Source organism: Lepidochelys kempii, chromosome 8 (assembly GCF_965140285.1).
Source record: "Lepidochelys kempii isolate rLepKem1 chromosome 8, rLepKem1.hap1, whole genome shotgun sequence".
Lineage (NCBI taxonomy): Eukaryota > Metazoa > Chordata > Testudines > Cheloniidae > Lepidochelys > Lepidochelys kempii.
This window is the reverse complement of record NC_136387.1, coordinates 19,447,965-19,592,143: the sequence shown is the minus strand read 5'-3', so window position 1 is coordinate 19,592,143 and position 144,179 is coordinate 19,447,965. Positions and strand designations below refer to the sequence as shown.

Genomic DNA, 144,179 nt, shown 5'->3' with positions numbered 1-144,179 from the left:
CTTTCAGAGAAGATGAGAATATTGAAACCATAGCAACTTACAAAATTCCAAATCTAGGTATATTTAAATGTCCAAGAAGCACTGTGGTACTCACTAAACAGAGGCCTCATGAGTTTTTTAAATTTCAAGAACCTCCACATCTGATAAAAGTGGTTACCTACCTAGGCTCACAGGTATTTACTAGCTATGGTTTGCATCAGTTGAAATGTTGTTGGTTTTTATATAATTTTGAAATATTTTGTTCTGATTTTGACCTTTTTTTCCCCTCTTTTTAAACCCTTTTTTAGTGTAAATTTACATTATATTTCTAAACAAAAAGTCAATTTGAAATGAAAAAAATGAAACCTGGTGCCACAAGTTGATAGGGTTACTTAAACTGCTCACTGAAGTTACTAATCAGAAAAAAGCTCATTGAACTGAAGGGGTCATCCATTTTACTAGACCTAAGAAAGATATAGAAAGAAAGCTTGCTCCCACAACTCCTTTTACACAGCAAAAAACTCCGTGAGGCCAAGGTTTGAAAGGCCTTGTTTGTCATCTCTGTTGTTGCTGAAGTGGGTCCCCATAGTCCCTTGTGTGATGATGCTTAGCCCTACCTGATTGATCAAATGGTGAGTCTAAAGCAGGGATCGGCAACCTTTGGCACGTGGCACGCCAGGGTAAGCCCCCTTGCAGGCCGGGCTGGTTTGTTTACCTGCCGCGTCTGCAGGTTCGGCCGATAGCAGCTCCCACTTGCCACAGTTCGCTGCTCCAGGCCAGTGGGGGCTGCAGGAAGCAGTGGCCAGCACATCCCTCAGCCTGCGCCGCTTCCCACAGCCCCCATTGGCCTGGAGCAGCAAACCGCAGCCAGTGGGAGCTGCGATCGGCTGAACCTGTGGACGTGGCAGATAAACAAACCGGCCCAGCCTGCCAGGGGGCTTACCCTGGCGGGCCATGGGCCAAAGGTTGCTGATCCCTGGTCTAAAGGTACGTGTACACTGCAATTAGACACCTGCAGCTGACCTGTGCCAGTTGACTCAGGCTCGCGGGACTTAGCATAAGGGGCTGTTTGAATGCAGTGTAGACATTTGGGCTTGGGCTTGAGCCCAGGCTTTAGGACACTGCAAGGTGTCCCAGAACTCAGGCTGCAGCACAAGCCTGAATATCTACACTGCATTCAAACAGCCCCTTATGCTAAGTCCCGTGAGCCTGAGTCAACTGGCACAGGTCAGCTGCAGGTGTCTAATTGCAGTGTAGACATACCCTGAGGGTGAGTGGACTGGTTCAGATGATATAAAAACTAGACCACACTTTTGCCTGTCTCCCAAACTGACTCTGAATCATTTCAGATCTAGACACGTTCTCTTCACCTTCACTGCTTCTCTTCCCCACTTCAAACATAGCCATAGCGCCTTTACTTTCTATTAAGCTCCAACAGGTTCTATGTTGGTTCAGGTTTTGGTTAGCTTTGAATTCTGTTCAGAGAACTAATTTTGAGAGAGAAAATATAACTGAGCTGCAAATAGGTTCAGAGCAAATGTGGAATGAAGCCAAGTGATTGAGGTTGGTATTATGTTGCTTATGAGAACATCCATTCAACAAGAGAGAAGTCTGTATCAGAAACCTCAGATTGTAAATATATTTTAAAGTGTTGTATGATTCTAAGATGTTGCATGGACTTCCATTCAGTCTGTCAGAGCAAAGCTGGAGCTTCTTTTCCTCCCCTCAGTGTTAAATGACCCAAAGACATTCTCTGAGCACAGTAAATCACAGCTCACATTGGTGTCAATTCATTGTCAGAGTTAGGCTGGAGGAATAATTGCTACCGAATTAACTGCATTAAACTTTTCACCTCCAGAGATGTATATTGATGGTCTTCTTCACAGCATCAGCAAGAGTTTGGCATTGGCAAGCATACACACAAAATCAGTATGGGATTTATGAAACTTCACCACTGTTTCTCCTGCTTTTATTGGTTTATTTAATCAGCACATTCAAAATTACAAATGTATCTTTGTACGGAATTTATCTGCAAAACTGCTGTTCAGATTCACATAGGAAACAAACCTTGTCTTGAAGTTTATGCACTATGCAGCTGGTAATTTAAAAGGAATGGCTCCTGCAAGATTTTTGCATGCTGGGACTTGACGAAACTTTCATGGGACACTTAATGATAATGTGTCAGATTCCTGGCTCCTCCGATGTCCCCTTTGCACCTATTTTGGACTTATCATTGTCTTCAGGCAGTGAAATGATCCTTAAACGGTACTGGGTGCAACAGCTACTCTTCCTCTCCTCTCCTACCATCCCCTTACATGCATGCAATAGAGGATATTTCCAAGGTGGGCTGGGGATGGGGAAGCAGTGAGTCTGAGGTGGCAGGGCAGGATCATAGTCCCAGCTCTCCAAGATTGGTGGGATGGAAAGGTAGTAGAAAGCCACCTATGGGCCCCCACGAGGTACACGGAGCACTGCTCAGGGGAATTGGCCTAATGTGTTGAATTGTGATGCTGAGGATCGAGTTTTCAGTCGCCATGTATAAAGCTTTATTATACCTATGTATTAAATATTCATTTCAAAATTCTATAAGTGTGTGTGCATATATAGATATAGGAGAGACAAGATGGGTGAGGTGATATCTTTTATTGCACCAACTTCAGGTTGGACCTGAAGAAGAGCTCTATGTAAACTCAAAAGCTTATCTCTCTCACCAGCTTAAATTGGCCCAATAAAATGTATGACCTCATCCACCCTCTCTCTCTAATATCCTGAGACCAACATGGCAACAACAACACTGCATACATAGATATACATGTACACACAGAGATTTGGTGGTTCTGACTTGGTGGATCCTAAGGAACAAGTGCACAATTCTTCAGTTTGACCCATAGGTCTGTCACATAATAACAACACTGTATCTCTGGTTTGGTCAGGTCTACATCAGCTCTGGCAGAAATCAGTTTATCAGGCAGTGGTGTTTACTGGATAGTGCCCCAAAGACAAGTAGGTATTTGTTGAACTGTTGCCAAGTGACATGTCAGGAGGTGTTTTTTGTTGAAAAATGCCTCAATAGCAATTCTGGGTGAATGTTGAACTGGACAGTTCCTCAGCAATAAGCGGCATAGGAGCAAATTATAAGAAATTTGCACCCACACAATGTATATGTGCAGTGTGATACAGCGTGGCCAGAAGGCAGCAGGAGAGTGATATAGGAGAGAAATGTAAGTCCCAGGATGAGGAGAAGCCTTATTCCCTGTAGAGGGAAGAAAGGTTTCTATAGATTAATTAAAAGCATCTGATGCCAATTCGAGTACCTGAAGCTAGTCACCTGATAAAAAACCCCTGCTTCAATCAGCCAGGGGAAGGAGTTGAAGTAGAGGAGAGTTTGGAGAAGTGTCATGGCTGGCTAGAAGACCAAGATCCTAGGTAAAGAGACACCCAGCTTGTGCAGAGAGAGAGAGGGGGCAGGAAGCCCCACAAGCTGAAGAGCAGGAGAGGGAAGTAGCCCGGGGGAAGGAAGCACTAGTTCAAGTGGTTTACCACTATCCCTAGGGCCCCTGGGCTGGGACCCGGCGTAGAGGGCGGGCCTGGGTCCCTCCCTCTCAACTACCCTTCTCTGGGTTACTAGTGGGACAGTAGATACCCTAGTTCAGGGGCAGGAAACTGCACCCTGAAACCCCGCCCCCCCAGAGGAGGAAGCGCGGGACCCATCATAATCGTACCGGCAATTTGCCACAACAGTTTGCACCAATAACTCAACTGTGGTCACAAATGAGTTAATTAAAGGTGCAAGTAATCAAATTTGTGTCCATTATTCATTATTTTCAGGTGCAAATATGGCTAGTGCAGTTGGTGTCTGGAAAGAGCGGCTTAAGGTTAAATTCTGGTTCCATAGAGCCAGTGTCTCACCGTTGGAATCAGTTATAATCTACTCATTCAAGCAGTCCCATTAGCTTCAAAGGGTTCTGCCTGTGAATAAAGGCTACAGGTCTGAGTTCAATGGGATTAGATTTATGAGCAACAATTATTCCTGTGAGTGAGCGTTGCAGAAGAGTAGTAGCATTTTCCTCAATACAGATTTGCTGGAGATGAGTTGATAAACTTTGTTCTAGACTCATTTCAAAGAATTTCTCTCTCTTCACTCTATAGTTGGTTTCATATATTACGTTAATCTGAAAGATAAGAAGAAAGAAACCTCCCCCTTTCTGAATCAGTCACTCAGCTACAAATGTACTTAAAGCACATGGCCTAAATATTCACAGTGGGTAGTGATTTAGAGTGTTTCGAGTTATGAATGCCCAACCTGAGACATTTTAAAGGGGACTGACTTATAAAAAGTGCTTGAGCACCCAACTTCTGAAAATCAAACACCTTCAAGGGGGCCTCCAGCTGAGGAGCCAAACACCAAGGCACCCAAAATCACTAACCATTTGGAAAATGACTGAAAATTTTGGGAATTGCATCTGATTTACTCCCCTAGAATCCATTTCATCCTTGGTGAATTTTCAGTTACTTCAAACAAGTTAAACCAGGGATGAACTTGTCCTTTAGGGCCAGAGTTTCAAAAGAGCTGAAGGCCTGGTTTTCAAAGGCTCAGCAAGAGCAATGGAAACAAAATATCAAGAGTTGCACTCTCATTTAGAAGACAGAAACAGCAAGATGATCAAAAGTGCTCAGCGCCCAGCAGTCTATTGTGACACTTATGGGCAACACATGGTGCTCGTTTCCAGAACTGGCCCCAGCTGTGGGTGCCATCAGCTCTTTTGAGATTCTGATCCATATATCCAGGAACAGTGTTAATGACATTAGATATTACTTTAATTAAAGTTCATTTCTTTTTTTTAGAAGATGCTTGGGAGAAAAATAGGGGGGAATAGTGCTGGAAGAAAGATAACTCAATATTTTAAGCAGTTGCATTGATCTTTATTTATCCCTTCTGTCTTTAGAAAGATTAAATAGATATTATGGGTTGATATATGATTGACCATTATTCATCTTCAATTAATTATTAAACAATGTTATTCAGTGCTCTGTAATTTTTAAAACAACACACAATCTGTATTATCTTTATAAAACATTCATTTCCCAAGACAGGACAGCTAATGTCTCTCTCCATGAAATCAAATAAAATGTAATGTCTACTAGAGTTTAAGCAAAAAGAAAAGGAGTACTTGTACAAGTACTCCTTTTCTTTTTGCGAATACAGACTAACATGGCTGTTACTCTGAAACCTAGAGTTTAAGCAGTAACTTACGTTTAGACAATTCACTTTAAATTTTGCTTGAGGATAAGTTATTTAGTAAATATAATGTTACTATTCACATACAATTGATTCCGTTACAATTGAATATTATGCTGTGACTGACAAATATATTATTTGAATTTTTACCATCATTTGGGCCAAATTCTGATTTCTTTTGCACCAGGATAAATCCACTTAAGTCAATGGAGTTGTTCTGAATTTATTTCAGTGCAAATGAAATCAAAATGTGGCCCTTCATGTTTTGTTTTAATAAAGGAAACCATAAAAGAACTCCAGTGATCTCAATAGTACTGATGCAATCTGGATTTCTTTACTAATGAGCTGAAATGACTTTGTCAGCATGTTCGTGGGCAATGAAACTAAATAACTCATGCAGAGAGAAGTTTACAGAGAAACACCCTTTATATATTACAATTAGTTTTATTGTTTCAGCAAGGTTTGATGAAGCGTTATGAGAGCACCACAGTAAGGAACAAGTAATTTATGTTGCAGTAAAACACTGCCAATAAAACAAAAGAAAATGTAGAGAGCTTATTATGGGGTTCTGAGCTTTGTGATGGAGATTTGGTTGTGGCAAGAACGTATGGTTCATATTCAAATTAGGTAAACGCATTAAAGAATAACGTTAATGTATGGGAAACAAACAGCAAGTAAGTCTATCAACACTTGTCATGGTAGCTTTGAAAACACTTATCTTGTATTTAAATATAAGCTGCCACACATCTAAATAATAGCTTCTGGTGCTAGACAAACATATGATAAGAGAAAATTCCCAGGATCAAATATGAACAGACATACTTAGAGAATCAGTATTGCCAAAAAAATACTGGTTCTTCTATCTAGTTATGCTCTCTGTATATACAAGAGTAGCGAAAAAAAGTGGTCCTATTCTATTTTATGCAAAAGTAAAATAAAAACTGACATTTTTTTAACTGCACTAAATTTTATTAACAGTTCCATATATTTCCCCATGTTGTCTAGGTTTACATAATGTGAATAAAGGAAGCTGTGTGGATAAAGCCCCAGTTCAGCAACGCACGTAAGCACATGTTAACTTTAAGGGGTTTTACTTCCATGGGATGTAGGCATGTGCCTATATGCTTCGCTGAATAGGGATGGACTCAGCCATGCAGTTAAAGTGGAGCATATGCATAAGTACTTTGCTGGGTCCTTACTGATGTAGTTTCTGTTGTTTTAAGGCAACTGTACCATTTTTTTTTCTGGGAAAATGTGTTAGGTTCCCATCTTTAAGGCAACTAAATGAGGTTGTAACAATGGCTAAGAACCATTGGTATCAGCCAATGCCAACCAGCTAGCACCGGTTCTGCTCAGTTTTGCCTGCCATGGATCTTGGGCGGGTTCTGATTGCAAGATAGGTTTGGAGCAGTTCCTGAGGACATGGCCTTGATTACTATCAAACATACAACTAAATGGCAACAGTCTTGTACTGGGGTCAGCACAGAGACTTGTCATTAGAGACAAGGAGCCCAGATTACAAGTCACAGAAACTGCTGAATTGGAATTCATTTGCAAATTGGATACTATTAATTTAGGCTTAAATAGAGACTGGGAGTGGCTAAGTCATTATGCAAGGTAGCCTATTTCCTCTTGTTTCCCCCCCCCCCCCCGATGTTCTGGTTTAACTTGGATTTAAACTTGGAGAGTGGTCAGTTTGGATGAGCTATTACCAGCAGGAGAGTGAGTTTGTGTGTGTATGGGGGTGGGGGGGATGTGAGAAAACCTGGATTTGTGCTGGAAATGACCCACCTTAATTATGCACATTGTAGGGAGAATGGTCACTTCGGATGAGCTATTACCAGCAGGATAGTGAGTTTGTGTGTGTGGTTTTTGTGAGGGGGTGAGAGAACCTGGATTTGTGCAGGAAATGGCCCAACTTTATTATCATGCACATTGTGTAAAGAGTTGTCACTTTGGATGGGCTATCACCAGCAGGAGAGTGAATTTGTGTGGGGGGGTGGAGGGTGAGAAAACCTGGATTTGTGCTGGAAATGGCCCACCTGATGATCACTTTAGATAAGCTATTACCAGCAGGACAGTGGGGTGGGAGGAGGTATTTTTTCATATTCTCTGTGTATAAATAAAGTCTGCTGCAGTTTCCACGGCATGCATCCGATGAAGTGAGCTGTAGCTCACGAAAGCTCATGCTCAAATAAATTGGTTAGTCTCAAAGGTGCCACAAGTACTCCTTTTCTTTTTGCGAGAACCAGCATTGCAATTCACGTCAGTGTGTGTTAACCACTGAGTGAAAGAAGTAGTTGAAGTAAAGCAATGGAGTTATGAGGCCCGTAATCTCTGACTCCAAGCTGACTCACTGCCCTGACTTTGTGCAAATTCTCCTGCTCATAGATCCTCATAGATCATCAGGGTTGGAAGGGACCTCAGGAGATCATCTAGTCCAACCACCTGCTCAAAGCAGGACCAATCCCCAATTTTTGCTCCAGATCCCTAAATGGCCCCCTCAAGGATTGAACTCACAACCCTGGGTTTAGCAGGCCCATGCTCAAACCACTGAGCTATCCCTCCCCCCACTGCTCTTCTCAGCTGTGTCAGACAATCCCACTGCAAAAGTGGATTTAGAAAATCAGAACTGGGGCAAAGAAGAGTCCTGTTTAATAAATGATGGCATAATACGAGTCCAGATGCTGCAACTTAGCTGAGCTTTCCTACGTAAATGAATTACCATAAGTGAAATTGCATTGTAACTGTGGAGCTAAAATATAATACAAAATTATAGTGCAAATTACTATCAGATAATCAAGAATAAATGAATAATAATAAAAAGGAATGAAAGCTGAATATGAGCCTACAGTATCACCAAATGAATTGAGAATAATAAGTAAAAGTGTATTTTCCAGATGATAGTTTCTCTTAACATTTATAACAGTTACTTTGAAATATTTAGTTATTGTAGCAACATGATAGATAGCCTGCTTGTCAGTATACTGCTCTGCCATGACTCTTGTCACTAGTACCAGGTAAGTACCAAAATAAATTAACCACTTAGCTATTCAGCCTACAGTTTACAGGATGTTTATACTTGATGCTGCCACTAAAAAGAAATGTAGCTGAAGTACTCAGCCCTGCAAAATGCAATCAAGCAACTGAACACTGAAAACAATCTGATTAAATATAATGCATGTATGATATTGACAGAACAGCACTAAGTGGATAACATATTAACAAGAGACATAGTAATGGAATGTATTAATCTGTGTAGCATGCATTTAGGGCCTGATCCAAAGCCCATTAAAGGGACTTTAGTGGATTTTAGATCAGGCCCTTAATGATTTTATAATGAATGTAAGAAAATCATTTATTCTAAAACTTAAGGATGATGATCTCCCCCATGCATCATAGGGCCTTCAGAAGGACGAACTGTGACTTTTACCATTTTACTGAATAATTTTAAACAGAGATTTTAGGGCAAATTCAACCCTTATGTGATCAGACATAACTTCCTTGAAATCAATGGACCTGCAACTGAACTGAATACGGATTTGTCAGAAGAGTCAAAACGCAGTTCCATAGGTACGGGCTTTGGAGGACTTGTATAAAGAAATTGTACCCTTCTTCACTATGTAGTGGGGGCTTGTTTTATGCAGTATCTTAACATCAACCCATCCTAGTGAGCATGAATGGTGATTCTACATATAGTATTTGAAAAGCATCTAGCACGCAATTAAGTTATTGCTCTAATCTAAACAGTTCGTGGAATCAGTAAAAATAAATTTTCACACCAGTCAAGATGCACAGACACAGCATCACAAACTACTTCTCACTGAAGTTCTTTCTTAAAAATAGTTTTACTTTATTAAGATTACTGAACACTACAACGAATATATATATAACACTCCTGTTGATAGTAACACAGGCCTTGAGGTATGGAATCAAATAGCGCATCTAAAAATGAAAGATAGTCCTGTAGCAGAAAATACACAGTAGTCACCATTATTAAACCATCATTTGATACCACACAGTTATCACATTTATTTTCTGTTCTAACAGCTGGCTTTTGCCATCTCCTGTATCATTGTGTGGTAATTGTTATTTGATGCAAAATGTTAATGAAGTCCAGTATATAGGCAGCAGTTGCCAAGGAGAGAAAAATAAGCAGTGATAGAGAAATTTCATATACAGTTCTCTCTGTTACTAAGTTGTATTGCTCATCTGAACAAATTCCTTGTGTTAAGTTACAGTGGTAAGTAGGCTGCCTGTCACAGGACCAAAGTGCCATATTATAGTGATCAGTTCCTAGCTATAAATGAAAAAAAGAAAAACAGTAGTTGGGAAGAAAGAGATAAGAAAGACAGGTATTAAAAGTGCCAGCTAAGCAGGGATGTTTGGCCAACTGGGAAAGCCAGTTCCAACAGTGCTCCAGATAGCAGAGTAAGATTCTGAAGCAAGAAAAATGTACCTCATGTAAGTGTTTTCCTTCTTTTTAAAATTCTAAGAAAAAATAATGCCCCATTTCTATTGAAGCTATTTAGTTTGTCATTATTTGTGAGTATCATGGACTGGATGTTGAGATGCAGCCATCTTGAACAGGGCACTTGGTAGGGGCTGGTGTGCAACTGGCTTTTCAGCTCATGGTTGCACTCCCTCCCTTGTAGCGATGCTCTCTCTCTGGATCGCAGTTTCCTCTGCACCGTGTGGACTGCCTGCTCCCATCTATATTTGCATTACCTTAGTGCCCCGGAGCCCCAGTCATGAACCAGGAGCCCATTGTGCTAGTCGTGCAAACACAAAACAAAAAGATGGTCCCTGCCTCAAAGAGCTTATGGGCTAAGTAATGCTGGGTTACAATGGCTGGACAGTACAATGTACTGAGAGAGCATCTGAGGATCAATGTTTTCATAGAGTCTCCCCGGCCATAGTCCCTTCCCCTCAACCACTGCCTCTTTTCTCTGTATCACAGCAGAGAGTGCTTGGATCCTGATATCAGCTGTGTGCCATCAAAGGATCACCCAGACACTGGGATGGTGCTTCCTCAGCCAGTTAAAGCATCTTTATAGTCAGATTACACTAGCAGTACAGGGCAAATTGGTCAAGCATCCCACATGAGAAGATCTGGCCCAAAATATTCAAATCTGGAGACCTCGTGGAATGAATCAATGTCATTGTTTGCAATGGGCTTTATTTTGTATTTCCGTTGTACTAAAATCAGTTTTACAGTTGTTATAATGGCAGTAAATGGTAGACAATTGAGTTAGTTAGTATGTGTTGCCTATGTATGCAGTATTTAACTATGACTGTAGGATGTGATCTGAACTGTCTGGTTGAAAGAATCACTCCAGATTGGAACTCTAACCAAATAGGACCATAACTTATGTATTTAAAGATCATCCCCATTGCTGAATGTTCAGTACCTATCATTATCATCTATGTTTATTCTAAACCTTTTGGAGGGTGTCCACTATATGAGCAACTGTATTATTGTATTCATTATTCTGGTGTGATAGTCCTCGGAGCAGATGCTTCGGAGAACATTTCTCCGTTCCCTGAGGGTTATGGTATATCTTCCTTCCATACTAATTTCAATCCCAGGTTGTGATTCCAGATACTGTTTAGTAACAAGTAAATATTGGAACAGTGATATGGAGAGAATATTATTCTGGAAAGGCACATTCAATTCACTTCTTGTTGAAGGGCAACTTTGTACTTTTAATTATAGCAAAAAACCAATTTTGAATACACTTGCATATATTTCTAGATCTGGTAAGTGATAAAGAGAATCACTGTTGAAATAAACTGAAAAAGGTTTCATTTTCTCCTAATGATGATGTACTGAAGGACGTACATCTCATGTTCCAGCGGAGTACGCTGGAGAAAGAAAAGTTTCTGACTCCTCAAAAGAGGATGTAGACACAGCAAAGAGTTCATTATCCAGTAGGGACTTATTCCTAGTTAGCAAAATATTTTGGTTTCTAGTGAACTGGTGGTTGTCACTGCATTGGAGTCTGGCAAAGAAGAGGAAGAAGGAAGAAAAAAGTTTATTGATTTAGGTATGACTGTGATGTGTGATAAATCAATGCTGTGCCATATTCTGCTCTTGATGGGCTATTCCCATTAAAAGTTTGGTAAAGTGTGAGGCTTAGTGGTATATTCAGATGCTATGATATTCACTGGACCTATGTTTCAAATTACATGCAAAATAATACAAAGGAGAGATTTCCCTAGGTGAGCAGTTATTAAATTCAAGATTATAGATACACACACATACAATTTTTGAAGCTACATACAGTGTTCCCTAATGCCTATATATTATTCATATTCTACCCTTAATACAGGAAATTTGCCAAGAACATCTTTTGTCTCTTTCCATAGCAAGAAATGTAAACAAAGAACATTTATTTTTATTATCTAAAAGAAATATTCTCCATAACAATTAACTGCCATATGGACAATTAATTAAATCAGTTAACTCAAATCACTTTTGTTTGTTTGTTGATTTCAAAATCCGTAATGAACATACATTTTGACAGCTTTGTGAATTTCCACTGAGAAATTCATTATGCAATCTGTTTAGTCCCAAGGCTTGTGTTGCAGGAAGTGCTAGGCGTTTTAGAAATAGTATAAAAAGTGATTTTCATGGTACGACTTTAGGTTTGTTGCAGCGCCCTAAACATCCGGTCTTACAATTGATTTGTGGCATCATGCTATCTTCTATACAACTCCTCTTCCCACAGAGCTGTGCCAATAAGATCAAATGACCTGACAGAAATAGTGGTCATGAAGAATCCATTATCCGTTTGTACAAGTGAATCTGGAAAAGTAACTCATGAAAAATTTACATGGAGGAAAAGAAGCTCCTTCATTCCCTCTGAGTGCCATTGTGTTTTCATATACTGCAGGAATGCTTGATTGAATTCCTACAGGGCCAGAATGGGTCTAAGCCTTTGTGTGGGTGTGCCAGGGAAAGCGATGTCATAAGAAGCCTGTGGAGGGGTTGGCCAGGACTTCAGTCCCTGCATTCCCCTGACAGCAGGGGGTGAGATTGGGAGGAGGCTGGTCCATGAGCCCATACCCTCCACTCCGTTCAGCACAGCTGCCCAGCTGTGTTGGAAAAGCATGTGATGCATCCCCCTCCACTCCCATGAGGCTGTAACAGTGAAAGCGTCCCCCTGAGCACTGTGGCAGACATGCCACTTGTGTGATGCAGCTCCCACGCTCCCTAACACAGGTGGATTTGTTATAAGCCAGAGCAGAACCCTTAGTCCTTAAAACTGTTACAGCTCTCTCCATGTCCCACCTTCTTGTCCAAAGAAGACCACCCTTGTCATACAGAAGCTTTTGGAAGTAACATCATGCTTTCAGTTTTCAAGCACAACTGTTCAGAGTTATTAAGGATATCAGCAGGGACAGCAAAGAAGGCAATTGTACCTGACAGCTACCCACAGAGGGCCAGCTCTTTCAACCCTCATGATTCCCTCCCCAATAACTGAAGTGTGACACTGCATTTGTGAATACCACCAAAGGAGAGTAACCAGGAGAAGATGCATGTGCTGGGTACTGTGATTGTTCATTCTTAAAATCTTGGAGTGATTGTAATGCTATTAAGGAGGGGAGGCCAGTAGCTCTGGTGAGAGCCAGGCACAGTGTGAACAAGCACAATGCAAGCTTCCCCCATAGAGATTTGTGATTGCAAATCAATCATTATAATAGTTCTGGCTCCTACTGCCAGTGCCTCTTCACACACTATACTCCCATCATTCCAGTCCTGTATTTCCCTTGATCCAAGATTAGTGCACAGATTTATATCTTTAATGACTAGATAAGGGTGTAAATGGAAAAAAAAAAACAAAGCGAAAAAGGAGCCTAAATTGTTATCGCAGACGATGGGGCTGATCCTGCCAAACATCTGCCTGGTAGCTCATTCTCTCAATAGGCCAGCTCCTATTCCAGTTGAACCCAATGGGTTTTACCATAGATTTCAGTGGGAGCAGGATTTGGCTCTGTAGCAGGGTGGTTACCTGCTCCTGCCGTTCGGGGCTTAAAACAGCCCTGGAGAGGGCTGTGGCTGGGGCAAGAAGCCTGGGCTGATTGGGGAAGGTAGGCTCAGCTGTGGCCATGCCCCTATCAGGTCCAGCTGGTCCCTATAAGAAGCTGTGAGCCAGGAGCCCAGACAGTCTCTCTCTGCCTGTATAGGGAGAAGGGCACGACACGACACGACACGACACGACACCCAGATTGGAGTAGGTCTGGGAGCTCTGGCCTGGAAAGCCCCAGGCTGTTGGCCTGACTACAGGCTGAATAGGTGTAGGATTGCAGAGGGGCAGCCCATGGGTAGGCAGAGGCAGCAGGTCTGAACCCCCTGGCCTGTGATGAGTGGCTTATACTGCAGTCTGCCCCAGAGTCTGGCAGTAGCCCAGACTGAGGTGAGGTGGGGAGACCCAGAACCTGAGAGTGTGGGGGTACTGCCAGGGCAGGCAGCACCGCAGAGAAAGGGGCACCAGGTCCTGGGAGGGACACGGGGGCTGGCAATAAGGTGTATCACTGGCCTGCAGAGGGTGCTCTGGTGGCTGGATGAGCTAATACCCTATGACTACCAGCAGGAGGTGCCACAGGGGTGAGTCCACCCGCCTATGGGCTCAATTGTTAGCAGCATTTCCATTGGTACGCCTGTACCAAAGGGCTTGTCTTCACTGCAACGGTTAGCTCGAGTTTGTACACCCAAGTTATTCCACTCCAGCTAACCTAGCTCAAGTCAGAGTGGTCAAACTAGTAGAGTGCCTGGATTGGATTAGCAGGTGATGAGTTGTGCTAACTTGACCTGTAGCCTGCTGCTGCATCCTCACTACATTACTTGCTTTAGTGTCGGCAGCACTTGATGTTCAATGTCTCCTCCCCTCACCCGTTCTTCACACCAGCCCAGCCCACACTGCCCCAACCCATCTATCTTGAGTTTACAGCACCACTTAACTTGGGCTAGAGATTTTTGTGTGTGTAGGTGAGTTGAGTGAGGGGCAGCACTTGAGTTACATCTTAAGTTTACAGTAGTGAAGACAAGCCCTCGGAAGTTTCTGCTGCACTTCTGCTTTGCTCTTTGTAAATGCCTCTCACCTGAGAATCTAAAGCTTTTCCCCTATCATAGGCACATATTGGCACCCTATTTAGACAGGCAACACTGAAAGGTTAAAGGTGGGATTTTTCAAAAGCACCTAAGTGATTTAGGACCATATTGAATTTCAATGGAACGGATGTTGATAAGTCACTGAGACACTTTGGGCAAGTCACTCAGTGTGGAATTGTCAAAAGCAGAACTAGAAACAGAGCTCACATTTCCTAATTCTCCATTTGTACCATTTTAACCACAAGACATTGTTCCCCCACCTCAGAAATAAAGGTGGAATCTGCTGATGCATTCTCTATCACAGGTAGATACCAGAAAGAAGGATTCTTTTAAAATGGAAAAACCTTTGGTTCCTAGACTCTGTGTTCTCTGGTTGTTCATATTTGGTTGGCTCAACTCTTTCACTCAGTCCAACTTGTTGTGAGTCAAACAATTAAAAAATGGAAACAAAAAGTAAAGTTTTTCATTTTGTGGGTGTCCAGTGACTAGACGAGTGGGTGTCCAGACCATGATGTTTTGTTGTTTTAGATGTTCCTGGATGGGAGGGGGCTAGCTGATAGATTTCCCATATCTTTCCTTGAGCAACTGATATTTCATAATGCTGCAGACGAGTACATGAGCTGCCAGTCCCTTTTATAGTCAAAGATCCAGGAGCTCCACATCTTACAGCAGAGGCACAATGATGGCCTTTAATTCTTAGGAATTCTTCAGTTCAGTTTTTGAATTATATAATCATTGGACTTCATTATCTATAATAATTTATCTTCTACATTTTGTACCTGAATTTGCTATTACAGGAAGTGTGATCTGTAGCCAGATGTTTTGCAAGCTTCCTCCGGACTACTTTGTCAATACACCTAGTGTCTCACCTCCTGCTAGGGTGACCAGACAGCAAGTGTGAAAAATCAGGACAGGGGATGGGGGGTAATAGGCGCCTATATAAGACAAAGCCCCAAAGATTGGGACTGTCCCTATAAAATAGGGACATCTGGCCACCCTACCTCCTGCACTGCTCACTGGCCCTATGCTAGGTTTCAGAGGAACAGCCGTGTTAGTCTGTATTCGCAAAAAGAAAAGGAGTACTTGTGGCACCTTAGAGACTAACCAATTTATTTGAGCATGAGCTTTCGTGAGCTACAGCTCACTTCATCAGATGTTTACCGTGGAAACTGCAGCAGACTTTATATACACACAGAAATCATGAAACAATACCTCCTCCCACCCCACTGTCCTGCTGGTAATAGCTTATCTAAAGTGATCAACATTCTGCATTGTGTTTTGATGGTTTTGTGATAGGAACCAATTTCCACCAGGAATGAGGATGAAATCACCAAATACAGTTTTATGTCTGACCCAATTCAGCAAGGTACTTGCACATGCCTAACTGTAAGCATATGAGTCGTTCTACTGAGATCAATAGGATTAAACCTATGCTGAGGGAATGGCCTGAATTGAGGGTCTTAAACAGGATTTAAGTCCAGATTTCTAGATCGGATAGGCTAATTTATTAATCTACTGCAACTCTCGGATTAGGTCTCATCACAAAAAAGGATCAGGACCAGAATAGCAAGAAGTGCTACAGACTGTGACCTGGGTGCATTGGAAGATTTCCGAAGATGGGGAGAGCTCAGGAAAAAGATTGTTCTTTGTTTTGTTTTGGAGATGAGAAATCTGAAAATTAATTATAAAACTCAGTCTCTTGACTCATTAGAGAGATTGAGTATTTGAACATATGGTGCCAGGCATTATTGCAGCCAGAAACATAGAAAAAATCTCAAGAGAAGACAACCAAAATATCTGGAGTACTGGGAAAGAGCTCTTCAATTAAGTTTCTAAGATATTATCATCATTGGAATAAGAATCCCTTAGTCAACTCTTTGCCCAAGATGAAGCTACCAGTCTTCTCTGGATGATGCGGGAAATGCCCTGATCTGGATTTATGGAATACATGATTCTGCAGCTGGAAATACTGAAATGTGGGACATAAGCTGACATTATTATTTGAGTGCTTTGAACTATTCTAAATGAGATATCTACAAAAAACTGAGAATATGGAATAGAGAATCCTTCTTTATTCATATCTTCAATAAGGCTAGAACAATCTCGCTTTTAGGTAAAATTTTGTTTTCAGTGGGGATGAAAGGAGAAACTCCTCCTAAAACATAATTTAGTGCTATTAAGTGTTAAGAACTAAGAATATGCTTGGTACTGTACAACTCACAAATATGAAGTCAATCCCTGCCATGGCAATTTTACCATCCAATTATTTTGTCGTCTGTCTGTCTCTGTCTAAGGGGTTTTATAACAGTCACCTCCACAGTATCTTACTGATTTCCAAATAAATTAAATCAAGGTGAGGTACTTTTGCTTCTCTCCCTTTCCTGGTAGAGCAAGCTCTGCTTGGGATGTACATGTCTATTACTACTTAAATGGAAACAAGTCAAATGCACACAATGGGGAACGGGGGAGATTGGAAAATATACATCAGTCCAGTTTCTCTCTCTTTCATGATTATAGTTAAGATGCTGAAGGAGCATAGGCACAGCATATGGCACATTTAGCACCTCCTGAAAACTAGCTTTACTTCCTCGCTCAGGAAAGCATTTGGCTAGGTTGCCTTTATATTCCTCTTGACAGTCTATGGAAGGCAATGATTTTTAATGAGACCGGGCTGCTCAGGAATCACGATTAGCTTGCTAGTCTGGTCACTGCAAAGAATTCCAGTGTTATACTACGTCTGGCTAGCTATGCTGAATTCCTATTAAACATAAGGCACGAAGAGGAGAGATAGGAAAGAGAGAGAAGTATTAAGGCAGAGATGAAAATTGACACACTGTGATGGGTGCAGTGGAGTGGGAGAAGGGAAATAGCAGGAACCTTAGGTCTACACATCAGGAGTTGCTGAGATAAACCAACATGGCAAAACCAAACTTGTGGCAATGTCCTCTGCTAGGCCAAGCAAGTTACCAAGTGGGCTCTAGAAAAGTAAATGTCCCAAAGCATTAGCTGTCTTGTTCCCATCAAAAGTATCCAATCACACCACATTACTATTGGTCCATATATGGACACTTCCGCTGATTTCAAGACATTTCTGGTTTGTTGCTATGGCAACTGTGTAACCTCACTAGAAACCTTGAAAACCCTAATCTTTTAATCCAAACAATCCCAGCCCGCACAGTTTCTTTGATTTCATTCTGTGCTTTCTTTCAGTGACTTTTTTGTTTGTTTGTTTTTTACTTAACATGTTCCTAGGCTAAAATGACATCCTGCTACCTCTCACCCACTCTAGACAAGTTAAGGTTTCAACCATGGGCAGGGTTCAAAACAGCTGGTGACATTTACTAGACGAGGCCTACTGGGTGTCCAGACAATGTGCTTTTTGACTTGTACACATGTACTTACGTTGTTTTCTTTCCAGTGGGTTCGTGCACAGAAACAAACCTGCAGTATCTTCATCTAACCAAGTAGACTTTTCACAAATGATTTTGACAATGCCTTCTTGTAGCTTTTTCTCGTACTGTTTGGATAATTGCATTGTCAGAAATTACTTATCATACATTTAGCACTTAATACCTATTTATTATGAGTTCATGTAACTGCTATTTAAGGAATAATACATGCTAACTCCTTTCTACGCCACTTGATGCCACTTTGATTCTGTAATTGCTGGTTTCCTAGGATATTATGCCACAAAACCTGAAGAAATAATTGGTTGTTTCATTCCAGACAATACGTTCTGGAGATGCATAGAGTTTAACTGGCAGATTTGTAACAGTGCAGTAGAGTCATAAAGGGAAAGAATACTAACCACAGAACAAGATTGCACAATATAACTTGTGTAGCAACTGGTATCAGGCACCAGAAGTTAAGGAATCATTTTTCCTCTGGATTATTTTATGTAAATCCTGTAAATTTTATGCCTTAGAGGACGCAATTTGTAAGAGCATGTCAGCATTGCATACCAAGTCGAAAGATGGAACAAGTATCAAATGCTAGGACTACCTGAAAAACACAAATATTCCAGTGCTCAGCTATAATGATTTTTTGTTTGAAGAGAATACACTACAGAATACAGAAATGACAACAGCTTTTGTGGAGGACTGTTTTTATACATATATATAATAGGAAAATGAATGAATCCCTTGAACATACATTAAAAAAGTACTACCTTAATTGAACTTTTGTCAATCAATACCACTGACATTAGGTGGTATTAAAACGTTAAGATGTGGTCTCAATTTTCCCTAGTACTTTAATTGTCTAAGTGTTAGATTGTAAATTCTGTTTGTAGAAGAAAAGGTGTGTGTGTAAAAGGTGGCTGCTACCTTTTATTAAGGTGCTCAACATGCCCAATGGTAAGACCCTTTTTTCCACTGCTTGTAACTTTACCAAACTTTAATGGGTTGGGCTGAAATTGTCCATGTCTTCCTCAGGCTGAATTTTTCTGGAAAATCTCAATCAAAATAGTACAGGCATTTTCAAGAAAAAGGATGGGGGAAAGATATTGTTAGTCCATTTTAAAAAATTCTGGCAACCTTTGCTTTGAAAATCTCTGTCATCCTCATAGCTTGGAGCAGGATTTTCAAGTCCCTTGTCTTAATCTCTCTCTCTCTCTCTCTGGCCCAATGAATATTTAATGTTTTATACAAAATGAAACAGCTCCAACAGCAGAGACAGAGAGACCAACACTACAGCCTAACTCAGAACAGGGACACAAACCTAAGCTGGATTTTTCACATCCTAGGCAAAGTATCCTAACCACTGGGCTATTGACTATTTTCTGCTGGGGGAAGGTTTCTTTATTTGTTTGTTGTGAAAAATTTCAAAAGGTTTTGCTTTCATACCTATGGTGAATGAAAATAAATTTTGAACCCTCAGAATTTTTCACAAAATAGATTTCTCATTTTCTGCCCAGCCCTAATTATATGTAAATGAAGTAAACAAGAAAGCAGTTATCTTTAGCATAACTACACTATGTTCCTTATTCCTGATGGTTCCACATAACATTGTCCAGAGCTCTGCGGAAAGCAGTACCTCCTGTTGAGGGGAAAGAGAAGAGCAAGAAATGCCCTAGACACTGAAGGCAGGATCAGATATGAAGCCTATAGACACTTCCTGCTAAACATTAATATCAGCCATCAGGCACTGACTTCAAATACCCAAGTTTAGACATATTGTAGTAAATAACATAAAACAAAAGCACAGTCAATTAGGAGAGAATAAAACACTGACATTTCTGAATGAGAAGATGTGTGGTGAAGGGCTGTGCACAATAGCATTATAAAATATTAGAGGAGAAATCAGAAGTTTCAGACCTGCCAAAGCTGTGTTCAGGATTTTGTGTTTTACCTATAACGAGTAGTACCACTGAAATCAAATCAACAAATTCTTCCTCACATGAGCAGTCAAATTAAGACCAATCGGAATACCCACATGTATAAGGATTACCTGGGGTTTTAGGATCTGATTGATCATTATTATCTGAAATAGACAAAGGAGGTATCCTTTCATAAAAGCTGGCATGAGTGGGGAGAAGGGGCATTAGAGACATTCAGACATAGGTATTTTCTTATGTAGCACTGACTAAGCAAAGTATCAGTTATTACAACTGTCTTCAAGGAGTTGGGTCCCAAAAGCAGACAAGTATGGGATAAAATCCAAAAGCAGGCATTACTTGTTCCCATTTCTAACTGGTGTGTCAGAGGTCCATAGCGGGAAGTGGTGTATATAGCACTCTGCGTATTGAATTATTAATAATGTCTCCAGGTGGTCTGACCAAAAACTGACTCATCGGCAAATCAATTTTCAGATGACCGACGAATCAAAACAAGTTATGTGTATTATAATTCAAATTTGAGACCAGGCTATTGGGTTTTTATGGTCACCTAATTAAACACAGCAGGCTGGGCATCTTCTTAATTAAAGGAAATGTTCACACTGCATTGCACAAATAATAAGCTGCACATACAAATAATAAATTAGCTGCTTTAACACCGATAGTGACATGTGCATAATTTGATTACAGAAGAACTTTGCAGTCATGCCCCATTATATTGCACAGATCCCAGAATGTCACTACTAGGGACAGATGAACTAGTTCTGATCAAATAACAACTGCCCCAAATCTTCACTATGAACCCCAAACAATACTTTTGTTGCATTTCTCTGCCTCCTCCCATCCTTTTTACACACACCTCTCTCTCCATTTCCTGGTTTCATCAGGGAACAGAAGCAAAATGATCAAAATATCACAAGGCCATTTTCATGGTATTACTGACCTAGACAAACAAAGCAGTACTGGAAATCTAAGGAGATCTTCAGTTCAATTTCTAGATCTGGGAGGTTTGGATCAATTTCATCTGAGCTTTGTATGTGCATCCAAACTAAATAACTAACTCCTCTGAAATTTACTCCTCTTTAGTTACCCTGTGCATGGGCGGTGCATGAAGCGCTGGCTGGGGGAGGCTAGTCCAGAGCCCCCCGCACTGCAACTGCCGGCTCCCAGCCCAGACAAGCCCGCCCCCCAGCCCAGCCCAGGAGGGCGGGCAGCGTGACCCCAGCCCAAGCCAGGGCCATCGCACAGGGGACTGGAGCCGCACCAAGTAGGAAGCAGGATGAGGGGAGGGGCTGGGGGCAGAGTGTGGGCGGGGCCACACCTGGCTGTTTGGGGATGCACAGCCTATTATACCTGCCACCCATGACTAGGTGACTACATAGAAACAGGGTATCTGGAGAATTTGAAAGATCACTACTGCCACTCACTAGCATCCTTTGACTATAAAAAGATGGACCCAAACAAAACCCTTAATCAAAATCTCTCCCAGAATTTTTGGGATTTCAGCATCTGAACATGGGTCGCAATCTGTATTTCCCAACCAGACCCATCTCAATTACTGACTGAAACAAAAGCCTGGTTCTGTACACCTCCTAACTTTGGGATGTTCAGAATCTGAATCTGGCTCCCAAAATGGTGGGCTGAGTCCATTTCTAATTTATAGCATCTGTTGCTGTTCAGTGCCCACAGTTGAGATTATTGGTCTGTCTATAACTTTTTCAGTAGATGGGTTCTTTGCAAATAAAATATTGCTAATTAGGTTTTTCTCTCCTCTTTTCCCACTTTACTTTTTCTTTTGATCAAACTGTAGGTCTCCTAGATTAAGTCAGAGTGATTCCAAAGTCTTTCTCAGAAATAAACTAAAACAGAGGAAGATACCATCTATCACAAATTAACTCAGTCCATTAACCTGCAGTCCCCAGGCCCAGGCAATATAACCACAAGGATTTGGTTTCAGATCTTAAATTCTGCTCTGGCCCCTTTACAAAAAGCCAGAGTGTGACATAAAGGAGTCTTTAAAGTGTTGTGTCCAGCTGGAGGGAAAATCCCCTGGTGCAGGCATTGTGGAAGAATGCTGTAAAACTGATTCCCAAGGACTCCTTTGCAAGCCCTGGGGTAGAGAGCATGCTGGGGGGTGGGTGTGTTAGGGGCAGAACCATAGCATGCTGCATTGCAGCAATTCAAGGCAGTGCTGTGTATGTAGGGTAGCCCCAAGGCCAGCCATAATTTAGACAGGGGCTTCTCCCCACCCTCAAGCAGCCAAGGACAGGGAGGATACAGAGGTGGAGTAAAGCCACTTTAGTCCCCTTCCCCTGGGCTGAGTGTCCTGTACTGCTTCTCTTAGAAGGCCGATAGAATCTGAGCACAGCTATCCATTATGACAAGGCTCTGTGGAGGAGGGTTCAACTGGAGCCAGAGCCAGCACTATTTCCAGGTTTTAAAAGAACAGCGGTGCCAGCTTAAAACCAATCTGCTACTTCATGGCAGCCAAGGTAAAGAACTCAGAGCAGATGCAACATGATCACACCCCTGTCAGACAGCGGGCAAACAGGATGCTGTGTTTTGCATGAGCTTTCTGCTTATGAAGAATTTATCTCCAGGTTGTTAGAACTCACCTGCTGCCATGGTGAATGTTCCAGGCATGCCCCAATTATAAGCCATTGATTTTGATGGAATGTTAATGGATAACAGACCAATCAGGTCCAAGGGAGGATGATCAGGGAGAAGAATTCAGTTCTTGTAAGCATTTCCATTCAGCAGTGGACAAGGGGTAATAAAGGAAAACCAAGAGCCTGCTATTGTAAGTTGCTGAGGCCTGATGGGCCGTGAGTGTGCTCACCACCTCACTGGATTGGGTTCAGATATTTTAGGAACATGTTTCTGAACAGACTGAACACTCTGCGTATATTGAGGGGCCTCCGTAACCCGTTAAAATTGATGCAAACAAAGTGGAAAGCTGTGCTAGCACTTCAGGTGACTGAAGTGGACCTACGCAGCCTTCTTGCCGTCTGAATTTTAAAAGCATACGCTTGACCTGGCATCAGCTCATTTTCTGGAAGGCAGTTTGCTATATATATATATATATAAAACTTAGCAAAAAATATAGCTGATTCCCCCCCTTTTATAGCATGTATTGAGCAATTTGCTTTCAGATAAACTGCTGATGGTGGTAAGACTGCCTTTGCTGGCTGTCTGAGGTTTCAAATTGCAAGTGTGAAATTGGATCATTAGTGAATGTTCTTTCCACAGTAGCTTTTCCCTTTTTTTCTACAGGAGGCAGCAGACCATAAGAATCCAATAGGCTAGTGGTTTTAAAATTCAGTTATTTTTCTTCACCCCTGTGAGGGGATCTGTCATGGATCATAGGAAGGAATTGGCCTCTGAAGCAGTGGTGCTGGAACAATTTTTACAGTAGGGGGTGCTGAAGGGGGAAACCATGTATTTGGATTGTTCTTACTACTCCAAGCCAGGGGGTGCAGTAGCACCCCAGCACCTCTCATTCCAGCATCAATGCAGTCTGGAGAATAAAAACCTGGAGGATTGGGAAGAAGGAGAAGGGAAATGGATGTATTTGGGTTGGCTTGGGAAGAGGCGGGGACACAGCAAAGCTCAGAAGCTTTTACATGAGGATTCAGGCTTCTCCAGGTTTATTATAGCTCAGCCTCTGCAACTTTTTCACTTTGATTATCACAATCTTAAACACAAGAACTGAACCTTCAGAGTGAAAATATTGGTTACCAGTTAATTCTTTTATTCAAATGTATTAATTATAAATGTGAGACAAAAGGAGAGAACAAGCCACTGAACTTAGAGATAAAAAGCAATAGAAAATTGTCTCCCTGCAAGCAGCCTGATTTTTGTGTATGTTTTTAAAAATTGATAACATTTATTAGCTTGTTGAGGGTACAAACGGATCTGTAAGGGAGATTAAATTCTCCCTGTTCACAGCCTGTTTCCTCTCTTTTCACAGCCTGGCCTCCCGACAGTTTTCACTCCTGTGCAAATGAAATTAGAACTGGATTGGAAACTGCCAGTTTTTATGCATTTGTTTATTTATTTTGGACTGTGTAGTAAATCAGGGCCAGGTTTTCAAGAATAGGTATGCACAACTGTAGAGGTGTATTTGCACACACATAAAATTATGCATACAAATACCCAGTGTGCAAATTAGGGTACATACATGATTTGTACATACATGATTTGTGTATGTCAGGTAACAGGTCACTTCTGCTCAATCAGTGTGTGCATATCACATATCTGCAGCATGAATCAGGTGCAAATACATGCATACAATTGAATTTTTCTAACTTCAAATATCTAGGTCTTAATCTGTATGCTCATTTTTCAAGATGTGGTTAGAGCAAGCTGTACATCTATCCCAAACTACCATAGCCTATACTGTAGAATACAGTGTTGAGAGACAGCATGCTCCTTCAGTCACACTAAATTAAACATTAGGAGTTTCATAAGTAAAAGTTCTCCAAAAATACATCCACAGCATTTGTGGAAACTCTATTTTCATGCACAGAACCTTATATCTGGCATTTAACGTGTGTAGTTGAGCACATAAGCCTTCATTTTCCATGAGCAAATCTGGATATATACATTTACAACAGGTGCACCCACCGATATTTCCCAATTGCCCTAAAATAGAAAGATTGTCTGACTGTAGTCACAAAATGCTTAGCTAGAACTGTTTAATTTGCAATGGTTCCAAAACAGCAGCGCATGGGGACTGTGCTTTCTTGCCTCTAAAGCCCATATTTAAAATTAAAAGCATCTTGTTGTGGGAAATCAGCCCTTGCATAGTATTGTAATTTCACTGCTCTCTTCTTGAGAACCCATTATTAATGGCACTTTATCATTAGGCTAGCTGTGTAAGTAATAGTTATCTTAATAACAGGGGAAAAGGGGGTATTCAAAATCTTTTCAGTCTGGCCAGGCAACACTCATCCCACCTGCCTTCCCATTGTTAAAGATACTATGGTAACCACAACATATTCTTCACAACCATTTTTCCTTTGCGGAGAGATGTTCATGAATCTGCCAGTTACAGATGTTTGCATTGATGCTCCTCTTTGTCATGTTATGATGATTTCCACTGATTATATACACTGGGTATATTGACACTGGAAAAAAAATAACCCCATGGTAGCAAATCTCAGAGCCTGGGTCTACAGACTTGGGCCCTCCATGGTGCTAAAAATAGCAATGTAGACATTCCCGCTCAGGATCTGAAACCCACTCTCCCTCCCCAGGCTCCAGAACTTGAAGTCCAGCCTGGGCAGGTATGTGTACATGACTATTCTTTTAGCACCATAGCGCAAGCCCAAGTCTGTAGACCCAGGCTCTGAGACTCACTGCCAAAGCTGGGTTTTTTGTTTTGTTTTGTAGTGAAGACATATTCACTGAAACTTTATGGACATTGTGAATTCAGATGGATCCTGTTTTCATGCCCATCCTCTTAGAAATAAAGAACAGAAATAAAAAAGAAACCTTTGCCAATATACTATTCTTCTATGTTTTCTAGGTGGCATCGGCTGCCCTTTCAAACAAAAATTCTCAAGGCAGATGCACTGTCCCACCTCATTTTTCAGCAGAAAATTTTCCCTATTACATGTGAAAATGATTCATTTATGATTTTTTTTACTGTTGTTTATAATTAAATCCTTAGATGGATGCAACTGAAATTTCTCATCTCACCTAAAACTAAGGTTTCTAACCATCAGAGGAGTGAAGTTCTGGAACAGCCTTCCAAGGGAAGCAGTGGGGGCAAAAGACCTATCTGCCTTCAAGACTAAGCTTGATAAGTTTATGGAAGGGATGATATGATGGGATAGCCTAATATTGGCAATTAATTGATCTTCAACTATTAGCGGTAGATATGCCCAATGGCCTGTGATGGGATGTTAGATGGGGTGGGATCTCAGTTACAACAGAGAATTCTTTCCTGGGTGTCTGGCTGGTGAGTCTTGCCCACATGCTCAGGGTTTCGTGGATCGCCATATTTGGGGTCGGGAAGGAATTTTCCTCCAAGGCAGATTGGCAGAGGCCCTGGGGGTTTTTCACCTTCCTCTGCAGCGTGGGACACGGGTCACTTGCTGGAGGATTCTCTGCACCTCGAAGTCTTTAAACCATGATTTGAGGACTTCAATAGCTCAGACATAGGTTAGAGGTTTGTTACAGACATGGGTGGTTGAGATTCTGTGGCCTGCATTGTGCAGGAGGTCAGACTAGACGATCATAATGGTCCCTTCTGACCTTAAAGTCTATGATTCTATGCTAAAAATTGCCCTCAATGGGCCCTCTGCCAGGGAGGGTTTGATGTAATGCAGTAGAGCTCTTCCACATCCCTTCCTGGAGTTACAGGGACAGAGGTCCAGGGCCCATCTGTGGTACAGGGCCACCAGCAGGGAGTTCCTATGCACAAGGAATATTGTGCTGGTGATTTTGTTGATGCATTATACCCCTTTATGCCTCCTGAATGGTGCAAAGGTGCTGTAACCAAGATACAGAATCTGGCTCAAACTGTGATCCATTGTTTAATACATATATATATATATTCATTAGAGACGTTCCAGATTGTAGAATTGGTTCAAGTTGTCTTTGATGGTTTCAGTAAAATAATAATGATATCTGGCATTTGTATAATGGTTCACATTTTCAAATCACTTTACTAAGTCACTGGTGTTGCATTACAGGTAACAGATAAGCTTTTACTACAATAACCGAAAAAATTTAAACAAAAAGGGATATGGATGCTGCAGTTTGGTAAAGCATCCGAAGATAGGGATGAGTCATACACAGTAGTATGCAGCCAGAATGCACATTTATGTCATGGGAATAACAATACTGAAACATTCCTTTTTCTCCCTCGCTCTAGCTGAGTCAACAAGCGATGTACACAAGAAAAATGCAACAAGTGACAGTGGAAAGAGGAGTTTCTATTTTCTGTTTGCTTTTATCTGCTAGCTGATGCTATGCCGCTTTTTTTACCGTGGTGGCTGCCACCAGCTCTGGGCTCAGCAATGCCAAGTGTAATTCAAAGCTTTCTTTTCAAGCACATTGCATGGCTTTTCTGTCATACTGAAAAGAGCTCCTCATTCCATCAATTTCTCCACTCTCGGGGTGAACCAGAAAATGGTGGAATTACCTTTTGACAATAACAAGTGTTCTGAAGCACTATGCCTAAAAAATCTTTAACACTCAGGACATTTTACTGGCTCTCTCGTTCTATGTATATAGAACCTGTATGGTAATGAGTAATTAGATAATGCATTGAATTCAGAGTTGATATTCATACTTTAATTGGGTTTTTAACTTTTCTCTCTTTTTTTAAACAAGCTTTTTTCTTTTAGTTCTTTTGTGCTCTGGCAAAGGAGCCAATTAGTAAAAACTACCCTCTTAACATCATTATACCATGCTGTTAATTATAAGGATAAGAAATGCCCTTTTTTTGCTTCCAGTATGAAGACTGTGGGCAGGTGAAAAGTTCTGGAAATCAAAGACGTGCTGGGCAGCCATTATTTAAATAAGAAAAGTGCATACCTTTAGGGATTGAAATCAGAAAGGATCAGCAGGATCCTCCCACTTTGCACTTCTTAAGCACAATAAAATGGGAGGTGAGTTTAATTCAGAAGGCATTTGGAATGAAGAAAAAGTCCTTGGTGTTCAATCATTCTTAAAGCATCAATTTTATTTAACAGTTCGAAGAGTTAAATGCCATTTTCTGGCACATGGCAGAGTTGGATAATTTTGTTTGTTTTTTGTTTGTTTGTTGGTTTGTCGTGGCTAATAGCATCACTTGGCTGAGAATGAAGATGGGGAGAATGAACATGAAGAGTTGTTGTTGTTTTTGATCCCTCCTCCAATATGAGGGTGTGACTGGTCATCAGAAATGTGAGGAATTGCTATTTATTTACCCATTTAGCTCTCTAGATTATATTTGAGTTACAGATTTTTAAAATGAGCCCATCCATGGTGATGCAGTAGTATACTGCAGCCAATTCCTTGCCTTTCCACACTCTTCTCAGAGGCATCTACTGATCTTGTCAGATTCCTCCGTACTGTGTGATTTTGTGTTGAGCCTGAGAGGGACAAGGATGAAACCTTCCAAATTCAGTTTTACTTGTGACCTGACCTAGGACTTGACCCTACGCCTCCAGTGGTAAGAGATCAGTGTGAGGCCAGTCTCCCGTGCTCTGCTTCCTAAAACAATCATGATGCCAAGCTAGTAAAGAAAAAGTCTAATATTTGGTGTGAGAACTCAAGACTTCATTTTGGCAGATGTGGGTTTGACTCCCCTTTCTACTGAGGTCTCTTTCACCTGGTGGGCAGTACATTTAATTTAAACAAACATTTGAAGGCCCCTAGACAGTGCCAGAGCAATGTAAAGGAAATTTGATTTAACTGAGACACCAGGGCTCTGTGTCATTCATCCCATGGGCCCTGTTTTGGCCTCAGAGGCAAAGAAATGTGGTATTCAGACTTTTTAAAGAGAACAAATGCAGTGTCAGCTGATGAGTGTAAGCATGCAGTGGGAAAATCAATACATGTTGCGTAACAGTGTTTACAGGCTCTAAAATCTCTCGGTGGGATTCACTTACACAAGTATACAGAAAAGTGCTTCAGAGCACAATAAAACCTTTTTATTTTATTTTATGTTTTGCCCTTGTTGCTATGCCAGACTTTCAAGGACACATCAAAGACCGAATTGAAATGTCAGCGTCAAACGTGTTGGTGCTGACCCAGTTGTAAATATGGTGCACTATTGTACGGATATATTGAAGATGCTGCAATCTTGTACTTCCGTAAATTGTTTGAGATAGATGCAGAAGCTCTTTGATTTTGAGGCTAAAACCATCTCAGCTGAGATGGAGCTCGTCTGATAAAGTAGGACAAAAGACATATAATACAAAGGAGACATTACAGAAGACACAAAGCTCAGACTTTCAGGATTGGGCCAGGGGGAGAAGGAAAAATGTTATTTGGGAATTGAAATCACTGAATGAGGTAATCAGAGGTGGACAAGAAATAGTATTCCTATCCTTTAACTATTTTCAAGAGGTTCAAAATTTTTCTGATCTCAAAAAGTTGAAATCTCCAAACTTTTTGTGAACCATAAAACCGAAACAATTTTCAGTTTGGGTCCATCAAAACCTCTCATTTAAATTTTTTTGAAACATTTTGTTTTGATTTTTGACCTTGTTTATTTTTAACCCACTTTCTTTTCTTTTCTTATTTTGATCAGATTAGAATAAAATAAATGTAGGGCTGGAAGGGACCTCAAGAGGGCATGTAATTCAGCCCCCTGCACTGAGGCAGGACCAAGTAAACCACCAGACTATCCTTTACAGGTGTTTGTCTAATCTGTTCTTAAAACCCTCGAAAAATGGGGATTCCACAATCTCCCTTGGAAAACTATTGCAGAACTTAACTATCCTTATAGTTAGAAAGCTTTTCCTAATTCCTAACCGGAATTGCCCTTGCTGCAGATTAAGCCCATTACTTGTTGTCTGACCCATTGTGGACCTGGAGCCCCTAACGTATTTGGAGACTGTTATCAGGTCCCCCCTCCATTTTCTTTTCTCAAGACTAAAATTGCCCAGTTTTTTTTAATATTTCTTCACAGGTCAGATTTTTAATATGCTATCATTTTTGTAGCTTTCTTCTGTACTTTCTCCAATTTGTCCACATCTTTCTTAAAGTATGGTGCCCCAAACTGGACACACTACTACAGCTGGGGCCTCGCCAGGGCTTCCATACAACACCCCTGTTAGTTTGACCCCAGAATGATATCAGTTTTTTTCAAAACTGCATCATATTGTGGGCTCACATTCAATTCATGTAAATTTCAGAACGTTTCAACAAATGTGAAACTTTTTTCAACTTTTTTTTATTTAGGGCATTTGTCGAAACTGACGCTGATTCATGAACAGTTTTGGTTTTAACAAATCAGCATTTTCTTTGGTGAAAAAATATTTTGTCCAAAAATTCCTGACCTGCTCTAGCTGTAATCACGAGGGACTTTAAGTCCTGTTTTTCAAAGCTTTTTGTGTATCTTTGTGCAGATAGCATTCGTACAGATATTTTCATATGCAAATGGCCATCTGTGTTTCTAACTGGCTGCTAGTACACCCAAATACCCTTTTGATGTGTAATTGTGGTACTTGCCCTAGGAGTCAGGAAGCATAATGATAGTTTAATCCACCTTTCCTGTGCTCTGTAGCATGTGGCACAGAAGAGGATTTAGCCCCAAGCTTTTTCCTTGGTAAGGTTTACTCTTTCTTTATCAATTTTCTCTAATCTCTCAGTGTCTCCTTAATTTGGGCTGAATCAGGAGTTATTTTTTGTTCCATGACATTTGCATTTTCTATCATTGCTTCCTTAATGCATTCTCGATCTTTTCTGCTCAACGAACTTATCCAATCACATTTGATCTAGAAGAAGAAAAGACACAAATTACAAAATACCTACACAGAAATTGCTCATAGAAGGCATGTTATATGTCAGGAACTCAGTGCTGTCTAAATACAAAGTAAGATGGCACTCTGAAGGAGATCAGCTTCACTGTACATTTGATGAAAGAGGTTTATTTGATTAGGCTGTTAGACAGCCTTGTACAGCAATTTCTATGAGAATACATATATAATATTATGAGAGGTACAGGATTTGTTTCCTGTTCCAGTACTCTCCAATCAACATCATGCAGCTCTGGTGGGTGAATTAGCAATGCTTAATTAGTTCATGCATATACTTGGCAATTATTGATACAATGTGGAATTTTCAAACCAAATAGGTTTTTGTGTGTGCAAACTGATACTTGTGTGCACAATTACTAGCACAAGCTCATATTTTGCAGGCACAACTGTGATGCTAATTATTTGAAAATATCAACTGAAGTGTTAGAGTCAAGATGGGTGAGGGAATATCTTTTATTGGACCAACTTCTGTTGGTGAGAGAGACAAGCTTCCGAGCTACACCGAGTTCTTCCTCAGGTCTGTGTCGCTTGAAAGCTCGTTTCTCCCACCAACAGAGGTTGGTCCAATAAAAGATGTTGCCTGACCCACCTTATCTCTCTCATATCTTGGGACTGGCACAGCTACCACAACACTGCATGCAACTAAAGTGTTTAGTTTCGCACTGTGGGGAAAAATACAGCCGCATTCTCATCTTGTTCATGCAATTAGGAATACTCAGAATGTGCCTGAGAGGGCTCCCTAGGCAGAATGAACCACCCGGGTAGGAACTTGAAAACATGATGATTTTCTTAATATGGTTGAATAATAACCCCAGAGTGGCAATCTCTACATTTGTTTCTCTTAAAGTCTTCCCAGCAATTTATGGTGCAGCTAAGTCTGTGGGAGTGAAATTAATTCCAATAAGTTTAATGGAGTTACTCTGGTTCCACACTGATATTACTGAAATATGAGTCTGGCTCAGTGACTCAGCAGCAGAGCAAGGGCTTGATCTCAGGGGTTCCTGGCTCACAAATATGTGCTCATTCCATTAGATAGCTCTGCCAAAATCGGATCTCAATTCCAGCAGTGTAAATCTGGAGTGAGTGTCACTCCTTTAATACAGTGATTCTGAATTTCACAGATAAAACTGAGCAGAATTTGGCACGGCATCCATACCTTATCTGAACCATCCAAACCACTGGGGCTTTCCAGAGATAGCTTGAAAACTTTCAAGAATTGACCTCTTGTAGTTCCTGCTTCTGAAGAAGCCAGAAATCCTGCATGAACAGTCGCTCTCAAGATATTCCATCATTTCCAGTCCCAGGCAGATCCTGGAAGTGCAAAAACAATGAAAAACAATGGTTTAATTAATGTCCACAAACTATTTTCAGATTCACTATAGAAATGCAAATAATTAGAAGCAGTGCCAAGTTTGCTAAATCAGAAAACCTTGTTCTCTTGAAAGTATGTATATCTCTTAGTATTATTCACATTTAGGTATTTAAGGGGAGAAGTATCTTTTTGCTCTTTGTGCATAGCACAATACTGTCCTGATCTCTGTTTCTTAGCCATTAATGCAATATACTACTTCTACTATTAATTTCCCTTCCTCTGCTGTCCTAGTGACATCTGCTAAATAACATTTATGAATATAGTTCTCATATACCTGCCTTACCCTAGTTATATCATTCCTTTCTTTAGTGGGACAGAAAACTATACAATGGTTAGCCAAATTAGTAGTCCTGCATTTAAATCTAAACTATGAAGTTCAGCAGCAAACACATTTGGCATTTATTTTGGTTCTGCTTTCAGATCTTTGACATGCATTTCTAGAGCTATTGGTCTCAGCACTTCTCTGTAATTCAGTAGAAGCCTGAAGATCATCAGTCATTGCTATTTGCTTGTACTTTCTGAAAAATCCTCACTGTCAAGATGTCATTCTGTGCTATTGCTGTCTAGTTCATCATCATTTGCGTCTCGTAAATGACTTTTCTATCTGTATTGTAGGGAGAACAGCAACAACCACAGTGTAGCAGGATGAGCTCCAGCCCTGAAGGGGTTGGAAAAGGCCTGCTGGGGCAGGGAGCAAAACCCTGGCTGATTGGGGGAAGTGGCGGCAGCTGACGGCCACGCCCCAGTCAGGGCCTAGTTGGCTCTATAAAGGCTTTGAGCCAGAAGCTCTAGCAGAGACTCTTTTTAGCTTGGAGAAAGAGTGACCTGGCTGTAAGGGCTGAGAAAGTGCCCAGATTGGGAGCAGGGCTGGTAAAGGCCAAGGGAGCCAGGGCTTAGGAAAGCTCCAGGCTGTAGGCCTGGGAAGGCCTATTAGGTACAGGGGTTGCAGGGGCAGCCATGGATAGGCAGAGGCAGCAGGTCTAAACCCCCTTGCCTATGATGAGTGGCACTTATACTGTGGTTTTCCCCAGGGAGTGGAGGCTAGCTGGTGACTTGCAGTAGCCTAAGACTGAGGTGAGGTGGGGATAGTGGGAGGGGGAGACCAAGAACTGTGGGGGTACTGCCAGGGGACAGCACCCAAGATGAGGGACATGGAGGCCAGGGGTGGTGAGACATTGGCCTGGAGGAGGTATTCTGGAGGCTGGACACTAATTCCCCAAGATGACCAGCAGGAGGTACTGCCAGGTGAGTCTGTGCTCCATGACACACAGTCTTGTTGCCCCCTCTCATTTTTTCAGTTACTCTGAACCTTTTCAAACAAATTCCTTTTAGGTTGAAATTGTCCTTGCTTTAAGGCCTTGTGCAAATCCACTGAAGTAAATGTGAGTCTGTCTTATGATTTCAACAGGCTTTGGATCAGCTCCTTAGCCTTTGACAAAAGGCAATTTGTGGGTGTTTGTGTATATGAGAGAGAAATTTTAGCCAAATCTGTTGGGCCACTTTTTAATTCTGCCCATGTTTTAAAAAAATAACCCAACACACTAAAATAATCCCTCCTCAACACAGTAAAATAACCTGACTTGTCCTATATATTCCAAAAAGAAAATGTGTGCAGCATGCTTAACTCAGTTAAGTTCAACAGGGTTTTGGTCAAATGTAGCTTTCAATGAATTTTTTATTGGAATCTAAGAAACAAGCCAAGTTTGAATAAAATTAGTGAAGAGTAAATTTTTTTTTTCATGCACCCTGGGATTTTTGCTGGATTTCTTTCCTTTATTTATAGTTTAGAATGTTGTCAACTTTCACGATACCTCCCCATCTTCATACTGCACACATATAAACTGAATCCCTCAGTCAGATCCATGTCCATAATTGTTACTGTTGTTCACTGTCAGTTTGGTTTTTAAACCAGACTTTACAGTTGTAGATCTGGGAGGGAGAGGAAAGCAAACTATATATTGATTCTTCTCTTACTTGCACTGGTTTCAATTTGGAATAATTCCATTCAACTTAATAGTCACACTAGGGTAACGCTGGCATGAATATGAGGGGGAAACATCAAGCCCATAGTTTTTAGTCCCAATCATCTTTAGGAAATACCATTTTATCTAAAGACAAGCTGAAGAAAATAACAGCAGGGTGCAAGGAATTAAAGATTATGGTAAATGTCTGGAGTGGTCTTGATTAGTTAGAACATTGATCTTTGAAGATCATGGTGACACCCAAAAAACTCTGCTTTTGAGTTCTCCCTTCCTTGAAGCCTTTTCACACAGACAAAGATGTCATTTTGTAATGGTTGCTTATATAATAAATTGCACAACAACCAGTATAAATTTGCTCAGATATATCCTAAATACAATTGCATTCAAGGATTGTTTTTATTTTGTATCACTGAAATCAAAGGGCAACAAAAAACCCATTAGAAAAACAAGGTAATTTTTATGCCAGTTCTTCCATTATTTTGTAATTGTCATGTAACCTCCCCTCACGCATGGTGGGGGAGTTCCTAATATGGCCCTGGAAATAATGAAAAGATATAAGAATGGCCATAGTGGGTCAGACCAAAGGTTCATCAAGCCCAGTATCCTGTCCTCTGACAGTGGCCATTGGCAGGTGCCCCAAAGGGAATGAACAGACAGGTTATCATCAAGTGATTCATGCTCTGTCACCCAATCTCAGCTTCTGGCAAACAAAGGCTAGGGACACCATTCCTACGCATCCTGGCTAATAGCCATTGATGGACCTATCTAGCTCCCTTTTGAACCCTGTTATAGTACAGCCTTCACAACACCCTCTGGCAAAGAGTTCCACAGGTTGACAGGGCGTTGCATGAAAAAATACTTTCTCTTGTTTGTTTAAACCTGCTACCTAATAATTTCATTTGGTGGCCCCTTGCTCTTGTATTATGAAAAGGCATCAATAACACTTCCTTATTTACTTTCTCTATACCACTCATGATTTTATAAATCTTGATCATATCCCCCCCCTCGTCGCCTCTCTTCCAAGCTGAAAAGTCCCAGTCTTAGTAATCTCTCCTCATATGGAAGCCGTTCCATACCCCTAATAATTTTGTTGCCCTTTTCTGAACCTTTTCCAATTCAATATTTTTTTTTTGAGATGGGGTGACCACATCTGCACGCAGTATTCAAGGTGTGGGCATACCACGGATTTATATAGAGACAATATATTTTCAGTCTTATTATCTATCCCTTCCTTGGTGATTCCTAGCATTCTGGTTGCTTTTTGGACTGCCACTGCACATGGAATGGATGTTTTCAGAGAACTGTCCACAATGACTCCAAGATCTTTCTTGAGTGGTAACAGCTAATTTAGATCTTATCATTGTATATGTATAGTTTGTTTTCTAATGTACATTACTTTGCATTTATCAACATTACATTTCATCTACCATTTTGTTGCCCAGTCACCCAGTTTTGTGAGATCCTTTGGTAGCTCTTCGCAGTCACCTGGGACTTAACTATCTTGAGTAGTTTTGTATCATGTAAGTAACTTTTTTAAATGCCACCAGTTACTACCACCTATGTTATACTGTAGCAAAGCTTCTCAGATGGATAGTAAAAATGAATCCCAATGATCCTGCCAACAGGGGGTCCGGAAACTTCATCTAGTCTTCTGAGGAAGACAGTCCCACATACTTAATACACAGCTCTCATATTTTCAGAGAGGTATAATAGCACTTGCCTGGGAGAGAATGGGGAGAAGTGTTAGGGGGCTTATTCCTTTACCCACTTACTTCCCTGGTCCTTCTCGCATGAACAGAGAGCAACAATACCCGAAGTCCAAAGGTGCAAACAATTCGATGTTTATTGGGGTGAACTTCCAGCAAGCATGATTCCAGTTTCCTTCCTTAGTGTCCTCCTTCCCAGCTCTGACACCACAGAGCCTTAGACCTGTGTCCCTGTTCCCATTCCTACCCTTAGCCAAACATGATTCCAATTTTCTTACCCCCATTCCCTGCTCCCATTTCCCATGCCCACCCCACCCACACCCTTCCTCATTGACTACAGATTATGTAGTAAAACTTGTTCTGCTTAGCTATACCTTAACCAATCATTTTCCTGAAATTTAACTAACCAATCCTAACATTGTAACATGATTATGTAACCAATTATATCCCACCACCTTAATTAGTTTACACCCAGCAAAATTAATTATACAGCAGACAGGAACAATCACAGAACCAGACAGAGATTATACAGACAAACAATAGCAAAGTGGGAACTATAATGACAAAACAATACAGAAGTGAGGATTTCACATCCCAGCTATTGAGAAGTGAGTTCTTGCCAGACAGGATGCTATCAAACTAAGTTTCCTTTTACATTTTCTAGGCACTTCCCTTTCTCTGGAGGTGATAGGAATACAATCCTGTCCTGATAGTGCCTAACAGCCCAATAGCACCTTATTTCAATGTGACTAGTTTGGAATGTGAGGATGTGACTGTTCGCTTCCTAGCTTATGGCTGCCTCTGCTGCTTAGCCAAAGGCCTTAGCCTAAGAACAGGGCCTCAATCTGTCACAGTAAGAGAAGGCCCTTACACCGGCAGACAGTGATTTCTTTCTTTTATACCTCTAGAACTAGCCAAGCGATGATAATACACCTAAATTCTTAAAGTACAGGCCTTTGCAGACAGGCCTGAATATCTATATCCTAACAAGAAGTAGGCCAGTAATGTTCCTTATCCAAATACTCTCAAACTAGACTATTTGTAAAACAGGGTCCACTCCTGCTCTATTTCTTGAACAGAATGATGGTCCTGAATCCACATACAAGACACGTCCTGCCCATGTATCTGAATAACCCTCCCCTCTTTCAGTACAATTTCCTTTTTTTTAAAAAAAAGTCACAATTTACTAGCCATTTAAATGGCAACAAACTAGACCAGAAAAAAGAAAGCTATTAAGAGGATTTAGTTATGAGATGTTGGGGGGGCCTTTCAGCTCACCTGCCTCAGATGAAGTCCTCCTATGGTTGATAGACCACTAAATAGCCATTAAAGGGTAAAAGGGATTTTCATTTACTATGTGGGTGAAAAGATTTGGTAGTCTCAGCCCAGGTTATGGGTCAGGGGTCTACATGCAAAGCCTCATCACAGTTGGTAATAACTAGCACACTCTCACTGACAACCAGGACAGAAAGGCCCAGAATCAAGCAGGGACAGAGAATAAGCTCCCCAGTAGATGCGCTCCCTTCAGCGGAATGTTGAGGCACATTGGTGAGGCTGCAGCAGGATCTTCCACAGCCAGTGCTCCTTCTGCCTTCAAATAGAGGAGTTCAATCATGGCGTTATCGTAGTGTGGCACCTTTCAGCACTGAATTCATTTTTACATATAAAAACAGATGCCCTGTGTTTCAGAGCCATGTGTAGAGCCTTCACTTTTTTGATTATATAATTTGCTTCCAAGGAAAAGTCATTAAAATCTGAGGAAAAATGTTTGTGAATTATGAAACTTCCACTCTGAACATTAGGTAAACTGTAAAACTTTGTGACGTGTGTCAGTTATTGGGTGAAATAAATCTCTGGCCTCTCTTGGTCTCTTTGAATATAGCCTTCTTGGTCCTCCAACCAGCACCTGTCTTGGGGTGGAAACGTGAAATTCTCCCACTTCCAGATCATGTCTTAGGTTACAGTGCCTTGCTACTAACTGTCATTACCTCAGCAGGTCTGACTTAGGCTCAGACCTGGCAGTTCTCTTCCCTTTGGGGGGTTGCTAGAGTAAACAAAAAGCCTTCTTAAAACAAAATATTATTTAGTTACAGAAAACAGATCTGAGAAACAAACCTAGGAATGCCTGCCTCTCCCTACAGCACATAATTCCCTGGATCTAGAACAACCAACTTCTTTAGACTCCCTCTGCAAAGTCTTTCTCTGTCAGCCTGTCTTCCTAAAGAGCTTCTGACAACTGACCCCTCCAGAGGGGGCTTTTTAACCATTTTGCGTTTTTATCTCTATGGTCCCAGCCTGGCAAAATAAGGCTTGCCTCACCCTGGAGGCTCCTTGAAGCTGATAGTATTTCCCATTGTCTTTGAAGTGTGTGCTGAAGGTTGGTATCTAGATATTCTGTTTGTTCTTCCAACAGTCCCCTGTTAAGTTAGATCAATACAGTAATAAGACATTTTAATAAACCACCATAGTTGTAGGTAACTTTACCTCTCTGACCAAGTCACTTAACGGTGTTCATACCATAGTTACATGTCAGTATTTGATTATTACATAGCCGCTCATCTGTCACAACATGTAATTATTGTGCATGCATGTTATGTCTAGGTGTTATTTACAGCATATAATAGTTTATTTATCACTAAAGGGAAGTGCAAATAATTGTAAACCATGTAGCAGCAATGGAGAGAATATAAATTGGCCATGATTCTTGGAAGCGTTAACTTATATACAGAATTCACCTTTGCAGAACTGAATCTTAATTTGTTGTTCTTTGTGTGTTTTCTGAGAATGGCAATTTCTGCATGTAAAAAGGAAAGACCTTTTTCTCCCCCTGTAGGAGATTTACAAGTGCATCATGTTGAGTTGGTTTATTGTATGCAAGTGGGAAATGGGTTTAATGAATATTTAAAGTATGCAGTTAAGTCAAAAATAGCAAGCCTCCAATGCTTTTTCTTATTGAACTCCACAGAAAACCCACATAGGTGATACAGAATTCTTCTAATCTCTCCCTAGTTTATGGATAATTCAGCTAACACAGCTAAGTAAAGGTCTTTTCAATGTACTGGCCTGGACATGGGTTTGATTCTGATCTCACACTGGTGTTAATCAGGAGTAACTCCACAGAAATCAGTGAAGTCAAACTGAAGATGTGGGATCAGAATCAGACTACCAATAAAATTCCAACCCAGTGGTGCTGGAAAGAATAATGGTACTCTATTCTGATAATTGAGGTACCAAATTATATTATGGGAATGTCTATCTGACCTGCAAGTACAGCAGATGGTTTTGAAATTTGCTGTGATTCTGATCAAAATGGTGTGATAGAACCTAAAATATCAAGAAATAAGGCAGAGTAAACAATTAATTGCCATAATAAATGGGGACCTAGAGGTACTGTATTAGGTTGCAAGGACTCTTCAAGACATCCTCAATTTTTTAAAAAGAAAAACAATATATGGCAGTGTCAAGGTTCCTCCCCCACTCTGAACTCTAGGGTACAGATGTGGGGACCTGCATGAAAAACCTCCTAAGCTTATCTTTACCAGCTTAGGTCAAAACTTCCCCAAGGTACAAAATATTCCACCCGTTGTCCTTGGACTGGCCGCTACCACCACCAAACTAATACTGGTTACTGGGGAAGAGCTGTTTGGACGCGTCCTTCCCCCCAAAATACTTCCCAAAACCTTGCACCCCACTTCCTGGACAAGGTTTGGTAAAAAGCCTCACCAATTTGCCTAGGTGACTACAGACCCAGACCCTTGGATCTTAAGAACAATGAACAATCCTCCCAACACTTGTACCCCCCCTTTCCTGGGAAATGTTGGATAAAAAGCCTCACCAATTTGCATAGGTGACCACAGACCCAAACCCTTGGATCTGAGAACAATGAAAAAGCATTCAGTTTTTACAAGAAGACTTTTAATAAAAAATAGAAGTAAATAGAAATAAAGAAATCCCCCCTGTAAAATCAGGATGGTAGATATCTTACAGGGTAATTAGATTCAAAAACCTAGAGAACCCCTCTAGGCAAAACCTTAAGTTACAAAAAAATACACAGACAGAAATAGTTATTCTATTCAGCACAATTCTTTTCTCAGCCATTTAAAGAAATCATAATCTAACATGTACCTAGCTAGATTACTTACTAAAAGTTCTAAGACTCCATTCCTGGTCTGTCCCTGGCAAGAGCAGCATACAGACAGACACAGACCCTTTGTTTCTCTCCCTCCTCCCAGCTTTTGAAAGTATCTTGTCTCCTCATTGGTCATTTTGGTCAGGTGCCAGCGAGGTTACCTTTAGCTTCTTAACCCTTTACTGGTGAGAGGAGCTTTCCCCTGGCCAGGAGGGATTTCAAAGGGGTTTACCCTTCCCTTTATATTACTGTTGTTGGTCTTGCTTTTCATTGGTTCTAATGAGTGGCATATGGCTATTTGACTTACTGAAGCAGAAATTGCCCTATGATTTAAATACCTCAGGAGATTTCTATTTGGATAAGACTCTTTCTACTTAGTATTTTGAATACAGCTCAGATTTGCAGTAACCAACTAAACTCTTTAGTTGCTTATGTGGAATAAGTTAGTGGTCTTAGATACAGTGTTTGGCTAAGAAGGTACCATAGACTATCTGTGGCTTTAATGTGGCCCCTATTGCTATAGTAACTAAACACCTCCCAATCTTTAATGTATGTATCTTCAAAACTTCCCATTTTGCAGAGGGGGAAGTGAGAGGGTAAGTGACTTTCCCAGGGTCAGATAGGAAAGTAGGGAATCAAACCCTAATCTCTCAAATATTAGGCTAGTTCCCTAATCACCAGACCATGTGATGAGTTCAGGAACTGAATGGCCTTCTCACCCCTGTGTGGGAGACCTTCAGACTTGAATGCTCTCTATCTGGCTTCTTTCTTGCACATAAAACGTGCTAAAATAAAATAGCCCTCAGTCTTAGAGACATTTTGCCTTTGTCAGTATATCCACCTCCCAATGGCCTTTGAAAGCCACGTAATAGTTAGTCCGTGGTGGTGGTGGTTAGTGTATTATGTTGCATAAGTAATCAAGCTGTTAACATTTTTCTCTGTTATTGCCTGATGATGATATTCTGATATTAAGGGCTAGATTGTCACAGACTTTATTTGTCCTTGAAGAGAAGTAGGGGTAAATGATGCCTCTGCTCCCTCCTGACCTGTTATGCCCAGATTCTAATTGTAGCCTTGGAGAGGACAGCAGGTGTTACTTGTTACAATCTAGCTCTAAATTTGCAATAAAATAATAAGTGCTGTACTGCAGGGTAAGCAGAACTCCTGATAGATCCTAAATTCATAATTTGATCCATCTCTCTAGCTATTTCCTTTCCCTTTCTCCTTCAAAATCAAGGAAAATTTCTTCTAAAATAGATAGATTCGTAAATCCAGTGAGTCAGTGCTGTTATGAAGTTAATCATTTGAGAAAACTTCAGAAGACAGATACTTGAGAAGAAAATCCTTCAGACTGCATTCGAAAAGCTAAAAATCACATGGCGGGGGGAGGAAGCTCTGCAGCTGTTATGAGCAACAGCGCCTTGACACATGCAGCAAAGGAGGTTTTTATTTGTCTGGAGATTGAAACAGGATACAGCAAGGATTAAGTTCTATTAATGCAGCCAATGAGGGAGACCCTCTTATACTGTTTGGGTGGCAGAAATAAGTGGTTTATAGATCCCTATCCTTTAAAATAAGATAAAGGGGATTGTTTATAGAAGAGAACCTTGACTATTGGATTTTGCAACATTAATCTGATAAATCAGTGGGTGGTTATCTTAGTTCCTGCATCCAACATGATGAATCCTGGACCTCTGAATAATGTTAAAGCAATATAATTTGACAGAATGCAAAGGGCTTCAAAAGAATAAGAGAAAACCCATGACTTTCTTCCAACATTTCATAATCTTCATTTTAATCCATTTTGAATATCCCAAAATAATGATTCAGTTTAGTAACAAGGATATTAAGAAAACAATGGTTATAGGGCTGGCCTGGTTATTTACAGTGTGTTGTCTGTGAGGTGCTTGAGATTTAGTAGTAGTAGCAGAATTATAATAGTACCTAGAAGCTAGATTGGAGCCCCATTGTGCTGGCTCCTGCCCTCCATTTCTTGAGCTGAACATGGGCAAAGTTGAGGGTAGCTAGAAGGGAATGCATCACATCACTCTACAGTGCTTCCTTAATACGTTAAAAAGAAACACCGATGCAATCTAAAGAGTCCTGTCTAGTTCTTATCACCCAAAAGATGGTATCTAACAGAAGGCTTACAATGGTATATCAGAAGGAAATACCACTGTGAACATCAGGATTGTAACCGAATGAAAAAATGGAAATTGTATTCTTCCTATTTTAGATATGTTAGCAATGAATAAACATACGGAATCTTTTGGATCATGTCTCTGTCATGCACCAAGTTACTGACAGAGATTTTTCTATCATGTTGTTGGGGGATTATTTAAATATATCCTTGTAATGTTAATTAATAATAACAAGCATTGATTAATATTTCAGTACCTCTACTTGATATGCAATTAACTGAAATTACACAAGCAATTGGATGGGGAGCCAAATTACTTTGTAATTTTAAAGCTCTTTACACTAATGCAAGACATCCCTCTAAATAATTATGCCACATTACTCTATTGTAATTGACTGATATTTCATTAACAAGCAAATATTAATCCAAAGGCAATTAATTCAAGGCACTACCAGCCCTGAGTATTCAAACATGCACATGTTGTACTAGATACATTTAGATCTTGGTGACCCTTATTCATCCCATATGTAGCTATAATGGGTTTACTCCAGGGAAGAATTCTGGAAAAAGCATCCATTAAAGTTGTAACTTCATCTGATCTAAACTTTTGTCATGTTACATATGATATGTGTTTTGGTTATTACTTTTTGTTTCTGTTTGACTTGATTATTTAGGCTCTGATTCTATAAAAGCTTGTGCACATGCCATGAATATTCCCAGTGAAGTCCACTCACAGGGCCAGAATCCCAACTGGTGTAAATTGTAACAGCTTGAAATCATAGTGCATAATGTTAAGGATGCATATGCCTTTACAGGATTGGTGTCTTAGAATGTAATCTCTTTGGATTCAGGAACTGTCTTTTACTTTGCATTTGGTAAAGCCACTAACACAATGGGGCTCCAGTTCTGGTATGGGCTCGGATTTAGGAAAGCACTTAAGTATGATGGACTTAAGCACATGCATAAGTGCTTTCCTGAAGAGGGATGCTTTTCTAAACAGGGGCCTAGAAGAATAGTTAATAAATAAGGCAGTGGCGGGGAAAGGCAAGCAATGGAGGGTTGGTTATTTGTAGGGGGTTTTTTCTTTGTACATGACTTGACTTAGGCCTCTTTATTTCATGTAGAATATGGGGCTTTCAGCATTGCCTTCATCTTTGGTTGTCTCTTGCTGCAGTCTTAGCTTTCAGTTGTACTTCTGTTTGTTTCCAAGAGGTCCTTGGTTTACCTCATCACCTTCTGCTCTGGGGATTCCAATCCAGTGCCTGTCTTCTTACGTTGTTTGATTCTTTCCTCCATATGTGTCCTACTCATGTCTATTTTCTTTCCATAATTTCCTGTCCTATCAGTTTCTCTTTCATCCTTCTCCAAAGTTCTTCAGCATCAGCAGGCCAGAAAAAAAATTAATGATTTGTCCAAGGCAGCTGTTGTTAAAACTTGGAGCGTAGATAATAAGGTCTTGATAAGTCTCCATGTTTTAGTGCCATATAGTAAGAAAGGCTTTACAATGGGGTTAAATATCTGAAGTTTAGTCTGGAGGGCAAGGTTTCTGTTCCTCCAGATCTCTTTAGCATTGCAAAGGCATGTCTGGCTTTTGCTCTTCTGGTTTTAATGTCTTCATCTGTTCCACCTGTTTAGCTTACAATGCTGCCAAGATATATGAAATGTTGGACCTCTTCAACGTCAGTCCCAGAAAGTGTTGTTGGTGTTTCCTGTTGTGTTGATTTTCATGGTTTCAGCCCTACTAACTCGGCATAGATCTGGAGATGATATATTTTAGTTCGCATATCTGGATGGGTATAGGACAGCAGGTTGATGTCATCTGTAAAGTCAAGATCTTCTTCTAGCTTCTATGTGGAAGTCTACTGTATACATCTTGGTTGTTCTGTGGTCTCGCTCATTACCCAATCTATTACTACTAGCAAGATCATAGGTGATCTAAGACATCCTTGTCCGATGTCAGTAGTTACCTGGAATGGCTTAGTCAGTTTGCTATTCTGTATTACTGGGCATGCCACTTTCTTAGAAGCTCTGAAAATATTCACAAATTTCTGGGACATGCCACAGCGGCACAGCAAGTACCATAACACCTTTCTATCCACTGTGTCAAAGGCTTTTTAGAAATCTTTGAAATTCATGTAGCGCAGTGGCTGCCACTTCTATGATGTTACATTGTGTTACTATTTGATCTATGCATGATTTCTCCTGTCTGAACCCTCCCTGTTCTTGTTGTAACCTTGAATCTACTGCTTTCTTTAGTCTGTCTAGGACCCTGCATGTAAGAATTCTACTGGGGATGGGTAGCAATTCTTTGTCCCTCCAATTTTTGCACTAACTGAGGTCTCCTTTCTTTGGCAGCTTCACTATATGACCACATTTCTGCTTGACTGGTGTTTTGTCTGTCTTCCCATATCTTTTGTAAGGGCCTGCCAAAATGTCTACTGTGTTCTTCATGTCTGCCTTACGGACATCCATGGGGATGTTGTACAGACCTAGTGCATTTCCACTTTTTTTAACCAATTTGACTGCCTTCTTTACTTCTACTCTAGTTATAGGCCCTAATTCGATGTCCAGATCTTCTCCTTCCTCATTCAGTAGTTGACTAAAATACTGCCTCCATATATTTAATTGCTCTGATGTCTTTGTTAAATTATCCTCATCTTGGACTGGTTGGCTGGTGTTTATTCTGTATCACAACTATCTAGTGATACTGAACAGTATCTGTGCATCTGTTGCCATTTTGTCTATAAAATCTTTCCTGGCACTCTTTTTTTTTTTTAACCTCTTTGTTCATGGGGACATGTAATTTTTTTTGACCCAGCGATAGGCCCATTGAACGTATATTATATATAAAAACTTAAGACAAATGTAACAAAAAGAATCCAGACTTCAACATCTCAAATGTGTAGATTCCAGTGACTTCTAAATGTTTCTGTTCAGCTAGTATTTTATTTTGTATTAGCATCCTGAATATTTCTTTCCCCATGTGCCAGAATTGTTTGAAGAAATTTTTTTTCTGTATATCAGCTAGAATCTTTCATCAGGCACCCACACTCTTAGTTGAGACTTAACATCTTAGAATGTCCTACTTACTGGATGTATTCTATGGTAGCTTTACCATAAGGGCACTAGGTTTGTTTCAGTTTCCTTAGGGGTTGTCCTTTGAAGGTCCCATTTAAGGACACCTTCTCTTTGTTTAAAGGCATTTTTCAACTACATATTTTTTACTATAAATATTTTTGCCATCAGGCTGCTTCTTTCTTCTCCTTCCTATAGAGTAACCATTACAAAGTCTGGATCTTGGAATATTTTGCTAAGCAAATTTCCCCATTTGTTCTCGATCTTTGGAGTCAATCTTTCTCCCATTGAGGTGCACAGCAAAACTCACCTTGATTTCAATGACAGTTGGATCAAGTCTGGAGTGAAGAACTCCACACTTGGTAGCTGATATCAGTATCACAACTCCTAAATAATGCTAGTTCTTAGATCTCCATGCATCTTACAAAGGAGGGTAAGCTTACTTATAGCCATTTTACAGATGAAGAAACTGAGTCATAGAGGAAAGAAGTTACTTGTCAAAGCAGTTAGGGGTTCTATTTCTAGTCCTGCCACTTATCTTCTGACTCCCAATCCAGTGCCCTACCCATAGTACCAAAGCTAAACTTCTCTATGAATGATGGAAACAGAGGTCCAGCCAAACCATGACATTTGTATTATATATGGAATGTTGTGGGCAATGGTCACATGAGACACACCTTGTTTTAGGATTTGTTAGAAACCTGAAATTTGGACAATTCTGTGAGCAGTTTTGCTGAAGTTCAGGAACTTTTTTTTAATGAGTATGGAACCAGTTTAGAGCACTCTTGGACCTAATGTCCAATGATGCTGGATTCATTTTAAAGCACGTGTGGTCTGAATAATGGATTTACATCAAAATCATGCACAACGAGCACTTCCACTGAAAAGCCAAAGGAAAGTAGCAGTGTCAGATCTATTCTCCCCAGGCATGAAAGCCCCTATGGTCCATATAGTTCTAATGACAGAACACATCTTCCAGCATCGCTACTTTCAAAACTGATGCCCAGCCACAGTGGATCCTGATAGGCAGGACTTAAGTGTGGGTAGTATTTTGATATTTTATATCAGCTCATATTCCTGGGAATTAAGACCCTTTCTGTGTGTAACCAAAGGCACCTTCAATCTAAAGATGGGTAAGGTACTAAAACGCTCCAGTCAAGTGCTGGGTAATAACATTTATAAGAAAAACCCCATCACCATCCTTTCTTGCACTATTTAAAAGCAAAACACTCTCACTGTAAAATATTGAAAACATCCTTGGCTGCATTTGTTCCAGAGACATGTTGAAGCTAAGTAAAGACTCGATGAGCAGTACCAAAATGCAGCTATATTTAGGACTCAGCATGTTATGTTTCTATTTGTTGCCACAGCCCTAAGGATTTCTTTAGATAGCTTTTATGGTATTTCTGTTACCATGGAAACTGCCTGCCGTCCGTCCATGTGTGCGTATAGAATGTCTGCATTATTTCCATCTCAACTCGCAGACGCAGAAATTCATGTTGTGTTAAACTAGACAAATAAGCTACAAAGAAATATCTCTTGGTGCAGTGCTCTGTATATAGACAAGCACAAAGGCAGGTATTATGCTTATTACATCTTGGCTATGATTCACATTTGTTCCCTTAGTTTTGCTGCACCTGCCATTAAGTGCACTTGTCAGGTTGCACTGCTTTCTATGTGAACTGGGAAAACGTATAGATCAGCTGAGTAAGATTTTTAGCGCATCTTATTCATTTTTTTCCTTGTCTTCTAACCTCACTCACAGCCAAAGAATTAAGGAATCCTATGGGGAGAATAATTTTGTTTTTCAAGCAATGACCAGGGTATTAATAATATCAATGCTTTTTAAGCATTTGCTGTAGTGAAGAGTCACAAGTCTCTGAAGTGACTGTTATATGAAGTGACAATTGGTTGGCAGATTGAAGCATCTGTCTTTCCTGGTCTATGCCCCCTCATGCCAGGAGAAAACTGACATGACATGATCAGAACAGAAGTCTGGACTAAATCTTTCACAGTCTGTTAGGGCAGGCAGAGATGGCTGCTGGATAATTTCCCCTAGTAGGATGCCAAACAGTTAGCTTTGGAGGAAAACAAAAATGAATATTTGCATTTTTAAAAGCCTTTCCTAGCAGTGTGTTCTGAGTGAATGCAGGTCTCCCTCCCCACAAGGCCAATGGGAAAGCATTTTGTGCCCCCCCCCTTGCCTGATTTACAATCTGCATTTTTCAAAAGGACATCTGCTTTCTCACTGAATGGTGAGAAGACTGCTACCAAAGTCCTCCTTATCCTTCTAGAATTGGGGAAATGGAGATAATCCATAATGGTTCAACTAATTTCACCTTTACCTCTGAATCTAGGATTTAACAGTGGCTGGCCACAATACTGTAAACTCAGCAGTTTGTAGTTTCTGCACCATTTACCTCAATCCAAGGAAGTAGTCTATGGACAAATTGCTGATTCAGATACAAACCTCTCCCATGAAAATCCTTGAGCCATTGATTTTGGTAATCTTTAAAATGTTGTTCATTGGATTATTTGTCCCATACATTCTTCACCATTGCTCCATTGCACCATTGCTCAAGTTGCAGTGGGGGAGGTTTAGATTGGATATTAGGAAAAACTTTTTCACTAAGAGGGTGGTGAAACACTGGAATGCGTTACCTAGGGAGGTGGTAGAATCTCCTTCCTTAGAGGTTTTTAAGGTCAGGCTTGACAAAGCCCTGGCTGGGATGATTTAACTGGGAATTGGTCCTGCTTTGAGCAGGGGGTTGGACTAGATGACCTTCTGGGGTCCCTTCCAACCCTGATATTCTATGATTCTATGATTCCTCCCAATGACAACTCCCCCCCTCATAAATTCATTTTAGTAATACTTGCTTAAATATCTCTTAAATAATTTATTGAAATCCTGTTAATCCTTTCAGCCATTATAATGATCAAAGATGAAATAAACATAATAGTAATCACTTAATAACTTATAGGGAGTTACTTAAACATACCCAGTCACATTTCTAAAAGATATAAGCCTAGATCCATCTATTAAAATGCATCCATAATAGCACCACTACATGTACAAAGAGCAGCTGTACTTTTGTGCCTCCATATTGGGGACTTGGGCCTCTTATTTTTACAAAGTTTTGCCTGAATTGTGAAGACTTTCTCAACTCCAGTAGGCAATTCTTTCACCCCTAAAACATTTACATCTTACATTTGTGTTTTTCTTGTAAGAACTCTTGTATTTGGAATATATGAGGGATTAACTCATTCTTTACCCACTGTGGTAAACTAGGTCTGATCTCCACCTTTACATGTCAGTTTTGCTACTCACTTTCAGATATAACAACTTAACTTCAGTGGAGAGTGATCATTGCAGTTGTTAAGCTTATATTAAAATGAGTGGGGAAACTGGTTTAGAATGTCTAAACACGATGTCCTACAAATTATGTTCTGCAGTATGGTCAGTTTTTAAATAAAATCTTTTTAGTTTTAAATACCACCAAATTCAAATGCCTTTAAGTCCCCTTTGAGTACCCCCAAACCTGGGCTCATCCAGGGAGTGATCCAATTAATGGCATAATTTAGAGCAGCCTCAGGGACATCTGTTACACCATGCTGCTACATGGTAGCCCTGTAGCAAGAGACACTGCAATATATCCCCTTTTTCCTACGCATGCTGATGAAGACAAGAAGGAGAGGAAGTTGTTATGATGTCCCAAGCCACCAAAACATTTCTCCCACTGCAGGAGAATCAGCAGGAGCTATATCTGCTTAGTTTAAGAGTGCTTTGCATGGGGGGCAAGTAGCAGAAAGTGGACTTCTGACTCTGAAAATCAGGCCCTACAAATCCAATCCAGTCCGACCCGACTCCCACTGAAGTTTGCCTTTGACTTCCATGGAAACAGACTTGAGCTCTAATATAGGGTTTATTTTGCCCATGGTTTTATGTGTCTGAAAAAGAGATGACAAGAATCTTCCCTATAGCAACTGTAGCAAAGCAAGCTTAGCAATTACTGCAAGCCTCATCTTGTTATGGTGCACAGTACCTCAGCCATCTAAAATAATTATCACAGGAGCAGTAAAGCTGCAATTGTCAAGTTGCAAATGTACAATTGTCACCACTGCATGTGACCCTAGATACAGTTTTGCAATAGAAAGTTCTTGTAATGCAGGTGATTTAGAGATTGTTACTGGAAATTAGCAAGAGTTAATTTAAATTTTAGTCATTTTTTGTAAATTGAGCTGGAATAAAAATCTCCTTCATTTGAAGGAGAAACCTTTGTAGTTTGTCCAATTTAGTGGCATTAATTGGACAGATGTCTACTGCTATAACTAATGAATTTTAATCCACAAGGGGCCAGGCATTCATTGGTTTGCCTATTATTCACTTCCTACAATTACTCAGAAAATCTGAAAGAAGCTAAACTAATAGTTCATGAAAGATGCTAAAAGGCACAAAATGATAGTTTATTTATTATTTTTACCACTGCTGCCATTGTTTAGGAAAGCTGAGGCTGAAGAGAATTCAAAGAATCCCTTCTAGAGATTTCAAAACAGCTGTTAAAGATTAATTTTCACTAAAAATCCTGATAAACAGTGAAGGAGTTCAGAGGAAGAGTAGGTATGCAGTGAAGTGGATAAAACTGAGAATATTATTCACTTCCATGCCATTCAATGTTACCTAGAGCTGACAAAACTGATGTATCAGGATGGTGTAGCATCTGTATGGCCACATCATCATGTGGTAATATTACACTGCCTTGAAACAGCATTGAGACATTTCAATAGCCCTTTCTCAAAATCAGGAAAATATTGAGATGGATTTCAGAGTTCTGTTGTTCAGGGAGAACTGCAACAAGTCTGTGTCCAGTTGAGACCCAACAACTAAATATTTAAAGGAATGCAGATGTGGTCCAAGCATGTTAAATGGTCCTTACTGCTGTGGGATGTCAAGGATCCTGTTATCAGTTCATTTAGCATCCAAAAGCCACTTAGAACTGGAATAGATTTGGCTAATTCCCTTGTGATGGGCTGTGTGATCCACTGGAGTCTGGTGATTCTCTTGCAAAACTGTGACATGTTCCCCAGGAAGTGACAAGGCCCAAACTTTTTCAGGTCTGGAATTAGATGGGGAAATGCTAAATGGTTATGGAGCAGATGCTTCTGGAAGCCATCAGCCTACAGTACTCAGCTGCCATGTATAAAAAGGAGGAAGAAAGCTGTGGCTAATCTGGGAAGGGAGAGAGAGAGGACTCAACTCAAGAAGAATCTTTTCTATCCTATTTAGCTCTCAATATATATTGGATAGAAAACTTCTGTGTGAAATGTACTTCTACCCCAACAAGGAGAGGAACTGGAGCTTTATTTTCTCTGTTAGAAGTGTACTGATCATGCCCCTGAAGGCCACTGATAACCCTGAATATTAGAACGCTCACTGAGTTTCAGCAGATGCTTGTTACACAAAGGCAGGCAAACACAAAGCGGGGTACTTTAAACTAAATCAATATGAAGATCATTTGTAGGCAACTTTCCTTCTTGATTTAGTTGGAAATTGGCCCTGCTTTGAGCAGGGGGTTGGACTAGATGACCTCCTGAGGTCCCTTCCAACCCTGAGATTCTATGATTCTATGCATGTTGTTCACAGCCAGGTACTCTACTAATTATTGAAGCCAACCAGAGGGGGAAAAGGACCTTCCTCTCCACTAAAGTTAGTAAAACCAAATGATGAATACAAACATTACAATCTCTTCCTTCCTGCAATAAAACAGGCATGCTTTCCTACACTTTTGTTCTGCTTTTGGCTATGAACTAAAACAAAAAAAATTCCATCCAGGTTTCCAAAATGCCTGTAAAAATCCCCAGGATCTGAGCATGAGAGGCAATTACATATTTCAAATTCAATAGATGCTATAAAGTACCACTGGAGCAATTAGAAAGTTATAAACCACTCAGACATAGAAGGTGGGATCAACAGAGGATTGGGTTAGAACATTATGCAATGGCTTCTTAATATTCTGCAGTGATAGTGTTTTGATTCTTCACTCCACAATCTCCAAGTTTACTGTGTAAATTCATTTCACATTCTCCTACTGGTTTTCAAAACTCCACATGGACTTGTTTTACTCTCCATATCTCTCTGATCTCATAGCCACTACCTCCCTTGTAGTTTAGACTCCTCTTTACCCCCAACAGTGTGTCTCCACAGCTGATCTTTCTTTTGTTCTTGTTACCTCTACCCCTTCTTTTTCTTCCAGGCCACTGAGTCACTTCTCTCAAATTTCCCCCATTGCCTCTTTTCTCCCTGTGACTGACTTTCTGTAATGTCATTCAGTGATGTAATACAGAGGTGAACTGCGACACAGTACCTTTAAAACTGCATTCACTCAGTATCCGGTACTGACAAGGTGGAAGGGTATATACAATGAGTGTACAGCTTAGATAAGTTTTCAGGTACACTTTTCTGATGATGTAAACTATCATGCAAGGCAAACACAGCCATTTTAACCCATGCAAGTACAGTAATTGGAAAGTGCATCACAGTCAAAGTTCTGTGCTAATAATTCAAACCATGCCAAGGAAGCTGCTTTCCACTAAAAGGCTCAGAAGGCAAAAGATTTGAAGCTGAATGCAGGTATAGAAGAAGCACTTTTCTAGCTTGATTTTCTTTGTTTCCTGCAGCTGAGAATCAGCCTGTCTTTTCAGCTATCAGAGAAGAACCTGCTTTTGAAGGGCATCCTTTAAAAAGCTCAGTAAAGAAGAATTAATAGCTAGAACAGCTGCCAAATTGATAGATTTATACAGTGCCAAAGACTGGTGGGACAAAGCTGACAATTGAACTGGAGTTTTCATTTAAATGTTTGGTCTGACTCAGGTATACGTTCTCTTATTAGAGGTTAAAAATCTTATTTTGAGAACATATCAACAAGACACTAAAGTCACACTGGAGGGGAACCCCTGCTACATGTTCCTTGGTCATTTTATATGTTGATTTCCCAGTAGCTCAGAATGGATACACATTTAAAATTGAATTATTTTGCTATGAAGAAAACAATTATAAGGCTCCAGCAGGTAGTCTTGCAATATTTTCTTCTTTATCTTATTTTCATTCCTATGTTGAAAGGTTAAGCATCATAGTATCATTGAAAAGAACTGTAGGATGTCTTTAATGGAGACATCCTAAAACATCACAGAAGCAAGTGGAATAATTATATATTTCCCCTTTTGTCTCTAATAAAGGCCACAGTTAAGGTTATGGGAACATAATTTTCAAGAAAGAAAATATCAGTCTTAAGGCGTGGGAGAGCAGTCTCTCTACATATATAGTAACCGTACTTGTCTAGTTCCCATGAACAACTAGCCTTTAAATAGGATATTGGAGAGAGCTTAGTTACGTATCTTCCCAGGGCTTTCATTCTTTTTCTCCATTTATAAAGATATTGAAAGGGGAGTGATTTCTCACCAGGCTTCCTGTCCCTCTTAATGGGGAAAATCTAAAGGTCTCATTACTCAAACACAATATTGTTAACAGTATGAGTTGTGGCTTCCAGCCCCAAACTTTTATTTTCATATGAAAAGGATAGGCAAATGTGGTATCAGCAGACAATGGAACTTAAAAGTAAAGCAGTTGTACTATATGGGTTTTTTATAAAAAGGATGTAGCTAAAGTTTAGCCCATTTAATAACATGTAACAATAAAATGTATAAGTTGCTATTTAGAGACTGCTTCCTTATGTCACTTTTTTCAAAGGGAGTTTTCAAGAACATGTAACATAAATCATTCCAAAGGTGAACTTTCAGGAACTGTTCTAGTTAAGCAAAATAAATATCAAAGCTTTCAGATTTGCCCAACACTAATTATGATGCTGAAGTTATTTCTTCTTGTCTGGCCCTCAGTACATCTGTAATTTTCTGCAAAACTTCTATTTTTCTGAAAAGGAAAAAATTATGGATAAGGGAAGCTATTTGGAGCTGTGCAGAATTCAATTTCTGATTCCCAGAATTTCAGTGGAAAACATTCATTGATTCATTTTTTGCACTAGAAGGGACAGATTTGTAAAAGGAAAGTGGAATCCTAGAAGGGACTCATTTATTTGCTTCCTTTCTCCTTTTTTGCCTTTCCAGTAGAATACTAAACAGGTCTGTGTTTGTTGTATGTTTCTGGTGTCTGGCTACTTCTATAGTTCTTTCTCTCGCTCTGTTTCTTGTTACATTAGTTAATAATGGATTAATAAATGTTTCACAAAATAGTCTTCCCTTGCTCGTATAATGTGTTCATCCCAAAATGCACCTGTGCTGTGGTGGAAGGAATCTAGTGAGGAATGCTCATCACATGTGAAAGGAAGTGAATGCTTTACAAGTGATGTGATGCATTGTGGAAATCCATACAAAACCAGGCACATACTTTCCTTTGGAAATAAACCAAAAAGAAATGGTTGGGATTTTAATTTTTTTAAACCTCTAAATTTATTATTCCCACCCCTCCTCTGAACATTAACAACCGTATTGAAATGCTGTTATTACTCAGCCTGAAATCCTGTTAGGGCAGAAGAAACAAGCTTGTACATTTTGGAATGATTATAACAACATGTGAAAAATACAGATGGCTCAAGCTGCAAAATTCAGATGAGCATCCTGATTCCAATTAGAATGAAGTTAGAGGGTGTTTGTTCACACCCAGAGTTTCATTCAGCTGATTATTAAGATGGGGGGGCATTTGCAAAATTCCATTCCAGACATGAGCTACCCCCAAAAACCTAAACAAACCTCCAATGCATCAAAATTTCTAGGGTCATATCTAATTAAAATGCACTAGCTCAATGCAATTCTAGCTGCTTTGGGCTAGTAAATGACCTACCTACCACAACTTAAGTTATGGACTTAAATCACTAACCAGTATAAATAAAAATGAGTTTTATCAACTCATAAGTTTTGTTGTTGGTCTGACATCTATTGACTTTTCCCTCAAGATCAGAGAGAGATTATTGGGTTGACAGCAAACAAAGTTGTAACGGCTATTGGGTGCAGTTTGAATGGGCCAGAAACAATAAAAGAGACAATACTTGAGGCTTCTGGTTTGGTTCCAATGTTGCTGGATTTTTATTATGCTAAGCAAAGCCACAAGAAATTTGAAACACTCAACAGTCATCTCTAATGCTGACTTTGCTTCTCTTCTGTGATGCTGAAAAACCCACCAGTTTGATGAAAGCATTAGGTGGAGGCCCAGTGATCTGCATAAATCTGTAGCTGAACTACACACCCAGTAAGAAAATTGGGAGGAAAACAAAACACATGGAAGCAAAACCGGAAAATGTCCTACAGAAGAATGTTTGGACCTACGGACAGCTCCAGAGGAGGTTTTCTGGCTCAGAGGCATTTTAATGCCAACTTATTGGGTATGGAATTAAAACTGTAAAATTGGAGTGAGGGTGAACAGAGCCAATCTATATTTTTCATCAGAACTACTGAACCTTCTATTTGCCTCCACTATTACAGTCCCTTCTCCTCCTACTGCAATCACTGCACCCTGTGACCACTCTTCCTCAGAGGTTGTCACGGTTCCTCCCCCACTCTGAACTCTAGGGTACAGATGTGGGGACCTGCATGAAAAACCTCCTAAGCTTATCTTTACCAGCTTAGGTCAAAACTTCCCCAAGGTACAAATATTACACCTTGGACTGGCCGCTACCACCACCAAACTAATACTGGTTACTGGGGAAGAGCTGTTTGGACGCGTCCTTCCCCCCAAAATACTTCCCAAAACCTTGCACCCCACTTCCTGGACAAGGTTTGGTAAAAAGCCTCACCAATTTGCCTAGGTGACTACAGACCCAGACCCTTGGATCTTAAGAACACTGAACAATCCTCCCAACACTTGCACCCCCCCTTTCCTGGGAAATGTTGGATAAAAAGCCTCACCAATTTGCATAGGTGACCACAGACCCAAACCCTTGGATCTGAGAACAATGAAAAAGCATTCAGTGTTTTACAAGAAGACTTTTAATAAAAAATAGAAGTAAATAGAAATAAAGAAATCCCCCCTGTAAAATCAGGATGGTAAATATCTTACAGGGTAATTAGATTCAAAAACATAGAGAACCCCTCTAGGCAAAACCTTAAGTTACAAAAAAGATATTCTATTCAGCACAATTCTTTTCTCAGCCATTTAAAGAAATCATAATCTAACACATACCTAGCTAGATTACTTACTAAAAGTTCTAAGACTCCATTCCTGTTCTGTCCCTGGCCAAGACGACTACAGACAGAGACAGACCCTTTGTTTCTCTCCCTCCTCCCAGCTTTTGAAAGTATCTTGTCTCCTCATTGGTCATTTTGGTCAGGTGCCAGCGAGGTTACCTTTAGCTTCTTAACCCTTTACAGGTGAGAGGAGCTTTCCCCTGGCCAGGAGGGATTTCAAAGGGGTTTACCCTTCCCTTTATATTTATGACAGAGGTAGTGCAAATAAGTGTCTTGAAAATATGGCCTAGTTTAGCAGTTGTGTGGCTAAATTTGTCATGCTCCCATCTAAGACACAGGCAGGCATTACACCCACATTTTAAAATCTATAGCATTTCAACCACAAGAGTTCATTTTGGGGAATTTCACCTTTGTTACAGGAACACCATTATTTGAAACTTTCCTTAAGATCTTCCTTTTCTTCTTTGCTTCATGTACAAGTTGAAACAAAGCAGATATTTAATCTGATAAAAATCTGTTTTGAGGGAAGATGAGATGCCTGGCATCTCCTCGTTCATTCAGTAGGGCTCTTCTACATATCACAATGGCAACATGCTGACTGTGCAATTTGAGTACACACTGAATGGCAGGCAATTCAGGTTTTTTTAAAAAAAAAACAGCAGTTTTCAACAGGCCTGTCCATACACATCTTTTCAATTTCCACCACATTAAATCTCTCTGGATGATATGCCATGAGGTTGTCTGTCACAAAGCCAGAGATGAGCCCAAATGGCAATGCTCTGACAATGTAATCATGGAGCAGGGGTGGGAGGTGCTGCTGCTCAAGAAGATGTGAAGGTAGAGAAAGAGACAGTCCTCTACCCATGTTGTCTAGCATGTATATCCATTTAATCCATGTCCCCAAGAAACTACAATTTGTGGACATACTGAAGCATGGGATTCCTGGCATTAACATTATATTGCATCTCAGGATCTGGCATCGCTTTTCTGTGAGCAGATGGTGATGCAAGTAGCAAAATATCTACCGCTGCACCTGTAAGTGTGCAGCCTCTCTGCTTCTCTCTTTAGAGAGGCAGTGAATGTGCTATTCCTGGGGGAATTCTGCACCACTGTGTGTGTAGAATTCATGTCCCCCACAGATTTCTTTGCTTCCCTGCAGAAAAATGACTTTCTGACTGGGGAGCAAAGGGAAGTCGCAAGAGCGGTCATGCACCCCCTCTGTAGCAGTGCAGGTACATCGTTTCAGGCACCCGGAGCAGTCGGTGGAAGGGTAAATCACTGCAGCTGGAGACATCCCAGCCAATGGCTCCTACCCTGCACCAGGATCAGTTGCTAGTCCTGGCTGAGCTGGAGGTGGAAGAGGATGGGGCTTCCTCTTCCCCTGCAAGGAGTGGCTGGGGCTGTGTTAGACCCATGCCCAGAAACCACCCCCGGCTGAAGGAAACTCAGTATCCTCCTTTGCTTCCTGCCCCTATCATTCCTCGGCCAAGGGGGGAGAGGTCACTCTATGGGGAGATGCTCCCCCATCCACCCAACACCCATGCATCTGGACCTTCACTCCCCCACCAAACCTCACCCTGTACACCTATCTTTCCCCATCCTCAATACCTGAACTCCACCCCACTGAACCTCAACCCCTGCATCTGCAGACCCCTTGCTTCCAGACGCCCACCTCTGCACCCAGACCACCCCCACTGAGCTCCCTGCATGCAATCCCCACACCTCTTCACCACCATGAGCCCCCACATCCAGACCCCCCTGCCAATGACCCCCAAATACCTGTACTCAGATCCCCACTCCCTCAGCACCCAGACCCCCTGCTGAACCCCAGCTACCTTTACCTGGAAGCTTCTGTAGAAACCCATTGCCCCTGCACCTGGACCCCCCTCCCTAACAAGACTCTGTGCATTCAGATCCCATCATACCTAAACCTCCTACTGAGCTGCCTGCACCCAGATTGTCTCACACAGAACCCTCTCACCCTACACCTGGATCCCCCCACAATGACCCCCTTCACATTTGGATCCTGCCTGGTTGAGCCTGACTGCCCCACACTGGGTGCACCTAGCACAGAGGGGCAGAGCTCCAGGGTACTTCTGGGGCAGGCCCAGCCCTTGTGTTGGGTCGGGGTCAGGTACAGCCTCACCCCTGAGTCCATGGCCTGAGGGAGGGGCGGGGTTGCAGGGTGATCTCCCACCTTCAGGCAGTTAGTGGCCTCACTGTCATGCTGGAGCCTCCTCAAAGTTTGACAAATAAAACTTGCAAAATTTTACAATATTGTGCACAGAATTTTTAGTCACAGCATTCCCCCAGGAGTAATATGCTTCTACAGAGTAAGATACACACATTGTGCTCTAGCTTGAGGAGTCTTCACTTTCACTCTTTTCTTCTTGTTTTCCTTAATCTAAACTAAAAGTAATTTGGAGCAAAAGTTTATGCTGTTCTTTGTACATGGAAAATATAATATATCTGAGTTTCCCGAGGCTGTGAAATTTGGCTGGGAATATCATGACAACAGGTTTTCTTTTGAAATCTTTGATAATTACTATTTCTGGTCATGCTAGAAACAGAAAACCGCAAAGGGCCAGGATGGGATTTTATTTTCTTCAGATCAATTAACAATGTAGTCTGAACTAACCAGCCAAAAAGGACTACATGTGCTGTGGTCTGTTATTGCTTAAAGCAACACTCATCTTTGGTGGTGGTGACTTAGGGGGTGAGTTATGCATGTTGTGAGATTTCACCCTTGTACATGAGGCCTATGCACCACTTAAAGTCCTACTTAAACCCAGGGGTGAGTTTTACCCACTGGGCCAAATACCAGAATTCTTAATAAGATTTTGTTCATTTCTTATTCAAGCAAAACTCCTGTGGAAATCACCACGATTTTTCCTGAGTAAGGGTTTGACCCAGGATAACTTCTTCTCTTTCTGCTGCACCATATGGGGGCTAGTTTCAATAGCTGCTGAACCCAGCTGCACTCTCAAGTTATGCAACATTTTCTTCTAGCAGTAGCATCATCTGGTTCTGTGGCTGGATTGCCGGCTGGCTTTGCTGGTAGCTGCACTGGCATGTTGCTGCTCAAATTACCCCCCAATCATTATGATGTAATTGACTGGGCATGGTTTAACTGAGGTTGCTCGTTAATAACACTTCAAACAAAGCCCTGTCTAGCTCTAGACCCATAAAAAAAATGTTAGGAAAGCCGCAGAGTTGGAGGAGGAAGGGAGACTATCATTGCCTTTTTTTATGCATCCTTCCATAATAGTGGACTCAGCCCCAGAAGCTAGGGGGATTCCTCTTTGAAAATGAAGCTAAGTAGCTGTAGAAGAGCGAAATTTTTGAGGTACACTCATTTCTGGAAGCTGTTCTTCCATATCCACACACTCTGCATTTTTCTGTGAAACTCAGTAGTGGATTTGTATAGGATTGATCTTCTTTATAACCCAGGTGTCTAACCTTGCACTTTGGATTTGGATAATTGGATAAGAAGCAGTGCAGTGTAGTCTATATGATTCTCTAATGTACAATTTTTTTTCTGAGCTTCCTACATCTCAGTGTTTTGTGTCTCTTACTCACAAATGGCTGCTCAGACTTCCTAGTGCATTGTGTGTTTAGGTCTCCAGTTGGGTATCTTCCCTTTCTTTGCTGCTTTTCCCACATCTCTTTATAAGAAGAATTCTGCTTTTCCCAGATTCTCCCAAGAAAAAAATATTTTTTTCTGTGATTGAAAATTTTTCCCAGTTTTACACTAGAACCAATCCAGGGAAGTCTAATAACTGTATCTCTCACAGATAAACTGTTATGAGCTAGATCCTTATCTCTGTTATCCAAAGGTAAATCCAGAGTAACTCCTAATAACTCCATTGATTTCAATGGGGTTATTCTGGATTTATGCAGGTATAACTGACAGCTGATCCAGCCATATACTGAGAAGAATGGTCCAATGGCTAGGGCCCTAGCCTGGAGTTTGTGTCGAGAATCCAATTCACTGCTCTGCTACAGACTTTCTGTGTGACTTCAGCGAAGTCACTTAGGGACAGATTTTTTAAAGGTATTTAGGTGCCTAAAGATGCATATAGCTGCCTACTAGATTTTCAAAAGCACCAAACTCCCACTGAAGTCAACAAGTGTATATACCACTATTTACAGTACATTACCTGTGAATTTTAGTTTTCATTTTTTTTCATATCTACCCCCTTCTTATGTGCCTCTGGGCCAAAACCTGAGGTCCTCACTCAATGGTAACTCAGTTCTTACTCAGGCATAACTCCTGTTGACGTCTCAGAAGTCAAGACAGTACGAAATAAGTAAATATTTCAGGATTTGGATGATAGTTCTACACTCATATAATCTATTTGCATTATATATCAACTGCTCTTTAAGGAAGCCAAAGAACAAAATGTATGCACAGGATTAAAATGAATAGTGCTATGTTGTGCACCTAGTTATTTTGGAACAAGTACAGCAAAGTCAGCAGTTATTGCAGCCCAATTGTCTTAATTGTCACAGCCCTGGGCATAAGACATGTGCCAGTACAGTGGGCCTCCCAGTCAGAGTCTCATAAATATAAATTGTGCTGGGAGGTCACCGTGATTCTTGCATGAATCACTTTTATAAATCAGCTTGGTGCAAAATAATGAACAAAGCAAAAACCCCACCTCACTGCGTTAGGGTCAAGCCAAAACAAAGTGCAGGAAATAATATGGTGTATGGAAAGGGCTGCACAGAGGGAAGTTAATGCTCGAGAACATCAATTTACATCGGCTAGGTGTGACTAGCCTGCAGGCCACATGAGGCAAGGCGGTTTTCTTTCACAACCAAGCAGGTCATTAAAGTGTGGACTACTTGTACCTTTTTAATCCATCATTTGGCTTCATTGAAATGCAATGCCCTAGATCAGTTCCCTGGTAGTGCTCTCAATGAAGCAAGTGTGTCACGCTTCTGTAAGCTGTTTTGGTGGCTTTCTTTGTATCCCTAGTGTGCATAAGAGACAACAGTTAAAACCACAGGAAATTTGTAGTTTTTCACTGAGCTAAGAACAGACAGGAAACCCATTTAACTGCTGTGCTGCTGTCACCCACACAGAAGTCAGCCTCTCCCACCAAACGGGGCACTTGCAGCAGATGAGTTGGACTCTCCTCCCTCTCCACCTAGTTCACTGCTAAACTCTTAATAAGGAGAGCATAAAAGTGACAGCCCTCCCGTGGCTGCAAAAAGTGAACTCTTTAAAGAATCCCCAACAGTCTGAAAAGTTACTTTTCTCTGTCTGGGTATTGATTTTTTTCTGGGTGCTGAGAACATTCATTAGTAGCCTGTGAGAGGTTGCTCTGTCATTTGTTGTCTCAAGAGGAAGGTTTTAGTTGTGATGAAGGCAGACAGGAAACGTCTTTGTTGCGGCTAGAACGAACAAAGGGGTCAGTGCTCCTCTCCTTCCATTTCTTGTACTGAAGATCAGTCTTCCTATGTGACAGAGAATCTGACCTGATTTCAGACCTGGGTCTCCCCTCATTCATTTATACCAGCAAGATTAATTGAATTCAGTGGAGTGGAGTTAAGCCTGGTTTGCAAAAGTGTGAGGAAGAGCAGAATCAGGCCAAGCATTTCCTCTGTGTGCCTATGAGGAATTGGGTACTAATCACAAATGCAGAGAAGAAAGGGGCGATCCATTAATACAGTGTGGGATATTTATACTCACAGACTCCCCCTCCAGGGCTTGAAGCGGTTTGAGAGAAATGCCTGCTTTCTGTGCTAGACCATGGCATTTCGTTCCTCTGTTAGAGCTCACATGATATTTAATTACATTTCTAATGCTGTAGCTTCCTTTGTGCAGACCAGGGAAGTATTTTAATTTTAAATCAAATTGCAGGAATGGAGTGGATACCAAGGTAAAATGGTCTTGCATTTGCCAGTCAAGATTCAAGATATATTGTGTTTGTTTTGCTGAAAAAAAAAAAAACTAGGGATGGCTCTGGCATGACAACGCAGCAGAGACTGAGTCTTCCTGACTGGAATGAGGTACCATTGTCAACCAAGGAGATTTAAAAAAAAATTAAAAGCAGATCATAAACTCCTGGGATAAAGCTCAAAGTGCCCACAAAGCAGCACATCTTAGGGACCACGAAGAATGGAGTCTTGATGTGTTTGAACAGCACAAAGGGATCTTGATCCATGATGGGGGCTTCTAGTCACTAATGATAGGTAGATTAGATATTATTAATATCTAATTAATAAATATATATTGGAATTATTGACCTGATGACCTCATTCCCTTAAGCAGCACCTTCCATTGGTGCTTCTAGGGGATGGCGGTGGAGGTGGGCAATGAATCTGGTTTGTACTTCTGCATGGGATGTATTATGGGGCAGCCTTTTAAAAACAGCCTCTAATTTTATTCCCACAATTTGGTTCCTGTAATCAATTGAAGGTGCAATTACGGTAGGTGGAAAAGACACTGGGTGATCCTGGCCCCATTGAGTGCAGCACAGCCAGGATTTCATCCCATTTACAGTACATTTATAACTACCTGATTCAGCCCTAAAATTAGGTAGTTAGGTATCTAAGTGCTGTCCTTTCTACCTTCGTTTAATAACATCTTACTGATTAAGGGAATAATATTCTGGTTATAAACTTAGAAGCTGAAATGAGTTCTCTTAAATATTTGGCCCTAAATTTTGTCTAGCCCTAATGGTGAGCCAGCCTGTGCTTTAATACTCATTTATTTCTAGATCAAAATTCTGATTAGCATCTGCAGTCTAATTTGATGCAGCATAATTAATGAGCCAGTTTGTGTTTTAGCAGAGCCAAGAAGTGGCTTGTGTCCTGCAATTTAGATGAGTTCAGTTTTACTATGAGAAAAGCAGACATTCTTTCTTGATGACTGGTATGAATGGTGCTTCTCACTGACACAAAATGAAATCAAAGCAACCTGAGTGGGCTGAATGAAAAGCAATTGGCATAGCTTGGAATATGAGATGGGGCAGAAGCCATGTGGTCCAGGGAGTTACAATGCTGCAGAATCAGTTCTTTTTAATTACTAACATGTGAGTTCCTTCTGCCTTCTCAGAACATGGTTTTGAGTAAGTTTCGTGTTGATGAAATGTTGGAGAAACTTTTATGTCCTCTGTTTATGTACAGAATAAGTACAATCTATGGAAGCTGTCCATAGACACTGTCTCACCAGGTGACTCAACCCTAACTTGTAGGCACCACCTCTGGAAAGGTTCTGTCTCTGTGTAATACTGACAGACCCCGGTCGTTGTTAGGCAGGATTGAACCTGGGACCTCTGGAGCTTAATGCATGAGCCTCTACTGCATGAGCTAAAAGCCACATGGCTATTAGCCAAGGCTGTAGCAGACTCATTAATCTCTCTCTCAGTGATCTTGGTGCCACTAGATGGGACAAAGCACCACCCCCAGGAGGTGTATGGTTTACATATGCAGTCCTTGGCCTCTCTGCTGACACTGTCAAACAAGGTTCCAAGCACTGCCATTGGGGATAAAGCCACCCATCCACTACAAACTGATCAGATTCTACCAGCTCACTCATTATGCATGATAGCCATCAAACAATCAACAGATGCTAATGAGTTTGGTCCATTAAACTAGTGACCTAGCAGTGAATAAATATCCTTTTACCAATTCCCTGAACCATTCAGCCTTTTGGTTCTATTACCATTTTACCAAACTACTTCCTTTTTCATCTCCAGGTATTTTCTAACTCCATATTAAAGAGGAGAAGAAAGAGAATGTGTAAAGGAAAAAACATGCAGGCCAAACATACAAACAGCTACTGTACTATAAAATAGAGGCGATAAGAAAAAAAGAAACAAACAGCTTCATTGCTATCTCGATCCCGGCCTGTCTACCCAGGCTGGGAGGCTCACTCCCAGATGCAGTGTAGACGTATCCCAGGGGTATGTCTTCCCTGCAGAGTGAAGGTGTCTTTGTAGCATGGGTGGGCATGTACTCGGGCATGTGCTGTCACATCTGCACTACTATTTTTACCTGTGCTAGCTAGACTAAAGCTAGTGTGGCATGCTACGATCACACACGCACTTGCAGCGTTAACATACACTAAAGGACTTGTCTTAGTGTTAGCTCGAGGCATAACTTGAGTGAAGTGGTACTTTAAACTCAAACTCGCTGGCCCCTCAGGGTCTGGGTTGAAGCACAAGCATTGCCGCCCCGTGAGCTAGTAACGCAGTGGGGATGCTGCTCCAAATTAGGGCTCGAGTTAGCACAACTCCTCACCTGCTAAGCTAGTCACTCTGGTAGCCCCACCACACCGTGTAGCTCAAGCGTTGTTTTGCAGTGTGGCTATTCTCATGCAAGCGAGGCTAGCTCAAGTGGAATACTTTCAGAAATATGAATAAGCACAGATTCTATCCATCACTTGTTGTCAAAGTGTCACTTCTCATCCAGAATACTCTATGGCCATCAATAGTAGAACAATATGATATAGTCACTAGCACTGGGGTTATAGGAAGTAACGCACCCAACTCAAACTGAAAATTAATGTCATTTGGGCAACTAACTCCCTTCAGCCCCTTTGAAAATCTCAGCCTACCTAATTTTACCAAATTGATACCAGTTAGTACTGCCCCAAATCCTCCTACCTCTGCGTGTACTGCAAAACATGATTAATTAGCTTCAAAACACTTTTTTTCATTTGAATGGGAGGGAAGGTGGGTTGGTGACTGTAGAAGGGAAATGTACAGAGGGGACAAATAAATCTTAGAAACAGAGGAAAGGAAATGGAGAAGCAAAAAAGAAAAGAATGTACTCGATAAAAGGAGAGAAAATAAACGGTATCAAAGCCTCTGAAGTTATTGCTCTTTTCCTTTCATAAATTCAGTATTGCAAAGGCCTTTCATAATTTTACTATGCAGCCATCTCTTTCTCTTGGGATCTATGCTCTCTTACCTTCTCTTTGAGCCAGATGCAACTCCTGCTCTGCATAGTTACATAGAAGCATATAAAGAGGTGAATAAGCAACAGTGAGGTGAACTCTGGCAGCAGAACATAAAAACAGAAACTAATAATGTCAGTGTGTAACAAGAAAGGATATTTTATCTAGTTCTTGCCAGAGAGGACTGGGAATCAGGATTGTGTTACTGGCTCTGCCACTGACTCCCTGCTTGGCCTTGTACAAATCACTTAATCCATTTTATCCTTCAGGGCAAAAACTAACCACCATCTAAAACAGGTGCAAGATGGAGGTCCTACACCTTCTTATGAATTATCCAACACTGGTCTCTCTTGGAAATAGGATTCTTGACCAAAGTGGTCTAGTCCTGTATGACATCTTACCTCCTTTATGTGAAGGTCATCATCTTGTCTGACATCAGAGACTGAACTGGAGATATCCACAGCTAGAAGCATAAGTCTCTACTGGTGGAGCCGAAGAGTCAGGCACTCAAGCTGACAGCAGTAAAAAGACTCCCATCCTCTATGGATCAGGTAAAGTGGGGGAGGGGAGGGTAAAATGCACCAATCAGCAAGTTCCTTACATTTATTCTATACTGGGCCTCCCCCAGAGCCAGATTCTGCTACCCTTATTTATGTTGAATAGTACCCCACTCCTTGCACGTTCCCACTGAAATCAATAAGACTACTCGCTCAATAGAGTACTGTTCGGTGTGAGTAAGTGTGGCAGAATCTGTCCCTTTATTGAGTTATTTATTTTTCATTAGTGGAGGTTCATTTAGGTACTGAGTAATTGAGATACTGGGCCATATAACTGCACTTACAAAACTATGAATTATGGACACTTCCTCCTCCAAAGCTGGTTGTATGAGAGTTTTCTGCTTCCTTTCCTTTATGAGAAACATCTTATAAAAATGGAGTGCAGGGAGGGAAATCCGTTTTAATCCCAATATTACCAATAGGGATGTGGTCTTTAATTTGATTTTCTTTGTGGTGCCTCAGAGAATTATGAACAATCACCTCATGTAACAAGATGTGTGGCTAAGCAAAAACAAATGCCATGGCAGCTCCTTGTCACAAAGTGTAAAGTAAGACACCTTTTAAAGGGGGAAAACCAAAATCAATTCATTAAACGGCCCATCCAACGGAAATGAGTAGCAGACAGCTAAATGATCACAGCAGGCAGCAAGAACCATACAGAGTGCAACCCAGCTTGGCATATTATCCTAATAGCACAAAACCTCTGAACTGAGTTCAAGAGAGTCCAGTAGTGATTTAATTATTTATATTATTTTTAAAATGTTGCTCTTTAATGGTACATTTTATTACATAAAAGTGAACAATATTGAGCATACATGCTGGATTGACAGTCCTGGAGACAGGTCTTTGGGTGTTATCCTGAGAAGTGTTGGGTATGTTCTTCAAGGGGCTGAGCACCGCCTAAGAGCTACTGCTCAACATTGAAATCAATAGGCACTGAGGGTGATAACCACCTTGCAAGAGGTACTCAGCATCTCAGAGTACTGGGCCTGTTATCCAAAATGGAAGTACAGTATGGGCAGTAGTGATACAAACATCTCCATACCATTCTTCCCTTGTGCAATTGCCCCCCCACACCTGGAGGAAACATCTCTAGAGGAGAGTTTGGTCTCCATGGCCATTTAGTCCTTTGGCCACTCAGCTTTACTTAAATCAAGCAGCAGTATAGACAGATGAGATCTGTACTCTCAGCAAGTTGAGAATTAAAGAGGAGGGCAGCTATATAGGTGGGAGCATATTTGCTGTCTAAACAATCTTAGCAAATGTGGTATAGGTAACTGTGCAAATTTGCCACCGTGTAGAAATTAAGATTCTGTTTCCATCCATCTATCTGTAATACCCATCACTGTAGGGTAAAAGGGTCTGACCAAAAGTTTCTTGAAGCCGACTGAAATGTGTCTATTGACTTCAGTAGCTTTAGATCTAGCTCTAAATGTTTTCGCCTACATCTTTAGCTGGTGTAGACTGGTATTGCTACAGTGATTTTTAAGAAACTTCACTAATTTATACTATCTGAAGATCTGGCCTCTTAAAAATAACTTGGCAAGGTCCTCATCTGGTGTAACTCAAGTGTTAACTTACACCAGCTCAGAATCTGGCCCCAAAAGCTGTTGTCCTGCTTAGCTGAGAAGAGCAGTGCTGGGATGCAATTTTGAGATCTTATAGAATAAGAGACTTAATTTAAAACATAAAAGTAATCCAGACTGAAAATACGTAAGAATAATGTCCTTTTAATCAAGGTATCTATAATAATTAAAGATATAGCACTTTAATACATATGCTTTTAAGTCTAAGCCTACAATCTCATTCCAAGTAAATAGCCAATTAAAAGCTGACAAATACAACTCTGACACCAATGTATTAATCAGAATTCTTCATACCAATTCTATACTGTTCCAACTTTTTGTGGATGAGTAAACTGAAGCAAGAAGTGCTTACACGGCTGTCTCAAGGTCAGCAAGTCAGGGGCAGCCTTGGGAACAAACCCCAAGTGTCCTGGCTCTGATTTCATTGCATTAACAAATAGAAAACAGTGCCACATTCTGATAGCATCATACTTAATCATTAGTATATGCCATACTGCGAGAGTTAGCAACATTAATTCTGTTAAGTATATAATAAGTAAGAGCAAAAATAACTTTAACAAAAATGGAGGAAATAGGGATTTTTTTGTCCAGATTTCTAATATACTGAACTACTTAATGATTCACTGAACTCTGTTTGATTTGAAAGACAGAAAGTCTAAGAGATTTAAAGTACTGTTCTTTTTGAGCAGCAATTACTTGTGATTTAATCAGCTATGCATTTACCAAAAAAAAAGTAGAAGCTATTTTACGTAGGAGAACAAAATGACTCACTAAATGAACCTTCACCACAGGGGAAAAAATCCATATTACCATCAAAGTAGTGAACGTGATTCAAAGAAATATGCAATGAGACTTGACAGTGAAGATTTGTGGCTGGAAAGTCACCGAAGTTCATTCTGCAGCCTTCAGCCAAAGGAGATCTAATGCTTGATTGTCCTGTCAGATATGAAGGTTGTAATGCAGTTGCTGGAGATATGGAGATGTGTGGAGCATGGGGATGCTGACCTTTATATTAACCTTTTTATGTCTTGTCCACTTGTAATTCTAGTACCAGCTTTTAACTCAGAGTGTTGGAATTTACCAATTACAATAGCCTCTGCTGTAGTTGCTAGTTGGGATAAAATTACATTGGCTATTATGTCTCATGGGTGGGGAAGAAATCTGACCCAATAAAGCTGGGTAAATGAAAAAGTGCATCAAATACCTACAGATATTATACTGAAAATCTCTTTTACTGGCACATCTGCCTGCAGCACATTAGGACACAGGTCACCGTAAAGGTATCACTTGACCTACAGAAGTAATTGCTAGCAACTACTCATTTCAGCCACTAAAGAACAACTTGATGCACACTTTCCCAGTAGGCGATGCACCTGTCTGCAGGAACAGCAAAGGTATACCAGAGATTAGGAATTCTGGATTGCATCTGGGAGAAGAGTGTGGTTTAGTGGTTAGAGATAGGATAATGAAAGTACATTCATTGTGGAAGGTGGTGTGATTGAAGGTGGTATGGCTGAATAGCTAAGATTTGGATCTACCATGTGAGAGTCCTGGATTCTATTCCTGATTCTACCTGCAGTGACCATTCCTCCATCTTCTCTTCCACCCCCAAGCACCTTGAGGAAGTATTCCATATTATTTACATATACCATTCCATTTACATATTCCATCATATGTAAAGCACTATACATAGCATCACACTAAAGTGATGGAAGAAGTGTTCTTTGGTACACCCTCCATTTTGTCACTCAGTGTGGTCATATAGTCTAAAGTAATCCCATTGGGTGAAAATGTATGAATGGCCAGATGGACAATATAGACATCATCCTTCTACCTCATGATCCAGAAATTAGCTGGAGGGAGGCTAGAAAAACCTAAAACGGGACATATGATATGTACATTTGTGTTGGCTTCAAGATTTATTTTCAATTGGTGAACACAGGGCACTGTCTGTAGACAGACATAGTCTTAAAATTAGCATAATCTGTTTTGAAAAAGCTTTTTGAAAATAGTGCAGTTATTGGATATCACAAAGCAAAGGCACATTTATGAAAAATATAAATTGACAATTACTTGCCTTACTCAACGGGCAGCTATATACTTTTGTAGCTCGATGACAATGTGGAAAATGTTCACTCTCCAATGGACATGTTGTATGTTGATATTGTGTACTATGTCTTGACAAATACAAATGTTTACTTTTTAAAATACCTTGAGGTTAAAACATCAAAGATGGGATATGTGCTCTACTTTAATGGCATAGAGGAAGCGGGTTCTCTAAGTGGAAATTTTAGATCATAGAACTGGAAGAAACCTTGAGAGGACATGTAGTCCAGTCCCCTGCACTCAAGGCAGGACTAAGTATTATCTATACCATCCCTGACAGGTGTTTGTGCAACCTGCTCTTAAAAATCCCCAATGATGGAGATTCCACAACCTCCCTAGGCAATTTATTCCAGTGCTTAACCACTCTGACAGTTAGGAAGTTTTTCCTAATGTCCAACCTAAATTGCCTTTGCTGCAATTTAAACCCATTGCTGCTTCTCCTATCCTCAGAGGTTAAGAAGAACAATTTTTCTCCTTCCTCCTTGTAACAACCTTTTATGTACTTGAAAACTGTAATCACGTCCCCTCTCAGTCTTCTCTTCTCCAGAGTAAACAAATCCATTTTTTTCAATCTTCCCTCATAGGTCATGTCTCTAGACCTTTAATCATTTTTGTTGCTTTTCTCTGGGCTTTCTCCAATTTGTCCACAACTTTCCTGAAATGTGGCGCCCAGAACTGGACACATACTTCAGTTGAGGCCTAATCAGCGCAGAGTAGAGCAGAAGAATTACTTCTCATGTCTTGCTTACAACCCAGACAACAACTTCATGCTTCAACCTCAGCCTGTGTGGTATTCATTTACAGTACCAGATAGATAGGAGTACTGCTATCTATTTAGTAGAATTTTCCCACCATTTTATCTCCCTTTTCAAGCAAGCTCTGTAACACAAGAATGGTCCAATATATAATGAGCAGAAATGGACTGAGACACAGGTCCAGATTATCTACTGAAACCTGGCCTCTTTGCACCATTCAGGTGGTACAAAGGGGCTGGAATCTGGCTGAAAGAGGCTACTAGGATAAAACTGGAGGAGGCAACTTCTTTGCTGGTTTCTTCCCCCACCCTCCGTGTAAAGGTGTTGGGGCAGAAGGATGCAGGGAAAGGCAAAGAGTGGTTGTGGAAGAGCAGAGCTATCCTCCCTTGACCTACCTTGGCTACTCTGACTCTTTCCAGGGCTAGGGCTGGGTCCTGTGCAATCTCATCCCCAGGACAGCCTGGCTGCTGGAGGAAATCTGGCCCACAGAGTTTGGATTGGAATCCTGGTCTCTCTTGATCAAAATGAGAGGATGTTAGGGGAATGAGAAATCATTTTATTGAGAAATTAGGGTGCATCAAAACAGTGTTACATTTTCAACACTAGAGATGGGCCCAAGATTCAAAGCTAGGATCCAAATCCAAACTATCACAAAGTCCAGGGGCAGCTGTTCATCCCTTCGTAGGGGCCAGTCTAAAGTTTGGATTCAAGCCAAATTTACACAAATCGAAGTATATTGAGATTCAGGGTTTTGGTTGAGCCCAAACTTTCTTAAAAGATTTTCACTGACGGAGCCTAAACTATGCCTTGCACATTGGGTCACATGTCTGGTCTGCTAGCCTGCTACTGTAACTATTGAAACTCTGCCTGATCCAGCTATTAAATTGTATAAACTTGTGATGGAACAAACCAACACGTCACTAGATAGGAACAACTTGCAGGGCAATGACTGAGAGGTTTGTTTTGTGAGGGGGGGTGTGTGGAATTAGGTTTCTCATTTTTTATTACCACGTTTAATTTATTTTACAGTGTTTTTTGATGCATTCTATTTTGGGTCTTCTATTTTCTGACATTAGGGGAATTTTCTTCCATCAAAGGCAGCCTCCCCTACACCCAAACTTTTAGATTTTTCTGAACTTGATTCTGACACTTTGCCAACAAGTGCATTAGAACATATTGGTGATGTGCGCAGTACCCAAGGGTGCTTTACTGTTTTGCTGCCTACTTTGGACTTCCTAAATTATGAACTAGAGATGAAAGACTGATGTGCTAACTTTCAGAAAGGCACTCAATCCATTTACTGTATGTACCGCTGATAATTCTGAAGAAAGCTAAAGATGACATGTCCCATTAGTAAACAAACCTGTGATATTTTCAGTGATGAATGTACCTGCTGTGAATATCATAACCTCTTCCTGTCACTCAGGTCTTCTCGACACACTTGTCCAAAAATGTTCAGAGTCCCTATATTAGCTTTTCCCATTTTATTGATTTCAAGTATTGATGCTCACCTCGTTAGATATTTCTAAGGCTGTACTACTAAAGCAACAACTGTATCTGGACCAATGGCCTCATGGTAGTGATAGACCTTGTAACGTGGGAGACTGCGGATCAATTTCTGCTTCCAGTGTCCTGCCCACTAGTGGATGAGAATTCTGCAGAGGGAACACACTGGAGAGGGAAGGGAAATGTGTTGCTCAATAGTGACTTACTTTGGCTCACTGAAGATCAGTGTTGGCCAGAGGAGAGCCCAGACAACTTTTCCTTAGAAAGGAAATTGGAGGTTTTTAAAACCAGATTGGACACTTGTCAGGGATGGTCGAGGTCTACTTGACCCTGCCTCAGATCAAGGGGCTGGACTTGATAACTTCTTGAGGCCCCTTGGAGCCCTATGAGTCTATGAAGTAACGTTCTGGAACATTCTGCTCTCTAGATGCAATGCTGTAGTTCTCCCAGCAATTCCCTAGCAAAAAAACCCTCAGTGTCCACAGATTCACAAACATCCCTTTCTATTTAATAGGATTTATATAGTATTATGGATAAACGTCAGAATATCTTTCTCTGATTTTCAGTGGAACATCTGTGCCAGTTGTTTTTCCATCAATACAATATTTCTATTGCCACTGTTAGTGCAAGAGCCCTTTTCTCTTAAAGCTGTCTGGATCAGTCATCCAGTGTCTCATCTCATCTTACTACAGGTTTAAACCCAAAACATCTTTGTTCTTTTGCTTGCATTTCATAATTTCTCCAGTCCTCTCTTATTTAATTACGCAAGTGGATTACTCAACTCCGTGAAAGCTTTTGGGTTGCAGTTTGTATGAAAGATGCTAAACCTAAAGTAAGTACAATTTTACTGCAGTGAAGACAAGATGTGCACATTCTTAAGTACTAGGTGAACATGACTGTCTCAAATTTGAAACCACCCTAATTTGGCCTGTGTCAGATCCAAAACTAAAGGGAGCCTCTTGTATGGATCCAGTTTGGATGTTACCCAGGATGGCAGAAATCTTATGAATATCACTACTCTTGAGAGATTTCTTCCATTTACAGTGGAGGAAATTTCACAAGTTCAGTTACTATCCCTACATTTCTTCTATTTTAGGCCAAAACCTCAGGAGAATAAGTCCTAAGTGCTTGGCACACATACTATGGAATTTTACTCTATAGACCTTGTTTGTTACTGATACCAAACTAACCCTCGTCTAAAATGGATCTGATTTGACTCTAGTTCTGAGTACTTATCGTGTCTCTCTAGGCCAATGGTTCCCAAACTAGGGGTACTGCTTGTTCAGGGAAAGCCCCTGATGGGCCAGGCCGGTTTGTTTACCTGCCGCATGCGCAGGTTCAGCTGATCGCGGCTCCTGCTGGCTGCGGTTCGCCGCTCCAGGCCAATGGAGGCTGCGGGAAGGGCAGCCAGCACGTCCCTTGGCCCGCGCTGCTTCCCGCAGCCCCCGTTGGCCAAGAACGGCAAACCGCAGCCAGTGGGAGCTGCGATCGACCGAATCTGCGGACACAGCAGGTAAACAAACCAGCCCGGCCCACCAGGGGCTTTCCCTGAACAAGCAGTGCCCCTAGTTTGGGAACCACTGCTCTAGGCGTTTAGAGTTGGATCTTGCAACTGAGGGTTCCTGTGAGGTGCTGTGTGCACTCAGCTCCCAATAGCTTCAAAAGGAGATCTTATATATGTATATTATGATTGTATCTATGCAGCCAGTCAAGTCAAGTGTATTTATTTTAAGTGTCTTAACCATTCAATAGCTGAGGGAAAGTCAATGTGCAAGTTCTTGAGGGAACCAAGTAATCCTTGCTTATGGGTGCAGCCTGGAAGCGTGTAGCATACATCTTCTAACTGGCCACAGCAGCAAAGGGGGGAATCACAAGACCTCTTAGTCATTAGCAGCACATCTCATCAGTCCACATCCAAAGCAGTTGAGCTTCACTCAAAGATAGCAGGGAAGGTCAAAACCAGGAGGCTGGACTGTCGGATTTGTCAGGAGATAGGCATTGGCTATGTTTGAAGCTTGTTTTTTCCATCTAATACACTACCCAGAGGTGATACTGAAGAGTTAAGGGCACTTGCAGATTGATCTTTGGCTCATCTTCAAAACTCACCAGGATATGAATAATTGAGTAAATTTTGGATGGATTTACTAGCTAGCCAACAGTGGAGGGGAATGGGATATGGAGGTTGCAGACATGAAAAAACAATTTATATCTTTAGGTTAGAATTAAAAGATGTGGTTTCACTTTTGTTTGACTATGGGAAAATCCATTACTCTTTCCATTAATTAGATCAGGGATCTCAAACTCAAATCACCAAGAGGGCCACATGAGGACTAGTACATTGGCTCGAGGGCCACATCACTGAAACCTTTTCATACAAAGATACAAAAGTATGGTCAAAAATGAAGAGTAATATAGTATGCTATTAAAAGTCAATGTATTAACTTTTTAAAAACTGTAATGTGAAAAGTCAGTGCTAATTTTGACAGTCATTTCATTTTTGGCCAGTTAGCTGGCAGCGTTAATTTGTTAATTGTATGAGAGTTTTTTTTTGTCAGCCTGTGATGGAGTGTCCATCCCACACAAGCCCTGAGTGAGTAAATGTGGGCCAGAAAGGGCCAATTAACCTTATATGTTGCACCTGGAGGGAAGCCAGGGATTGATAAGAACTAATGGAAGATGAAGCCCAGCAGGGGGAAGACCTGGGCTAGGATGATAAAGCCAGGAAGTGACCGCAGGAAGGATGCTGCAGGGTGGAGGTCTACAACCAGTCCCTAGAGGGAAAGGGAGCTGGCTAGAGACAAAGAGGAGTTCAGGAGGAGAGTAAACCCTGTAGTTCTGTCCTGGATCAGGGATTCTTACAAGAGGCCTAAAAGGGTGCAGTATCCACAAGGAGGTGCTTCTGCGGTGAGTGGACCCCTTTACACAGGTCTGCAAATGTACCTTGTAATTCTATCCAGCAGTGTTCTTTCTCACTTATGCTTCTTCATCAGTACTGTGTTCTGCAACTGGAATTTAGGGTCTGGTCTAATTCCCATTGAAATCAATGGAAAGATTGGATTAGACTCCTAGTCAAAAGTTCTGTTGATGATGCATAAACCAGAATAGAATACAGCTCATGCTCCCCCCTCCCTGACCCTATTCCAACAACTTCCCCAAATCCCTGCCCTGACCCCGCCTCCTCCCCTGAGCGCACCCCATCCCTGCTCCTCCCTGCTCCCTCCTGGAAAGTCCTAAGCACCACCAAACAGCTGTTTGGTAGCAGGAAGCGCTGGGAGGTAGGCGGAGGAACGGGGACGCGGTGCGCTGCAGGGTTGTGGGAGGGCGGAAGGGGCGGAGTCGGCACCTATGGTGGGCCGCAGGAAATAGTTTGTGTGTTTGAGACCCATGAATTCGATATTAACCATTTTTCCTAACTGTCATAGTAAAGACAACAGAGCAGAGAAATAAAATCCATCCTATTCATTCCAGATTAGAATGCAGCATGTATACTATCCTTTCACCCAGTAACAAACCCCTTCACCAGACAACTGAACTTCCATACTTTCTATCTCTGTTCACAGCCTAATTAGCTCTCTGTTAAGCTGCATATCCACAGTAGCTTCATCTTCATATCACTGTGCTATATCTCTTCTGAACCCCCAGTTCCACCTATGCTGTTACTGTTGAATTGTTAAAATTTATCCGAGTTGCTTGAGCGTTCACAGCAACCAAACCACTCTGCTGCGTTTCGTCCTTCCATGGAGGAGAGCAGGGAATTTATAGGCTGGCTCCGAACTCTATTTTTAGAGCCCGTTTTTTTTTCTGAGAAACAAGTTTGTGCATGGTAGACAAATCCTTGAAGGAAAAGTCACTTCCACCTGATTTGTTAATCTAAAACATCTTTGCTTTTGGCTTCCTTCTACAGAGCACAAAACTGCTACATCAAGTTAATTTAGCAGTCTCTTTAAATTGCACTGAGGTTTATTTAGAGAGAAACCAAATTTAGACCCATTAGATCATACCAAACAGTACACTGTACTGAAGAGAGAAACTATTCTGCTGGTAAACAAACTTGGTCTCTGAAACTGTTGATTTATATATGTGGAAGCTAAAAAGTGCTCCCTAAGATGCATTTAAAAAAAAAAGGTCAATTACAGGGAAATTCCTAAAATGTGTGGCTTTAAAAAAAAACTGCAGCTGTTGCAAAGATGAAATGTTTTATCCAATTTACACCCAGAAAATCAGGGTAAAAGGAAAGCAGGTAGTTACTGTAGATTCTAGAGACTATAATACGGTGTTAAGACTGTCAGCCCTGGCTTTGCTGCAAAAAGACTTATCTAACTAAACTGAAACCTGATAAAAATGTAGGTCAGTTCACCTCTGCTATCAGCTGCCCTTGCACTCCTCCTCCAAGCCTTGCATGCTGGTGCGGTGGGGTCAGGCCGCCTATGTCCGGAGCAGCTGCTTAACCCCTTTCTTACTGGTGCGGGGCTGGTATACCCCATCAGTGTCCAATATTATGAATATCCTCTTTGTGTTCACTACACCTGATTCCCATCTTTTCCATATAATGAGGGGCACTACTGCTTGATTGCACACTAGTCATTTGTGTTCACATGCACCAGTACCTGATTGGTGCGCACTACCATTATTGTGAATGCAATGGCACACCTACCCCTATTTCACAATAAAGAGCCAGACTGTGCCTGGTCTTAACATATGCATGCAGGGAAGCAAGACCCTTCTCAGTCCCTGTGGGTCTCCACATTCGGATTCCCTTGACGATAAGTCTTAGGGGCAGGGGGAGAGAGAGTCTGCACCTAGTACTCCCCTCTCTTCATTAGTAGAGAGAGTAGGGATAAAAAACACCATGTCAAGTGCTGAAGTAAATTACTCCTCACTGAGAGCAAAGGAGGCCAGGGGAGAAATTTGGCTCTATGTATTGTCATCCCCCGTCCAGCACTCTCCTCAGATTGGGACAGCTGTGTGCTCCACCACCACTCAGAACATTGAGCAAAGGCTCAATTTAGCTCCAAGTCCTCATTTTCTCAAGTTATATTCTGATTGGATGGTCAGGATTCTGCAGTGACATCATCACTATTTAAATCACAGTGTATAGCAATGGACTGGGAGTTTAGTCCAGTCTCGGACAGCTTAGGTTCTATTCTGAGTGGCGCTGCTTGGCATATTATCGACACAGCCTTTTTTTGTCAAAAGTGCTGTTTCATTGAAGCCAAAACATTGAGCAGAAGTGCACTGATTTCAACTAAGTTTTCGATGGGATGGTTTCTGAGGCTCAGGGTGATTTTTCAGTCACTTCCAGAAAGAGAGGCAGACCAAGACTCAAAACACCTGGCCTTTTTGATATGGTACCAAAATATTTTGCAAAAGCATTCAAAAAGTTTTAATTTTTCTCTAATGTGCAACAAAAACAAAATTTGAAATCCTTGATAGTTATTGTGAAATGGCATTGTTGTTCTCAGAAAAGCTCTAATTCGGAGCTCTGTCGCAGGCCCACTATGTGGTCTAAATTTTCAGCACTGCCCACCCATTTTGCTGCTTCCTTTTTTGTGTGTCTAATTTGAGAGATCCAGGATCTAATGTCCCAAAATGGCTGAGCACCCCACTACCCACATTAACCCCACTGCACCTTGATTCCCCATCTATAGAAAATGGAGATAATGCTGATTACCCTCCTTTGTTAGGTGCTCGGAGATCTACCAATGAAAAGCTTTATAAATCATTTATCATTGTTATTGCCCCATTCCGTTCATCCCCACAAAGCAGAGCTTTGACATTAACAGGTTTTTTATGGGAATAGCGATGCACGTTCTCGGTATTGATATGCCTATTATATTAATGAGCTCTTTGGAAAATAGCAAAGAAAGATGTTGTCCCATTATTTTAACTGAATTTTTGATGTAATAACAGAGGCAGGCAGCAACCTGGAGTGGTTTAGTTTGTTTGGATTTTGATTTGTGCTTTCCTATCCAGCCAGCTCTGCCTCTCTTCCATGTCTGATATTGCTTTTGTCAGTTTAAGTAATTTTGTATTTAATGGTTCATATTTGCTGTCCCTGCATGAATTCCTTCTCAGAGTCAAATGTATGTAATTATTATACAGTGCATAAGATTGTCGGGGACTGAGAAAATGAAGCGTTCAGCTAAAAACACATTGAAGGACTGGAGATCTGAGGGGGATTGCTAGTGAACCATGGAACTTTTCACTTCTAGTTTATGGGTTCAAAATCAGCCCAGGTCAGTAGTGACCCAAAGCTTGTTACTCTCTGGTGGCCTACACTAATTGAATTGGCTGTCTCGGCCAAGTTAATAGTGTTGTTTGTATTGTGACAGCACCTAGGAGCCCAGATATGGCCCATGACCCGACTGTGTTAAGTGCTGTACAAACACAGAACACAAAGATGTTCTCTGCCCACAAGACCTTACAAACTAAGTAAGATAGGTGTCCATAGCACAAAATCCACTACTTCTGCTGGAGCTCTTTTTAAAAGTCTCAGCCACATAGGCAAGGAAACTCTGGCCTTCTTCTCACACACTTACAGAGGGTCCATCCACAGGACGCACAATGTCTGTAAAGTGGGCATTGCCACACCCCTTTGGTGGATAAATAGTCTAGGTCCACACACACTGTCAGTACAGCACTTCTCACAAGTACTGCATTTGAATGGAAAAATCAAAAGTGCTATTGTACAAATGTTGTAATTTACTGTCTAGGGCAGTGGTTCTCAAAGCTGGTCCGCCACTGGTTCAGGGAAAGCCCCTGCCGGGCGGGGTCGGTTTGTTTACCTGCCGCATCCGCGGGTTCGGCCGAGCCTGGCTCTCACGGGCCGCGGTTCACTGCCAGGCCAATGGGGGCTGCAGGAAGGGCGGCCAGCATGTCCCTCGGCCCATGCCACTTCCCGCAGCCCCCATTGGCCTGGAGCGGTGAACCGCGGCCACTGGGAGCTGTGATCGGCCGAACCTGTGGACGCGGCAGGTAAACAGGCCCGGCCCGCCAGGGGCTTTCCCTGAAGAAGCAGTAACCGGCTTTGAGAACCACTGGTCTAGAGATTGTTTCCACAGACAAGGAGCCATATTCACTCCTATTGGTGCAAGGAGGGATAATTTACCCTAGCCTGGCCTGCTGTACCCCAGAGGGCATTCACCCAAAGAGGGAGATGCTTCTGACCATCCCTTGACACTGCAACCAGAAGAGGGGACCTTTAATCTCTCCAGAGGTTCTACTTTTTTGGGCTGCCCTGCCTGCCTGCAGGAGCCCTGCTATATTGTCACTACCGAGGCTTTTCACTGCTAGACACTCTACGCCTGCAGTCATGCCAACTTCTACTGAGTCAGACCCTGAGTCTGCAATGTTTATGCCCTAATAATAAGGAATTAGCTACAAAGAGTGTCATTTTGGCTACACATAATGCAGATTTTAACTAATTTCAACCACTTGGGGACATAACTGAGCAATGAGCATGCTCACTAAGAGAACTCTCCAATATATCCCAAGTAGAGATACACCCCAATAATATTCTACTATCACCTTGAATAGAGACATCCCATACAGATGTATGTTATCATACATTAATAATGTACATTGCCATACTGGTCAGACTGTTCTACAAAAGCTATGAGATTGCAAGTTGAATGGCATGACCACTCCAATAAAGCAGTTGGATTGTGATACTGCTTTCCCCTGTGATACTGGGGAGATACAGGTGAGTGAAAGTGGTTGTGTCCCTACTATCAGCTGTTGACACAACTGCACACATTTTGAAAATCCTGTTTAGAAGGCAACTGCTGCTTTATTAGTTAGGACCAGTGACAGGATGCCAGACCAAACCATGGAAAATGAGCTGACTAAGAACTTGTGAAAGAAAATTGGCTGTCCTTAAAAAACATGCCAGCTCCAGAAGCTGTTCCACACCGATACCTATTCATGTAGCCATGCCACCAGCATGAGAGCTTCAAATGCTCTTCTTGGAAGTTACCATGATATGGAGACCTATTTCATATGAAGCAACATGGAAGAAACCTGGAATGCCGGTGGAAGACTCATTCTTTATCAGAGCACTTACTTCCTCAAGACATTTTGCAGTTCTAATGGAAGGGAGTGGAATGATAGATAGACCAGCAGTGTTGCCAACTCTCTTATTTTACTTCATGTTTCATGATATTTCGTGTCTTTTTTTTAATGTCCCAACTGCTGGTATCAAGAGTGAATGAGAATCTCGGCTTTTTTTTTTTTTTTTTAAATGTAAGTTTCTTGCCCTCATGGTTGCGGAGATAAGCTTGAAAACATGAACCAAGTGCACCCTGATGGCTTGGAAATCAGAAGGCAAATAAAGAGGACCCAACATTTTGTAATTTTGTTTTTTAATATTTGATCATTTTTAAGCCAATCTCATGATTTTGTAGGGCCTCACCCATGATTTTGGAATGATTAAGGTTAGCTAGAGGAAGAGAGAGAACATGAGCTGGCCCAGAAACATTTTCCTGTCCCACAAACCTTTTCAAGATTTTGAAAAATTATCCTGCCCTGAATTGGCACAAATAGTTAATCTCTCTCAAATTTTCAGGAACAAACAAATTGGGTTCTAGTCAATCAAAACCTTTTATTTTGATAATTTTGAAACATTTCAGTTGATTTCAACTTTTAATAATTTTTTTAATTATAAGTAACTAAAATTTCAAAAAAGTCGTTTCAAACCAGAAAAACAAAATTTTTCCAAGTCAAGAAATTTGTGGAAGCCAACCCTTTTCCGTGAGTTTTGGTTTTGACAATTTAACATTTTTCAATGAAAAAATGTTTGGTTGAAAATGTCCCAGCCTGATTTAGTAGATAAATAAGATTTCCAGTAGTGTCATGCTGGAACATATTTGCCTGCATAATCTAGACACATGCTGTTCCATTGTCAATTTCTTCAGTATGTAACTTGTAAAAACTTTTTTCTACTCAGAAGCAGCTGTGCTCAGCCATGAAACTGGTCTTGAACAAACTCTCCAAATAGCACAGATTCTTCATCTTTCAAATTCAATACTTATGAAAAAGCCATCAAGTGAAGTGAGTACATAAATACTGCAGTGGGAGATAAATACTATGACAAAAAAGACTTTCATGAATTATACTTCACAGTATTTGCTTTCTTCCTTTCATTCCCACTCACTTTGTAGTCCCATAATTCTCTCTATCCCCATCAGATTCTTCCACTTCCGTATTTCTTTGTTAAACCAGCCATGTGTAAAGGTTTGAGCCTGTAATCTTCTAGCTTCCACCACTTATGCCCAGCTCGCTTTATGCAATTGTACAGTTTGGAGACCTTTGTCAGCACTACAACCTGCCGTTCTCCCTACACCACACCTCTGTCCTGTTAGTTTGTGTGTCCTCCTGCAGGTTCTGTAGCCACAAAAGAAACTTATTTTCCATGTCCCTTTAATGGTAAATGTGTATATATACACTAGCATTATGTAAATAATATACAATATAATGGTAGTTTTATGAAAACATATGTTTGAAAGAGAGAAAAGGGGCATACAGATTTCGCCATTCTTGTTTTGTTGTGACTTACGTATAGTTTCTCTATGGCCCACTGAATGCTCTGCAATCTCTTGCTCACTACATCCAGTGCAGTCTTGCATAGACTTAACATCATGTCTGTTTGCTGAACTCAACATCCGTACTTTAGGCTTTGGGGGGTTGTCAAATTTTATTTATTAATTGGCATTAGGTGGAGCTGGACTGAAACATCTTTAGTATTGACCAAAAGTTAATCCATCACTGAATACCACTTTGTAATTTAATTAATTTGAATGCACATAACACAGACATTAGAGATGGAGATGGCCAGTTAGCTCATCCAGCCCCTTCCCCAACTCCCCTTCCCCTGCAGCTAACAGATATAGACCTTGATTCTTCTCATACTTGGATCAGTGTTAGAATGGTGTGAGTCCAGTGACATCAGTGCAGTTAATCTTGATTTTCACCAGTTGGACAGAAGAATATGATCCATGAGCTAGGCCTATATATAATGTCATGTATTAAACTGATATTACTGTGACAGAATATACACTTGTGTTCATACCTTACCGGCTATTGTAATAAAGTTTGTACAAGGTATGCCTTGTAAGGTATCATTTAAAAATTCATAACTTGCTGATCAATAATGTCATGGCAAAATGTACATAGCAACATTATATGTACAGTTATGAACATAAGCTGAAATCATGGCTGAAGTATGTTGTCCAGATAAATCTGGGGCGTAGCTAAACCAGTTCCTCAGAGACAAAGGGCAAGCTCATGCCTCAGCCAGGTGTCAGCAAGGCTGATGAACCATTACCTGCTAAGTGGCCATTCTTCAGCAAGGAAGAAGGCAGGGACAAAAATCTACATCTTAGCACAGAAAGAAAATGGAGTTTCCTTTCTTCACTAGACTGCCTGTCACCTTGTTCCCAGCTGGAAATGCTTCTCAGAGCAAGGACAGAACTATTAAAAAAAAAAAAAAAAAAAAGAAGGGGCAGACACACCAAGACCCCTCTCGCTCTTTGCCCTCCTCATTCTCCACACCTGAGAAGACAAAAGGCAATATCCTTTGGACCCTGTGGGTGGGATCCTGACCTGAGACTTTGGTCAGTAATCTGCTGGAGCATATGGCGAGAAAGTTTGCTTTGCACCTAAGGTAGTTTCTTAAGTAGATACTTGTAAGTGCTTTATTTTTATTTTTCTTGTAACCATTTCTGACTTTTATGCCTCATTATTTATACTCAAAATCTATCTCTTTGTAATTAATAAACTTGATTTACTGTTTTTTTTTCTACTCCAGTGTGTTTAAGTTGAAGTGTCTGAGTAACTATTTAAGGTAATAAAATGGCAGATTAAAGGAATAATGGATTTAATATAGCTGTACTGTCCAGAAGAGGGCTGGGTAGTACAGGACATACATATCTGGGGGAAGATACAGGACTAGAGGTTGTGCTGGGGTCCCCTTGCACCATAACCAAGGGCTGTGAAAGCCAAGATATAGCTGGTAGTCTGTAGTTGCGTGCGCGCACACACACTCAGGGTGTGGCTTGCATGCTGGAAGGCTGGCTGTGAAAGGCCCAGATGGGAGCTAATACAGCAAGGCATTGTAAGGCACCAAGGTTGCAGGGCAGAGTTGACACAGTCCCCCCCTCCATTAGTCTGGATCGTGCCCTAGTACCTCACAATTTCACCCAAACTTTCCTTTCACTTCCTAACCATATGGGAAGTTCAAATTTTTCAGGATAGCCAACATCAGCTGAAAGAGCAGCCTCAATGCAGCCAGCTCCTGGCACCTCCAGGACCAGAGATAGAATATCAGTCTCTACAGTTGGAGCCAAGAGCCAGGCTCTCAAGCCAGGAGCTGAAACAGATGCATATCTTCTAGGGATTGGGCACAGAGGGGAACACATAGGTTACAGGGTAAAGTGACAGGTTTCAGAGTAACAGCTGTGTTAGTCTGTATTCGCAAAAAGAAAAGGAGTACTTGTGGCACCATAGAGACTAACCAATTTATTTGAGCATGAGCTTTCGTGAGCTACAGCTCACTTCATCGGATGCATGCCGTGGAAACTGTAGCAGACTTTATATATACACAGAGAATATGAAAAAATACCTCCTCCCACCCCACTGTCCAGCTGGTAATAGCTTATCTAAAGTGATCATCAGGTGGGCCATTTCCAGCACAAATCCAGGTTTTCTCACCCTCCACCCCCCCACACAAATTCACTCTCCTGCTGGTGATAGCCCATCCAAAGTGACAACTCTTTACACAATGTGCATGATAATAAAGTTGGGCCATTTCCTGCACAAATCCAGGTTCTCTCACCCCCTCACCCTCCTCCCAAAAACCACACACACAAATTCACTATCCTGCTGGTAATAGCTCATCCAAAGTGACCATTCTCCCTACAATGTGCATAATTAAGGTGGGCCATTTCCAGCACAAATCCAGGTTTTCTCACATCCCCTCCACCCCCCATACACACACAAACTCACTCTCCTGCTGGTAATAGCTCATCCAAACTGACCACTCTCCAAGTTTAAATCCAAGTTAAACCAGAACATCGGGGGGGGGGGTAGGAAAAAACAAGAGGAAATAGGCTACCTTGCATAATGACTTAGCCACTCCCAGTCTCTATTTAAGCCTAAATTAATAGTATCCAATTTGCAAATGAATTCCAATTCAGCAGTTTCTCGCTGGAGTCTGGATTTGAAGTTTTTTTGTTTTAAGATAGCGACCTTCATGTCTGTGATTGCGTGACCAGAGATATTGAAGTGTTCTCCGACTGGTTTATGAATGTTATAATTCTTGACATCTGATTTGTGTCCATTTATTCTTTTACGTAGAGACTGTCCAGTTTGACCAATGTACATGGCAGAGGGGCATTGCTGGCACATGATGGCATATATCACATTGGTGGATGTGCAGGTATACGAGCCTCTGATAGTGTGGCTGATGTTATTAGGCCCTGTGATGGTGTCCCCTGAATAGATATGTGGGCACAATTGGCAACGGGCTTTGTTGCAAGGATAAGTTCCTGGTTTAGTGGTTCTGTTGTGTGGTATGTGGTTGTTGGTGAGTATTTGCTTCAGGTTGCGGGGTTGTCTGTAGGCAAGGACTGGCCTGTCTCCCAAGATTTGTGAGAGTGTTGGGTCATCCTTTAGGATAGGTTGTAGATCCTTAATAATGCGTTGGAAGGGTTTTAGTTGGGGGCTGAAGGTGACGGCTAGTGGCGTTCTGTTATTTTCTTTGTTAGGCCTGTCCTGTAGTAGGTAACTTCTGGGAACTCTTCTGGCTCTATCAATCTGTTTCTTTACTTCTGCAGGTGGGTATTGTAGTTGTAAGAAAGCTTGACAGAGATCTTGTAGGTGTTTGTCTCTGTCTGAGGGGTTGGAGCAAATGCGGTTGTATCGCAGAGCTTGGCTATAGATGATGGATCGTGTGGTGTGGTCAGGGTGAAAGCTGGAGGCATGCAGGTAGGAATAGCAGTCAGTAGGTTTCCGGTATAGGGTGGTGTTTATGTGACCATTGTTTATTAGCACTGTAGTGTCCAGGAAGTGGATTTCTTGTGTGGACTGGACCAGGCTGAGGTTGGTGGTGGGATGGAAATTGTTGAAATCATGGTGGAATTCCCCAAGGGCTTCTTTTCCAGGGGTCCAGATGATGAAGATGTCATCAATATAGCGCAAGTAGAGTAGGGGCTTTAGGGGACGAGAGCTGAGGAAGCGTTGTTCTAAATCAGCCATAAAAATGTTGGCATACTGTGGGGCCATGTGAGTACCCATAGCAGTGCCGCTGATCTGAAGGTATACATTGTCCCCAAATGTGAAATAGTTATGGGTAAGGACAAAGTCACAAAGTTCAGCCACCAGGTTAGCCGTGACATTATCGGGGATAGTGTTCCTGACGGCTTGTAGTCCATCTTTGTGTGGAATGTTGGTGTAGAGGGCTTCTACATCCATAGTGGCCAGGATGGTGTTATCAGGAAGATCACCAATGGATTGAAGTTTCCTTAGGAAGTCAGTGGTGTCTCGAAGGTAGCTGGGAGTGCTGGTAGCGTAGGGCCTGAGGAGGGAGTCTACATAGCCAGACAATCCTGCTGTCAGGGTGCCAATGCCTGAGATGATGGGGCGCCCAGGATTTCCAGGTTTATGGATCTTGGGTAGTAGATAGAATATCCCAGGTCGGGGTTCCAGGGGTGTGTCTGTGCAGATTTGATCTTGTGCTTTTTCAGGAAGTTTCTTGAGCAAATGCTGTAGTTGCTTTTGGTAACTCTCAGTGGGATCATAGGGTAATGGCTTGTAGAAACTCGTGTTGGAGAGCTGCCGAGCAGCCTCTTGTTCATATTCCGACCTATTCATGTTGACAACAGCACCTCCTTTGTCAGCCTTTTTGATTATGATGTCAGAGTTGTTTCTGAGGCTGTGGATGGCATTGTGTTCTGCACGGCTGAGGTTATGGGGCAAGTGATGCTGCTTTTCCACAATTTCAGCCCGTGCACGTCGGCGGAAGCACTCTATGTAGAAGTCCAGTCTGCTGTTTCGACCTTCAGGAGGAGTCCACCTAGAATCCCTCTTTCTGTAGTGTTGGTAGGGAGGTCTCTGTGGATTAGTATGTTGTTCAGAGGTATTTTGGAAATATTCCTTGAGTCGGAGACGTCGAAAATAGGATTCTAGGTCACCACAGAACTGTATCATGTTCGTGGGGGTGGAGGGGCAGAAGGAAAGGCGCCGAGATAGAACAGCTGCTTCTGCTGGGCTGAGAGTATAGTTGGATAGGTTAACAATATTGCTAGGTGGGTTGAGGGAACCATTGCTGTGGCCCCTTGTAGCATGTAGTAGTTTAGAAAGTTTACTGTCCTTTTTCTTTTGTAGAGAAGCAAAGTGTGCGTTGTAAATGGCTTGTCTAGTTTTAGTAAAATCCAGCCACGAGGAAGTTTGTGTGGAAGGTTGTTTTTTTATGAGAGTATCCAGTTCTGAGAGCTCATTCTTAATCTTTCCCTGTTTGCTGTAGAGGATGTTGATTAGGTGATTCCGCAGTTTCTTTGAGAGCGTGTCAAGGAATCTTCTTGTGGCTTGTACAAGATCAAACTTCACCAATTAAGGGACACTTCCAGCTGGAAGGAATGTTGAACAGCACATATCCCGAATATAAATGCAACCAGAATTCACACCAGGACCTTCTAATCTATATGCATCAGCTAGGCTGACAGGGATCCTCCCTTTCGATGAACAGTGATAAACCTGTCTCAGCTGGAAATTGTTTTCTACCAAGCTTACCAGATTTCATTTAATGATAATAAAGGCCCATACAGCAGTTCTGAAATGTGAGAGAATTGACTTTATTCAGCTTCACAGATTGTTGTTTCCTTGCTGCGGTGCCTCAGGGCTGTAATGTAATCATTACAGCTATACTCAATTTCAGGCTAGCTATTATATCATCAAAAGACAAGGGTATCATGCAGAAAAACATCAAGCTAAATTTAGTGTAAATCATAGGCATAGTTTGACTTCTATGGGTGGGGGGCAGCTCTAGTCAGGTCAATGTGGCCACATATGTGCAGGAGGGACAAATTCCATGCCTGCCTGAAGCTTGCAGTTTGGGGGTCAATGCCCTCTTGCCCCCTACTCTCCCCCTAAGCTATGCCCATGGTGTGAATCCATTTTTCCCTAAAATGCACAGCAACTCCTTTTTACTTTCCTTTTCATGTTGTAGCAAATCTGCGAGGTACAGATAATATCAAGATAAATAAAAGGGGAAAGGAGAGAAGGCAAAGCTTGGTGGCTATGCAGAAGCCAATATGCTGGCTTCTAGCTTGGACTGAAGCAGTAATCGGCTCAAATCTACATAATAATTTGGGTCACCTTTATCTAGTTCGGAGATGACTATAACAAAGCTCTGAAAATGCCACAAAACAGATATAAAGGCAACTGCATTGGGGGTGGAGGAGCGGATGGATTCTGCAAGAGCATTCCATATAAGCATCAGTGCAAAAGTTCATCTGAAGCATTGGAATGATGGGCCAGAGTTTCATCAATCCAATCCTAGCTCCCTATAGAACTCACTTTGCCAGGCCTCTACAATAAGAAGCAAAGAAGGGTTTTCTAAAGCAGAGTATAGAGGTCAAGGGGTGTGAGTCTCATAATTATGGACATTCACCCTACAATACTGCAACATCCCCAAGGCTATCCACCCATGAAGTTTATATACGGTCATGCAAGGAACAGTCTCAGTGGGAGCCTATTGGCAGTTAGAATGTGGTTGCACAATAAGAATATAAGAAGACTGCTGCATACTGTGGAGGAGCATTTACATGTTGGACTAGAAATGTGTTCCAAAGATTTCTTTTTTTCCCCCTGGCATGGGCATTTTTGCAACCCAAGATAGCAGCCATGCAATAGAAGACATCAGCCTCCATCTCTAGTGTTAGATGTGGCAGGCCATGATGAATGGGATGGCTTGATTGTAAATTGTCAGCAAAAGATTAACACAACATTAAATAACTGAGATGCAAAATAGGATCAACTGAATGTACGAGTACAAAAAAGTTAGAGTAACTTGGACGGCCTGCAATGTGCAAGCAAGTTTTCAGCACTGGGCACAGCAAGTTTATATGCAAAAATAGACGCCTATTCCATTTGTGCATGCAATTCAGGTAATTGTGTGCCTAACAATTGTGATGTATTGAAAACTGTGTTAAAATTTTATGTTATCACTCTAAATTATGTGGGATTTTCCTGGTCCTGCTTGTAAGCTAGGGGTCTCTACAGGGAAGCATGTGATCTGCATCTTTCAGCAGCCAGTCTGCAAAAAAATAAGCTATCCTAGAGCAAGATGGGTTCAGTTGTGTGTCTCTGCCTCAGGGTGCAGCCTGCTTTCTCTCTCTCTGTTTTTGATTCTCATGTGTTATGGTTCTGGATTTTAAGAAATACAGTAGTGTTATGCTGCAACCTTCCGGATAGTGTATTTTATGTTTTCATCTAAACTCTCTGTTTGCATGGTGTGAACATAACATTCACAGCTGAAAATTTAGACTAAGCTATTTTGCTGCTCTCCTTTTTTATTTATTTATTACTGAATGCCTTTTTGTTCTTACTGAAATTACAGCAGAGAAAATTGAGTTATTCTGTCCACTCATATGCAATTCTGATTTAATTTATATCTGTCCATCAGCATTAAAAGAGAATCTTTTCAAATGCGAAAATCCATCTACTTTTGTTAGTTAAGTGAGCAGCGAGTATTATTTTCTAAACATAGATATCTATCTATAGATAAATATCCAATTATATTTAGTCCTGTGCAAATTTTCCCTTATTGTATGATCATTGTCTTATGGCAGAAACAGGGGAAATGGTTTTAGAAAAAACTCACACACAAAAATCCCAACAACTTGCAAGTTCATTTCAGAACAATCTCTGCAACCCCATAAAAATAAACACAATGCTCTGGACTCCTGCGATTATGTCTTTCTCCTAACCAGAGATAGTTAAGAAAAAAATAGAATTTCAAAAAATGTTGAAAAATTGTTTGGGTGATGTCTTTTACCTTAAAAAAAAAAAAACTAGCTAAAGTTTTGACTCTGAGCTACTTTGTCTCAATCACTTAACCTCTCTGTGTCATAACTTCCCAACAAAGGCTTCTGTAAAATAAAGATAATAAGGTGGAAATGTTACACAAGACCCAGCTATATCATCTAATCCATCTCCCTGCCCATTGTAAGATTGTTCTCTCCAGTATCTTTACTGATTTTTACCACTATCTAATTTTAAAGGTTAAATCCTTAGTAGAAATAGGATTTAAAGGAGCTATGCCAATTTACACCAGCTCAGGATCTGGCCCTAAATATCACAGGAGAACTGTTATGTTTAAATACTTGAGTCTTAAATACTTGATCTCTTTGTGTGGATAGTAAAAAAGTTCTAAATTGTGATGGTGCTCATGAAAGCATTAAATTAATATTTACAAAATACAAGCTCTCTGGATGAAAGGTGCTATGGAGATTTAAAGAATTATTATTACTAAAATAAATACCCTCCTACTTTTGATGCTGGCCTGGCAGTCTCTTTCCCACTCCACCTTTAGCTCTTAAATGAGTCATCCTTTATTTTCATGGTGGGGTGTTTTTTTTCAGTGACTTCTTCATTCTCTTCTGCACTGATTGTTGCTTAACTTTACCTAGTCAACCAAACCAAATTTAACAGTGTGGCTTCTTACTAAAATAAATGTTATCCTGTAGCAAAAATCTGTCCGCTTCCATTCTGTCACAGTATTTATCAGTGGTGCTAGCTGATTAATTAAAACCAGCAATTGGAAAGAAAAATCATCAAACCACACAACCCTCAATGAGCGCACTACAGAGGGAGAGGACTCAGAAAGCCCTATTTCTGCTCCTCCCCACCCAGTCACACGTGGTACAGGCTAATCTGGCTCCCATTGCTATGTAGCACAAACCAGGGTTTGTAGCACTACCCAGATTGCCTGTGGTCTGAGAGGTGTCTTGTCTCTGCCTGAATGTTGCACTGGGAGAATATGGGCAACACCTCTGTGACTGCATTACAAGAGAGCGTCCCAGCATGCTCTAAGGAGTATCACTACTCCCACTCACCAGCATGGCACAGTTGCAAGAGGACTACCTGAGTCTTTGATTGAATGTATAATGTCTTTATGTTCAGTAATTTAATTTATTGAAAAAGGATGACAAATCTGCCTTTCCTGGCTAATTGGTTTTTGTTTTGTTTTTTAAAGGGGAAAGGTTCCTCTCTCGACATAATCAAGAGGAAACAACTTCACATTTCACAGTAGTCAGGTCTGCAAAATCACCCCACAGCCACCAGTTTTGCTGGTGCACCCTCCTTAACTAAACAGAGAACATAAATCTGTAGCGACTTTGCAGCTTTCATTAGCCTGGGACCAACAAACTTTTTTTAACATTGGATTGAAGCAAGGATTTGAACCCAGGACTCCATAAATGAAAAGATCAGTGGTTTCTAATCTAATGGGCAAGCACTGTTCAGTCCCCAAGGGATTCATATTTAAACAATTAATGACATGGCAAACCCCTATTTAAAAATTCCCTTATGGCAACTATGCCAAAACAACAATATTATCTGAAAAGATTTAGCAATTTGAAACATTAAACACAACTCTGAAAGGTGTTACTATCACATGCTAATAGTCATACCTGATTTCCTTTCCAGTTTTTCCTCTTCATTAATTGATCTTGACTTCTATTATGCACCTTCACATTGTTTCGAACTGCTCTGCTATAGAATTTATACAGTGTGGATTATTGGGTGATTCAGTGCAGCTAAAAAGAATAAAAGCTAATATTTTTCCAAGATAATAGTGAGCAAAAAAAAAAAACAGCTATATTAACATGAAATATTACCAGGCAGAGGGGATATGTACCTTTGTATTCTAGCTGTCTGCAAGCTTCATTTAGTTTGATGCATGTATTGTCTTCCTTAAAAAAACGCTTTCAACCCTATTATAGCAAAACTTTATGCACAGCCCAAAATCCAAGAGCAACCCCATAATCAATCATCATCATCACAAAAACACCTTGCATTTACATAGCATTATTTATGTCCAAAGTTCTTTACTGATGTTATCTAAATAATCCTCAAAACAAGCCTGTGAGTAAATAAGAAATTATCTTCATCTGCCAGGTGCATAAACTGAAGCAGAAAGGTTAAGTGATAGGCTCAAGGGCCTCTGAGTCAGTATCAGAGCTTGGATTAAAACTCAGGGTTTAAGGATAAGGCCTTTGTCTGCAGCCATATTGTAAGGCCTAAAGCCTAAGGCCTTCGTCTGCAGCCAGATTAAAAGAGCAGCCAAGCAGCAGCTATTAGCTGAGAAGCAGGAAGTCACATCCTGTGAGGGCAAAAGGAAAGGTGTTTTTAAATGATGAAACAGACCTTCACAATCTCTTGAAGTTTATTTTCTGCTGTGCAGGGCACCATTGTACTGAATCCAGTGTTTGAATGACTGATCTCATCTGATTATAATCCTGACAGGGACTGAACAGCCTCAATTCCTGGTGACTTTCAGTATTAGATGAGAGCTCTCAGCACCAGGCAGGAATTCCCTCCTAATTTGTCATTTTCACTGTATCTCTCAAATTCAGTGCTTTTGATTTTCTTAGGTTCTTTCCTTCTTTGGCTCTACCAGTAAGAAAAGGTGAAAGGTGTGGAATGGAAATACACATGAAATATCAGTGCTGGGTTCTGATTCTTGTGGTTAACCACGATGAAAGATCTGCTATACAGAATGATCTCTCTATATATACAGCAGAGACAAAATGTAGGTAGCTGTTTTGGCCTCAGATGGAAAGGGACATGATTCTCAGCTGAACTTAATGGGTTGAGGTCTACAGGAAAATCTTTAAACTGTGATCCTTGATTTTGTATGAAATTTAACCTCGCTGCACTCCCATCTCATCTGCTTACAGACTAGCAACATATTCACTTTCTCTATAAGAAGTGTCTACTTATTTCAAAACTTAGACAGCATGCTTTATTAGTTCAGGGATATGCTCTTCTGTACAAGATCTTCCTTCCTGCTATGCTTAATTTCTGAATCCAGGGCTATTATTAAAGAGGAGGGGGAAATGCTTTCATCTATGTACTCAGAAGTCTCCAATTTTCATTAGAAAAGGAGCAAACATTTTCTAGAGGCTCATTCTTTCTCCCTCCCCCAAAATTTTTGATCATAGGCTACCGAAGTAAATTGATTCTGTGCACATCCATCTGTTTGACGTGCAAATTGTGCAAATTCTTTTTAAAAAAATGATTTTAAGCTTTAAACTTGTCATCTCAACATAACACTTCTTCTTAATCCACTTGAAAGAGCCTTGAATTTGACGCAACCCATTTGAATTTACTTGAAGTATAAATTCAGTTGGCACAGTAGCACAGTAGGTTAGTGACATCTCAACTAATGAAACGCACTTTACAGTTCCGTAGCTAAGCAATTAATTGGTTTCTAATTCTTTGCTATATTTAATTAAATGACTGTATTTCTGAACAGTTCCCTTATTTGTTCAGACACATTATAAAATGTGGTTATGAGCACATTCGGATTTTATTTTTGTCATGTCTTTTAACTTTCTAACATATCAATATCTCCATGCTAGTAATTATTATCTATTTGCCTATTTTTAAAAAATATGAACAGGTAGAAAAATGCCATTTATTTGTTAAAATACAAAAGATGAAACAAATCACCCGTGTATCCCTCTGGGGAGCCTTGGTGAGCAAAAGAACCAGATGGATCCGGTCATTAGTCATGTACATCAATAAGACTGACAGCTAATACTATGGGTCCTACATGCCTTTCTTTTCCCTCCTGCCACAAACACATAAAGTTGCAGGAAGGGGCTTTTAGCAAAGGTGTCTCAAAAGGATTTTCTCTCCAAGTTTTCCTGCATAAGTCCATCAGGGTTGCAGGAAGACAGTGGGACCTTTCCCCCATGGCAGAAACCCTAGAATCCACACAGAGGCCTTGTATCCCTGCAGCTGCTCTGGCCCCAGGTGCCTGGTAGCTCTGTGGGAGCTGCTCTACAGAGACTCCCACCCCGCCCCCCCAGCCAAGGTGGCTCTTGTTAACTCCATTGAGGGATCCACAAGAAAAGCAAATTCAGCTAGAACGTTTTGCTCACGCCTCCCCAGCCATGTCCTTGGTCTGTCCCTCACAAAGCTCCCACCTCTTCCCTTTGGATGGACTCTAGGCCTCAGAGACAACCTCTGGTGGAGGTCAGCCTGCTGCCCCCAACTCTGCACCTGGGGAGTAGTCATCATACTTATAGTCTTCCATTGCCTGCAGTGCCACGAGACCAGCCAGCCAGCTGGAAAGCTTGAGAGCTTAGATATCAGGGATCCTTCATTCCCTCCTTTTCCAAAGAAGACAAAGAAAGGCGGGTGGGAGATAGCTATTTCCTACTGTGGGGGAAAGACCTCAGGACTGCAGGTCCTGGAAAGCAGCAGAACAAATAACGTGTCCTTCTCTCCACTTACATTTTGTTAAGCTTCAACTTTTGACCTAAAACTGGTACCATACGTCTTGTCTTGACAAAAAGCAATTTCACTCCATATCAGTCACCCAGGCACATGCTACCCGCTCTTTAAACCTACGCCCCTGCCCGATAAACAGCATGGAACATACTGGGAGGTGCTCTGTTCTGCTCGTGTGTGTCCTAGGCTCACAAGCTGCCCATCTGTCATTGGCACCCCTAAGCAGGTGCTGTCTGAACGCTGTCTGTTCACAGGAGAAGGAACTGTGGACATGTATGAATCCAGAACTCTAATGGGAAAGCACCTGCTTTCCCTTTAGGCTTGAACTCAAGTTTCATTTTTCTCTTCCCCCTCTAAGTGTGATAAACCAAGCTACCTCATTCTAACATACCCAGAGATGTGTTCAGTTCTTTGGTTTCCTACTGTACTAGGACCATCTTCTTGTCTTGACAAGGCTTTTAAACATCAGTCTGATCAATAGAAGAGGTACCAAATGACAGATTATAGAATGAGAGAATGGCTTGGTCTAGTGATCTGAGCACAGCTCTGGGACCTTCCTTTATCTTACCAGTTCTAATGCTTTAATGTCCTCTGAATCTGTGTCTCTTCCCTCTTTGCCTCAGTTGCCTTATCTGTCTCAGAGGGTTATTGTGATTGTTAATTTATGTTTGGAAAGGGATTTGAAGATAAAGAGTATGGACAGATGCTAATGGAGCATTTGGGCTTGGAGCATAACCCTCCCCCTCCTTCACAGTCTCTTCACCTCAGCTTCACCTGCCCTTCTTACCTTCTTCTCCCCTGTCTGGTCCCCCTCACCTTTCCCTTTTCAAATAAAATCATGGAACTAACTTAGCTGCCATCCCAGTGTTCATTCTGCCTGTGTCTTACACCTCTTCCTCTACCCCGGGTCTGACTTGTCTATTTAGATTGTAAGCTCTTTGGGGCAAGGACTGTCTACTACTGTGTGTTTGTACAGTGCCTTGCACACTGGCCCCATTCTTGGTTGGACCTTAGGCACTAACCTAATAAACCTCATTATTAATAATAATAATTTAATAATAACCTAATTAACAAACAATAAAGGGCTTTGTTTAAGTTAACGTGGCAGTAATTCTGTATTAGCAAAGCTCTCCATTATAGTTTTTCAGCATTGTACAACTATCTTTGAGACTCAGTTTACGAGCATAGAAATACATCATTCTCAAGGCTATACTTGAAACATTTGAAACCAATTCTCAGAATTACTTCCTTACAGGATTTCTCATTATGATGTCTTAGGAATCTTGTGTTCACATTGTCTGGATTAAACCACAAAGTGGTTTTAAAATGTTCATAATAGACTAATAACAATCCATAACATTCATATTGACAAGTTAAACCCAAACCCATTCACTCATCATTCATTTTTGTTTCTTCAATTTTCCCTTTTAGAAAGGCAGCTCTCAAGCAGAATCTATCAGAAGAGATTTATACACTTAGATCTGATTATCTTCATAGATTCCAAGACCAGAAGGGACCATTGTGATCATCTAGTCTGACCTCCTGTGTAGCACTGGCCGTGGAACATCCCAGGAAAATATTCCTAGAGCATATATTTTAGACAAACATCCCATCTTGATTTACAAACAGCTAGTGATGGAGAATCCACCACGACCCTTGGTAAATTGTTCCAATGGTTAATTACCCTCACTGTTAAAAAATTATGTCTTATTTCCAGTCTGAATTTGTCTAGCTTCATCTTCCAGCCATTGGATCATGTTACACTTTTCTTTGCTAGACTGAAAAGTCCATTATCAAATATTTGTTCTTGAAGGGGAAACTAACAGATCCAATACCTAGAGGTATTAAGAACATTAACATCATCACCATGGGCTTGGTTTCTTCCAACTAAGGAAAGCCTGACTGTGAAAAGAAAAGTGAAGGCTAGCAAAAACTATTATGCCTAGCAGGAAATGGATATAGATATGACTGACAGCTAATCAACTTTTTGTTGAAAAGTGTTACTATAAATATCTCATAACAAAGGAGCATTTCACAAGATCAAAATATTATGTCTAGCTATTATTTTAGCAAAAAGACAAATAGCAGACATGCCAACTCTCGCAAATTTATCATGAGAGATGCAATTTCTAAGTAAAATTAAGCCTCGGTCATGATCTCACAATAGAACACTCAAATTGCAGGATTGTTTTTTTCAGCCCCAAGTGGTGGAGTTCCCTCTGTCAGCCTCTGGCAGTGGGGCTCCCACTGTCAGCCCAGGGTGGCCGGCTCGGGCTGTCAGGTAAGCTTCTCTTCCCTTTCCCAGCTCACCTCAGTTCCATGGCTCAACTCTCCATTCTCCACCTCTTCCCACTGCCCTGGGGAGCACATATTTTTGGGGAGCCACTTCAATACAACTTCTATGCCATGGCTGTACATTGCCTCCCCTGACAGCTGCTTGGAGCAGTGCTGCCCAGGTTGCTCAGCTTCCACCAGCACCTTCTTCTCATTTCCACAGGGTTTTCCTCCCTGATCTGGGCACTGCTGCTGCTTCTGACCAGGAGCAAGACAGAGTCAAGATTCCATCATCTTCCTCTGCATCCCCCAGTCCTGAGTGAGGGCTTCCTGCCAGAGAGCAGCAGGATATGAAACAATAGTAGGGCCACAAAAAGTATGGAGCATTCATTGACTATTTGGGGTGGAGGGAGTAAAGTTTTGTGCAGCTCCACGTGTGATGTTCCTCATCAGTGAGTGAGTCTTTAATGTTCCTCATGTGGTTTGTCCCCACCACAAACAGTGAGGGGGAACATTTAGGAGAGACTCATGACTTTTTCACACACTGGTGCAAAATGTCCTGCATGGAGATGCACACACTGTCGGTTCTGGGAACAGGTGACTACCATGGCCTGGGAGGGCAAGCGATAGGGAGTAGGACACGCAGGCTGTTCTCCATAATTGCATAAAGGTAAGAGCTCTTTGCATTATTGGAAAAACAACCAGGAGTCTGGTGGCACCTTAAAGCTAACAGATTTATTTGGGCATGCCCAAATAATCTGGGGAAGCCACCGGACTCCTTATGTTTTTGTGGTTTCAGACTAACACAACGACCCCTCTAAGCCTTGAATTATTGCGAAAGCTCCTGCAGCAGGAGCCAAAATCCTCTTCCCTTCAATAAATATGCACGAGTAGGTAGTACTGTGCTAGTCACACAGATACTGGGAGAAGGCAGGGGGAGAAGGTGGACTAAAAATCATGATTTAAACTTTTATAAGGTTCTCATGATTTTTAAACCAATCTTGTTATTTTTGGAGGTCTGCCTCATGATTTTTGAACGGTTGGGGTTGGCAATACTGAAATAGCGGGAAGGAGGGGAGCAAATATATGGACACGATGCCTTCTTTATTCTCCGGAGCTTTTTCTGAAATGCGCTACTTCATACAGTACATTGGCACATTCTTTAGAATTTGGCCTTTGCAGGCATTCTCTGCAAAGGAACCAATAATACTGCAGAATTGTTCCATATTATATCAGAGCACATGTAATGCTCTAAGGCCATGCATAATGAGGCTGATAACAAAACTAATGTTGCTTTCAGGAGCATTCATAATGAAGTTTAATATTTGCATTGCATAAGGGAGGGACTAGTAATTGTTTATGCCCATTTTCCAAAGCTACCTCCATGAGGATGGGTTTCTGCGTCCACACACACTTTGCCACAGGAGTGGGGCCTTAGTTCTCATGGTCAAGATTTTCAGAAGTGACTAGTGAATTTGGGGACCTCCAGGTTTTGGTGCCCAACTTGAGACTTTAGCACCCAACCTCTGAAAATCAGGCCCTTGAAGGTGTCTTGAGTTGGGCATCCAAAAATGTAAGGTGCCCAAATTCACTTTTGAAAATCTTAGCCTAGGGTCCCCACTGGGATTCCGTAATTAATGGGCAGGGAAGAAGAAAGGAGGTGTAGATGTTTAGAACTGAATAGGTCCGATAGAAGTATGTGTTGTGACTCTGAAAAGAGAATAGCTTTATAATGCTAAAATACATAGGCCCAGGTTTCTAAAGGGGCTCAGCTTTAGTTCTGACATTGTACCTGCATTGTCACCCCAGCCATTATTTGTAAATGCCATTTGGTGGGTGAGAGTTGTAGTTTTAGTACTTGGGTATCTGCGTGATCTATAACCACAGTCTGGTCATTAAGGCACCTAAATGCTGTAAAATTAAACTGCACTTATTTGTGAGTGCAAAAAATGTGGCAGTATGTCGGTGCTACGAAAAATCAAGTGCTCTGTGAGCCAAAGAGCTCTCTGACACTTCCGGTAGAAACAGAATAAAGCGAGCATGTTGGTCCCAGCATTCTAAAGGCAGCCAGTGTTGAATGATGAGATACGTTTGCAGAAAGCTAAAGTTTGTAAGCATGAGTATTCGCTCCAAAAATCTCCTTCTAAATTTTATTCTCATCCAATCCGAGGACAGAAATATACAATGTGAATTATATATATCTAGTCAAATAAGCTCGAATTTTGTATCTTTAATGCTCATACTATAAAGCCAATTTTTTGTTTGCTGAAATTCTAATAATTTTAAATAACAAAAACAGTTGGGACAAAGTCCCATTTCCTTCCTCATGAATAATTCCAGATAATAAATCAAAGCAAAAATCATGGAATAAGTTACCCATTATTAATTATACACCCAACAGGTCTTGGTTTGCCCTGGGAAAATTCAGATTCTATTCTGTATGCTCCAGTCTTCCAGCTGGACTTGGCCAAGGGAAAAGGGTGTATAATATTCCATGGTACTTGAACTTGCTTGAGTCAAATAGGGAGAGAGACTCCATTCTATTCAAGTAACATTTTCGAGAAGATGATAAAGCAATACTTCCTTGGGGTGATTTTGAGATGCTTGGTATGATTCTGATTGAAACCTATTTTAATTGCAGTAACAGAATTCCCCCCAACCTTTGTTTTTTTGGTAGAGGGGAACTGAATTGTACATAATGGCCCTAGACACATAATCAGAAGCATACAGTTCACAAAACAAACCACAAACAGTTCAACATCATTCATTTTGTCTGCAACACAGCTATTAAAAAGGGATTTAGATGGACAGAGTTTTGTGATGAGAACGTATGTAGAAACAGATATCTCTCTGTCTCCTTTAAAATTATATTTGGTTATTCTGCACTTATTTCCTTGAACAGCAAAAATGCTTGACCTTAATTCTGTTTCATCCATGGAAATTATAGGGCATTTCCTACTTCAGATTCCAGCAAGAAATTTGTTATTTACAAGCGCTGTGTAAAACAGGCACTGATGTTTTGGGTTTTTTAAAACATTTACTTAGGTGTTATAGTTAGAAAATAAATGCCCAGGCGAGAATCACTGACCTCCCAAAACAAAATATATTCTTAAAAATATTGCAGTGTCCTTGCTAGCAAAGCAAGCGATCCAGGGCGAATTTGTTCCAAAGCCTGTATATTTGGAGATCTCTGCTTATCAGGGCAGAAAGATAACCAGTGGTGGCTTTGAGCTACTGCTGACTGATTTAATCACGATGATCTGTACTATAACTGGAGTGGAATACTACAAAACTGAGTGCAAATACAGAATAAAAGTTAGCATCTTCAGTTCCTTTGTGCTAGTTGATTTCTTAGCCAGAGTACAGGAATCATACTCTTCTTAAATAGTAAACAACACAGTTGCAATGTTCAGTTGCTAAAGACCCAGTCATGCTATCACAGAGTTCATTGGGTCCTTAAACGTAATTGCACATTGTGGAAAGACATTGATTTCAATGGGGAAAGATTGGGGAAGAGAGACTACTTTTATTGGGGTAGTTACATTTGCAGTTTCTGCATGTGGCAAACTTGATCTCGCTTGTTCTATGACTATTATACCACTTAGGATCACTCTTTTTTATAAATCAAATTCTTCTGGTTAATTCAGTGACGTGTCATCATTCTGTAGCTATTAGACTTCAGTAGATCTTTCTATACAGTAGTTGGAGGAGGTAATGCTTCTGGTTATCATTTTGACTCTGCATAAGAACTGAGAATTAAATGGAGAATTTATTAAAATAATATAGTGGTAATGAATAGGGATTTCACTTCCCGTTAAATGTTTGTATGTGGAAGTCTTACATTGTTATAATGTGGGCACCCTTCACTTACTACTATTATAAGGGGTGTGTGAGTGCACATTTGTATGTTGTTTCCGTTGTTTCATGTACTTAGTTTTCAATTTAAATGCTTGGTTTTCTCTGTATGGCAGACAGACTGACATATCAAACATGCTGTTTATTTCTAGGCTGTTGTGAATTGTGTCAAATGATTGTCCTGCGCACCTCTTCTTTCTGGAAAATAGTCTTAGAACAATTCCCTTGACTAGCTGCACATCCCAAGTAACCCTTTCTGATAACTAATGCTGGTTGGGAATTTTTTGAGAGAATGTTTTTTCTATCAAAAAATGCCAATTTGTTGAAAATGAAACTACTCATGAAACAGAGTCAAGTTCCGACAAATCTCCCGATTCAATTTTTTTTTGAAAAAACATTCAAAATTGTAAAAACATTTAGTTTAAACTTTTTTGAAATGAAAAATTTCATGCTTGAAGTTTAAATGATTTTTTGTTCAAATGCAAGCTAATTAGACTGAAATAAAGGGTTAACACATGGGGAGAAAGGTCCATTCAAACAAAAATGGTTCAAAATTATCTAAATTAAACATTTTGATTGACCCAAACCAATGGGTTTTTTCAGTTTTTTGATTCACTATATTTTGACTTTTTGTCCCAATTCAGGGTGGTAAAATTTTTAGAACTTTTGAAAATATTTGTGGGACAGGAAAACTATTTCCCACCCAGATCTAGTGATAATCCTTATATCTTCAATTTCTACTTGGGTCAACAGTTACTTCAAATCTTGTCAACTCCAAGGTCAAAGACATCAAAGAATATATTGCCTGCCAGAAAATCTGTGTCAAGCCCCATGGACCAAGATTATACTGGCACCTTCTTCTAGAAGGACGGCACCCTTGAATCTCTGAAAAGACCACAACACTTAGTGCTGGCTATACATAGGAAAGAAGTTTATGCTCTTAGGGAGAGAGGAGTGTCGTATGCTGGATTATATCCTATATATATATAGGCTAGTATTTGGGTAGGGAGAGGACTACAGTTTATCTCCATAAGCAAGATGAGCTCACAGATCATATCTGGTTTGATTACCTTTTACCCATGTCTTCAGTAGGAGTTGACTGAGGCATAAGAAGATTAAGCTACTTAGTTCAGGCCACAAGACAAGTCAGTGGTTCATCTTGGAACAGAATCCAGGTACTCCCTGATACCAGTTATCTGTTCTGATCTGTTCTCTTATAGCTTTTTTCATAGTAAAGATATAAGATTAAAATAAGGGATGGATGGCCATTTTGCATAGAGAAAACATTAAAGGAAATTACCTGTTTTCAGATTAGATATATTATTTCTTTCTATTCGTTATTATCTGTATTGTGGGAGAGCTTCGAGGCCCCAGCGAATGGTCCGGGTACCACTGTGTTAAACACGGTACAAACCGTAAGGTTATGTCTGCACTTAAACTGTGAATGTGTCACTGCTGCAGCACTGCAGAAACTTTACAATCTCTGTGCCTCAGAAAGTTTACAATCTCTGTGAATCACTGATTTCCAGATTTAAAAAATGGGTATTCCTCACAGGGAAACTGTAAGAATTAATCATTGTAAGATGCTTTGAAACTTAGCACAAAAGGCACTGTTTAAGTGAAAATTGTTATTATCAATTAGCAATAGTTTCTAGCTGCCATATTTACATTTATAGTGAATGGAACAGTGATAGTTTTTGCATGAAGAATTGTATAGATTGGAAAAAGCAGATCCATGTTTTATTTGTACATCTGGGTGGAATCCTTAATTAGGCAGAGCAGCACCCACAAAAAATGATAGCACTTGAGTAACCTATATCCTTTGAAACAAGGTAACTTATTCTCTGCCTCCTCTGATTTTAATTCACTCAGTTGCAATTTCTGCATATACTATTTCATCCTGTTTTATTGTCTCGGTATCAGTATTCATTGTACGAGGAGGTTCTTTCATTCTAAAGTCCTTTGGAAAAAAGAGATGGATTCTAAGAGAAAGAAAGTGATTGTCTTGAATTAAGCATAAACCATATCACAGATGATTCTGGATTTTCTCACACATCATTGATCAAATAAATTGATCAAATAAATCAAATAAAATCAAATAAAATCAAATAAATCAAATAAATTGATCAAATAAATGTGTTACATATTGATTGTATAAGCCCTGCTAAGAATTTTTGTTGTACAATGGCAGTGTGTAACAAAAGTGACATACTTGATACATGCTACAGAGTCACCGGCTTCCCCTAGAGGCAAAAACTGTGGAAGGATGTTTTTGGCAGTGGTCAGGAAGAAGTGAGTGCCTGAACCAATATATTGGACAAGGAGACAGTGCTGTGATGATGGGGAAACCAGAGGAAGAGTGGGGGCCCTAAGGGAAAGAGAGATGAGGTTGCCAATGTAAGCCCTAAAGTGAGGAGGCTTAAAGGGAAAATAAGCATTCTGCTCTCCCTGTAGCAGGAAGTAGTACTGGCAGGCCTAATTTACATAAACTATCATTTTGCCCTAGCATAGTTCTGTACAGCATTTTGTGTTATATTGTTTCTGTGCTAGTTTTGGAAATGGTATTAAATGGTGTATTTAAATAAGGGAGGAGAAATTAAGAAAGGTAGAGCCTGGAAGACGTGGGTCACCCTAACCTGACAAGTTATGGATTCTGATTTGGTAGTGAGCCCAAATTCAACAAGAAGGATGAGAGACTGTCTGAGAGAAGAAACTGTTAGATCAAGCAGGGCTTTGTACAGGGGTGTTGCTTTACTCTGCGTTTCCATCCCAGGGATCCTGGATCATCTGTGTAGCTGACTTTGTGAGGCTGAGCCTGGCAGAAGATGAGCTGGTCTATCTGACTTTGCAGAACAGGACTAGCTAGTAGCAAAGCTGTGGGAGCTGACTTTTCTGATGGCAGATGATTGGCAATGGTAGAGGACTTTATAGGATAAGGGTAGACAGGCTGAGGAGAGCCATCTCCTGGTGAGTGCCTGACCACCCTGAGTCTAATGGGATTTGTCAACAAACCAAACAATCAATAACTGGGACTGTGGGGCCAGCCATTTGCCAATATACTGCTTGGGATTGCTAATTTCATTGTTATGTAAATAGATGTTTATCTTTTTTTTCTACATAAAAAGCATTTTTGGTTCCATGTTCCCCAGGACTCCTGAGTGCTTGTCAGTGGGGAACTGACCCAGGATGTTAAATGTTAAGTGCTGGAAGAGGGTAAGGCTTTCAGTGGGGAGGCAAGCCCGTCATTTTGTTGCAAATGGATTCCCCAGCCATCATCTGATCCTGGCCCTTACTATCATTAATAACACATGACAGAAGGCCCACTCCCACAGACAGAATCAGGGGAAAGAATTGTTGGAAAAAGGAATACAACATTATGTAATGAGGTGTTTCAGAAGCATATTGCATTCACACAGACAGTAGCTCACAGAGTAAGTAGAGGGGAGTCAAAGCAGTCCAGGATGGCACTCTGGGCCTCTTTTTCCCCACAGAATGAAGCATGGCTTTAGTTCAAACCTCCTTCGGCTTATCTGCTGTTACCCCACCTGCAGCACAAATCAGTGTTTCAGTCCCTTGTGTTGTAGTTCTGCTTTCGGGGGGGGGGGGGTGTGTAAAAATTGGCTAGGATACAGACCTAGGCGTCAGGGAGTACGGGTTCTAGTCCCAATTCTGCTCTTTTCCTGGTGTGTGACCTTGGACAAGTCAGTTAACCTTTCCATGCCCCATTTTCCTCCCCTATAATATGACAATATTGACAATGACCTATTGACAATGACTTTGTGAAGTGCTTTAAAGCTGAAGGCTGGAAAAGCAATATATAAGGACAAAGATGTATAGATACTAGTATGAGGCAGATATTCAAAATGTTGTAACCAGTGTAAAGTCCATATGCTATTCCTGATGCATGTTAAATACTACTACTTCCTACCTAGGATGGAGAAGGGGAGATTCCCCTGTTCCCCACACAGAGCATAAAGCACCCAGTTGTTTTGCTTCCGTAACATGAAAATCCCTTCTCCACATTTTCATATCCATCATGACCCAATTTTAATTTGACTAATGCTCACATAAACATTGCTTCATCATTTTGGCTCATCTGTTAGCTTTCCTTTTCAATGTTTATGGGAAAAGGTCAACAATATTCCCCCAGTAACCGAAACAAAGATGAAACTGGCAAACATTTATTTCACAATGCCCAAAAGAAAACTTCTGTTCCACAAGGATTTTTTGTTATTACCTGAAAAACAAAAAACAAACAAAAACCCACCAACCCCAAACCCCACAAAACAGTCTTCATAGTTGTACTTCAAGTCTTTTTGAAAATGGCAAATTTTGGGACTGAGTAACGAGATGTAAAACCCCTTAATTCCCTGCACTACTCCTAGCAGTGTACCTTCTTTCCCAAGAGGTGGGGAAGGCCCCAACCCTTCTGAGTCACAATCTGGTTCCCAGACTGCTCCTGGAGCAATGCAGTTGCATGCCGCTCCAAACACGAGGCTTGTGGTAAAGCCACAATTGATCCTTCAGTGATTTGTTCCAGAGTGGCTGAGAAAGGGAGCAGCAGAGAAAGGATTAACATGTCTGTGATTTGAGTTTGTTTTGTGCCTTCACACACTATAAAAAAATGTCCTTATCTTAAAGAATCCTGATCTATTTTGCTTTTTCAAGAGATAGTTAAGAGGTGACTTGATCACAGTCTAGAATTACCTACATAGAGAGAACATTTCTGATATTAGAGGACTCTTTAATCTAGCACACAAACGCATAACAAGATCTCGTGGCTGGAAGCTGAAGGTAGATAAATTTAGACTTGAAATAAGGTGCAAATTTTAGCCATGGAACAAGTTACCTAGAGATGTGATAGACACTCCACCACTTGAAGTCTTTCTGAAGGGTATGCTCTAGCTCAGCCAGAACTTATGGGCTTGATGCAGGAATTAATTCTGTTGTCAATGTATGCAGGAAGTCAGACTAGATTATCAGAATGGTCCCTTCTGACCTTAAAATCTATGACTCTTCCTTCAGTCTTCACCAAATAACCCTCAAAGAGCATCCAGCTTGATAGGTGCTGACTTTGGGAAAAAATGGTGGGTGCTGAGTACCCACTAGCAGTCACAATATCAGCTCTCCCCTCCCCCCAGCACCTCCTGCCCACCGGCGTACACCACCAATCAGTGACTCCCCCTCCCTCTCCCTCCCTGCACTTCCTGCCTGCTGCAATCAGCTGTTTTGCGGCATGCAGGAGGCTCTGGGGGGAAGGGGGAGGAGCAGGGATGGGGCTTATTCAGGGAGGGGCAGAGGTAGGGTAGGGTGGGGTGGGGATGGGAAGAGGCGGGGTGGGGGTGAGGTCTTGGGGGAAGGGTTGGAGTGGGGGCAGGGCCTGGGGCAGAGCCGGGGGTCGAGCACCCCCTGGGCGCATTGGAAAGTCAGCGCCTGTGTCCAGCTTCTAGACTTGAGGTCCTTTAGCACTACCTGCCGTGGTTCCACTCATGCTATTGGGGTCTTTATTTGTAAATCCTCTTTGTGTTCAAACACCTTGTGTGTCCAATTCCCCACAAATACTTTAGTGAAGGAATTTTCTGGTAACAATATTCTTGAATTAGAACCTGATTCCAGGAGCAATGCTTAGCTAATCATGGAACAGAAGCATATCATGGAGCATACGTGTCCAATAAAATGAAGTATTACAGCTCAAATTTTCAGTATTCACAGTACACTATATGCAAACCAGCTAGAGAGCCAGAATTAGCCCTCAAAATTGGACAGCCAATGATTTAAAATAAAATAAATTTGTGGAAATCAAAAGCTATTAAAAAAAAGAGGGAACAGTAATTAAATAAATTATTCACACAGCTCTATTTAGCATCAAGTGTCCAGGGACTATTCTTTATTTTGTTTTAATGAGTTTTGTCCCTTATTTGCATGCAATAAAACTCAGAAGCTTGCAGGGAAAAATATCTGATTCAATAGGTGTCTGGCTTGACAGATTTGATTAATGATTCGGTATAGCTTATGCTATGAATATGTATTTTAGTGAAAGACGAATCTACTTTTATATGCTGCACCTATTTCGCCTTGTGCTGTTGCATATCAGCAGACAGACCATCTATTTATTTCACTTTGTGATACAGGACTTTCTCCAGTAATGCATGTTTCAATAGTTAATATGGTTATTACAGCTCCATCTGCATTGCAATGCAATGTGGAATATGCAATGTGCTTTAAACATACTCATAGGAAATATGAAACCCACATCTAGCCAAGAGCAGTGCTGTAAGCTGAATATGCCTTAGAGGTGAGATCTGCCCGAGCATGTGACAATTTGGATGGGTGACAATGTTTAGAATGTAATGCACTGTAACTACACCAAGGATTAGAAAGCACTTTGATTGTTTTACTGTGTGATATTCAGTCTGGCCACTTAGTGTCTGTATCGAGGCTTAATACTGCTAGAGACTTAGCATTTTCAGTAGGTGCTGAGTGGTGTTGGTTTTCACTGACTTAAACGTGAGTTGGAGGCTCAACATATTTCAGGATCAGACCCTGTGTGTGAATTCCAAAAGGAATTCAAAAGGGGAGCATGTGCATTGTGGTAATCAGCCACAGGCAGTTGTTGTATCTTGGCCATTTCAGAACACCTACTGTGTTTTTCAAATCATAATCAATTTACTTTTAAAGGGATGCTTTGCTGGCACTTAACGGTGGACAAAACTATCATGTGGGGAGGACTATAGCATTAAGTAATTAAGACAAAGGTCTTTTAAAAGACCTGATAATGCTCTGAAAATGTAATTACAATAAATAACCTCACCGAGTTCCATATTTATTCTCTTTCAGTGGCTTCCAAGCAGTAGTTGCTCAGTTTACCATTTAAAAGATGGTCTGTGTAACTGGTTACAGCTATGCAAACTCATCTTCGGATGTGAAAAACAAGCTGTGTTCTTCTGCATTTTGCATCAGCACCAGGAATATTCAGTAATCAGAGCCTTAACCGACAATTTGACTGATGAAATACACTGGCAGTTCAGCAACGGGCTTTGTTAAGTGAAGTAGAAGGCTCACAGAGAGCAAGGAGGTTGAACAGGTTCGGAGGTTTCATTTTACATAAAAAGAAAAGGAGTACTTGTGGCACCTTAGAGACTAACCAATTTATTTGAGCATAAGCTTTTGTGAGCTACAGCTCACTTCACATGAAAGCTTATGCTCAAATAAATTGGTTAGTCTCTAAGGTGCCACAAGTACTCCTTTTCTTTTTGCAAACACAGACTAACACGGCTGCGACTCTGAAACCTGTCATTTTACATAGCCACTTTGCTGAGCTAATCAGCCACTCTTCCCCATATGAAAATAGTGAACCAAATCTTCAGCAGGTGTAATGTTTGCAGGTCCATTGACTTCAATGGACTTGTACCAATTGACACAAAGCCTTTATTTTCTTAGACTCAGCACATCCCACGCAATGATCAAATGAACCGTCTTTTCTGGCAGAAGAGCGTCGGGCTGATACAGTTAGACTGCTAGAGAATCCGACTTGAGGGGAAAATTCGACTGGCCTCTAGCCGCAAGGTGGCTGGCTCCTTTTTATAATTTTCTGGCATGTCATAAACAAATGTGGGGTTAAACAGCCACCCTCATCTTTGTACGGTGCTTTGAGATCTAAGGCAGAATATTGCTGCATAGATGCCACGCATGATTATGTGTCTGAGTTTCTCACTTTCAGCATACCTTTTAGCATCCTGTGGTTTATGCAAATAAAATATTGAAGGCCTCCCTACCTCATAGCTTCCAGTTCCAGCCCTATGGCACGACAGGTTTGGTGATGCAGTGAGCCCCTTTGATTTATTTTTGCCTGGCAGGAGGGAAATTACCTTCTTCTGAAATGAGCCTCTTTATTTCAGATGCAAGGTCTATGGTATTCCTTCTGTGTGTGTGTGTGTGTGTGTGTGCGTCCCTCCCTTCATCTGCCTCACCCTCGTGTTTGCTTCAAGGCCTCCTAATACCCCCTCTTCATCGTACGTGTAGACGGCTTCGATTACAGACCACAGTTTATTCCTGCTCTCTACCCTGTGTTTCCCATGTATATTCAGCAACTTATTCTGCACCTCCTGCCCATGAGCAACTTCCAGTGACTTTCAGTGGCGGTTGTTTATGACGCTGATGCAGAAAGTTACTAAGGCATGTGCACGTGCCCAACAGTAGGACTACTCACATGGTTAAGTACCTTGTTGAATCAGGGCCTTTATCCAGCTGTGGCCATAGACTCTAGCACTCGTTCATTGTCTGTGGTTAGTAGCTGCTCCTCTTCAGTTGTAAAGAAGCCCCCACTGTTTGAATATCACATATCCATTACTGAATTCACAATACGCCATGTTGTTTCAACATGTGTCTGTAAAAACTTCTCCAATCTTCAGAGTGAGGGTCAAATTCTTTGTGGATGTACATTTACACCATTTAGTCCTAAATATCCACCTGTAGTCTCTGTTCCACTTTTGTGTCCTTCTTAGGATAGATAAGTACAATATGCTTCAGAGTTGGGTATCAGTCACATTTTGAATGTTTTAGAAATAGGTCCAAACTTTTGCATCTGAATTTTGCAGTTCTGTCCTCTCTCTAGAATGTTTAATCTGCCAGGATTCTAGATTAAGAGCATCCTAAAAACCCAGGAAATATCCTACCATAGAAAACTCCACTTTTAGCTTTAATTTTATGGCCAGAGGACAAAACATACAGTTGTCTTTTTACAAAGTTAATGCTCCTTTGCATCTGAAGAGTTTACAATGGCGGAATGTCAAAGGGCCAATTTATAAATCATCACTCATTAATTCTATTTTAACAGCAAAGTCAGGACATGCAAATCAAAGCTATTTATTAAGTATCTAGAGGCAGGATTTTAAAATATATTTCTACAATTTATAAATTCATTTTAGGATATGTTAATTTCTTATTAGGATATGCAAATTTGCATTCAGGTTATGCAAATCTATTTCTGGATATGCAAATTACTTTTAGATATGTAAATTCAGTTCTTGACATAAATCATTTGAATCTCTTAACTAAATCCAGTGTTTAAAAAAATAATTTCAAAACTGTGTGGTTAAAGGTAATGACAATTTTTACAAATCAAAGGTGAGATTTATGTCATTCAAACTCCAATCTAGGTTTAGATTTATAAAACAGACATATAGAAATTAGAGGACATACATGATATTATATTTACAGAAGTCAGTCACAAAAGTGTGTGTTCTGAATATTTTATCCATTCTGTATTGGTTTTTAAAATGTAACTTCAATCTACTGAATTACCTTTTATATAGAAATTAAAGAAAACCCTGGGTTCAAACACCTCCCATCCCCTACTGTACTTTGAATCCAGGTTTGCACTTTATAACTAGACCTTAAACTGGCTGCATAGGAACCCCGGATAAAAACAACTCAGAACTTTGGAAAAGGTTAGACCTTTGGAAAAGGTCTAAACTCCTGAGATGGCTCTAGTTTTGGTAATGAACTGCTTTTCTAATGAACTCAGGTGGCATGCATACATAGTTATAAAACTGTAATACCTTTGTTTTCTGTGTATTGCACCTTTATATTTTTAATAGCTTCCTGCTTGCAAAGACAGCAGTTTGTTTGTTTTTCTCGGAGTTGCTGCTTCCTGTTACAGAGGATACATACATACTGTGCTCTCCCATGGAAACCTTATTTTTGTTCTTTCTTCAGTATTAACACCCCTATGCATTAAAAAATCATGAATTGGGTCCTCTACACTCATAAGACGGTCTTAAAGATCATAAGATTAAAAAAATACATTTTGGATTCTGGTACTCTTCTTGTTTCTGAACCTTTAGGGTACATTTTTTAAGCTTTTCTCTGCAACCATAAGGGCTAGAAACTTATTTTAAAAACAATTAAACCTGGGAGTCTCAAGTATGCACATGACCCCAAGAGTGGTCTTTAAGAAAAATATCAAATATTGCAAGTCTCTCAATAAAATTGCTAGAGTTGACAATAGTTGACCTATCCAGTCATTTTAGGATGAAAATGTATGGTTGCTTTTTGTGTATGGAAATACCATTCACAAAACCCTGGATCCAAACACTGGATCTGGAATCTAAACTTTGCACTTTGGATCCATCCTCTACTTTTCTGTTACTTCATCTTATGAGAGACATGAGCAAAAGTGCTGCCCAATCCAATTCAGCATTTATACCACAAATCAGATTCCACCAATTGTGAGTGAAACTCTGAATTTGCGAGATTATGTTAATTTGGTATTTATACAACACTCTCCAAAGCCTTCACGCCTCTTGGGCCTGCAAAATTGTTTTGGAAAACTCACAAGAGATTTCCAGTGCCTCTTGGTTCCAATCCAAGCAGAAATGTCTCAATAATCGCTTTACTCACAGTGTTCCAGCACTTCCACTCCCAGTTAGAAGCAGGAATTGCAGAGGAGCACCAACATGGACAAATAATGTAATCAAACTTTTCTGAATCTCCAGAAAGTCTTAACTAGTGTTGTTTGGAGATTTTGGTAAAACATGATTGCTTTCTCTTTTACCAGAACTGGTTCACCTAGCACGAGCTTGTGCCTTTATTCTGCAAGAGTAGCCCCGATGACATCAATTTACAGTAAATATTTTCTTCCCCCAGGGTAGAATTCTATACAGTTTTCCACCCCTATAGTATTCCCTAAGGAGCAAAACAAACCTACTCTAGAGACAAACAAGTGCTATCCACTTCCCAAGAACTGCAATTTACAACATTCAGCAAAATAAAGTCCTTTGTATAGATGAAGGATCGTTAATTCTGAGAGACTGGTGAGGAAGTAATGATTTATTCATGATCAAGAAGTAGGGTGGAGCTCCCCTGAGAAATCATCAGGCACAAATGGCAAAGAATACTTGCAAGTGGCTGATGTTGCACTCATCAAGCCTGCTAACTACAGACTAAGAACTGAGATCCTCTCTCTGAGCTAGAACCTCAGCATAACTCAGACCTGGATGCATTTATGTGATTTACACCAATTAAGAGTCTGGATCTCTAATTTTTAGCTTGGGGCTTTAGTCCTTACTCAGAAAAACTCCCATAGCTTTCAGTTATGCCATTCTTGCCAACAATTCTTTCTGTTTAGGGGGTCGCCATTAAAATGCCAGTATGTTATATTTGTTACTGTATAGAGCTATTTGACATCTCTCTTTTCCCCTGTACTTAGGATAGGAAACAGCTGTGATATCTCTGATATCACTCGCATGTCAGGTACCTCAGACTCCTGCTGGCCAACTGCAGAAGCATAGAGTTAGAACTCAGGAAAGGGAATGGCTCTGAAGATGAAGCCAAAGTAGAAGGACCACCATTCAGATTATCCGTTTGCTGTCACTCTTCCTTCTAATGCAACACAGTATCACAATCGCCTCACGTTAGCCACTTTCACATCAAATTGTGTCCGCATAAGTTACTTTAGTTTGTTGCCAAAGACACGGAAAGAGCGACAACTTCCTAATACAATAAAACTCAGGTTTGCTCTGACAGAAAAATTGGATCCCTCACTTGTGACTTTCCCATCTTATTAGCCTCCCTCCAAAGGGCTGAGCTAAAATGAATCCCGCAAATATGATCAAAACTGAATAGCGACTTTGTGTCTGGTAGAAAACAAGCTTGTTTGACAGTCACTTCACTGGTGGGCATAGAGACTCTGAAGCTTATAGTGCCTTTCAGAGTCGTTGTATATAACTTTGTGGTGATGCTACTTGTGAAAGGAATCACTGCCTGATAGTGCAGAGTTTGCCCTAGGAATAGGCTATTGGGCTGCTTTGTTCTGGAAGCCACTTTGTTCTCATATAAATTATAGTTGTTTGAAGATAAAGACCAGTACTGATCTCTCATCTTCAAGGCTCTTTTAGAGAAGCTGGGCATGGTTTCAAATAGTAAAAGTGCACAGTTTGATGAAATAGGAATCTGCTAACTGATCTGAAGAGCTATCAATGCTCAACAAGAACTCAACAAGAGAGGTTGATGTTTATTTGTGCTCAAATTGATTAAACACTATTAAAAGTTTGCTAATTTAACTTTCTGAGCAAAACCTTTGATAGACACCTAGTGAATATTTGACCTTGAAGAGCAGAATGTTTTGACTTGAGGCAGGAGTTTCAAATCAATAGCAATGTTTTTTTAAAAGCTATTGGTGTTAGGTTTTCTGGCCAACAGGGAGCAGAATATAATAAAGCAACTGCAACTCAGCAGCTAGTCATAGAGACTAATCAGAATGGGTACAGTGATGTAGCCATCTCTGGAGATGCCGGGACAAAGTCGTCATGTGCATAGCACATGCCACTCCATGGGATCTGAACACATTGTGCCAGTGGTGGACTGGGCCCTAGGATTCAGCATTGACTTGGGCCATATGTACATGAGAAATTTAAATCAAACTGGTGCAACTAAGTTTTTAATCCAATTTAGTGACCAGTGGAAACACCCGTGTGGACACTCTTATTGAAGTTTAATAGTGGCTTATTTCAATTTAGCTTAAACCAATTTCTAATCAATTTGCACTAAGCCAAAACAGGCCTGGTTTAAACTGACATAAAAGTGTCCAGTTGGGGCTTACACATTAAACAAAATACTTTTAGAGGAACAAAAGTTTCTGAAGACTAAAAAGCTGTGTTTTAACTTGGTTTAAAATACAGGTGCTGTGGGCTGCTTCTGCCCTAGAAGAAAATATCTGTCATGACTTAGATTTAAACAAAGTTTCTTGAACTCTAAATTTGAAACTGCACATTTAAAGGAAGGTGGGCGGATGGGTGTGGAGGTGGGAAAGCGAAAAGACAAAGGGAAGAGAGTAGGGGAGAGCTCTTGGGAATCTGTGCACGGAAAGCTCTCAAAGATTTTTGAAGTTGAGGAGTTATATTATGTTAATATAAGTTCTAATTGCTAGGCAATAAACAACACCCACAAGCCGAATAAATGTCAGGACCAAACTTATTTCTAAATCTGCTTTGAAACAATGTCAGTCATTGCTATTATCACAAACAGATGGAACCTTTTTTGTTAACATTAAAATAAAATAATAATAAAAAATAAGCTAGGGTTATTAGTTACCTGAGGTAATAGACCTGGGAGTGGGAGGATAAACATGTAGTTAGTTGTTACTGTTTGTGAGTCAACTATTAATAAAAAGCTAGGATTGCATTGTTGAAACAGATATATCTGTTGTATATTAATGCTGATTATGGGTGAGGTCAGGAAAATTTTGAATGGCTGGCAGTAACATTGCAAAGTAAACCTATTCAGTGCTAAGTTTTCAAAACACCACGCAAGGGATTTTTCATGCAAAGTGCCCATGCACCCGTTATGTGGGCAATACCCCGCATTTCTGCATTCAGACAAAGTGGACATTTACACATGCCTGCTTGTATGGAGAAATGGGGGGTTATGACCATACTCTGGCTGGAGGAATGTTTTGTGTAACTCACCCATTGTGAAAAACTTTGAAAATTTTGGTCCTTCAAATTCATAGAGCTATTTGAGGTAATGGTCAGTGTTGGCACCCAAACAAATGGGCATAAACTAGCCATGAACAAATTCAGGTTGTAAATTAGAAGGTTTCTAACCATTTGGGAGGTGAGGTTCTGGAACAGCCTCCCAATAGGAGTTGTGGGGGCAAACAACCGAACTACTTTTAAGAGAGAACTGCACAAATTTATGAGTGGGATTATATGATAAGGTTGCTTGTGATGGTCGGGGGCAAGGATCAGTCAGATGTTGCTATAATCTTGTCATTCAGGGCTTCAGCTTGTCACCAACAGGATCCAGGAAGGTTTTTCCCCGATGTATTCTAGGTATTTTTGTCTACTTCCTTCAAAACATCACAGGAGGGCCAGTGCTTTGAGATATCACCAAGCATTATCTCTCACACCTGCTTGACTGGCTGGTTCTTGCTCACATGCTCAGGGTCCAACTGACTATCATATCTGGGGTCGGGAATGAATTTTCCTCCAGGTTACATCGGCAGTGATCTGGGGGAGGTTTTCACTTCCTTTGCAGCGTGGGGTTCAAGTCATTTCCCAGAATCATCTGGGTATTTGTCACTTAACCTTTCTCTACCATTGCAAGGACCTAGGACATTGGTGCACCTTCTATTCTCTGCCTGTTGCGCACAATAATCTAGTCTCCTCTGGGCTGTGACACTTTGATCTCATTCTGGTTGTTGGGTTTAGTGTGCAGATACTAGACGGTGTTGGTGGCCTCTGATCTACAGGAAGTCAGCATAGCCCTGGTGGTCCCTTCTGCCTTAAACTCTATGACATATATGTCAAGAAAAAGCAAATGCCAGTGTTAACATTGGAAATAAGTAGCCATTCCAGTTTAGCTTTTCATATGAGGCTGAAAAGTTTTTACAGAGTTAAAACAGAAGAGTCAGCAAAGAATAGTCCATGTTTAAGAACATTTCTAAGCAGAGTACACAGTGTAACTTTGGGGTGCAGGAGAAGCCTCCTAATGTGTTTAAAACTCACCTTCCCTTCAAGCAGGCCACCCACACATTCCATTTCAATATACATTAGGGACCCCAAAACAGGGTGTTATAAATCACAATTAATGCAGTTAAGTAATTTGAGCAGAAATTGAGTAGAGCAATCTCACCCTCAGTGATGAGAATATGCTTCAGATTAAACCTTTCATTGCATTTGGACCATAAAAAGGAAGACATGGGAGCAGAATCCTGGTACCTAAAGAGAAAGAGAGACATTCAGCTGACATATTTTGGAAAAGGAGACAATTAAGAGCAAAGAGGTGGAGTCCACACATCTAGTGGGGGTAGGGTTACAGAGAAAAGGGTTCTGGAGGGTCTGTGCTCCTTGCCCAAAGGAATATCATAGAGGGGGTCTGAGAGTGCGTGCTAATATAGAAGGAGCCCCAGTACCACAGCACTGTGAAGTGTTGTTATAATATATACGATTTCTTTGGTTTCACAGATTGACAGCCTTCTTCTAGATGCAGTGAAACAATCTTTAAAAAAGTCCCATTTGCTTTAGAAAGCAGCATTTAGATAACAAGATGATATGAGCTTTGTGAGCATGGTAGAAACAGTAGCTGGATGGATGGATAGGTGAATCAATAATTAAAATACCTTCATTCATTGTTAACCAATGCTGGTAAAGTGTTTGAAGACTTAACACTATGCAAGTGACAAGTATAGTCATTATTGATGTATCAGGAAACTTTCCACATTCAGGAGTGAACAGCTTCCCCTGTCTTGCAACAAGTTCCCCAAAAGCATCACGCTAGACAGAACAGCTGTTGAGAGCATATGGATTAGGACATACATGGCTTACCTGATATCACACTCTTTGTTTTACAGACCACTGCTCTTCAATTAAATAACAAACGCTGTGTTAGAAGATGACAAATGCTGCCTCAGAGATTACAATTTGGTAATTAATGAGCCACTGACACCTTATGGAAAACTTTTGGAAAGTGGAAAAAGCTTTGGAAATGATGTTGCTTGTGTATAACTTCTTTTCTGTATTTTTATTTCACTTGCTCTTCATTTCTAGAGTCCCAGTGAAAACATGAGCTTTGCTTCTTTAGGGTTAGATTTTGCTGTAAGACACAGCCCTGAGCAGGGGCACTTCAGAAATTGCACTGTCCCAGAAGTAGTCCCAAAAGGTATTATACATCGGGGACACCTCTCTGAGGCATGTCTCCTCCTGTGTTCCCTAACACGGTTCAGAGCAACTGAACCTGTATTCCCTCTCTGAGGTCCAGTAATGACACCCAGTCTAGGCTCCTAGTTCCTTAACCACCACCTCTCTTGAGTGAAGACTTACGTCACTCTCCCTCCTGAATGGGGTTTTCCGAGGCTACACAGTTCCCATCTACACTGTCAGTTCCCTAGCATGCCAGGCTACCTGCACAGGCCTGAGTCTGTGCTTTGCTTTCTCCTCAGAGGCTACGCACAGTTGTAATTGCCCACAGCTATAAGTTACCACACAGCTCTTTATAATCAAGCACATTTATTCTTAAGGTGAAAGCATTACGGAGAAAACATATAAAATCAATAGAAGTTCCAATACACATGCTAAAACCTTACCAGAAGTTACCCGTCAGTCTGATTGAGCCTCAGAAGGTCAAAGTCTGTCCAACCCTTCCCAGGAAGGATTTGGACCCCACCTCCCCAGGAGAGTGGGTCGTGTCCATTTGCTGAATCAAAAAGAAGGCCCTGAGTCAGTTTAACCTTAAGCTATTTAACCAAAAGTCTTCTTTGGCGGCTGATGTCTTGAGAATCCAGTTTGAACCAATATAGGGGAGGCTCCCCACGTGGGGATACTTCTCTGGAGGTGTTACAACCTGATTTAGATGAGTAACTCATTTGTGTGTATATGTTTGCTTGCTTTAACCTGTAAATAACTCTCATATTTTTTCCTAGTTATTAAATCTTTAGATAGTTTATAACAGGATTGGCTACTGGGTTTGTCTTTGGTGTAAGATCTAGGGTACCAATTGATCTGGGGTAAGTGACTGGTTTCTTGGGACTGGAAGCAACCAGAATGTGGTGTGATTTTTGGTGTTAAAGACCATTTATCACTAAGTCCAGTTTGACTGAGTGACAAGATAGACAGGAGAATCTAAAGCAGTGGTGGGCCACCTGCGGCCCGTGGGCCACACGCAGCCAGTCAGAGTAGTCCACTGGTGGGCTGCCAGACAGTTTGTTTACATTTGCACAGCCGCCCACAGCTCCCAATGGCCACGGTTCGCTGTTCTCCCATCCAATGGCCAGCATGTCCACCACTGGTCTAGGAGGACTGTCTGTGACTCCATGGTAAGACTGTTAATACAGTGATCCAGGAGTTCACATTTGTTACTAGCTTGGTGAAATCTAACTATAGAACATACCACCAGTCTGGGGTGGCTCACGGTCGTAAGCCACTCCAGACTGTGTGATATAGGGTTACTGTGCTGGATCGTCTGGAAAGGGAGGATGCAGTGGTGGAAACTGGCTGCAACCTTCCCTTTGCTGAGCCCTAGGATGGGAAGGTTAAGGGAGCATAGAGGGCCAGGAAGACCAGGGCAGCTGAGGAATGCCTGAATCAAGACCTCCCTCCAAACAGCTTCTGTCACTACAGCTTCTAGGAAGCCTGGCCCACAAAAATAAAGATTCTCCCCTTCCTCTCACCTCTTGTCCCCAAAACCTACCAAGGAATGGGTTCAATGGTAGCACTGCCTGCTCACTATCCAGATGAATCCTCCCTGGGGATCAGAAGGCCCTGAAAGTCCAGGAAGGTGATTCACATGGATAATAAGCAGTCAGAACTAATGACGTGTTAAGAACAAAAGTGGGCTTCAGCCACCAAATTCAGATCCGGTTCCGGATTTGAAACACTCCAAAGCTTAGGAGGCAAAGCATTTAGATCTGGAGTTTTGGTTCAATCCATTATAATCTGGAACACTTGATCCCCTTGCGGGTTTAAGGTTTTGAACATCACCTGGCATTCAGATTCGGGACTTTGACTGGAATTAATCTCTAAAATGATACTACTAATAAAAATCCATTTCCATGCAAATGTCCTCACCCTGCGTAAAATGAGAGAGTACATACAGACAACATAACTGGTAGTGCATTGTTCTCAAATGCATCCGCGGTTCTTCAAAGACAAAGTTCCTAATAATCATGTAACTTAGCTCTTGTTGACCCTCAGAACACCCTTTGTTTAGTAGACATGAATAGTTATGTACTTAAAGTACTCTATTAGCATGCAGTGACACATAGCACGTAAATATATGGCCAGTCATTGTCAGGAAATTGCAGCTTTGTTTTATTGAGTATATACTCAATATATGTGCGCACTGTGCAGCTGAGTCATATCTGTCCATTGGACAAATGTATTCATAAAATATGATATAACAGATGAAGTTTGGGGCTAAGAAATGTTCAGGAAAAAGAAGGGGCGCCCAGTGGTTTGGGTAGTACCCTGGGACTGGGGACCCTGCGTTTTGATTCCCTGCTCTGCTTCCTGTGTGACCTTGGACAAGTCCCTTAAAATGGGATCCAGGAAGGGACGTAGGTGTTGCAACACAGTGTGCCACAGCACTTAGAAAAGCACAGGGACGGACATTCTGATCCGCAAAGCTGAGTTAGGTGGCTGGGTTCCCGCTTCAGTGAGATGGGCACCACAAAAGGCAGCGTGTGAGGTGGGGAGATTGCAATGATGGGGGTGAGTGCTAAGCTCTGTCCCTCTCTGAGATAGGAACCTATATCTGGGTTGCAGGGAGGCACTTAGCTCTGCTTAGCGATCCTCAAACAGTAGCCAGCCACTTGGAGTTAGGCACCTTAAGTGTTTCTTGTGGGAATGAGTTAGCCACACTGACTTGCTCCACACAAACAGCTGAAGGAGATAGTGCCACCACCTACCTTATAACTTTTAGCCCAGTGATTAGAATATTCACCTGAGCTGTGGGAAACCCAAGTCTGATTCCTCCCTCTCTGCTGAGGGGGGGGACACGATTAAACAGGGATCTCTCAGGAGAGTGCTCTAACCACTGACCTATGGGATATTCTGATGTGGGGTGCCCTCAGCGGGTCTCTCCTGTGGAAGTTGTTCCACTGTGGATAAATAATGAAAGAGTGATTGAGCCAGTGACAATGAGAATGACTCTGTAGCCCAGGGTCTGGAAGGTGGGAGACCCAGGATCCAGTCCTCCTGCTCTAATCACTCTTTCATTATTTCTCTACGGTGGAATAGCTGCAGCAGGAGAAACTGAAGCCCCATGTCAACATATCCCATAGCTAAGTGGTTCCAGCATGCTCCTGAAAGGTGGAAGAGCCCTGTTTGAATCCTTTCTCCAACTCTCACAGAGCAGGAGTTGGAAATTGAACCTAACTCTTCCACATTCCAGGTGAGTGCTCTACCCACTGGGAAAAGAGTTACAATACAGATTGTCAAGGTTCCTTCCCCACTCTGAACTCTAGGGTACAGATGTGGGGACCTGCATGAAAAACCCCCTAAGCTTATTTTTATCAGCTTAGGTTAAAACTTCCCCAAGGTACAAACTATTTTACCTTCTGCCCTTGGACTTTATTGCTGCCACCACCAAGCGTCTAACAAATATATAACAGAGAAAGAGCCTGCTTGGCAACGTCTTTCCCCCCAAAATCCTCCCAAACCCTACACCCCCTTTCCTGGGGAAGGCTTGATAAAAATCCTCACCAATCTGCATAGGTGAGCACAGACCGAAACCCTTGGATCTTAAGAACAATGAAAAAGCAATCAGGTTCTTAAAAGAAGAATTTTAATTGAAGAAAAAGTAAAAGAATCACCTCTGTAAAATCAGGATGGTAAATACCTTACAGGGTAATCAGATTCAAAACATAGAGAATCCCTCTAGGCAAAACCTTAAGTTACAAAGAGACACAAAAACAGGAATATGCATTCCATTCAGCACAACTTATTTTATCAGACATTTAAACAAAACAGAATCCAACGCATATTTAACTAGATTGCTTATTAGCCCTTCACAGGAGTTCTAACCTGCATTCCTGCCCTGGTCTGGGTGAAAACAACACACAGACAGAGAGAACCCTTTGTTCCCCCCCGCCTCCCCAGCTTTGAAAGTATCTTGTCTCCTCATTGGTCATTTTGGTCAGGTGCCAGCGAGGTTATCCTAGCTTCTTAACCCTTTACAGGTGAAAGGGTTTTTTCCTCTGGCCAGGAGGGATTTAAAGCTGGTTAGCCTTCCCTTTATATTTATGACACAGATGCTGCCACCTCTTTCAATGGCCAGATTTTGAATGGACCCGATGCAGTAGGCAGCCTCTGAGCACCCTCCAGATCAGGCCCTGTACGTGACTTTGGCATTCAGCTGCCTATCATCCCTGGTTTGTGAATCGCTCTGGAGCTTAGGCAGGAGGTAGGCATCTGGATGCCTAGAGGGAGGAAGCAGTGTGCATGCCCCGAGGCAGGAACACAGGCATCGAGGGAACTTTTATCCTGCTAACTTTGGCGCCAAGAGAATTTAGGTGCTTACTGGGATTGATGGGAGTTTTGTGGATTACAAGTGGAGCCAAAACTGGGACTTAGGCACCAATGTCTGAGATTTAGGCACCTACGTTCCTTTGTGAATCTGGGCCTTAGTCTCTCTGTGCCTCAGTTCCTCATCTGTAAAATGGGGACTTTCCTACCTTGCATGGCTGTTGTGAGGATAAGATTATGAGGTGCTCAGATACTACGGTAATGTAATGAGGGCCAGGTAAGTATCAAAGATAGCTGTGAAGGGCAGTACTTACCAGGTTTGTTTGAAATGATTTATATATTCAATTGATTGTCAATTCCTCTGATTTGAATCAGGAGTCCACTTTAAACGCTTTCATCCCACTAGAGTAAAGGGAGAGAAGCTGTAAAAATAAAATTCACCATAAAAGACGTTCACTTAATAGAGAGGCAAAAAACGCCTTTGAAAGGAAAATGTTTGAGAGGGATTGTAGAAATGCATTCCCACGTCTCCTTTAGGGTACTTAATCATCATCTGTTATGACTCCCACAGGACTTTTAAGCATCATCTAACACAAGGGCTAAACGAGAGTTTGTGAAGAAAAATGTAGGTAGTGAGAGAAAATAGACATCTTGCTGAGATCGAGACTAATGTGAGACATATCAATACATTAAAAAAAAATTTAAAAGCAATGACAGTTATATGCCTCCAGGAAAAGAAGAAGAGAAAAATACAAAGGTAACTTATTTTCAGTATTGCAAGTTGTAAGTGTGAGTAAAGGATGTTAGAGACCTGTATGGTTATTTTGTCATTTAATTTCAGTCCCATCTAAAGTTATTTCTCTCTATGTAAATGATATCCTCCAGGTTCTCTGGTTCTTTTTAGAATGACATTGCTGTATTTCTAGATATCGAACTAAAAGCTGGGAAGTAGCTATAAGTGCACCCCAACCCCTGTAGCTCCACACTACTTCAGTGCCACTGATGGCTATTTGGTGATTTACAGCCTGTAAAATAAAGTGATGGTCTTAGAACAATTCCCAGAGGACGCTGTCACCATTGTCCCCTTGATGGCAATCTCATCAGGGAGTCTAGGGACTGAATGACTATGCAGAGGTAGGGTAATTATATCTTTAATGTACTATCTTGCAGTGAGGCAGTGTCAACCTGCAGTGGGAGCTCAAAGTGGGGACGTAGGGCAGATTTTCAAAGGCACTTAAAGGTACCTAAAGATGCAGATAGGCCCTAAGTGGGAATTTCAAAAGTGCCTCAGCAGGTTTGGTGGCTAACACTCATTGAAATAATTTCCTTGCACCCTACCATCCCCACCACATATTTGCATATGCAGGGAGCTAGCCACAACCTGACCCCTGAATTATACTGTCACCTTACAGGGGGTCCCAACTAGTCAGGTCTGTAAGTATTATGTGGATAAGTCCAGGAGTCCATGTTTCTGTGCTGTCATTCTGGCACCTTTCATGATCACTAAACTCAACTTAAAAAATGATTGGAGAGAAAGGAAAAGCTTGTCTTTGCTACATCCATCAATCAGATGGCAGAGAAGTAATAAATCATCCTGCTACCCATTTTCTCTTTATGCATGTGTTACTATAGGACCTCAGCTACTCCAATCCGTACTGTACTGAGATAAACAGATGGCACAGTGTCGCATCACATCCAACTCAGGAGCCAGCAGTTCCCCAAATAGAATTCTTTTCTCTTTTTAAAGTGTTTATTAGTGTTTTCTCCTCCTCCTTCATCTGTATGGTCTCATTTGACTTTACTGCCCATAGTCACGTTGGCAGAGAATTAGATAAAATTTGCTGGAACTGAAAATACAATCTATCCTTCTTCCGCCCAACTGCCATATCATGAATTGTGATGAATGACCTTGAAGCCATCTGAGTAGAGTTATGGGTGGCCCATGGAAAGAATCATAGAAATGTAGGACTGGAAGGAACCTTGAGATCATCTAATCCAATCCCCTGCACTGAGGCAGGAATAAATATTATCTGGATCATCCCTGACAGGTGTTTGTCCAGCCTGTTCTTAAAAATCTGCACAGCCTCCCTAGGTAATTTGTTCCTGTATTTAACTACCCTTACCATTAAGAAGTTTTTCCTATTGTCTAACCTAAATCTCTCTCTTGCTACAATTTAGGCCCATTTCTTCTTGTCCTGTCCTCAGTGGATAAGGAGAACAATTTATCACCCTTCTCTTTATAACAACTTTTTATGTACATGAAAACTGCTATCATGTTTATCATGTCCCCCTCCCCCCCACCCAGTCTTCTCTTCTCCAAACCCAGTTTTTTCAGTCTTTCCTCATAGGTCATGTTTTCTAGACCTTTGATCATTTTTATTGCTCTTCTCTGGACTTTCACCAATTTATCCACATCTTTCCTGAAGTGTGGTGCCCAGAACTAGACACAATTCTCCAAATGAGGCCTTATCAGTGCTGAGTAGAATAGAAGATTGACGTCCCGTGTCTTGCTAACCACACTCCTGCTAATACAGCAGGATCCTATGGAATCAGTCTGACATCCTTGCTTTCAGTGTGGATAAAATCCATGTAACAAGGCAGCCAACAAGGAACCTGTGCTCCTGCAAGTGGGTTTGTGTGGAGAAGGATATGGTGCTGTAGATACCATCTCTACTGTTGCTCCATCTAGGCCTCTCTGAACTACATGTAAGGCTATTGTCCTCTCCTTCAAGTCCCTTCTCAGAACCCCCTTCTCTTCAAAAGAAAAGCAAGCTAGTATGTGTTAATAACTAGGGTGAGGGATGTGGGTTGAATGGCAATAGGGGGAAAGTCAATATTTACGTCATCACAAATCTGAATACGAACATATGTACATTTGCTATTATATAACAATTGTATATATCTGATTGGTCTGTCCCCTGCCCTTTCTATGCTTCCCACCTTCATGAATTGTGAGCTGTTTGTGGCAATCACAGCATCTACTTTTCTGACTCTGTTTTTGCAAGGTGCTGCAAATGAGCAGAGTCACACGCTCAGGGAGCTCCATTGCCTTCAGTGGGGAATGGATCTGCCTGCAGAGTTCTTTTCAGTTTTGGAGCCTGTGTTTGTGCCATGGCTTGCACAATCTAAGGTATTTATATGGTCCGCATCACCACAGTATCCAAGTGCCTCACAGTCTTTAATAGGTTTATCCTCACAACACCCAAATGAGAGTTAGGCAGCTAAATATCTGTGAGGATCTGGGCCTAAGTGACTTGCCTATGATCCCAGAAAACATCTGTGGTGCAACAGGGAATTAAACATGGGTCTCCTAAGTCCTAGGCTAGTGCCCTAATCACTGGCCATCATTCCTCTCAAGGAAGCCCTGCTTCTGATTGTGGCACTGGGTGTTGTTACTGTACAACTATAAAATAATACTACAATCACAGTGTTCGTAGTGGTGAATTCGAGAAGACCAATCACTGAAGTATTGTGGAGGCATATAGCTTGCCTTGGTTTAAAATACGATGAGACACTTATAGTGCTAAGAATAGCATCATCAGTCATAGTAGCTAGGGTAAAAGTATAAAGTCTATTAATGCTGACAGGCCAGGTCATAAACTAATCGCTGGCTAGGGTAAAGGAGAAATTTTCTTTCATAGGATAGTAGTCTCAAAATTATGTGCCTAATGGGAGGCTTCTGGATTCCTCTGAACATAGATAATTCCAGAGTTCAAAATACACATCATGAAGGGTAGCTTAACATCAGTGCTCATTGCCAGCTCATGTTCTTGTCTGTTCCTGTGTTAAAAAAGATCAAGACATTTTGTAAAGGGCATGAACAGCTAGCCAATCTAGAGGCAAACCAACCTCCCACCCAAGGGCACTGAACAATAAAGAATCCTATGGTGAGTCAGATTTAAGAGAGGAGGGAAGGAGATTAATGCCCTGGGGGAGTTGGAAGCACTGAGCCTGTAAAGAAAAATAAGGGGGAATGTTTTAAAATTGAGCAATTAGAAGCTTAGAGCCATATTCTGCTCTCAGTTAAACCGGGTTAAGTTAACTGGGGTGGTTCAATAGAAATTGTTTTCAGTGTAGTTGTAGCTGTGTTGGTCCCAGGATATTAGAGAGACAAAGTGGGTGAGGTAATATTTTTTATTGGACCAGCTACTGCGGGTGAAAGAGACAAGCTTTCAAGCTCACACAGAGCTTTTCTTCAGGTCTTGAAAGCTTGTCTCTTTCACCAACAGAAGTTGGTCCAATAAAAGATATTACCTCACCCAACTTTTCTCTCCACAGAAATCAGTAGAGACGCTCTAGACTGGTGGAATGGAACAGAGAGAAAGATTTGATGGTTAGTGTCTGTGCATCAAGGCTAAAGCTACCAAAGTTATCTGGCTCTATATGTAGTAAGTACTTTGAATAAATGCATTCTTTCCCACATCTCATATTAGCTTTGGGGTGATTCATCCATACTCATGTAGTTGTGTCCAGAATCTATTTTTCCTTTGTTGTGATTATTTCTCTCCCATTAGCCTTTGTTGTATGCATTAAGCAGTCGTGGTTCTAAGCTGATGATTTTTTTAAATTAAGGCTTGGCATGGAGTTTGTGTTAATTTAGTTGATGACAGGCTTTCATGTATGGATAATCTAGACCTAATAGCATAGTGATGATCACAGGTTGGAGAGTTCCAGAGATAGCCTTTTGTAGGTTTAAAGGCCTGGGGTTGGGGAGAAAGCTTTGCATTCTCCTAGTGGTACAATAACATGCTTGTTACTTTTTCAAAAAGCAGTTGCCTGCAGCTTCTGCTGCAGGGTTGTAATTACTCCCTTTCTGAAACACACTGTGAAGGGTATAGTCTGCTCAGGACAAACAGATTCACTCTAAGTCCTCATTATCCCAATTATGCGGGGTTTATCCTTACAGATACACAATAGAAAAACTATGGGAGAAAATAGCCAAACAAAATCAGATTCAAACTCTCAAAAGACTCGGCCTGCTTAATACATTTTATTTTCCTCTCCTCTTTTACAATCCCAAAGCAGTCAGAAGAGGTCAGCCTTTGGCCCTCAAATTAGATTTCCTAAAATGCCTAGTTTTTAAAAGGCCATTTTCACATCTCCACATTATTCCTAGCCTTTCTCTCACTCAGGCAAACCTTTAAATCCGGGCTTTAACTGTTAACATGTGTTGCTCATTAGCACTGCCTCCAGAATACCTATGCCCCACTTCTTTAAAAGGCCTGCAATCAAGCCTAGAGGAGGGAGTGGTATTTCACAAACACTAGTAGGGTCAAAACTCTGTTTATTATTTATCTGGGCATTACAGTCCTCTTAAAATCCTGGTCTGCAGAGGAAAAAAAGAAAGGTGGGAATCTAAAGGAGAGTAGAGAACGTTAGCTGGCTAGCTAGAAAGCAAAACTGTGTGCCACAAATATATATTTACCATTCTCACTAGTGCTGCTTCCTCATATCAAATACCCTCTTTCCCAGCAAATACTAGAGGCTTATGGGCTAGTTGCTTATGCATATGGCTAAAGAAAATTGCATTTTTTTATCTCTTAGAGGAAGGGATGTAAATAGAAAACAATTATGAAGAATTGATAACATTAGAGGGAGCACCACACAATTTCAATTCTCTGAACAAGTGTTGCATCCCACTAAGCTAATTCACAAAATCTTGCAGACTTGCTATACTGTTAGGTTGGGAATAAAAAGTAACAAGTGTGCAAGTTGCTGTTGTTTCTAGTGGCAATTCACACCCAAAAGTATAAAAACTACTCGGAGCACAGCGTGGGAGACATCCTTTGCTCACAACTGAAATAGCTGAAACCTGTTTTGTTTTTGTTTTCCCACTCTTCCCCCCCCCAAGATTAATCCAATGAAATTAAGTAAATTGGGGGTTCGAGCGAACCAAAATACATAAAGCCAGAGAAAGATTGGCTGTTCACTGTGTTCATGAAACAAAACACACATGGTATATTGGGCCGAATCTGATTTATGCTTGAGTAAATCCAAGCTCTAACTACTGATGTTAATGGAGTGGCTGAGATTCATACTAGAGTAGGTAAGAACAGAACCTGGCCCGTGTCTGATAGTTTCTCCTTAGTGTTGATCTAGTGCTCAGTGCTTGATTACCTTGGATTTCCCTAATGGGCAAGTTTGTTGTTAAATATTAGCTAATGCAGAAATCACCTTTAGACCATTCAAAAACAGAATCTGCTGGAAGGGTTATCACCTTTACACCTTCTCTAGACCTTCTCCTGCTTGCAGACACAGGTACACTTCCAGGCAGTGTCAGACTATTTTTAAGTATTAGAGGGGGGGAAGAAAAACATAAACACTGCTGTATTTTTCAGATTTCCTAATGCATTCAGATCAATACTTGTGACACATTGTGAAAAATTTAACTACATAGTCTTGAAGTTTTTGATTAGGTTTTGGGGCTGAAAGTGGGGCCTATTAACTTCAAAGAGTCTTTGAGAAATAATGGAGGTGATCTCAGTGGGCATGCTCTGAAAATGTCTATAGTTCATTGTGGTTGGAAAAACACAAACTGTATGCATGTAGAAAGAAAAGGAGTACTTGTGGCACCTTAGAGACTAACAAATTTACTCACAAAAGCTTTTGCTCAAATAAATTGGTTAGTCTCTAAGGTGCCACAAGTCCTCCTTTTCTTTTTGCAAATACAGACTAACACGGCTGCTACTCTGAAACCTGTTTGTATACATGTAGTTGCTTTAGGGTTTATTTACAAGTTCACACATATATATTGAAATTCATGTCATTTACATGGATATGAATCTGGGGTAACTCCACTGAAGTCAGAACTTGACGGTAATTTGGCCCATTATGACTTGCTTTGATACCATTAATGTAATTATTTATAACTCATTTGTATGTAGCTGGGGCCAAAGACATGTGGGAAGAGTGTGTCCATAGAAATCTTGTTCTGTGGTTAATTTCTCAAACAGCATTTTTATTCTTTTATCCTTACTGCTCTTCTCAGAACACAGATGTCAGTTCTCCACACCCTGTTTACATCTACAATAAAACCCAGGAGAAAACACTATAATGTGTCTCTCTTATCTGCATTTTGTATGCCTTTGTACACTAATAATCTCTCTCTTTTGCAAATGAAGACATCATCTGAAGAGGGGTAATTTGATAGCACAATTCTACTCCCATCCCAACCTCCCTTTTAAAGAAAATGAGTTGCACAGTAGGGTCCTAATGGTTCATTTACTTGTGTATATATATTTACAAACTCTTGCTAAACTGCAGCGGGTGGCGGTAAATTTTTGCTGTGCTTATGACATGGTCCTAACCAGCTCGATGAATTCTTCATGTAGCCTCAATGTTGAATCAAACAGTATTGACCTGCTTATGTCACAGGCATTTCAATCCTATCTAGGCCAACATATTATTTAGCATAATCAATCGTATCCAGTCGATTCCAGGCTTTGTGTAAGACCACTGCAATTGTGGTTTGAAAAGGGGACATTCCTCATGTCAACAGATGTTACATAAAGTCAATAGAAATAAAGTGAATCTCCTTTCTTAATTATCACTAAGACTTACAAAGAGGATTAATATGAAATCACTTTAAAATATTATACCAAGAGCTGATACTGTGCACATGCTGTAAGGGTGAGATGTGACCAAAAGCCATGCCTGCATGGGCTTTGATCTGGTCACATCTTAAAAAGTAAACGGAGTTTGGCTTCCTCTGTATTTGAATGGGCATCCTCCCATTCATGAAAAACTCAGAATGCTGTAGAAAGTGGTGATGATTACCCAGCAGGGTTACATGTACAATGACAAAATTTAGACCCAGAGTCTGGCACAGGTGCAACTTCTGCCAGGGGAAGCTGCCCTGTAAACTGGACTCACTGAAATGTCAAGTGGTAAAAATGACTGATTCCTATCTGCACTACAGCTTTCAACATGGTTACTAGTTGAGAAGGAAGAGTCTGATTTTTTTTCTTAATCTAGAACAGGCATCATAGCACTCACACTCATTTCTGCAAGGGTGTCTCAGCCAATACCTTGCTAAGTGTTAATGCACTGGAGGATAAGCATTGACGTGGGAGTCAGGAGAGATGGGGTCTCATTCTGGTTCTTCCACTGGCTTGCTTCATGTCCTTCAGTGAGTTACTTCACCAATCTGTGCACTGGTTTCCCCATCCATAAAACCAGAGATAACACTTCCCTACCTTCTGTAACAGACTTTGAGATCTGTACATGAAAAGTGCTAATTAAGAACTAAGTATAATTATGTATAATTAGGGTGACCAGATGTCCCATTTTTAAAGGGACGGTCCCTTTTTTGGGACTTTTTCTTATATAGGCACCTATTACCCCCAACTCCTTGTCCCGTTTTTTCTCAGTTGCTATCTGGTCACCCTATTTATAATCGTATAATGCCGGACCCTTTTGTTGTCCTTTTCTTTTTAAAGTTTGCTCAGTGTGAATTCACCTCTTTAATGCTGACACATTTCGAAATGAAACACAAAAACCAGACTCTTGTGAAGCATCAGGGTTGTTACAAAATTAGATGCTCTAAAATTGCAAACCAGCTTCTGCACTGATGCTTTCCTGGGAAATCCAAGCTATACTAAGTTCAAATGAGTCTTTGGTTTGTTTCAGAAAGCTTAAAAACCTTCGGAGAAACAACTTTCCACGTGTATTCATGGAAAAAATAAAAACTAGCTTAAAGTAGCTTTCTGGTAAAAGAAAATAACTGGGGGGAAAGCAGCCCTAGTAACAAAACAGCTGGATGGAAAACCTTAGAGAGAAATTGCACAATGGAGCATATACAGTGAATTCCCACTCTCTGAAAGTCAAGCTCTTTTTAGGTGTCTCACACTGGGCAGCCAAACATGGGGACACTAGCCTCACTTCTGATCACTTCAGCCAGACCCACCAACAGCAATTCCAGGCCCCAGGGCAGAACAATCAATGGGCCCTTCTCGCACACACAAGCTGCGCCCATGCAGACACGGTCCGCCTGACATTTGGGCAGTGCAGGGTTGGGCTCTGGGAGGGAGTTTGGGTGCGGAAGGAGGTGTAGGGTGCAGGCTCCGGGATGGAGTTTGGGTGTCGGATGCGGGCTCTAGGCTAGGGCAGGAGTTGGGTGCTGGAGGAAGCCAGGGATTCGGCGCTTACCTCGACCGGCTCCCGAAAGAGATCAGCACGCCTCTCTGGCAGTGGCTCCTAGGTGGAGGGCCCAGGGGGTCTCTGTGCGCCACTGCTGCTCCAATAGGAGCTGCAGAGTCGGCGCTTGGGGAAGGGCATCTTGCGGAGACCCCCTCCCCAGGGGCCGCAGGGATGTGCCGGCCACTTCCGGGAGCAGTGCGGAGCAAGGGCAAGCAGGAAGCCTGCCTTAGCCCCACTGTGCTGCTGGCAGCGGCAGCCAGGGGCCCCCGGGACCTTTTAAATCGCTCGCACCCCTGGGCAATTGCCCCTTTTGCCCCCCACCTCCTGTCGGTGGGCCTGATTTCAGCCCAAATCTATTGTGGAGGCTACCCCAATAATTTAGTCACCCAGTTTAGAATAAACAACTATTTCCAAGGGTGGAGTTTTTCTCTGCAGAAAAGTGAAAATTGTGTTAACTTTCTAGTTCTTTCCCCTACAGCAGATTGAAGATGACCTTACATTTTTGTGAATAACACCACCTTCAGACTTTTTGTCAATTTAAAAAACAAATCACTAGAGCGCAGGGAACAATTCACAATGAATAATTAATTTCACACATTTCAACTTGTTTTCTGCTTTAAGAATATACACATTTTATTAATAAATCTCTTCAAATATTCAGCCTGTGGATTGATCATTATTTATTATTATTTATTTCAGTCGCACTTGGAGGCCCTGGCTGAGATCAGGACCACTGTGGCAGGTATTTCTACACATACATAATACGACCCTACCATGGCCCTGAAGAGTTTGCAATCTAAATATTCCAGTAGTACAGAAGGAGGAAGTATTAGCTCAGTTTCACAGATGGAGAATTGAGGTGCAGAGAGATGGAAGCCAAGATTTTCAAAAGCACCTAGTGATTTAGGGTGCTTCAATATTTCCGTCCCCAAAGTGATCTTCTTTGAAAACCGTGATCTGAATAACTTGCCCAAGGTCACACAGGAAGTCAGTGGCAGAATCAGGAACAAAATCCAGTTCTAAGTCCCAGTCTAGTGCTTTAACCTTAAAACTAGCCTTCTTCAGAGGCAGTTGCTAATATTCTGAATTGAAACCATACTTTTTATTAACTACAAGCACTCCAGCCTGATTCCGCTCATGCTTTTGGAAACATCTAGTCCACATGAGGCATGCTCAGGGAGTTGATCAAGGTTTTGCTATCTAAGAAGTCCCCAAAATGCTTTGCCTACAGATTGGCTTCTCTCTCATTTTAATAAAACAAGGTTCCATTTCAAATCATGCTCACCCTTATTCTCCTCCGCTTAGATTTGTTCTCACATATGCCCATGTTGCTTGAAGGCACCTGTTTAGATAGATGTCCCATGTAAATAAACAAGTTCAATATCGCTTCCTTTTTTACTCAGTGACAAAATTCCCATTAATTTCTAGGGTCAAGGTAATACTAATCATGAGAAGTCAAAACCAGAACTGAAAGCCACCTTGAAATTTGGGGATATGGGATCTGAACTTCCTGTGTCAATCCATCACCTACCTCTACAATACTGAAAAGACAGTGAAAGTATTTTCAGTTTTAAGAGCAGAGTCCATATGGCCAAAACTAGTTCTCCTTTTGGTTCTTTTTGTTGGCTCAGCTGGTGAGCTGGAGCCTGAGCAGGATTGTACAACTCTGAGATATATGTTTTATCTGGGAGATGGAGATAAAAGTAATAGTAACAGACACTTTCAAGATACATAGCAATATAACATAAGAGAATAGAACATATCAGTTTCTCTCTGCCATCACAAGTTAACTCAGAAATTCTGCAGTGCAAGCGATTATTTAGTGTAATTTTTATATTCTAAATGTACACATATATTTTAAAGCCTAATCATGACACCCCAGAAAATAAACAGGAGAAAATGCACTATATACATTTCCTACAGATGCTCAGTCCCTTGGTTAGTATCCTAGAACCTCAGAGTTATGAACACCTCAGGAATGGAGGTTGTTTGTAACACTGAAATGTTCATAACTCTGAACAAAGCATTTTGGTCGTTCTTTCAAAAGTTTACAACTGAACATTGACTTAATACAGCTTTGAAACTTTACTATGCAGAAGAAAAATTCTTTTAGTATACATTTAACACAGTACTGTACTCTATTTGCTTTTTTTTGGGGGGGAGGGGGCTCTGCTGCTGCCTGATTGCATCCTCCTGGTTCCAAATGAGATGCTTGGTTGACTGCTCAGTTCGAAACTCTGGTGTTTGGGACTCTGAGGTTCTACTTTTCGTAGTGCTATCTTTTAGCGTGTTTTTTACCATAAGAGACTCTGTACCTAGAGAACGCTCATTCCAAACAAAGAATGCAGGATGTGTGACTACTCTGTGCACCAACCAGAGACAGCTGCAGAGGGATAAATGTTCCCCCAAAGCTTCCTTCACTGCCACCTATGTCATTGGAGAGAATTATCTGCTGCTTCCTTGAGACAATCTCTTTTGTTTTATGATTAAAAAAAAAGTGTGTCGTCTTTGTTTCTTTTGTATTGTGGTATTTTTCTAGGATAGCAGGTCAGATTCAGCATATATCTTCTTCATAATGATGCAAACTTTTTTATTATGCAACATTGTGCCAAATGTATCATATCAGAAAGTCCTGTCAGGGTGTTCCATCTCTATGATAGATGGTTTGGGGAGTGTGAAATAATAATAGTTTTTATTGGGTGATATAGGAAGGAACTTTAAATCACAAACCTGCATCCACTTAAGTTGTATATACCTGCTGTTTCAAGCTTTTCTCTTGTGCACCATTACCACGGAAATGTCATTTGTGAGGGTGTTATGGAACAGGAGCTATAAAAATGGAGAAGACGGCAGCCTGCATTAATCAACCCTTTGGAAGTCTGCGGGTGCAAGCTGAGATTGCTGAGCAGTTTAGAAAGCTAACATCGTTGCTCAGTGTAAAACTGAAAACAAAAGAGAAAATATGATGAGAGACTAAGGGAGAAGTAAAGTAGGCAGCTGGGAAATGGGGAGAAGGCACATAAATTTGATTTGCCTGGCTATAAATGTAACCAAAAATGAATAACTTTTGTTTTTTTTAATTCATCTTCAAGGTTAAGCAGAACCCAAATAATGGAATCACAGATGCTGCAATCTTTTATCAGAAATAAATCCCAGGTTTGCACCAGAATAGAAATCTTCCTACCCCACGAAGCAAGTTGCTCTCCTAAGACATAACCACCGTGCAATGAGAATGCAGTCAAGTAAATGATTCCAGTCTTGGTATGTCTATTATCACACCTCTAGTAATTATTAAAGTTCAGTAAGCTTTGAAGGGATATGCAGTTAACTTGTCTGGTAACTTTGGTAACAGGAGTCAATTTAGATCTTTATCCCAATACTTAACTTGTTGCTATCATATTACAAGGAGTCCAACTCTCTCTATATGACTTCATTAAAAGTAAAATCCCAAACAAGAAAAATATTAGGAACACCTAAAACTAACACCCTCAAAAATACAGGCTACTTATCAGCACAGATTACCATTAATCTTATAGGATACAAATCTATATACAAGTACTTACATGCTATCTCTTATGGAACGCCTTTCTTGAACTCTTTCTATCCTCTCCTCCTTTATATTCTTTTCAAGAGCAATTTCTGCTGTGATGCCTTCAAGAAATCAGACAATGCTTAATGGCTAGGCTAAGAGGCAGCTGGCTGTGGACAGTTGGGGAAAGCTGATATTTATGTATCATTACAAAGCTAAAAAAATCCCCAAATAAAAATTTTAAATTAACAAATATATATAAAATGGACTCTCCCTTCTTATGTTGCTTGTCTACTTAGGCTTGATTTTTCAAAGGCGTGCACATGAAGCTAATGTGACTACTCACAGTGCATAACGTTAAGCATAGGTATAAATCTTTGTAGGATCAGGGCTTTAGACTGTAAGCTCTTTGGGATAGGGACCATATCTTCATATGGAGACTTGGAAGGATTTGATTTTTATTGGTTAATGTAGGTAAACATTGATTTTTACCTTACACACACAAACCGACAAAAATATTTTCATAAATAATAATCAAAAATATTGGATAGGCAAAAAAAGAAAAATGCTGCTTGCGAAATTAGCAGAGTTTGATTAAAGTACATTTACTTTGTATATTTTGCATGTGTTGTGGACAATTTGTTCCTGTAACTGTGAACATTTAGATTGATAAAAGTGCTTAAAAATAAACATCAATACCCATCAAAATTAATCAGAAATAAATATTGAATTCTGCCATGCCTTGTCATATGTATTTGTATGGTGCCTGGTACAATGGTGCCCAGATCCTGATTGGGGAACTGAGTTTGATTAAAGTACATTTACTTTGTATATTTTGCATGTGTTGTTGACAATTTGTGTTTCAACAGTTATAAAACTTAAACTTTTTGAATCTCAATCTCTATTGTCATAAAATAATTGTTGTCTGACCCCATGAGTTCCTGTAACTCTGAAAATTTAGATCAATAAAAGTGCTTAAAAATAAACATCAATATGCATCAAAATTAATAAAAAATAAATATTGAATTCTGCAGTGCCTTGTCATATGTATTTGTACAGTGCCAGGTACAATGGTGCCCAGATCCTGATTGGGGAATCTGGGCATGACAATCCTATAAATATTTAATAATGATAATTACTAACTGGATTCACCAGCCTTCTATGGGTGAAATTCATCCCTAAGCATGAGCCCACACAAAGCCTGTGAACCACTTAAGTTGTATGTCTGTTTAATATATATGTACATATAGCTTTCCTTATAGAAAATAGCAAAATCCAGATGCCTAGCTCTGCAGCTCTATGATAGTCAGCCACTTCCAACTACAATAATACCCTCCCCCCCCGGTTCTTTGAAATCTAGTACATGCTCAATATACAAATTTCCAAGAGTTCTTTAAAGGCAGAATGATTTGTTTAAGTAAAGATATTAATTTAGTTAATTGCAAGCTTGGAACATCTGTTTCGAGTCCACAATTAAAACCAGGCAGCCACCTGACAAATGGCTGGGAGGTTCCACCTCTCTTCAGAGAGATAATGTTAACAGGCAAGCTGCATCTTAAACCAGATCTCTGACAGAAGGAAGTCCTTGCTTGGGTCCGTTGCTAATTCAAGTCCTTTTGATTTAAATGGAGGTAAATTCCCTGCTGTTGTTTGACATTAGATTTAGCACCAAGGAATCCTACTTGGAGAATATTTAATGATTTGAAAGTGGGTCATGGTAGAAATCTGTTCGTCTATCGTTTCAATGTGAGTGCTACACTTGGAGCCCTGCACAAGTGTGCTGTTATGATGGGAAAAGCAAAGGATACCAGGAATTTATTTTATACACTTGTTATAAGATGATATTGCTTACTGCCTTTACTGTCTTTTGTGCTTGATCTTCTCTGCTTGATGTATGGCCATCAAACGGGTGCATCTGAGAGCCTATGTTTATATGCCATATGTCTCCAGTATTTATTTATTTGTTTATTTATTTACTTTAAAGAATTTCATGTAGTGCAGCAAGAGACATCTGAAAATTGTGCACATCAGCTGTGGAACTGAAGAGTTTAATTGTATTAGAATGTAAATTGCCCCAGTTAGGTGTGTGATGTTATCGCTGAGGGGAGTGGGATGTCGGCGAATATACTTCACGTACCTTTGTTGCGGCTGTGTAGATAAAGGGAATTGCCCGCAAAGCTGCATTATAGCAGCATATCGTCAGTATTAGAATTCTTTAACCACTAGACATCACATTTCTCAGTTCCATGCATACATTGTAGTTTCCTAACACATTTTGCTATTAATACTTCTGTTGCACATATTAATTTCAGCAGGTCTCTATGTATAGAATTACTATGGTCAACCAGGCAAGACAACTCTCAGTGTTTCAGGAGGATGAGGGAGGGGGAATCAGAGTTATGGAGCTGTCAGGATGAAAAACTAGTCTAGAGTTCAGAGTACTGTTGAGTGGACTAAAGTTATGTGAATTTGCAATGAATGGTACAAAACTGGAGTGTTTCTTGCCATTCACGCTCCAGCTGTTCATTCTCCATTAAATAAGTTCAAAATAAAACAGTCATGAGATATTGACAGGCTGATATTAGATTAATTAGCCTGGCGCTATTACTTTAGTGTTGGTTTTCCTCATGAAGATTGAAAGGCACCAAATTGGATTCCGTTAATAATAAATCCACTTCCCCATGGCTGGAGTCATCTCTTGGGCATTTCTATTCATGTGTTAGTATCTGTGTGCCATACAGTGGGCTTAAGGGTGTGATATAAGGATGTGATGTTGAGTTCTTTGGTCTCTAATGCTACTTGCAAAGGTAACTTTTCTGGAAGGGGTATTTCCAAGGAATAAAGCATCAGTGGAATGAATGGTATCTCTCACTATGTACATAGGAAATGAGATATACTGAAAAACATCATCCCATCTGTGAGGACAAGTCAGAACGTAATGTCCATATTCAAAGGTACCTCTTAAACCTGGGCAGTGAGATCTGAAAAGGCCCTGTTACTGTATTTGCATTCTGTTTACTACACAATACAAGCTGGAAACATCCAGAGCAGCCTTCAACTAATAAACACCATTTTTGCTTGAGAAAAGGCTGAAAGTGCTGAGATGACATTTACAAGAAATTATTGCAGTTGTGCTTAATGGCCTGTTGGCCCCTCCCATACATCCCAGGCCAGCACTGTTTAATGCTCTCCATTCTATTTCTTGTGAGAAGCCCTGGAAAAGGATGACAAGAGTCTTTTCCAGATTTTGCTAGTTGTCTTCTCCAGGATTCCCAGCAGGGGAAACCTCAGGTCTCTGCCATGTTTTACCAACTGGTGCTCTGCCAATAAAAGAGTGCTGAATCAGTTCCTGTATTTATTTCCCAGAAGACAATACAGCAACCCTCTCTGCTACTTTCCTATGTGTTAATCAACCTGTCCCTCTCTGTTTCTTTACTTGGTTGAAGACCAAACACTACAGAAAGGAACTCAAACTGGATTTGAAAGGGACAGGCTGCAAGTTCAAAGGGTTACTTGAAGTTTCTGCATGCCCCCAATGCACAGTGGAGTTCCCCGCCATGACATCGTTATAGAGGGTCATTTGGGGAGCAGTGGATTCGAGCAGTGGGTCAAATTGGCCAGGATCAATGCCACATTAACACTGAGTGTGTGGATCACAAGAAGGTTCGTGATGAGCCATGGAGCCTTCACTACTGAAATAATGAGAGCTGGGAATTTTTGACACATAAAACACTTCCTGCTTTTTAGCATGAGCTGCTGTATCAGCCACATAACGTCTCTTATGCTCACTTTCATAGGTGATAATAACAGACTAAACCATATAATTGACTCAAGAAAGTCTTTCAAACAATAGTGTTAAATGCTGTGCAAATCATCTTGTCAGGGAAGTCATTAGAGCAGGGTTAATGAGTAACAGCATTAGTTTGGAACATGTAACCTTCTTATCTGCCTATATCATTGATTGTAGTGTACATAGAATCATAGAATATCAGAGTTGGAAGGGACCTCAAGAGGTCATCTAGTCCAACCCCCTGCTCAAAGCAGGACTAACCCCCAACTAAATCATCCCAGCCAGGGCTTTGTCAAGCCTGACCTTAAAAACTTCTAAGAAAGGAGTTTCCATCACCTTCCCAGGTAATGCATTCCAGTGTACATGAACTCCAAGAAAGGCAAATAGCTGTCTCTGGGTCATTGCTGTCTCACTATGGAAGGCACAGAAGAGAAGCTCTACTGTCATGTATTTGTATAGTGCATTCCTTGATGCACAGCTTTTACCTTGCAAGATTCCTTCTTTCTTTTTCTCTGGGCCTAGTTGTGAAGTAGTTTTAACTGTATGTCACACATACAAATTAAAAGCAAGACAGTTAGTTTCCTGGCAAAATAAAATGGCTGCCATTTTGCTCCCTACAAAGAGCAGCAGAAGCTGGCAGCAGCAGGAAGAAACATCCCCACCTCTTATTTTCTCCCCTTCTCCTCTCCTAGTGTCTCCTATAGAGCAAAACAGCTGGCAAGACTAACCTTGACAAGACGTATTCCAAAGTGTGATATTTGTTTTGATTTTCTTTTATCTTAAAGGCACAGTAGTTGTGAGGAGATTTATTTCTCTGGCTAGATGCTGGCCTTAAAACAATATTCTGCCTTATCAGTGTGTTATACCGTTCCATTTGTACTAGACAAAAATGTGCACCACAAAAATGCTTCAGACCAGAATGCTTCACATTTTGCAGAATCAAGTCCTTCGCAAGAAGATAAGTCATTCTTGGTGTGACAGTTCAGGGCAACTGCACTGGTATTTCCCCCTCTAGGTCCAGCAAGAGCACCCACTTTTAGGCTTCTGGCTCCCCAGTAAAACCCTCTCTTGGATGGAAAAATACATCTCACTCCCTCCTGACAAGGGAATTTCCAGGCTGCAGTTTTATGCTTACACTCAAAGTTCCTCAGCAAGCTTTGCTTTCTCTTCAGAGGCTATAAACAGCAGAATTGCCCACAGTTAAAAGTTACTACACAGCCCTTTCTGAGCAAGCACAGTTATTTTGAAGATGAAAGCATTACAGAGAAAATGTACTATAAATTATAAAAGAACGTACACACATGCTAATAGATTTACCAGAGATCACCCTGGACTCCAACAAGAGCTGTGGTAAGAGTCAATCCTTCAAACCCCACCAAGGGGGGCTTTCTGTGGTCACAAGTTCATCACAGCTTTTGCTCAGAACAAGAACACACCTGAATCGAGAGTCACTGCTTTATATAGTTTGGGTGTTTGATTTTGGGACCCTGGGAACAGGTAATCAACAAACAAAGATCCCCTCCTCGAGTTGAAGCTTCAAAAGGCTGACTTCTCGCATCACCAGAGGAGATATATTTGCATACACCTCCCCCTAGGGCTTCCTTGGGAAACCCACTTAACTTTGTTTGTGCCATAAGGTCATTCTTGCCTGGCACTGTTATAAATAATCCTTTGAAGCTCATAACACTTTCCAGGGTTTACAGTGATCACGTCTCTGCCCTAGAGAAGTTACATACAATTCCACAGTAACTGTATTTTTAATACAATGGACTCCAAAGCTACTTAAACTTAATTAATTAAGGCTTTTCAAGGATATTGCAGGAAATGGCCATATCTGTCACACTTGGTGCTAAAATATTTTAAGGAACAAAACTGACTTTTACTCTACCCTTTCTTACTGAAGATGAATATGATCTGATCTTGTCCTGTATTCAAACAAATCCCGTGTAAGAGATGAAAGCAGTAATATATGTGCTTATCATCCCTGGGTGTCAAAAATGCTAAACCTTTTGGTTTCAGTTTGTATAGTTTTATCTGCAACTGAGCTGATAAATGAAAATGCCAGTTTCCATTCTTAGAATAAGGCACAAGGCTGCCTGCTGTGTAATGACTGGGAGAACATCCATATAAAGGGTTATTCAAAATAATACTTTGAATTTGCTGTATGAGAATTTCAAAATGCATTAATGATTTAAGATACAAGACACCTGACTATAATGGTCCTTTCTCACAGATGGGGAAACTGAGCTACAGAGAAGTGGTGTCTTGCCCAGAAGAGACTGGGCAAAGAATATGACCCTTTTGCAGTGTTTAAAAGTCTGTTTGCAATAATCTAACATAAACACATGTGGGTTTGAAAGCAGGCTATGAAGCACTAGAGTCTTTTCTGTATTTATGAACAGTGCTTGTGATAAAACATTCCTAAAGGGTGGGTGTTTTAATTTTGCAATGCCTATAACTCTGCCTTTGCATTGGGAACATACTTTCCAGCTTCTACAGTATGTAGATTTCAAGCTAGATACGAACTGCCAGTCACTGAGACAGCTACTCTGCTAACACCTCCCAAATCCTGTCACTATGTATAATTTTCTCCACATATTTTATTGTCATCCTGTATTATTTTTTAATGAAAACACCTAATGTACATAGTTATTACAGTGGCAGTATATAGCACATTAGCTATTGAGGCAGACGTTCTACTCCATTATACCAGCTGTACTTTAGAAGAGAGAATTGTGAAAGGCTTTACATATGTCTTTACAGTCTAGGGGCCTGATTCTCCTCTTCCCTTTTCTGGTTTTATATCAGTGTAACTCCACGGAAGTCGGTGGAGTTATTCCTGATCTACACAAGTGTAAAGCGGATCAGAATCAGGCCAAATGACTTCACTGCATGTAGGCTCAGACAAAAATAAAATAGAACTTTTTTTTCCCCTGCATTGATTGTGCAGAATAAAAGGATTGCTGCGTCTTGTCATCACAGTGCTCCCTATGGAGAGGAAAATGGACAAACATAGCCAACCTCCTTAATATTAAGAATTACTTTACTGCTTTGCATTTCCTGTGATGGCAGTTTTGTGTCTCAAATGGTTTGATTTCAAATATATTTGTGTTAGGCTCCATGGACTATGTGCCCTTTCAAACAAGGGATTGGATGAGAGCCTCGGGACTGAGTGGGTATTTTTCAGTGAGGATTCATACCTTTTGAGGGGCTAAATTATTGACTTTCCATGGATAGCTCCCTCAACCACCTTTTGAAAATCCATGCTTTTAATATTTAAAAACATTTCCCAGCTCATTGAAATTCTCTTGGGCAAATAAAAATTTCCATAGAAAATTTGCAAGGCAAAGGTGAGAGCTGGGTGCAAATATCCAGCCAGAAATTACCTAGAAGAAATAGCAGGAGAAACCAAGTTTCTTGTGCTTTTTAGGCAACTTCTCTAAATACGTAAGACGCACAATAGCTTTCTGACTGGGTATGATGCCAAGCTAACAGATGGGCTTTAACTGTACAAATGCAAAAAACTCATCAAGTTTGAGTTCTTGGTGAATTTATTGACATTTCTTATTCATTTCTGGCAGTCCCCACAGTGTGCTAGGTGCTGAAAGAGGCAAAGCACCTAGGGAGTCAGAGGGTACAGGAGAGGGACAAAATATACCAGTGGCCAGGTGGTGATTGGCCATGTGATGACTGTTCAGTGTATTAATAGGAGGAAGGTTTTATTTTCTTCTTCTTTGTTATTCTGTAAGAGAGTTCCCTTTAACCCCACCACACAAGCAGATAGGTTCATGTAGACATCATGGTGGAAGTGGGTAATTTATATATTCTCCGTAGTGTATTATAGGTGAGTTATGATTACTAACTAAAGTTAATAGGGAATGTAAGGGGCCATTTCTACTGGAGCTCATTGCTGGAATTACTTTGAAAAATCCCCCACCTCATTTCATACATTTTGGAGATTGGTAAATCTGGATTTGTTTCTCTCAACAGTGTGTTTCTAAGAGACAAATGGCACAATAGAGAAGTTTCCACACTTCTTTGTTTTGTGGGGATGGCCCTTGCAGAAGTCAGCACAAAAAAAAAAAGACTTTACATTGTCCGCCTGAAATTTTGCAAGACAGAATACTGCTTCTGCTGCATATGGCATTAGTACTTGGGCTGAAACCGGTGCTACAGAAAAGAATGGAGCTTATCTTGGTTTTGCAATTCAGGTGTGTAATACTAATGTATTCTGAGATATCATCTTCTTGCATTTTAGCTCCTAAAGATAAAATCCACTTGAGAAGAGGTGGATGTAGGAAAGCCCACACATAGTATATAAAGGCTTAGTCCTCAGTTTTAGAAAGAACTTTATTATATTATAATGTAATATAATATAATATAATAAATGATAAGTAATGAATAAATGCGATATAAAAGAAAGTCAGAATCATCTCATTTTTGTCAAAATGAAACATTTTGACCCAAAATAATTCTTTTTCCCATTCATGGAGAGTTTCAAAATGTTCCACTTTCACTCCAATTGAGAATGAAGCCAAATTTCAAAATCTCAAAATTCTTCATAAAACGGAACTCCCATCTTCCCCACAGTTCTCTCACTCTGGCTCTACGGTAGTTTAATTTCTTGATGCTACTGGCTAAACTAACAGAGTTCTCTTGAATCAAATGCTGCAACACTGCAAGTCACATCCACTGGTTGAAACTAAAATAGGGGTCTTGATGGGAGGGTCAGAGGGTCACATAGGAGTATAGCAAAAATTAATGGCAATAGGTTAAAATCACTGTTACATACAGTAACAGTGTTCTGACACCATTTTTAAAAGGCTGCTTTGGAAATGTTTTTTCTTGACAGTAACTCCCTCTAGGGTTGTACTTTGAATCTATTTCCAATCACAAGGGAAACAAATCACCATCTGATAAATCTCTGACTTTTATATGTGTATTTGTTAATAATGTCTGATTGCAATAATGCCTGCTAGTTCCCTTTGACTGAGGAAGAGAATAACCAAGAATGGAACTTCCTGCATTAGATCAGCTGAGGATGATTTGAACCTCAGTGACTATAGCTTTCAACAGCAATTTCTTATTTCTTTATAATGTTCATCTGCAAAAGACTAAGTGACTTCAAGCCAGGAAACTTGGGAGCAAGGATTTTACAGCCTGATCCATTTAATATATGATGGTCAAAAGGGGATAATTATCGGCAAACACACTGAGGGTACAACTCCCATTAGCGAGTTCCACACATCAATGGATGAACACGACAGTGGAATGAAAGCAGATAATGGTACAGTGCATGCCTGAGGGCTCTCCAACAAAACAAAACAAAGTTCTCCAACTGCAATGTTAGGGTAGAGTTCTATGTGTTGAAACAACTGATAATTGCATTGACATTGTGAACACTCTATTTTTAGATGAGTAGTGAGATCTTCCAGCCCTTAAAATATCATCATTGGTAATGATTGAGGGAGAAAGGTCAGAGGGTAGCATGTAATCATATTCTAAAGGTTTCTGATCTTAATGTTCTCATGTTTACTTTTAGTGCTATGATTTGAAAGTTTTTAACCTTTCAGGCAGGTTCTGATCAAAATACTGCTGAGAAAACACAGCTGAAAACTGAATGTATATGTGAATAAATAAATCATGTGTTTTTCACACCATTAGTCTACTTCTGTGCAGTAGAGCCATTGAAAATGGCAACTAACTATCATTTTAGTACACATCTTATCACACTTCAAACAGCCCTTGCTGACCAGTGTATGTTTAGTAAAGTGTTACTGGTATGGCTTTTAGAAAATTTGCTCATACAGTAGAACCTCAGAGTTCCTAACACCTCGGGAATGGAGGTTATTCGTGACTCTGAAATGTCCGTAACTCTGAACAAAGCATTTTGGTTGTTCTTTCAGAAGTTTACAACTGAAAATTGACTTAATACAGCTTTGAAACGTTACTATGCAGAAGAAAATGCTGTTTTTAACCATCTTAATTTAAATGAAACTAGCACAGAAACAGTTTGCTTACTTTGTCATATCTTTGTTAAACATAAACTACTAAAAAAAGAAAGGGAAAGTTTTAAAAAGAGTGCTGTACTGTATTTGCCTTTTTTTTTCCTTTTTGGTCTCTGCTGCTGCCTGATTGCGTACTTCAGATTCAAAATGAGGCGTGTGGTTCTACTGCATTCTGTCCAAGAATTTAATGCAAATGGTAGGTTTGGTCTAAATGACATAGCCCTTAACCCATCAACACAATGTGTCAGGGTTCATTAGGGTTTAAGAAATGTACTATTCTATAGAGTACTGTTTGTCTGATGTCAGATTATATCATAACTAACTAAATACAGTAGGCCAAATTCTTCCCCGTGTAACTACATTGACTCTGATTTTGCTCATTATCCGTGTGATGATTGCGCATGATCTGATTAGTAATATATTTCATTGTCTGAAAGTAACTAATATGGGACACAGAAAGGAATATTAGACATTTCACAGTTCTCAATTTGTCATGACCTAAATATGTTATACTGACCTCACACATGTGTGACAAAGATCAAAAATGAGGGGCACATCCAAAAATAGCTGAGAAGGAAGTTTGAAAAGACGTGGACTAATGTGTTAACATGTATTAGATTTCCATTAGCTGCAGTCTCATGAGTCAGTATTTCAAATGTCAATTAGTTAACATTAATAAAGAATGACATTTATCCACAAAATGACCACACAGTTCTTCAGGATTGGCATTGTCTATTCCGTAAAGCCCTGGCACTCAAACATTAAGGGATGTTGCAGAGCAGGCTGCAGTGTGTTTGCAGAGCTCTGTGTGTGAGAACAGGAGCTTCATGAAAGTGACAATTCCCCCTCCCCCCCACCCTTGTAATTTTGTGAAAGAATTGTCATCATTTTGTTCCAGGCCATTTTTATGATCCAGAAACTTCATGTTACATGGAATTTCCAGTATAAGGCAACAAGAAGCATGTGAAATGACAAAATGTTGCCTGTTTTAGTGTGAATTGATTTTCATGTTTAAGAAATCTGTAATGACATTATCCAGAATTTTTAAAAGTACTGTTTTACTCAAAATAACCATTTTTCAGTGACAAATGGCACATTTCCACATAACAAGTAAAGAAAATGTTCACTGAAAAATAAAATGTTACAGGATTTATTTGAGAAATACGAAAAAAACACACGGAACTTCAATGTCCAAGGTTTTCTATTTTCTTTTCACATTTTTTCCCACACCTCTGGTAGGAAGTTTATCCCAGGCTCTAGCCAGAGTGAATTTGTCCTTCATTTGCATGACCAATATAAGGGGACAAAATTAAGAAAGAATTATCCAGTAAAACAGGAAACTATTATGTTTCAGATAAACATTCTGCAGAATAATGCACATCTCAAATTACAAGAATAACAATTCCCTATTGGACAGAAAGTTACATAATATAAGTGTAGGGCTTGCACCAAAATCTGTTGAGGTCTGTGTAAAGATCGCCACTGGTCAGGTCCTTGGTGCACATTGGTGCATAGATACCATGGCAATGGGTGCTTGAAAGATAAATGAATTTGCTCAAAACCTTCCACCACGTACTGAATTCTCCAGTTCTGACCTCTGGCACAGGTGTTGCTTTCTAGAACACTCCTTCCTAAATTCTATGCCACTTCACATCAAGGGAATGGGCAGTAGCACAGTTAGCTACTGTCTGTGGGAATCTCTTTAAAGAAAGTCAAAACTACTAATTCTATGCCCTCTAACACTGCACTGCAGGGGTCATCATCAGGCATCAGCCCAAGTCATAATGCTGGATCTGAACTTAGATTATTTGAACCGGAGACAAGTGATTGTAAATTCCACTATTCCCTCTCTACCTTTTTATACACACACCACATTTTCTCTCTCTCTCTCTCTCTCTCTCTCTCTCTCAGTGGACATGCCATATGTGCTACATGAGCAAATCTCTGTGCTGTCTCTCTGCATGCTTAAGGAATGATTTTATTATTACCCAGTTCTCTACATCCTGCCAAATTATTGTGCCAACTAGTTAAATGAATCTACCACCAAGAATCACACCAGATAAGGAAGCTGCCTGCCAAGAGACAGGAATTAGAAAGCAGGAAATTAATCACTTCTCTACATTTCACCTTGTTACAGTTTTTGACCTTTACTGTATTTTAAAAAATGGCCTATAACTAGTGTTAATATTTCTAAGTAAAAAGATTTCAAATTCTATAAGTCTTCCCAAGGAACTTTTATTAAATGAATCCTGCTATCTCTCCTGCTACAGACTAGGCACAAGTTTCCATTTAAAAGCTCTAAGGAGATAGTGTGTGCTTTGGGACTTAATGAGGAAATAAGAAATTAAATTGTAGTACCTGGATGGCTATAATACTGAGAGAGATTTTTGTCCCTCTCTGTCTTCCTCCTTTTCCCTCCCCAGCTCTGCTTTTCTCTGTCTCACCCTCTGTCACACACAGAGCTATATTTAAAAGAAAATCCTGAAAAGAATAGTTCATTCTGCATTTATTGGGAATGGCTGAAAATTCATTGCAGAGATTCCCTGGGAGGTTCCTTATTGATACTATATCATATCATCATAATTTATATGCAACACACAAAACAAAAGTCTAAGTACAGTTCCCACTGGTATAAATATACCAGTGAACTCCTACACAATCTTTTTATAGAACTAAATCCAAAAGTAATATACCTGGGATGTACTGATGTCAAAGTATGATGAGCCCTATTGTAAATAAAACCTAAAGATAGATGCTTAGCAGGCTCTAGCTGTCTAGAGAGCTATGTGTGATGATTTGGAGGACCTGTCTATGTATAATGTATTAATTCTTTTTTGTATATTTCTGTATCATTGAATGTCCAGATATGTGGAATCAGCCATCTAGTGTCAGGGCTGGTGTCATGTCTTTCCCATACTAGGGACAATGAAGAGTCATCAACATGAATTATTTCCATTCAAATTAGATGACTGTAGAACAAGAGAATGGCTGAAACGTATGGGAACCAGTTTGACTCAGCTGGAGGGAGGGGAACAGGGAATTTCCACAGAAGGAAGAATGAAGTGTTAGTAAAGTCCTTAAAAAAGACTGAGGGATTGAAAGAAGAACAACAAATACAGGCTGTAGGAAGGAGAGGGGACCTGTGGACTACGGGACCAGTCAAAGCTGAAACTCTGACTGCAGGAATTAAAGGGAGTGATTCCATGTTTCGGAGGAGAAGCCATAAGCTGGGGAAGTGTGGCCCATCAGAGAGGGCCTAGAATTCTGAAAGGACACTGATCAAATCCCAAAGAATGATCTAGAATGGTGAGGAAACTGAGGCAGGGAATGCTATGTAGGCATTTATTATTTTACTGAGATTGGTCTGTATACCTCATGTGCTGCCTAAAGTGTGATCATTTTAGAAATCCTACAAAGTCCGTGTTTACTGGTTTTCACTAACACGTTTTCACTGAAAGGTTAAATTGTAAACCAGAGTAAGCACGAAGTGGAGCTCTGGGAAAGTGTGTAGTTAAGTTACTGGGCAGATTGGGGGGTCAGCTCTGGTCCTAGCAGCCTAACTTCTGCTGGGCTGTGGCATCACACTACCAAAAGGAGATTTAGACAGAGAGTCTGTGCCAGGAAGGCTGCCAGAGAGAACAAAGAAAGAGACTGTGACTGAATCCTGCCAAGTCAAACAGAAGCTTAAAAGTACATGGGCCCAGTGCGTGGGTCCAAACACAGCAGCTTGGTGAGTGCCAAGCAAGGGGAGATGGCACAGGGCTGTGGACACCATGACTGATTGACATTTTTTACATTATAATTATTTGTGTGCTAAGACTTCCAATTACTATATCAAACTATTAACTCTTGAGGGCAAGGGCTTATCTGAACCTCTTAATGGAAATGCTCTTATTTTGTAGCTGTTTAATATTAAGGACCTGAGATGCCCAGATGCAAAGAC

General features: G+C 40.8%; 1 long non-coding RNA gene across 1 annotated transcript; it reads right to left on the bottom strand.

Moving 5' to 3' along the window:
* Positions 1-28,837: 28,837 nt before the first annotated feature.
* On the bottom strand, positions 28,838-128,517 carry LOC140916499 (uncharacterized). The gene is made up of 7 exons (XR_012160530.1): positions 128,441-128,517; positions 128,195-128,251; positions 118,086-118,173; positions 113,895-114,004; positions 112,445-112,530; positions 31,306-31,460; positions 28,838-30,107 (listed from the first exon to the last, which is right to left on the bottom strand). It is a non-coding gene; the product is annotated as an uncharacterized LOC140916499 (long non-coding RNA).
* Positions 128,518-144,179: the final 15,662 nt, after the last annotated feature.